Source organism: Aythya ferina (genome assembly GCF_964211825.1).
Source record: "Aythya ferina genome assembly, chromosome: 5".
In the NCBI taxonomy this organism is placed as follows: domain Eukaryota; kingdom Metazoa; phylum Chordata; class Aves; order Anseriformes; family Anatidae; genus Aythya; species Aythya ferina.
Window position 1 is genome coordinate 2,867,884 of NC_140301.1, and position 135,124 is coordinate 3,003,007.

At 40.0% G+C, this 135,124-nt stretch overlaps 3 protein-coding genes across 13 annotated transcripts; all 3 read left to right on the top strand.

Annotated features, from left to right (window-relative positions):
• The first annotated feature begins 8,875 nt into the window (after positions 1-8,875).
• On the top strand, positions 8,876-18,408 carry TMEM41B (transmembrane protein 41B). Of its 3 annotated transcripts, none has more exons than XM_084521595.1 (7): positions 8,876-9,066; positions 9,850-9,967; positions 11,135-11,263; positions 12,749-12,842; positions 13,592-13,696; positions 15,730-15,868; positions 16,688-18,408. In XM_084521595.1, the coding sequence occupies exons 1-7, from the start codon at positions 9,012-9,014 to the stop codon at positions 16,855-16,857; spliced, it is 810 nt and encodes a 269-aa protein (XP_084377721.1). In that variant the 5' UTR covers positions 8,876-9,011; the 3' UTR covers positions 16,858-18,408. The 3 variants fall into 3 exon arrangements, with proteins under 3 accessions (XP_084377721.1, XP_084377722.1, XP_084377723.1); XM_084521596.1 differs by lacking the exon at positions 8,876-9,066 and adding an exon at positions 9,183-9,701; XM_084521597.1 differs by lacking the exon at positions 8,876-9,066 and adding an exon at positions 9,372-9,477.
• Positions 18,409-22,724: 4,316 nt separating this feature from the next.
• DENND5A (DENN domain containing 5A) lies at positions 22,725-83,054 on the top strand. 6 transcript variants are annotated; one of them, XM_084521599.1, is made up of 25 exons: positions 22,835-22,969; positions 23,349-23,565; positions 37,510-37,581; positions 38,178-38,287; positions 38,995-39,655; positions 46,476-46,663; positions 53,400-53,717; positions 55,339-55,554; positions 56,473-56,707; positions 57,221-57,371; positions 57,988-58,081; positions 61,123-61,254; positions 62,447-62,599; positions 63,369-63,473; positions 65,740-65,824; positions 67,265-67,349; positions 68,393-68,521; positions 72,391-72,512; positions 74,435-74,580; positions 75,051-75,169; positions 76,351-76,532; positions 77,386-77,468; positions 79,282-79,405; positions 80,424-80,592; positions 81,295-83,054. In XM_084521599.1, exons 2-25 carry the CDS (start codon positions 23,460-23,462, stop codon positions 81,476-81,478), a joined length of 3,969 nt encoding a protein of 1,322 aa, XP_084377725.1. In that variant the 5' UTR covers positions 22,835-22,969; positions 23,349-23,459; the 3' UTR covers positions 81,479-83,054. The 6 variants fall into 6 exon arrangements, with proteins under 6 accessions (XP_084377729.1, XP_084377724.1, XP_084377726.1 ...); XM_084521598.1 differs by lacking the exon at positions 23,349-23,565 and having other exon boundaries at positions 22,726-22,969; XM_084521600.1 differs by lacking the exons at positions 23,349-23,565; positions 37,510-37,581 and having other exon boundaries at positions 22,726-22,969.
• A 7,588-nt stretch (positions 83,055-90,642) lies between these two features.
• SCUBE2 (signal peptide, CUB domain and EGF like domain containing 2) lies at positions 90,643-133,879 on the top strand. Of its 4 annotated transcripts, XM_084521605.1 has the most exons (23): positions 90,643-90,810; positions 91,976-92,098; positions 93,599-93,724; positions 96,703-96,837; positions 101,685-101,810; positions 102,206-102,322; positions 103,223-103,312; positions 103,749-103,865; positions 104,880-105,002; positions 106,436-106,552; positions 108,684-108,806; positions 109,268-109,384; positions 110,063-110,149; positions 110,839-110,943; positions 112,162-112,317; positions 112,694-112,897; positions 119,011-119,181; positions 121,098-121,265; positions 123,721-123,882; positions 125,076-125,273; positions 125,867-126,019; positions 127,688-127,767; positions 128,533-133,879. In XM_084521605.1, the coding sequence occupies exons 1-23, from the start codon at positions 90,711-90,713 to the stop codon at positions 128,683-128,685; spliced, it is 3,051 nt and encodes a 1,016-aa protein (XP_084377731.1). In that variant the 5' UTR covers positions 90,643-90,710; the 3' UTR covers positions 128,686-133,879. The 4 variants fall into 4 exon arrangements, with proteins under 4 accessions (XP_084377731.1, XP_084377733.1, XP_084377732.1 ...); XM_084521606.1 differs by lacking the exon at positions 119,011-119,181 and having other exon boundaries at positions 90,653-90,810; XM_084521607.1 differs by lacking the exons at positions 109,268-109,384; positions 110,063-110,149; positions 110,839-110,943; positions 112,162-112,317.
• The last annotated feature ends 1,245 nt before the right edge of the window (positions 133,880-135,124 follow it).

Here is a 135,124-nt window from a genome sequence, read left to right on the forward strand (position 1 = left end):
AGTGGGCCTAAAAGCTAGTTCTGCTGTCTGTGTATGAGCAAAAAGGACCTACCGTTGTGTGCAGTAGAAAAAGTGTGTGAATTTCCTCATCACAGACATTTGTAGATCTAGCTTTCTGCATTCAGCCAAGCCATTCAACTGGAAACATGTCTAGGACTGGGTGCATAATGTTCACGATTAAAATGAAGAGGTTTCTTTCAAAGAACTGCCTTAGGTGAAAACAGTCTATACTTACAAGTCCATCCCCATTTAATCTCTAATTCTGATTAAAAACAGATTCCATGATGCTCATTTATCATGATAGTAAGTATTATCAGTCATATTATAGCTTTTTCAATTAATTTAATAATTTCCCATAGGAAAACACATATAGCAATTAATTTCTCAGAATGTTAGCAGCTTTTTAAAAATGTTTCAATTTTGACATTCTGTCCCTTTGATGTTGCCCTGAATTTTAATTATTTTCTGTTGCGGAATACTGGTTTAATGATGACCTGGTATATATTTCTTAAAAACTAACTCTGTGTGTGGTTGCGAATAGTTATGCATTTGTTCATTGTCGTGTGGTTATCAGCCCAGTCATAATGAATGGTTAGTTACTGGAAGAGCCTTACAGGCCAGATCAGGAGAATTCGACTACAGGATATGAGCAGACTAACCAGAAAAGCTTCTTTCCCTGTTTCATATACACCACTGGAGAATGTGGTGGGGGAAAAAAAAAATCTAGCAAGCTATTTAAGGTGATCTCTGAACTACTTAGGAGGAGCAAAAGCTGCATCAGAAAGGAGAATCTGGCCTTTGTTTTTAACTTTTGGAATAGAAACATCATAGCTATCTATTTTACTCTTTCTAATTAACTTAGCACCAATAAGATGCATACACACTACTAAAAATGGAAATTGACTTAAAAGGTGTATTTTGTACATTTGTAGGTACATAGATACGGTATGTACACAAAATGTACAATAGGAGTTAACAAATACACCTTCGTATAAAGAAACTACCAGGAGAGAAAACAATCCAAATGGTTATGATTCCTGAGTTCAGACTCAAAACAATTTAATTCTTAGAAGTTTGGCTCTCGCTTGTTCTTTAATTTGGTTTTCGTCTTTTGTCCTTGAGCACGGACTTTTACAAACAAAAGCTTTCATTACCTGTGGCTCTGGTGCCAAGATATTTCTAATCCTTCATGCACACAACCAGGACTATCCAGCTACAAATGTGTGCTTATTTCTGTGCATCTCACTGGGTGACATTTTTCTATTCACTTTTATCAGCACATTCCATCCTAACTTGCCTTCCATGCAGATGCTTATTCACCAGTTACATCCTCAAGGCTTTTACTATAACTAACAAAAATATGAGGTATAAGCTGATCAAAATACACAAACCCCATTCCATGCAAAGGGTTTATTTGATTTAAAGTGTAATTTGGACATAATCACAATCACATAAATGTTAGAGGTTTAATTTCTGACAGATATTGCTTAATCTATGCAGTACTCCAAGCATTTTTTATTGTACTCCTGCAAAACCACAGTTAAGAGAAATGAGGGAAAGTGGACTCCTTTACAAATCCTTAACTCTGTTAAAACTAGTTTATATATGAACACTGCACCCATATAGATAAATTAAGTTAGATGTGCTTTAACTACATTAAAGTCAACTTCTTGGAACAACGTTCATGAACTATTTTATAGTGTCTTTAAACAAATCAGTGAAAGGTGGTAAAAAGGCCATGTGTACTTAGGATTTGTCTATTTGTTACATCAGCACAGTTGTATACAGAATTTTGTTATCTTGATTTCCTTCCCAAGTGACATAAATTAAGCTGAGGAAGGACCTTCCTGTAAAACAATAAGAGCATATGCATGACTTGGGGAATTACAGTGTGGTTAACATGTTCATCCCAGGTATAGTTTTCATAGGACTGTAAAACTTTGTTAAGGCAGGCAGAGGTCTTAAATTTACATCTGAATTTGCATTTTCGTTGACGTAAATTAGATCTGCTAATATAAATTTTTTCAAAACTTTTGAATAGGCAATCATATCCCACAGTTCTGGGTATTGTGCGTATTTATTGCTATACTTCAGACCTCCTGTAGCTCTCTCAGAATGGCTGTCAGGTTCTTTGCCCATCTGTGCTCCAAGAGCAGGGCCTCTGGCCACCCTCCCATCTGAACTGGTTCAAGCCATCTACTTTCTCTTCATTGGGATTCCTGTTGGATTTTCACTTTCCCCTCTTGCTTCCAAGCCAGTTTTGCATTTGGGAAATCAGTTACCTCAGCAACCAACCCCCCCTGGCCCCAAGCTGACAGATAGCTCAGCCCCATCACTGAGCCATACCAGGCCTAAAGCGCTCCAGAGACAATGTAGTGAGTGCTTGGAAACTTTGGGCTTTGCCCTGGGAATGGTCTCAGGCACTGACGCAAGCTCTGAAGTCTTCTGCCTTTCAGGTTGTTGCAGCTTCATTTTGCTACTGCCTCTCTGAGATGCCAGCAAAGTTCTATTTACAGCAAAGTCAGCTACATTATTCTGAAGTTTAAACTCATAGTTTTCAGCCAGAAGCTCTCAGAAGTACGATCACTCTCAGTCTCTCTTCCTCCTTCCCCTTGCTGACAATCAGCATGACTCAGTCTACAACGCATTGGCAATGTCAGTGACTCAGCCATGTGACATGTGCTCCATCAGTCTATCCAGGCGTGAATCAAAAAAGAAGCAAATACAAGTTTTTCTCTGCTGTGGGAAGACAGCTCTTTCAATTTGATAAAAATAAAATGTTCCATCCAACCACCCACAGAAGGAAGTGACTTCATATAGCTGACCACTTAGTTACCACTCTAGCGATTGTCAAATGTATTTTGGTTCTTTCCAGCAGGTCAGAAAAGCATTCTTCCTTTTGGTTCAGATACGATTGTTAAATCCAGATGGAGGCCGGTCACTAGTGGCGTTCCCCAGGGCTTGGTACTGGGGCCAGTCCTCTTTAATATCTTTATCGATGATCTGGGTGAGGGGATCGAGTGCACCCTCAGTAAGTTCGCAGATGACACCAAGTTAGGTGCGTGTGTCGATCTGCTCGAGGGTAGGAAAGCTCTGCAGGAGGATCTGGATAGGCTGCACCGAAGGGCTGAGGCCAACTGCATGAAGTTCAACAAGGCCAAGTGCCGGGTCCTGCACCTGGGGCACAACAACCCCAAGCAGCACTACAGTCTGGGAGAGGAGTGGTTGGAGAGCTGCCAGGCAGAGAAGGACCTGGGAGTGATGGTTGATAGTCAGCTGAATATGAGCCAGCAGTGTGCTCAGGTGGCCAAGAAGGCCAACAGCAGAAGCAGTGTGGCCAGCAGGGCTAGGGAAGTGATCGTCCCCCTGTACTCGGCTCTGGTGAGGCCGCACCTCGAGTACTGTGTTCAGTTTTGGGCCCCTTGCTACAAGAAGGACATCGAGATGCTTGAACAGGTCCAGAGAAGGGCGACGAAGCTGGTGAGGGGCCTGGAGAACAAGTCCTACAAGGAGCGGCCGAGGGAGCTGGGCTTGTTCAGCCTGGAGAAGAGGAGGCCCAGGGGCGACCTTATCGCTCTCTACAGATACCTTAAAGGAGGCTGTAGTGAGGTGGGGGTTGGTCTGTTCTCCCACGTGCCTGGTGACAGGACGAGGGGGAATGGGCTAAAGTTGCACCAAGGGAGGTTTAGGTTGGATGTTAGGAAGAACTTCTTTACTGAAAGGGTTGTTAGACACTGGAACAGGCTGCCCAGGGAAGTGGTGGAGTCACCATCCCTGGAGGTCTTTAAAAGATGTTTAGGTGTAGAGCTTAGGGATATGGTTTAGTGGGGACTGTTAGTGTTAGGTCAGAGGTTGGACTCAATGATCTTGAGGTCTCTTCCAACCTAGAAATTCTGTGATTCTGTGATGGGTACTTCAGTTTTGACTGCTTTAGCCTTCTGAATTGGTCTGGTTTGGTTTTGTGGTGGGCTTTTCTTTTTGTTAACGAGAGATTCTGACCCTTGGAGATCTGGAGAAAAAACGGGTCGAGGCAGGGTTGCATGGAGCAGCCTTTCTCTCTGGCAAGCCAAATGGGGGGGATCCAGCCCCAGAAAAGGGGGCCCTCAGCCCCCCCAACCCTCGTCCTTGCTCCACATGAGGGCATCTTCCAGGCCTCTCCCAAGGCAGCCACCTTCGGCCTCGCACGGGCCGCTCCATCACAGAGCTTTGCCGAGGTCACAGTGGCCACCCCCGGCCTCGCCCTTGCCCCGGGCCCTATAAAAGGGGTCCCCCTGCCACTGGCCCGCCACTTGCTCAGCGATTTGGTCTTCTGAAAGCCAGCGGCTGAAGGAAGGCCAGAGATAGGAGCGAGGTTAGAGGCAAGCAGCAGCCCTTCTCAGCGCGAGGACAAGCAATTGCTCCTAGGACCACTGAGGAGGATGTCTGCCTCTGCGAGGATGCGTCATGGGTCGAGGGCCAGCACCTCCAGCACAAGAACCACCAGTGCCCAGGAGGTGTCTGGTGCCCGGCCCAGAGGCACTTATGATAAATACCATTGGAGCCGAAGCGATGTGGGGAGCAGACCGGCCCCTCTGATGGACACCAGCAGCAGGCCTGGGCCTAGCCGGAGGTCCAGTGATGGCAGCAAAGGCGGAGAGCGTGGGTTGGAGGACCACGGGAAGCGGAGCCGTGCCCAGCGGACGGAGTGCGATGCGAGACCCAGCCGTGGCCAAGGGACAGATAACAGCAGGGATTCCGTGAATGAACATCAAGCGGAGAACCGAATGGACCCGAGGCACGGAACTGGGAGGCGTCCTGGTGCGGCACCGTGGCCGGAAAATATGCCCAATGCAAGGCAGCCTGTGTGGGCAGTCCCTGCCAGGGACTGGCTCGTTCTCCAACCCGTGGAGCCCATGGAGGTGGGTCCACAAGATGAAGAAGAACCTATGGAAGTGGATCCACCTCAGGCACAACAAACAGGGGACCACCTCGACAGCTCTCTGAAACAGGTCCTCAAGGAACACCGCCAGCTGTGCAGAAGGGCTCGGCAAGCTCCATATTCCTCATCGCTCAGGCTCCACTCCAGGCATTAGCCTGGAGCCACCTGGCAATAAAGATCTTTGCCAATTCTTAGGGGTTGTGTGAGTGCTTCTTTCCCATCCGCCAGCCCTTGTGTGAGAGGTGGCAGCCCTTCTGCGCACAGCCTCGAGGAGGAGCACAAGAGAGGCCCCTGCTCCCTTCGGGCTGCTGAGTTGGGGAGACAGGAGGAGTCCCCAAGAACCACCATGCGCCTTTAACATTTGTGAAAATAAACCAAGGGGTGAAAACAGCAGTGTGTGAGTGATTATAGCTGGCTAATTTCTTATATTAGGAGTGAGTTTCTATAGGAGTAATTGGTAATGAAAGACATGGAGAAGGCGGAGGTACTCAGCAACTTCTTTGCCTCTGTGTGCACTGGTAGAAGGGCTTCCCACATCTTTCATTTCCCTGAACCCATAGACAGAGGCTGGGGGAGCAGAGTCCCACCCACTGTAAGCGAAGAGCAGGTTCGAGACCAGCTGATGAATCCAAAGAGGTACAGGTCTATGGGACCTGATGAGAAGAATCCCAGGGTCCTGAGGGAACTGGCTGATGTAGTTGCCAAGCCTCCCTCCATCACAGCAGAGAAGTCCTGGTAGTTGGGTGATGTCACTGGGGAATGGAAAAATGGAAACGCCATGCCCCTACTCTGCAACAATTCAAGAACTGAACAAAGAGCGCTGCTCTTCGGCAAGTAAAACAATCAGGAGACATTACTTCTCAGACCAGTCAGGCACTGGGACAGGCATTACCGCCTGTCCGGGTGTTCAAGGAAAGATTAGACGTGGTGCTTAGGGACATGGTTTAGTGGGTGACATTGGTGGTAGGGTGATGGTTAGACCAGATGATCTTGAAGGTCTTTTCCAACCTTATTTATTCTATGATTCTCTAGTTTCATTTCCAAGTTAGAGGTATTTTTTTTTCCTGTTTATTCCCAATTGAAAAGGACTTTCTTGCTCTGACTGTGAGCGTCCTAAAACCCCTCTCTGTTCCTGGAGTTGCCAGCAGAACAAGGGATTTACGGGATGGTGGCTCAGCTATCTGCGGAGCAAGAAAATTGAGATTTGGCTCTTCTTTTTGAAACTATAGCTGCCTTTTTCTTCTGTGTGTCATGAAATCTGCCATATGGAACATGCTTTGGGAGACTGATTTAAGTGTTGGTGAGTGACTTGGTTCAGGTAAGTTGATTTGAGTTTTAGGTATTTTTCACACTTCAGGTTGAGTGCCTAGGTCTTTTTGATTATTTTGGGCAATCTAGAAATGGATGTTAGGAAGAACTTCTTTACTGAAAGGGTTGTGAGGCATTGGAACGGGCTGACCAGGGAAGTGGTTGAGTCAACATCCCTGGAGGTCTTTAAAAGACGTTTAGATGTAGAGCTTAGGGATATGGTTTAGTGGAGGACTGGTCAGTGTTAGGTCAGAGATTGGACTCGATGATCTTGGAGATCTCTTCCAACCTAGATGGTTCTGTGATTCTGAAAGAAGTCTTATATTCTGTGTTGAAGGTACATTTTCCAAAAATTGATTCATACAAAGCTTGTAGATAATTGCGTAATTCTGTCTATAGCCTCAGAGAACAGATAACAGAGAGCACTGCTTCCACTGGCAAAGTCACTGAGCAAATCCAACTGGAGATCAGAGCACTTTTATCATTCTTTCTCTGACAAACACTGTATTGTGCAGTATATGTTCCTTATCAGGAGGGATTTAGAAAGAAGCTCCAAAGACAGAGGAGATTTTAGACTGTTTATGAAATTATATATTATATATAGGTGATACTTTAAACATGAAGAGAGTAAATCTATTTTCAGTCCACAGCTATCATTCCCAGTACCTTGTGGAGCGAAGCTGTTTCCAGCACAGCTGATCTCAAACTTGTATTGAAAGTTTCCTCGATCACTCACTGAGTTCCAAGTTACCAAAACTGTTTCTCTTCTGAACCCTTAAGAATACAGCTTATGGTTGTATTTTTCAGTCATGGTTTTCTTTCCAGTAAACAAAATTAAATTAACTTTTTAAATATAGGTTCTGAGTTATTTTATTTACAGAGTCCTAAGGGACATTCCCCAGACATGTCACTTTTCTTGTGACTGAACACAGAGGTTCCGCTGATATTTCTAAGGTATGGATGTCTTTGGAGGTGACTATTTAAATGGTCACAGGATATTAAATACCACTGACAGTTTCAAAGTTTTGTAAAACAGCCAAAACATTCTCAACAGCAGTATTCCCCTGAGGGGAACCAAAAAGAGCATAAAATAGACAGTCTAAGAGTCTTCTGATAATGTAGTTAACAAATATCACGTATGTAGTATATTTCAACTTCAAAGTGATTAAGTTAATTAATCCTCAGATTTCACACTGGCAGCAATTCAGAGAGCTGGAGCTGAGTAGTTATCTTCTTTTCTCTATTTGTAATTATATAGGGTAGCGCTGGGAGCTTACTGCAGAATCAGTGCCTTGGGAACCATCTGCAGGCTGTGCACTTGTACTGAATAGAAGGGGAGATGCGGAGAGAATTTGTATTTCTGTAATTATTTGTTGCATGTCTTACAGTGCTGTCTGGAACAGTGGGAACTACAGGAGACTTTAGCAAGAGTCAGATGTTTGCCTAATTTGTGTTGTTAGGTTACCTGCACTTAGGAAGCACAGAGGCTATGCAGTACAAAGCAGAGATCAGTGAGAAGTCAGGTATCTACTGAGCAGACTCTGCCTGACTCCTTGGCTCTGAGTGATTACTGAACAACAACCATTCCACACTGATTCATGCTCCATGGTACAATCCATTGTATCAAAATGAAATAAAGGCCAGCTTAGCAGCATTTAGAATGTGCTCTACAGATTTTAAACCATAGTATGCATTTTATTTAAATCTTCCAGTACAAGCTTTTTCTCTTCTGATTCAGGATGACTTGGTAGAAATTTTTTTGTACAGTGAAAATGTGATTGATAATTTTACTTCCAACACTATTCAGCTTAAAATCAATTTAACATTATGTCAGAAGCCATCCAGCTAAGGAAGAAGTCCTGCTATTTGGATCACTTCACCTGGAGTACCAGGAGCAATGGGAGAATCACAGAGACACGATGAACACGATATGCATTTACAATAGGGGAAAAGAGCTATCTGCTATGGTGTCAGCAGTTCCCATCTCACCAGTGTGTACAATGTCCTAGTGTAATGGTTTGGAAGAACAAAGGGTTCTGTCACCTGGAACCAATGTCCACAGCAACAAGTCCATAGGCCTGACTGGCTCCTCTGGGCACTAGCATTTCTGAAACACCAAATATTAAAAGGGAATTACGAGATTTAATGATAAAATTCGAAATAAGCAGATTCTAAATGCAAGAAAAAAAAACAAGTAAATTAAGGATTCATGTGGAATTGAATCGTGATTCAAAGCTTTGTTTGGAACCTGATGACAATTTATACTTTGGATTATTTATTATTATTAATTTATTAATTATTATTTGGCAGGGCCTGTACTCGTGGCTGGCATTTGGGCTATGGACTGCTGGCAGTGACTGACGCCGTTGTGCAAGCGTGTTCTCTACACCTGGCGACAAAACAAAACCTTTTCGCAGCCCTGCTGTACCCTGTGGAATTCCACCTCAGCGCGGGACTTCTTATCACCTGTAAGATTGATTACTCAATTGTTGTTCCCTACACGGGGACGTTCACAGGGCGGCTTTGCAGAGGGCACAAACCCGGTGGCAGCCGGGGCTCAGCTCTTTGAGCACCGCCCCCCGCCCCTCACAGCCCCCCGCCGCCCAACGGCCGCCCTCCCGCCCCTGGGCGAGCGGCGCATGCGCAGCGCGGCGCTGAGGCGGGCGGGCGGCCGGGTCCCGCCTCCCCGCTGCCCGCCCCTTCCCTTCCCTTCCCCTCCCTTCCCTTCCTTTCCCTTCCCGGCTCGGCGCGGCCTCAGCGGGGCCGGCGGGCGGCGGCGGCGGCCATGGCGCAGCGCAGCGCGGCCGAGAGCGCCAGGCAGCAGCGGCAGCTTCTGGAAGGTGGCGGGGGGAAGGGGGCGCCTCGTCCTTGCCGCGGGCGGGAGGGGCTGGGGCGGGGCCGGGCGCGGCCTGTGCTGCCCCTCCGTCAGTAGCCGGGGGGTGCGGGGAGAGGGCGGGAGAGGCCCCGAGCGCAGCTGTGCCGCTTGCTGTGCTCGCGGGGTGTTCCTCACGGCAGAACTTGGGCTGTTACCAGCTTAAAAAGAGATAGCTGGGATGCGTGTGTTTTAAAGCTAAGATAGGTGTAATTCCTGCCTCTGGGAACTGTGACCTTTACATCCCGGGCTGTTGTGGGCGTGTGTTCACGCGCGTTTTCGCCCGATGAGTGTGTTTAACCTAGTTGGCCGCGTGCTGTGCCTGGCGTTCGTCCTTAGGAAAACTACAAACAAAATCGTTAATAAGCGTGTCTTGGAGGTGTGTTGCCTATACTGAAGACTTAACTCCAAGTTACGAAGTCTTAACTCTCAGGAGACTTCATGGCAAAACTAAAAATGCGTGGCTTAATTTGTTCTGCAATAACTTCTTCTCTGCTGATTTATCTAACTAAGGCTTAAATTATTAGCAGCCACAGAAATTGATTTCTGTGGGATGTTTGCCAGTGTAAGAACCTCAGATTTATTTGGACGACTTCAGAGCATGTAAGCAGTGTGTTACGTATGCTAGTGCAAGCATTTTGTGGGAAGATGGGATCTCTGTGGAGATTTCCTTAACCTTTCCTTAGAGTGTAACCTTGAATTCTGATAAGTTGTTGTTTTTTTTGTAAATTCTGGTTGTATTTAATTTCAGGGAAAGCTCAGGCAGAAGGTGGATCAGCTCGAACATCTCTTCTTATTTTAGTGTCCATCTTCACATCGGCTGCTTTTCTTATGTTTCTGGTATATAAAAATTTCCCACAACTTAGTGAGTAAGTATGTAATTTGCTTGCTTTTCATTCAATATCAACATGCGGAGGAGGCTGCATGGGGTTAAGTGATTTTTGAATAAGTGATTTTTGAACTGATGTAAGTTAATTGTAGACGTAACCTTATTTAAAGGAAGAAAGCCGTTTTGAGTGTATAATCTCCAATGTCACAACACAAAAGGCAATACTGAAATGCGTACTAACCAGTAGGATCTGTTTAAACACTGAAGTTGTGCTTGACCTAGGGTTTCTGTTGCACAGTTGAGTTACCATGTCTTAAAAAGATACCTGTTGTCACTTTAGCAATGATAACTACTGTTCTTAACTGTCCTCAGTTGAGAGCCAAAGCATGCTTGGTTAGGGCTAGGCTTTTTTTAAAATTCCTTGTGCTCTGCTATAACTGCAGGCCACTGTTAAAAAGGCGACATCCTTCTTCCTTCATGCTCAAGGTTCGTGTATTCTTCCTGGTTTTTGTTGCGTCTAGTACTCATGTTGGGAACATAAACAGTTTGACAAGATGCAAGCCTGCTTGTCTTACAACTTTCTTTTTTTCTTTTAGTAATAATTTTTTTGTCTGATTAACTTGCTCAACAAGTACGGTTTGCAACTGTCCAGTCACTAAGTCTGATACAGAGGAAGAGAGGATACTCAACTGTGCTGCCCAGGGTTGCACCAGATTAAGGTGTGACATAAGGTTTTGCTCTTAAAGCTTTGTATGTCTGTGAGGTGAAGCTGCACTGCGTTTGAAGTGTTGCTGCACTTGGAATGTTGTGACCCTAGCATAAGGCAGTTACAGTTAGTTTTGGCTGAAACGTTGGCTGTTGTTCAGTTGCTAAAGGTTTGGGTTGAGTAATTGTTTCTTTTTGACCTTAACTTGAGAAGAAGAAAAAATCCTAGAAATGAAGCCGGTTATTGTAATGGATAGGATTGTAATGTATAGGAAAAAAAAAAAAGCTTGCTAATATCTAAAATTGAGGATTTTTCTATTTCAAAGAAGTGTAAATATTACAAAGGTTTGTCTTAGAATTTTACCACAACATAGTGATGCGGTTTGTTTGCAGACGTAGTTCAGTGATCTAGTGTATCTAATTATCTATATATTCAGCAATTAATTTTACTGTACGGTTTACTTATATCTCCTACCATGCTTTCTCTTCTTTCTTTTTTCAGAGAAGAAGGAAAATGTATAAAGGTTCCTAGAGACATGGATGATGCAAAAGCCTTAGGAAAAGTTCTGTCAAAATATAAGGACACATTTTATGTTCAAGTGTTAGTAGCTTACTTTGCCACATATGTTTTGTATCCTTTTTCTGATGTGAGAAGCCTTTGCTGACTTCTTTTCTATGAAAAAGAAAAGAAAAATGCAAACATAATTTATTGTTCTGAGATGGAGAGGGGTAAGATACCAAAGTGTGTTTATAAGATACGTGTTTTAGAAAAGTTTTTTGTTGAAGTGTTTCAGTATGCTTTTTTGGATTGTAAGGAAGTACAATTTCTAAATACAGAGAAATTGAATTGCGTGCCTGTATAGTAGTAAATGTTGTCTAAGATTGTCGTGCAGCTTCAGCTACTATCTACCGTGGACAATATTTTAACTTTCATATTAGACTTATTTTAGTGTTCCAGTAGCTAAGTGCAAACTAAATTCACAGATAAAAATGACTGCTGATTCTAAAGGAAAACAAACTACCATTCCAGTCTTCCGGAGGCATCTAAAAGTGTTTGAGGCACTTATTGAAGTCCTTACATCATTTCTCAAGGAAAACATTTTAAGCCTTTCATCTCTGCAGTGCCCATTTAAAAAAAAAAAAAAAAAAAAAAAGGAAAAAAAAGAAACTCTTCTATTTTAGAGAGCTAGACTTTTGAAGTACTTTATGCCTAAGGAGAGAGACACAAAGGCTGCCTGTGTTCTGTCTTAACTTTTTTTTCCCCCTGAGTGCTGAATGTATTAATCATTAAACACACTCTTAACTGGAACACTTAACAGGTTAATAAAGCTTTTCAGCCTTTCAAAAGTTACAGGAGGTCCATTTCATTGTTTAATGCAGTAAGGTTCTCAAAACCCAGAGAAAAATGATGCTGAAAGTGCCATTAGTAGTTCGCTTCTAGCATATTCTCACAAGCTCACAAATGATAGATTATATTTGAAGAAAACTAAAATGTTAGTTAATATATAAACGAAGTAGAACAGAATCGGCATTTTTATTGAACTACTGCATCAGCTGATATGACGACATTTACTGTCTCAGCAGCGGACTGATTACTTGACAAGCATGGTATAGTTACCTTAGAACCTTGGCACTTGGAAAACGTTCTGTTGTCTGTAATGAACTTGATATCAAGGATGATTGTTTGGCTTTTTATATTTCAATCAGTTCCATGGAATTCATAATCACTAGAGGTTTCTGTGAACTTTTCAGAGTGACTGAAATCTGCGTAATTCTAGTTAAATGTCAGATCAGAACTGTATTTCCTGTAATGCCATAAAGTTACAATGTCAAAGGTAGCACAGAGATGAAGGGAGAACATAATACATATTTTAATTAGTGACTTATTTTTATATTGGACAACGATATATCTACCTCTTGTTTCTCTGTGCGTGGGCTGTTTGTGCTACTCTGCACAAGTATTTTGATGTAAAGATCTTTTTAGGCCATGCCTATTTGTTTATGCTTTTCCAAATTGTACTACGTATGCTGACTGCTTATTAGATTAAAAACTGGGAAGCTTTTTTTTTTTCAAAAAACAACAAAAAAAAAACTTCTTTAACAAAGGTGCATCCAGCTTGCAAACATTTGCTATCCCTGGGTCTATATTTCTCAGTATCCTGTCAGGGTTTCTTTATCCCTTTCCTCTGGCGTTATTTCTTGTTTGTCTGGTAAGTACGGAAAATAGTTTGTGAAGGCATGTATTTTTATCCATTTGGAACAGAACCAAACATTTAAACAGTTTTCTGTGTGAAATGATCACAGGCTGAGTGAAATAAGGGAATGCTTTATTCTCCAAGGAATAAATGAGTTCTTATTCAACCGTGTTGTGAGAAGGATGTTATCTACAAAACTCAGTGTAGCGTTGGATGATGATCCAAACAACTAAACTGTTTTCTTAATAATGGAGGCGTCTGGGTGTTAGTCAGCTGGAGAGTTGCCTTTGCTTCAGACTTGTTCAGCATCCAGCAGAACCTGATATTAATCTTGGAACATAAGTAATGCATTCTAGGGCGCTGCAAAACACATCCTTTTCTTAAATGGTTTACATACTTCAGAAGCTTAACTTACGAAGGGTAGGTTGTCAACAAATTTCAAAAGATGCAGTCATAGTAAGCCTTAGTACTTAAGAACTAGATACTTCAGTAGGTATAGAGGGCTAAGGTGATGAATTTTCAAGTTTGAATCTTTCAAATGTCACTGTGCCTCTTACTTGCAAAGGTTTCACTGTTCAGAATCTTAAAGGAACTAGTTAGTGTCGACAAAGTTCTTAAGGAAAGGGGACAGGAAGTTCTTCCTCCTTAATGGAGGACTGTGCAGAAGCAGCCTCTAACCAGTCAGTGTAATTATAGGGACACAAGGCTAATGCTAATTAGTGATTTTCTGCTTTTTTTTTTTTTTTTTTTTTTTTTTTTTTCAGTGCTCGGGACTTGGAGCTTCGTTCTGCTATATGCTTTCATACTTAGTGGGACGGCCAGTTGTATACAAATACTTAACAGAAAAAGCAGTTAAATGGTCAGAACAGGTAAGTTTCTAAAGACGTTGAAATTTATAGAAAATATGTAGTGGAATAGGATGGAAAACTAGCAGGGATTGTGCTCATAAATCTAGTCGCAAAGAAAGGATTCTGAGTCCTTTCTGACAACGTGTAGTTACTTTTTGAATGTTTTTAAGCAACAGAGTATTCCTGATTGTGCTATTTCCTGTGAGGAAGCTCTCCTCAACTAGGAAGAGTTTGTCAGTGATAACCCCTCTGGTTATCTAATAGCCGTAGGAAGCCTATCTAGTTTTGAGTTGAAGTAATAGCTCCCTGAGCATCAGAACTGATGAAAGCTGTCTTTTTTTCAATAGGATGAAAAATATGTTGTTGTAGGTCTGATTGTAAAAATGTAAATGTTATTGTGGTTAGGGCAATTCCTAAGTTTGTTGCTTTAGTGTTTAAGAGCAGCAGCAGCAGCATATCCCTTCCTATGGAAAGGGTATTGCTTTTGTCCCAGTTTAAAGGGTCTCTTTGGTTCTTACTATATGCTTACATGGTAACTTTCTACCAATTTTTGGAATTCACTGTTTTTGTAGTATATAGAGAAGTATCCCGTACAAGCTGCTTGATTTTTGTACAAGCTCAATTTCCTTTAGGCCAAGGGAAAGTATCTGATAACAGGAACTTGGTAAGCTAATTATCTGATTAAACTTCAGATTTTGCTACGCAAAATCCTAGCATGATCAGTATTTGAGCCCTTGTTGTTTGTTTTTTTGGTTTTGTTTGATGCTCTTAACCGTTTTCAAACAGATCTTTTTGGCAAGTATGAACCATGACTTACTGCTCTGTTCTCCGTTTAAATATTTTTATGATTCAAAAAAAAATCTTGAACTTGTTCCTCACTATGATGTAGAGTTGCGACCTACACAGTTGATTTCATTAAATAGTGAATCTTGTACCAAATAAGTATTAGAAGCCCAGTATAATCTTCAAACTATTCCTGAAGTGGGAAATGGTAACTATTTCCACTGGCAGAACTGGCTCTGTGACTCTAAATTTGCATAATTGCATGTGTGATTCATATCTCACTGTTTCCAGGTTAGGTAGACTATACAGTTTTGGCACTACACAGAATTAATTGTTGATTAAGCATTAGTCCTTCATGAAGATTTAATTAAAAAATAATAAAAAAAAAAGACCAAACACCAGAAACGAGTTATTGCTGAACAATAGCAGGACTGACTGCGATAATGCAATTCAAGCTAATATGGAAAAAACGGGGTTGTGTCTAGGATAAGTTGCTGCATCTGATTTTAGATGGATTTACAGTCAGGTGTGGTTTAGTTTCATCTGTCTGGGGCCATGTGGCCACGTTTAGGCTTAGACTTTGTGAAGGCCTGCAAGGATAGAGCAGAGATGATGCTCTGCTACCCTTACAGTTTGCTTTGGGGTTATGGGTGTTTGAAAGGGCCGGAGTTCTAGAGCCAGTGTGGGAGCAGAAGAGGCTTTGATGTAGTTGTGTAAGGAGGTGAGCTAGACTTGAGGACATAATTGACTGCAAATCAAGTTTGGACTAATGTGGCTGCTTCTTTATGACGTTTATGCTAGACATTATAAAGGACGTGCAGATAGGCTACTGCCAACACAATCTTAAAACCTTGTGATGAACTCGAGAGCCATGACCAGGGTAAGATTCCAAGCTAGGAATACAGCTGCGTTTCATGTTTGATTGCTTTAGGAATAGGATGACAAGCTGGTAGAGTTGGTTGGACTGCAGTTAGAGGTGACGGAGCTAATGCTAGCGTTAGTTCAGCACAGCAGCAGGCCTGCTTCTTACCTGATTCAGACATATTAGTTCTCTGCCATAGACTGGTGTTTCCAGAGTAACTTCAGTGCTATGTAACAGTGATTCACTGACTCTTCCTCTCTTCCTTGAGTCATCATTTAACTGATTTGTTTGCAACTTTTAAATTTCTACAAAAGATGGATTAAAAAAAAAAATCACAAATCTCTTGTAGTAAAACCGTTGCTTATTTTGAAGGCAGACATTTTACTGATTTATTATTTTCTTTGCACAGGTTGAACGACACAGAGAACACCTCATTAACTACATAATATTTTTGAGAATAACACCATTTCTTCCAAATTGGTTCATCAATATAACATCTCCTGTAATAAATGTGCCATTAAAAGTATTTTTCATTGGCACCTTTCTAGGTAAGAATTCTGAATAGTGAACTGCAGTTTGGGGTAGCCAGAAGTGGCATTATTTGCTTTTGTTCAGTGGTTATCACCACCTACTGGGCAGCTGAAAGATTACACAAGAGTATTGTGTCTATACTTTCTTGATGATGTGTCCAGCTTTTAGCATTAAAAGACTTAAGTCTTCAGGATTATTCTGATGCACTGGATGAGGGGAAGCAGGCTATAAGGAAACATACTTTGTATGGACACTTTACAAATAAGGTCTGTTGCTCCACTCCATGGTTATACTTCTGTGAACTACTATAGACTTCTATTTTGAGTTCAGCGTAGTCATGCCAGAACAAGTGACTTTGATCTGAAGGATTGTTCTTCCCCTTTCCATCCATTTTATTATAATACACCTTCCTAGGAGTGCGTTCATAACTACTGTAGTGGTAAACATCTGAACCTTGTGTTTTGCTTATTTTTGCAAATATTTTTAATTGGTTTAGGAGGTAATTTATAAGCTTCCATTACAAACCTAAAAAAAAAATCAGTTTGCAGAGACAACTTGCTATCTGCACAATCTGGATCGCAGAGTTTTTTAAGTTTCCTGTGTTTGTATTAGCATCCAACAGCGTTAAAGGTAGCATAAACAGTTCTGATAATGGGATTTTGTCTTTGAATTTTGTATCTGTACCTGCACCTTAAAAAGAAAATACAGGCAACAGATTCTGAGGCTTTGGTGTTAAAACCTAGACAACTGAGTTAGGAATTTTCTTGGTTTTGTTTACCCAAATAAATTAATCTTTCTTAAATGTATTGTTCTACCCTTATACTTCCCCCCTCCAGGTGTGGCACCGCCATCTTTTGTAGCCATTAAGGCAGGAACAACACTATACCAACTTACAACAGCAGGGGAAGCTGTTTCCTGGAACTCTGTTTTTGTTCTCATGATTCTAGCCATCCTTTCCATCCTACCAGCTCTCTTCCAGAAGAAACTGAAACAGAAGTTTGAATAAGGATCAAACTGGACCCGGACTTCCCATGTTTCATCTCAGGATTGGCACTTGTGATATTTGTATATTTGCTTTTCTATTGGATCTTAAGCAATTAAAGGGGAGGCTTGTAATGGGTAAGAATGTCTTTAAATGAACACGTGACCTGCAACTGAAGGAACTGTGTTCAGAAAATGTACTACGTAGTTTTATAACCAAATCATCAGTGTTTTGCTTTGGGGTGTATGTGCGGCCCTTGGAATGAGGGAAGGGAAAACACAGATGTCATGTTTTGCTTTGATTATATGCAGAGCAAAAAATGAAACAGACGTAAACTACAGATAATGCTTTCTAATACTTGCAAAAAAAAAAAAAACAAAACACCAAACCCAACCCTTATTTTTTCAATCTGATTTCTGTAACGTACTGTATGTCTCTGTAGACTTGCATGGGATCTGGTCTGAGCACAATTCTCATCTACAGTCTTTCTTGTCTTTTGGGGTTCCAAAATTATAGCATAATATGGTAACGGTGCTCATTCAGAAGCATTTTTTTTTTCTGAATAGTACTTTAACTACAAAGATACACTCACCTTGATTGTTTACTTCTATTACTGTTGTGTGGACTTAAATACTTGAACCTACATCTGCTTTACTAACTGGATTAACAAAGGCAAAGTGTCAGATCATTCTAACTTACTCTGTAAAAGTTTGCTCTGGTAGAGCAGGCTAGACTTTACTGTGGCTAGCTGATTTTGAAATTCTATTTTTATGTTAATTATTTTGCCAATATTTTACTTGCATACATTTATCCTGTGAATTCAAGAAATTGATCATATATAAAACTAACTTCCTGAGTGATTTAAAAATGTATAACTTCAGTGTACTATAAACATTTCTAAAGCAATATGCAAAGAGGATACAATTTTTCATTGCAGCTCGATTGGCTAGAAGAAGTGTCAGGTACGTTAATTGGTGCACTTCTTGCAAAAGAGCTGAATCCAAATACTGTTCTAAGCATCATGCAACAGAAGTTTATGTGAATGTATCTAAAATTAAAGGGATGATTCAATTTTCTGCTAAGTCAGTAACTGGTGATGTACAACCAGCTATGATTCACCTTTTAAGTAAAAGTCTGCTTATATATAGCCAATAAATGAGGTACGTGGTACCTGCCCTTGTACAGTTAAAACTGTTGTAGTCTGTGTGATTGTCAGTGGAGTCCCATAAAATGAGGTCCTGATCAGCAAGGAATTTGGGTGCATGTTTAAGTTTATCCTACTGAAACTAGTGCTGCTTATAGGCTTTAATTTGATGCTCCTGAAGCACCTTGCTGAAATGGGAACTGACATGTTAGCATATGCTCCAGTTCAAGGGTTTACTTGTCTACATCCCCATGTTAACTCATCATGGTAGATCATTTGAGATGTAAGAGAACAGTTCCATGAATGTAATAATGTGAAAGGTACTGGTACCTTCTAAAACGTTTTGTTCTTTTTTTGTAACATAATGTTAATTGACTCCAGTTTATTGCAGTATTACATGTAAATATATAGTAAATATTATTGATGAACTATTTGGTCTTTTATTTAAATCTGGGTTGCACAGTAAATGGTATTTTTATGTAGGTAAAGGAACTAATTTCACTTCTGTTTACAAATTTATTGTAAGCATTTAGCTTTAGGGAATGTTTTCTATTTAGAATTGAGTCTAAAAGTGTACTTTATTGGCATTTAAACCTGAATTGTTACTTTTAATCGTTGCAATTCTAATCTCAGTGCTCATCTACCTAGAGGATTTGCTCCATAGTAAGTGATAGCTATCGTGAGCTGAGTGCCCACTGGAATATTGGGTGTGAAATAGCTGTAGATTTACAGCCTACTCTTCTGCATAGTTAATTTTCCATGCAGATTAACTCAGAATAAATTATATACTTGCTATTACCCAGTGGCTTGTCTCAAAAATGGTCTCAATCTTTGGTCAATAACATGCTGTTGTAAAATTCCTTCTACATTGTACAAAACCAATGTTTTGGTGGAACCTTGACACTAAAGAAGGAATGAACTCCATTTCAATTTCATATGAATCATGCTGTTACTTGGCACTTTCATTGAGGTGTGTTTCACTATGTAGATGGGATCAGGGTATGATACTGAAAAACCCATTTCAGCTGTAGACTAAGTTGCCATCACAGTGCCTAAAGGCCCTAAAAACCTTAAAAGGGTTGAAAATAAGTTACTTCCTTTTGTGACAAGTTAGCGTTTTTTTTTTTAACTTATCCCTTCCATGTTTATCTTCATCTGCCAATGGCCTCAGGCAATTCCCTATCCCATGAGGACTGATTCTGAGGGTTTTTAAATATAATGAAAGTCTTGTGGAAAAGCAAAAAAGTGTTGTGCTGTGGAATAAGGCGGTAGCTTGCTTTTTATGGGAATCCAGCCAGTGCTCCAAGAGAATAGCCATACATTTCTGCCAGAAAAGCAGTGTCTACCGTGAAGCAAACTTGAAAATCAGGAAGGTATAGTTTAACTACCAAAAAACAAACAAACAAAAAAGCTGTTATCTTCTAGAACTTTTTGTAAACAATATCTGCATGACACCATTAATAACTGCCTCTTGCCGTTTCATAATAAAGCTATTGTATAATATGTGAAACATCGTATTTTGAGTACAATGAAGTATGCTGAACTTCCTGCTAAGCCTAATTGTTGATTCACTTATGATGAGTTCTTCCGAAGTGGTATTTTTTTAATGACTATAAAAATTAAACTGAACTGATGATCATGTGGGTGAGATTTGTTCTGTTTGTACTTCTATTTCAGAACACCTAGTTAGACTTCCTGCTGTCTGGAAGTTATTTCTTTATCATGTACAACAGTAATCTTTTTTTATACTTTTATAAAGTATATATACAAAATTAGTTTTCATACTTTGGACTGGAAAGCAATTGATATAGCTCATTTCATCTTCTTAGATGGGAACTCATATATTTTGCTTTTTCTGACGTGAATTCCTTATGGAAGACTCACAAGGTAAAGTTGCTATAGCTTCATTCATCTGCTTCTGTTGTCTGCTTTATGGATTTCTTCTTTGCACTGTACACAATGTTGGTGTTGAAAGCATGCCAAAAGATTGAGACAAAAAAAAGTAAAAGAAGTAAAAGTTAAATAAAAAGCAAGTGTGTCTTTAAAAGTTCAGTGAACTATTCTATGATGCAAAGCCAGGTTTTTTTTGTTTTGTTTGGTAGCTATTTCACAAATCTTTGTGTTATTCTAAAAAATACTTATCTTGTGTAGCATGACAGTTACTCAGTATAAAACCAGGTTGTCTACTAAAATGCAGTGTGGATTGCTGTGTTCAGCTTTGTATTAGAACTGGAAGTATGCTGCATGTATTGTACCATCCAGTTACTTAAGCTGAATTATTCAGCTGAAAAACCAACAGAACCAACTCAACCAGGTAGCTAGCTGATCAAGGACTGAAACACCCACGAGCTATTGCAGGTACTTTTATTTATTTATTTATAACAAAAAGCAGCCACTTCATTCTTCACCTTATAAAAACTGTTGCAAACAGTCTGTGATAAAGGATGTATCCAGAAAAAATAGGGAGAGAGCTACCTGTCTTTTGTGACATGGTAGTCTTTCTATTGTTTTGCTGGCCTTGCCACATTCAGCATTGCTATCCATTGCTCTTGTTCTTTTTTCCTTTTTCTGACACAAATATTCCTTCGGTTACCTACTTAATTGATACATATACTTAAATTGATAAATTGAGTTGCGTGTAGCTGTGACAACTAGTACTGTATTTCAGGCTTAAAGAACAACTGGTATTCCTAGGATATTGCTATCTTTTTTTTCCCCAGAAGTATTCTATTTCCTAAATATGCTAGAGGAGATGAAACATATACCCACAAATCTTACTGTGGCTATAACATGCTAGAGTGTATTTAGATATTTTTGGAGCCTGTGGATCAGATTCCTTAGATTCCCTCCCTAAGTTTTCAATCTACTGCTAGAAGACACTGTTAAGTTCAAGTTAACTAGTAGGAGTAATCTAGATATGTGCGTGTTAAATTCTGCCTTTTATAAGTATTTATTGTCCTTATGATTTAAGGCTTAAGCTTAAAAATTCTAGCCTTTGCCATTGAAAAGAGCAGCTGAAGCAACAACAAAAGACTTGCTGAGGACAATGAATCTTTTAAATCATTTTGTAGTTGCTAGCATGTCTTTGTTGTTCTGTCTAAACATAGTTTCCACAGATTTAAGACTTCCCTTACATTTTATGAACATCATACAGAATACTTTCAAGAATTCACAGTGTCATTGAGAGTGTTACTGCCTCACTTGAGGACATAGTCGATTTGCTAAGTTCAGTGACAAAATAGCTGTGTTTTAGGTGCTTCTGGTGATAGGATCAGTGCTCAAGAAGTCTGACAAATTCAAGCTGCTAGATGCTGAATTAGATATTACAGATGCAAATAAAAATAGCCCTCACAGTATCTGTACTACATCACCAGTTTCCTCAGTCTTTCTTGTAAGTTCTTCTGTGCCTGTCCAGCTATGACTTCTGTTTATTAGGGTTAGACTACAGTTTGGACTTACTGAAATTAAGCTTACCACATGCTGAATACTGTGTCTTTTGCCAGATCAAAAGCAGACTAAGAAGCAAAATGGCAGAGAATACTTAATGAGTATAGAATAGGATAATGAGTATAGAATAGGAGCAACCAGATTTAACGAGTTCTATTCTCTGTTAGTCTTCCTTGATTCACCAGGTAGGCTCAACGTATTCTAAATGGCTGACTCTGAGTCTCATAAACTTGAGACTTTCAGTCTAATATTGCATCTCGTTATCCTCCTATTGTTGTTGAAATTTCTCCCTCGTGTTCACCAGTGGTTTAAAATTGATCTGTCAGAACTATCAGTCAAACCTAAGCAATGCTTCTGTTCATTGATGACCCATTGTCTGCTCTGTACTGTCATAACCATGTGAATACTTGGCTTTTCCTGGTTCCCAGAAGGATGGAAAAGCTCTCCACCATTTCAGTGGGAATAAATGGTTTAAGAGCTGAGTTATTGTGCTGCAATGGGCTGTGGGGTTATTGACACAAGTCTTATACAAGCTGCTGTCTCTCATGTCTTTGCAATGTGAGTTCAAATATGCCAAGTTTCATGTGCTTGACAGCACGTTATGTTAGGTGGGTACCTGATTAATTCAGCACTACAGCTGGGATATAATCGCAAACTACTTGAGCAACCTTAGATAATAATCCGGAAAGACCAGGAAAGTCATTTTTATTCACAGAAACCCTGTAGGATAGAGAAGGTTTCTGGTGTGAAAGACACGGCTGGGGAGCTGGGCGAGGAGAGGAGGGGGAGGGCTGTGTGTGCAGACACAATTTCAGTCCTGTGCGGCTGTCCCGGGTCTCCCGGGCCAGGGCAGAGCCGTGCTCTCCTCCCCGGGGCGGGTCCCTCCCCTGGAGCCCCTCTTTTTCTTCCTGCGCTCCCTGGGCGCTGTGTGTGTGCTGGGGTCGGGGCGTTGCGCTCCGCTCTGCAGCCTCAGCCGTTAACGGTTACGTGCGTGACGGTAACTCGGAGGGAAAACGAATTAAAAACGCGGCGCTGTAGCCCTGTTCCCCATCGGGGCCGCTGGGCAGGGCTGGCAGCCGGGCAGGGCGTGCGGCTGGGAGGCCGTGACCCGGGGCCGAGCCGCCCCTCACGGACCCCCCCCCCGCGCTCCCCCTCAGCGCCCCCTGCGGGCGCGGCCCCTCCCGCGGCGGCCCGGCAGCATGACGTCACCCCCCGAGCGCAGCGCGCAGGCGCAGCACTGCGGCTCCCGGCCCGGGCCGCCCCCCGGCCCCCCCGGGAGCAGCCGGGGGCCGCCCCCACAATGCCGTGCGGCGCTGCCCGCTGCGCTCCGCCATGGAGGCGGCCGCCGCCGCTGGCGCAGCCCCGCCGCCCGCCGCCGCCGCCGCCGCCCGGCCCCGCAGCCCCTGAGCCCCGCGCCCCTCTCGCGCTCCAGCATGAGCGGCGGCGGCGGCGGCGGCGGCTCCTCGGCACCCGGCCGCTTCGCCGACTACTTCGTCATCTGCGGGCTGGACACCGAGACCGGGCTGGAGCCGGACGAGCTCTCCGGTGAGCGGCCGCGGGGCGGGGGGCGGCCGGTAACGGCCAACGGCCGCCCGGTAACGGCCAACGGCCGGCAGGTAACGGCTAATGGCCGGCCGGTAACGGCCAACGGCCGCCCGGTAACGGTTAACGGCCGGCAGGGCGGCACCGCACGGCACCGAGCTCCCGGCCTGGGCTGCTGCCCAGCACCTCCGTCTGCCCCAAAGGGGGGGACTCGGCCTGGCGCTGCTGCCTGGCCCCGGGCTGAGCCCAGCGCCAGGCAGACGGCACGCCTGGTTACTCAGCCCACTTGCCGTTATAATGCTTTACGAACGGTTTTAGTTATTCTTCTTATTCCTTTAGATCTGTCTTAAAAGCCGCGTGAATAACCGCTCCTTTCTTGTAGAGCGGAGTCTGCGTTGCTTGAGTCATCTCGTACATTGAGCTCCTAAATTTTGGCTATGATCGAAACTTTTTCTTTCAAGCCGTTAAAAGAAAAACTTCCCGGCTGCTCCTCATGCTGAGGAGGACTTTACCTTGGTGCCTGTCTGATGGTACAGCGATTGCAAACTGCAACTTGATGCTTGAGGAGCGAATACAGTGTAATGGGCCGTCCTCTAATGGTACTTTAAATTACAGCATCGATTTCATTTAAGAAGTGCAAGAGAACAGAACGCAGTGTGGTTGCACAGATTTTTATTAATTAAATCGTAATTGAACAAAGGTTTTGGATTGAAGGCAATTTCTGGTGTTATTTTGTAATTCATTCACTATATATGTGCTTGTGTACTACAGGGCAAGACACCTGGTAACGGTCTTGGTCTCAGCAGGAGCACGGATAACTCTCCTTGTATAACTAGATTAAAAACAGTGTATTACTGTATTGAGCAGGCTTTCTAACAGTAATCTGGAAGAGAGGCCAGTGCCTTTTTAAATATTCTGTTTGAACTTGCAGGTCTGAAGGCTGGAGCATGATGTTCTGTTTTTGTTTTCCCTGTTAAGCTCTGTGCCTGTAGTATGGAAAACACCGGTGTGCAAGGTGTCTTGCACTCTGCTTTTCCCCTCTCTCACGGTGTTTGTTGCCTGTGACGAATTGGGGGACAAGGGGGAGGAACGGGTTTTTGTGTTTATTGGGGAGCCTGATCTTTGTGTGTGATTTGAGGAACAGGTTAAAAAAGGGTCCCCCCCTCCAAGGGGGAGGAGAATGAATGCATGGTAACGTCACAGCAGATGAGCTGGCTGGAATTCCAGTGCATTTTGTTGATTTTGTTGTGTTATTAATAATTCATGGTAGTAGGACTGATAACAGTTTCCTTTTTAAACAGCATTTCAGGTTATAGCCTCCTCCGGCGCCCTCTGCTATAAATGGAAAGAGCCTCTGTTGATTTCAGTGGGTATCGGCTCAAGCTTTGAAACACTTTGTGCTTCCTGGAAGGCTTTCTCCTTTCAATGAAAGGGTTATTGTGCAGTGTTCCCCTCCGTCCCCCCCTTCTTGTTTCTGTGCTGGAAACCAGGTTCCGACCCCGTGCCCTGTTGGAACAATTCTCTTCGTGGGCGCCCGGTGTTGGGGGGTGGCTGGGTGCAGCGGGGGCCTGCCACGATGTCACCGCCGCTGCCAGGCCCCAGGGATGCTGCCGGCAGACTTTGTTCTCGCTGCCGAACCGAGCTGGGTGTTAAAGATGCTCCCTATTGCTAGGGCTTTTTTTCATGCCCAAATTTGTGTGATCTGGCTATCTAGGTGCCCTATCTTGTTACGATGATTGTGTTCGTGATGGGTGACCTGCTGAAAGAGATTTACTACCATCTAGTAAAATTTTTCAGGCAAAACCACAGACAAACAAATGCTGATGTGTTGCTCTTCCTGAAGCTTCACCCAGTGGCAGTGTCTGTGCTGGACGAGAGGCGCCGAGGCACGTCTCCAGGTGCTGACGATGTGCCGGAAGCGATGACAGATCTCTTAGGTTCTGTGCAACGGTCTGTTGCAGAAATTTTGCCTTCAGAGGGGAAATGACGAAATACATCAGCTACCAAAATCTTTGGTGTGCTGTATAACTAATAAAGCTGTAATGTTATGATAAGATTTCTTAATTTAAGCTGAAGACTGTATCCTGGAGCAGTCATGCCAACAAAGAGGTGCCTTACCTTTCTGCTGGAATTCCTGACATGTTGACTTGCCTAGATGTGATCCGCATGGTGCTGAAAGTAATACCTGCACTGTATGGAACTGTTGGAATTGTTATTCTGCATTCTTTTTCACCAAAGATACTTTTTAAATTTTCCTTCTCTGTGGTGTGTTAGTTTTTAATAATCACTTGTCAGTAGAGTTTGTTTATTATGTAGTGTTAAAGCTACATAATAAAAAAGGATGAGCTTCCTGTTGCATTATACTGACATGTAAATGTAGTCTGGGAGTTGCCAGTAGGTAGTGTAAAACTCAAACCCAAGGACCTGGACGCTGTGTTCTGATCCATGGGCTTCTGTGCTGCACGTGCTTCCATGTGAATGCCATATCGTGAAGATGGTTGTAGTGAATTCAGAAGTAACAGTATTACAAAGGAGAAATAGCTGGTAGATGTAAATGCTTATAATCTTTAAAGGAAAGATTGATGTAATAATAGGATTGTTTAAAAAAGCAACCAACTAGCCAAAAAACACATACAAAACCAGCCAGAAAACCCCCACCAACCTTATGGTGGAGGACCAAGGCCAGTCATTAGGCTGTCACCGGCATTTCTTTCTTCCCTTCTTGTCAGTCCGAACAGGTCACTTAAGTATGGTCCCAAAAATATTTTATTCAATATATAAACTCCTGTTTCATTTGCAAAGATCTGTCTCATGGTGCTTCCAAGCTGATCATGAGCTTCGTTCTTGAGGGAAGATGAAAATATGTGTTCAGTGAAGCCCTGTGCCCAGGCTGTATCCTTCTTGTAGGTACCTTTCATGTGCCCTTTCAGAATCCATAACAGAATTCTATTCATTAAATGTGAAGTTGTGATACTATTTTAATTATTCTTAGTCTCCCATACCTTTGTTTGTATTTTGTTTTCAATGTTTTTGAGGTAAGGTCTGTGGTTATGGACCATGTAGCATAACGGGACCGATCATTAGTAATGCCAGCCATGTGCTGGCACACCGGCCCCTTCCTGAGTGCTGCTTTGTGAAATTGTGAGCGAAGGTGATGCACGCTGTACGGTATTCACATAGCTCCACTCAAAATTAACCCGACAACCTGACACTAGAGCAAACGTTTCTCCTCACCAGTAAAACAGGAACATCTCACCTCATCTCTCAGTCAGGAACTGAAGGGTCACTGTTTTTCTATTTTGCTGCCTTGAGATTTGACATGGCAACTGATCCTCAGATATTGCCTATTGGGAGGGTTTATTTCAGCAGTACTCTGTACTAATATAAACTTAAAAATATGGCTATGATGAAATAATTGAGAGCATTTGTCACAAATATAAACCAGTACACATTGCTTACCATGTCGGAATTGGTACAGCAGCTTCCTTTGGGGCAGTCCGTGCAGTATTGCTGCTGTCAGCACCTGTGTTACTCTGCAAGATCAACGTGCTTAAATAGTTACAGACTTTTATTTTGTTTGTAAGGGGTTGCTAAAGGGAACAAGGAGGAAGAAGAGCAAGCTTAAAGCATCAGATACCTTTTTCTGACTGACAGTTGACCTTTTTTGTATTTCCTCTTTTGGGTGTTTTTCTCTGGGAATTAAGACATGACATTTGGGGTTGGAGCCAGCTGTGGTTCTTGCAATGAAACTCTTCTGCAATACTGCTTGTTCCTTGGGAAAACGTCATGTGAGTAGGTTTCACTGTCGTAGTAAGAACCAACGCTCAGCTCACTGCAGAAGTAAACTGCATTGGTAGGAGCCACTGCTTGATTTCTGCCAAAGCTGATTTTGTTTGTTTGGTTTGGATTCGTTTTTCTGTCTTTGTCCTTAATATGGATGGTGTCAGTGCAGGCCTCCCACAGCTCCCTAACAGTGTGCCTCCTTCCTTGTGGATTCCTTGAGGCTGAGAGGAAGGGTTTTCAGCTTTTTTGCTCCTCTGAGACTGCTTGCCCAAGGTGTTGGTGCTGGGGGGGCTCCCCGGCAGCACCAAGGCTGAGACCATGAGCTGTGTTCACACCGGTCACTGGGGATGGGCAGGAGATGGCAACAACTTCTGGCTGGACTTGCACTGGCACATGTATAACGTTTTAATCCAGATAATAGTTTATTCTACTGCCCCTGCCCCCTCTATCTTTTCCCAAGAAGCCTGAGTTGTTTGCCGTGTTTGAGTGCCAAAAAGATCTTTTGTCTCTTTGGGAACTGAGGCAGACGTGCTAGGGTAGCTGATATGGAGCATAAAGAATGGGAGAGCTGATGTAAGGGAGAAGCAGCTGTGCTTTGCTGCACTACAATTGAAGCCACGGTTTATTAGGTGGTGTTTCTGTAATACCAATCTTGTGATTATCACATCTGTGTTTTAGGTGGAACTGGGCTGTGTGCTGTATAAAATCATCTCCCCCCAAACCCTGGAACCCTTCGTTCTCCCACCCTCCAGTTACAGATGCAGCTGATTTGTAAGGGTCTTGGGTATGGTGGGGAGGAGTGGAAAAGTTACTGGGTTTGTTCCTAATTTGCGAACAGACTAATGATGCTAAAAGTGCATCTAAATAATTTAGCTTACAAGTCAGATTTTGAAGCCTTTTTTAAAAAGACATATGAGATTCACATCCTTAAAGCAAGGCAACAAAGATGGTTGTTTTTTTCAGTCCTTTCCCCTATCCCCTCTCCCCTCCCACCCTCCCCAGTTTATTCTGCAAGAGAGATACTATACAAAAAAGCCTCTTAAATGGATTATTTGGGAAATACTGCCACTTGCAAATAATAAAGCACATTTTTTTCCTAAATCTTCAAATTACTGATCTTGTAGTTACAAAATCCTACAACAGTTTTTTTTTTTTTTTCCTGCCTCTTCAGTTAGTGATGTCCTATTTGAGTGTTCTTGGTAATGACTTCTCATACTTGTCTTCTGAACTCCTTCTGATCTGCAGGGCTCATGTAGCAGAAATAATGCATGTGAAGTGACGATGTCGGAAGCAGTTACTTAGTGATGTATGTTGCGCTGTAATTCTTCTCTCTGAATTTCTTGACAAGCCTTTTTGGATTTGTGGTTTGCAGTCAAGTTTGCAGTGAACTAGAACGTTAATCCTGAGAGGCTTAAAATATCATTGCACAGAAATGATGAAGCATTCCAACGCAAACTGCTAAATGATGAAGGATTTACTTGGGGTACTTCTGCTAAAGGCTAATTTCTCGGTATTTCCAGGAAAATGCTGCCTTGCTTATGGTTTGATTGGCAAGAGACCTTTAGTTTCAAACTTCCCTGTAAAAGTGTGTAATATGGCTTTATTTACACATTTTTACTGATCATATGATCTGCCCCAGTCAGGTAGGATACATACGTTTGTATGGAGTCGTTTACATATTAGTACTGAAGCATCTTAGAAAGAAACTGTGTTGCTTTTCATGAATAAGTGATCTGCAGTCAGATAACAGGATGGTCCTAAGTGACCTTTTCATTTTCAGATAGAGCAATGTTTTAATGTTTAACTGAGTGAGGAAAAAAAAACAACCCTGAGAGACACAGAGAGATTTTCTTTCATCATGACTTCAAGTGACTTTAGAAAAGTCTTGTTGCAGCTGTAGTTGCTGCTCTTTGTATTTACAATTGCACTCTGTGTTGCAGAAAGTTGTGGGCAGGGATCCTGAGGTTTCTTCAGTGTACTTGTCTGTGTATTGCTTCTGTCCTCTACAAGCATATTTTTTGTGAACTATTCTACTATTTGCATGTATTACTTAACTCCTCCTTAACTTGCTACTTTCAGCAGACTTCCTTACCACTGTTACCTCCCAGATTTGCTGCCCAAGCCCAGCGCTACCTTACAGAGCCGTCAGAATTACCTTGGGGAAAAGTCCCTTGATTTAACAAGGTCAGTGCCAGCTCTAACCAGCATAAGAATGGCATGGCCTTTCTGGCTCTTTCATGTGTGTGGTCCAAGACTGAAATCTGAGAGACCTCATTCTGGGCTTTCACTGAGGGCTGGTAACATTTCTGTTTAGGCGCATCTCAGTCGTTCTGAGGATGAGGTAAAAAACACCATGTTTTTCTTTCTTGAAGCTCAACCACAGAAGGCATTTAACTCAAGCTCTTGCTTCTGTGGAACCACAAACAGTCTTTGCTTCTGACTCTGAACAAGTCTGTGACTTGTGTTTTTAGGACTGAATAAAAGCACTGGACTTTGTTCTTCCTCTTACTTCTAGTCAGATTTTCATATTGAAAACTTTTTTTTTTTTTTTTTTCCCCAGACATGAATCTTTCTTCTTGTGAAGAAGAAAGGTGAGCTTGATGTGGTACATATGAAAGAAAAGAAAACTTGAGAGAAATGATTGATGAGATGATAAGGAAAGATATAGGTAGAGCTAGGATGAGCTTCAGAGTTTGTCATATACATAGACCAAAGTGTTAGCACCTCTGATTAAATTTGTGCTTTTTTAAAAAAAAATAAACTCTATTAAAAAAATGTAAACCCCTCAATATCAAGTAAGTACATTACTTTCTCACAGGGCATTTTGTTTTGGGTCCTTAAGACGGGTTACTGCAAAACAGTTTTCCAAGGCTTGATAAGAAAGTGAGGCTGGACTTCCTGTGCTTGCTGTTCAGTGTACATCATTGGAACAGCTTTCAAAATCTGCAGGAAAGGCTTAATTTGTATTTTTGAAATATATATATATATATTTTTCTCTTCAGCGCAAAATCTCAGCGGTACTCTGGAAGAAAATAAGTGTTGGTGAAAGCAATGGAGAGATGCTTTGGTAATAACATTCAGTCCTTGTGCTGTTACATCGGCATCCTCCCATCGGTCCTCTGCTCTGGAGGGCAGTGAGCGTGTAACAAGTGCAGACATCAACTCCCTGGGACACTGCAGTGTAGAAGGAGATGCTCGGTGTTTCGTGACGGTTGGCTGAGAGGGTCTGTGCTCCTGTTTGCTCAGGGTTTTCGGAAGTAGGTCCACTGGGTCTGCCAGTCTGGGCAGGGCACGAGGGGAACAGCTGATTTCTATATTCAATATACTTAAAATACGCTCATCTCCACTTCTGTTTTATATTTCTAGTGCATGTAAAAGGATTGTGTTCTATTCTGAGGATAGGCCACTCGTTTTGTTTCTTAGTGTCTTCTTTTGCAAGTATTGCAGATTTGTTCTGTCAAAGACATGTGCCCGCCCTGCTGTGGCTGACAACATGCCTGTCATTGTCATTTTGAATGCTGCTTCTGTTGTTTAGTTGAAAACAGAGCTAAATATCTTCTTGTTATATTTGCTGTGACTAAAGCAGAAAAGAAAAAAGCCTTGTAAAAAACAATTCTGTTTTTAAGAGTACTTTTTTGAAAATTTGTATCAGGCAGTCTTGGTTTAAATACATCGCGTCCATCTGCTATCCTGCATACAGAGCAGTGAAAGAAAATAAATGGGCTTGGGATGTTCTTAAACATTTAAGCCGGGGAGGGGGGGATGTGTGTGTTCTTGTTGCTTTTCTAAAAAGCTGCGTTAGATTCTTGATGACTTCCTTTGCCCCTTCCCTGCCCCACCTCTTCCCACCTTCCTTAGAACTGTACCAGAAAAGTACAAACCAAAGCTTTTGGTGTTCTGACCTTGCAGTCACGGCGTGCAGATGTTGTCAGCTGTTTTTTCCGTGGTACATTCAAAATGCTGTGGCAATTTTGAAACTATTCCAGTGGTGTGGCAATGTGTTTTGTTATCAACTAGATGAATACAGAGTTAAACGATAGATCTCTGTTCATCTCTTTATTCTCATTTGTCATAGAAGGCTTACAAGAATTTATACCATTGAAGCAATGGATGGTCAAGATACCATTGGTATCCAGTGGAATTTACACCAAGTATCCAGTTACACTGTGAAATTAACTCATATTTTTTATTTCAGTTCACAGTGAGGTTCTTCATATCACAGTTGTTAAAAATAGGAAAAGCAAAAGAAAAAAAGAAAACATCAGGGTCTTTTACAGTCAGCAGATTAGAGTTAACCTGTCTTTTTGTCCTTCTCATATTTTTAGTGACTGCAGGAGGAATAATTGTATTCTCCACTGAATGTTAAAATGTATGTTGCGTACTGAAAGGAACATGTTCTCATGGGATTGGAATAAGGGATTGTTAGAAGCAAGCTTGCATTCCTTAGTTGACAAACAGGCCAAAAATAAATTGGGGCCTTTCATCGCACTGGTTATTTTCTTCCTCTTCTCTCTGCTTCCTCTAAAGAAAATCTTTTGACTCTTACAGATGAAGGATGGCACTCCACCCAACACACAATTCAGTTATGCTTAAGTATAGGGTGGTGTGTCCCTAACACGTTTTCCTACCTTTGTTTTAGAAAGGTAGGCAATAGACTTTGTCTTTGAGTTCCTTTGTCAGCGAAAGTAGAACAGTAACTTGCTTAATGAAGTCTTTAGAGAAAGACACAGACGTGAGAGTCATAGGTTGTGGATTTGTTACAAATGCCATGGAATGACAGCTATTGGAGACGGTCCAATTTGACAAAAGTCCTGATTCACTACATACAGTGGATGAAACCCCTGATTTCAGCTGCTAAGACAGCACCTCTGCAAGAAAACAAATGTGATACTGAAGAATATGAATTTTCTCATATGGATAACCTGACCCACTTTCAAGACTGCTGAAGTTCCGATTCCAGCAGCAAATGACCTGGTGGAACCACCACTTCGGCTGGCACTGTGCCTGGTGGTCTTGCTGGCAGTGGGGAGAGGAGAGGACAGAACTGTAGGACGGTGGGCTAATGAGTTTCAGCATAAAAGTGAAGAATTCATGTTGGTGTAGATGCAAGGAGGAGGTTCTCTCAGAAAGGGAATCCTCTCTGATGAGAAGTACGTGCAGTTCTGCCTGAGGAGGAGCTGGGAGGAAGGAAGCAAGTCCCGGGAAGGCATTTCTCTGTTGATGGAGTGACTGCTTACAGCCCTGGCAGCTGTAGCTTTCCTTGAATGGTAGTTTTTACTCCAAGAATTCTTGTTTAATGAATTTATTACTTTAATCTGCCAAACCGAGTGTTTCATAGGTTGTAGTTTATTTGCAGTTATATATGGCTTAATGGTTGTTTAAAAAGGGATCAGATAAATGTACTGCTTATTTTCATTTTTTGAAGTGAACTTTGCCTAATTATTGGAATATTAACAGTTCTCTAGCTATGCGTTTAAATGACTTTGCTTTAATAGTAGAATATGGGACTTGAAAAATCTTTTCTGTGATAGAAAGCATCCCTGTCTGTCTTTCTGACTAGAGTGGTTCAGTGAGATTACTATCCCATTTCACATCTCTTATGATGAAGACCATCAAATTTAATCTTTTGTTTGGTTATCCCATTTTTTCTCTTAAGACTTGAAAATAGAATATTTGACTGTTTTTATTGGCAATTAGAAATGTGGTGAGTGTTACACCACCACATTGAGTGTACACATCTGCTTTGGCTTTAGCTTTAAGACATTGGTTCTTGGCACGACTGTTTATCCATGTCTAGAGACATCTTTATCACCTGTATTTTACGGTGTGAGCAGGTCAACTGTTGGTCATCTGATGGTTTGGCTAATAAAGAAGTCATTAGATCTCCCAGGGTACATGCGACCTCTTCTCTGCAGTGTTGTCATCCTCCACTCGCTCCAACCTTGTCCTAATTTTTCTCATTTGCTCCATTCTTTTGTAATTTCTACAGTGTGGATTCCAGAAATAAGCACACTACCTGTTTTGCCAGCCAACTATTTTTGTTTAGACTTGGACCATGGATTTTAGAGCTGGAGAGATTTTATGTTCAGTAAACTTAATTTTTAAGCATCACATTCTTTCCAGAAAATTATTTATCTTTATATCTAGACATATAAACAAGACACTCATTTTAATGGCATCAGGAATTATATGTACCACTTCTGTATGCTGAAAAAAAATTTCATGCGAATGTGCTCTTATGTGCAAAATATAACCGTATTGTTTTGATTACATACTCTCTCTAATACCATTTTCCATTCAAAGATATAAGGTATGCAATAAAAATACACCAAAACTGAATGACGGGAATGACTAGCAGGCTATGTCACGGGAGTTTAGAGAAATAAGCTGCTTGACAGGGTGAAAGCAACAAACTGCTTAATCAGGATCGGTAGGGCTTTCTGGATTTCTTTGTTTTGTAATTATCTTGAGCAGATCGGCGTGCTCAGTGAACAAATGAAGGTGGCAGTATTAATGATTCTTTAAAATCAGTGTTGCGTGACCATTCAGATCTTTTGTCAGGCACTTCTGGTAATGAGGATAGCTGCTTCTGACTTATTGTCAGAGCAGGAAAACTGAGCCAGATCCCACCCTGCAGATTGCTGGTCAGAGGCTTTTCCAGCCACGCTGCAGGGAGAGATTCCTGTGCAGTTCTTAGTCACATGTAAATCATGTAAAGGTTTCCTTGGGAACTTGCATTGGAAATTTAGAAATGGCATTAACAATCCATCCGAACGTGTGTGGCTTCTGTTCCATAAGCTACCTGGAAAGATGCGTATGATTGGATTTATGGTGTATGTGGTAGGAGTTTCAGTACAGCTGTAGTTTATTTTGTGACCACATGTGAAGGTTTGACAGGAAATATCTTTCCACATGGTTATATGAGATGGTTACATGAGATTAATAACAGTGACAGCAGCCATGAATTGTCCTCCCAGTTCTGTGGACATGATATTGCCAATGGCAGAGTCAGAAAGGAGGAGAAAGGAGTGAGAGGTGTGTCAGTGGTGGCAGGATTTTCAGTCTGAATTCCCAGCCAGTCAGAGGGGGCTTGTTTTCCTTCTTGTTTTTGAGAACTCAGAATTTCATCCTTTTCGCTTTTAAGTTTCAACTGAGAAGTATATTTTTACAGTTTGTATATTGGGAGGAAGTCATGAGTAAATGAGCCTACAAGTTGCATAACCACTTTTCCTATTACTTTGTTGGGAGGACCTTTTTCTTTTCCTTAGGAATGCGAAGGTAACAAATTGATTTTTTTTTTTTTTTTTTTTTTTTTTTCAGAGTAAGTCAGGAAAGGGTAGAAGACCTTTGGGATTCACTCCTCTTTTTACCCCACCTCAAAGCTGAGGAAAGCTTGGTAGATAGCATCCTTCGATAACCAGCAAGATGCTATGCTTCACTATAGTTTCTCTTTTTCCCCCCTGTGTAATCTTGTAGAAAAGTTGTTTACATCGACAGGGGTAGTTGTATGCAGGTACTCCCAAAGCAATGCTGTGTCCCACGGATTAGGAACTCCATGTGGTGGGTCTGTTTTTGAGTTTGTAAGCCCAGCTTCTGATCAGCCCGAGACAGGCACTGCTGTCTTCTGCTTGCAGGTGGAGCAGCGAGAGAAGTCACAGGTAAGAGCAAGGTGGAGCCTAAAAATGAGCCAGAGGCTGCCTGCATGTGCTGCAAATCTACCTTGGATATGGCTTACGTTCAGCATTAGGTGTCTGGCTGAAATACCACTCAGTAAGATGAGACGGTGCTGTTAGCTCAAATGTACAATATCCTGCGTGTGTGCATTAGCTTTTCTAATGTGCGTGCAATTAGGAAGCCCAAAGTACAGATGAATAGGCTGGAATCGTTTAAAGAGAGGAACGTTATGAAAAGCAGGATTTGGTGGTAGTAGTCCTTTAATAGAGTTCAAGTTCTCACACGTAGGACATTCTGAAAATTGTAGGATGCATCATATTTTTATCAGTTTATATTCTCTTACATCTTAATTTTCTCAGGTCTAGAATAAAACTTGGCAATTTTTGGCATTTCTCCTCCTGCATTTGTTAAAACCTTTCTTCAGAGTTTTTATCAAAACCCTTTCAATGAGTACTAAATTAATCAGATCTCTGGTTTATGAAGAGATGGATCTTGAAGCCTGTATTTATTTTTGCCTTCTGCAGATCTGCTGCACTTGGTGTTTTACCGGAGCAAGGATTGTGTGTGAGAAGCTTCTAAGTGCTCATAAATTTAGAAATTAAGGGTTAATTGCATTTGGTCACTGGGTATAAGCAAATATTGTTTGTGGATTTTTTTTCCTGTCTTTTGATGGACGTCTAGTGCTAAGCACTAGGTGGTCAGTGGAAGAAATGAAAGGGGAGGCAATGCAGGTGCTCAGGTTCTTACTGGTTGTAATGGCAAGAGAATAGTCTAGTCAGCGTCCTGGAGTTGCACAGATCCACTTTCTGTTCCCGGGCTGAACTTTGCAGGTGTCAGTGAGCTCTCACTTGAGATTCCCTGCCCCATTGGTATCTTCTGAATGCAGCCTTGCTTGGCCTGAAGGTCTGGTGGTTTGCTGTGTTACAAGCATTGAGGTTCTAACAAAGAGAGAGCTAATAAATTAAAAACCGTGCCGATGTGCTAAAGATGATGAGCATCATGCAAAAGTCAGCAAGACAGATACGAAACCAGGAAAGAAGTGTAGAGGCTCTCTGACAAGAGCTGTGCCGTGCAGTAGCTGAATTGTTTGCTCAAATGCAGGAAGGCATGTACGCTTCTGTCTGGACGTTGGTGGTGTTTTTCTGTGATCAGAAAGTAAGAGCATTATCATATATTTTACACTATTGATCATCCTAATGAGAAGGTGTTCGAGTCACAAATAGTTTTTTTCTTTCCAAAATGGGTGTGATCTTGCACGTCAGTGAATCCAGGGGTTGTGATGTGTGCTTTCCAAGATCAGGAGAAAACTTGACATTCAGATTTGTTCCTTACCTATGGGGAGAGAGGGGACAAACCAGCTTGGTAAATGTCTGAGGTTTTTCCTCAGCTATTTAAAAAAAAAAAAAAAAAAAAAAAGCTGACATGACATCATCTGCACAGATGTAAATATAGAAAACAAGTAGGTGTGTTAAACCTCCTGACTTATTTTTTAAAACCTCTTTTAGAGAGGATTCTCTTTACCAAGTGTATGTGTCAGTGAGCAGAGATGTGATCTTCTCTTCTTTCTCCTTCTGGGGGATCGGAAGTTTCTTTATAGCCTTATTTCCATCTTCTAAGGTTTTTAGCTCTTGTGTAAGTGTTGTTATTAAATGTTCTCTGTCTTTGACTCTACTCTTCCCCAATACGGCTCTATCTTAGGGAAGTTTTTATTTTTTTTCCCCAAATCTGTCTCTCTATACATATTTCTGACTTCCCGGATATGCATTATTTTTTTTCTCTGAGCAATGATATCATTGAACAAAATAATACAAATCTAGTCAGGGACACTCTTTTAATGGAAAATCAGTTGAGTTGTTGCTTTTGAGACAAAAAGAAAAAAAAAATCCCCACTTTAATTTCAGTGTTATAAAACGAGATCAATGAAATGGACGGGAGTATTTTAGGTACTGTGAGACCTGTCCTAGGTCCTGATTCAGGATAAGGTCCCTGAGGGAATATTTAGGATGTACTTAAGCCCAGATCCGAACTGAGGTGACATTAACCCTCAAAGTACTTGTAAGCATTCTCTGGAAACAAAGCTTTCTTGACTGTAGGGTGATGTGTTTGTCAGGTTCTTTATTGTCTACAGGCAGTGTTATAACCACCTCTGCGTGGCTACTTTGTGGAAGTGAGGGCTCCCCAGAATAAAGATCCTAGTTGGTTTAGCAACTGAGTCTTAAATACTACTGTAAAAGTAGAGAACAAACCCAACCATTTTCAAAATCAGTTTCTATTGCCATGTAATTGCAGCGCGCAAGGAAATAAGAGAGGAGTTGAAGAGTGTTTTCTCTTTTGCAGGTGTTGCTGAAATAGTTTGATTTGTTTAAATCATATGATTTCATGTAATTCTGACTGATTGTTAGTGCAGCTGCCAACAGCTGCATGATTGCTTAGCTAATTGCATTCTGGTAAGAGAGCAAAGCTTATTTTAAGATATGCAGTTGTGCTCTCTCATTTCCTTTTTTTTTTTTTTTTTTTCTTTTTGAAGAAACGGTGTGCATTCAGAAGAGTAACTGTGTAGTTACTTCCTGGTATCACAGTGGACGTTTGTTTCTCTAGGGAAAATTAGAGAGGTTATAAGCGAGGTTTTATCAGTCAGTCTAGTGTACGGACAGAATCTGTGAAAAGTTAGAACCGTGCTGCTTAAATTCATACATTTACTTCTGTAGGCCTTCAAATGCTCTTGTCCTTGGGGCTAATTGCATCAATTGCTCTTTGGGAGTATTTTACAGTTTAACATGTAATGCTTTCCTTCATTTACCAGGTAACTAATTACTGTTGTTGCATCACTATAGTGGCTGAGAGTACAGGAACTGGGAGCTGCTGTTACGTAGCAATCATCTCCTTCAAGAAATATCTGTCTGAAATGTGACATTTGTATAACGCTGTGTATGTAGAGAAACCGCATTGGGAGAGTAGACTCTCTGTTGTGCATGCTAGTTCAGTATAGAATACCTACATGTTGCTTGCTGGTATGTCTTAGCTATGATAATTACAGTTGACAGTATAAAATGTATAATGCAGTGTTGTTTTTATTTGTTATATAGCTTTATGCCAGTATATACAGGCCTCTAAAACCCGAGATGGTGCCAGCCGTTTCATTTCAAGTGCAACAGAAGGTAAAGGAAAAAGTGTGGGGAAAAACAGCACAATTTTTTATTCTCCTGATACCCTATCTTCATGCCTCTTGATCTTTTAACCCTTTAGACTCTCTCTTCACAGCCAATGTTTTGTAATAGATGGTGGATACCCTTTTTGCTAAGTCTTGAAGAAGAAACTAACTGAGTGATGCCACTTCTATGTTTATCTTAAACTTGCATCATCTTTGTCTCTTGTCTATTTGTGCTTTTCTTCAGTAACAAAATTTCACTGAACCTTAAGCTTTAATTATGCTTTAATGAGAATCTGAAATATTTGAAGAGTAATTCAGAGAATTTCTGTCACAGTCGTAGTCCGAAGACAGTCACACTTAAGGAAAAGCACAGATACTTAATGATATAAAAATGTTACAGTGCCAATCCTTGCTAATATCTGCAGTCTAATTATATGCTTTAACTAACTGTCTTGCATTTTCTGTTTCTCTTAAAAGGAATGTGTGTGTTTAAATCACTTAATCCTCACATCTACCTGCTGATGTCCCGCTTTTTGGCCTTGTTTGAGCTTAAAAAGAGATATTTACAAAATATTTACTTCAGTGTCTTTCTTTCACCTTCAGGGGAAAACTTTGAACAGACTCCGTTAAGACGCACATTTAAGTCCAAAGTTCTTGCTCGCTATCCTGAGAATGTTGAATGGAACCCTTTTGACCAGGATGCAGTGGGAATGGTCAGTATCGCTTAATGACTTTTGCTTTTAAGACAAATACCTACCTTAATAAGTGGAGGCATTCGCTTGCGTGTTTTCCTTGACAAAAAAAAAAGTCATTGTATGAAGTTTGTTATAGACTGTAAAAAAAATTGCTTTGAATTTTGCAGGCTCAAAGATTTTCTCACTTGATTGAGATATTTTTTAAAGGAACCTAGTTAAACCTAGCTAAAACTGATAAGTGATGCATACATAGGATGTTTTTTATTTTCTTTACAACTTTTTCTGTTACATTTTACAGAATAGTTTGGAGAAATAAGTTAGTGTGATTAATGAATCTTTGCGCATGAGTTTCTGTTCAGTGTAGTTTTTCCATTTAGATCAAATATAGTACTTTGTCTGGTTTCTAGCCCTAGTGAATAAAATACTTTTATGTGAGTTTGTATTTTGTTGTTTTATTATCACTGAGGTTTGTAACAAAATTGTTATTGCTCTCAATAGAAACCACATAGAGTCCTTTCAACATGTTTACTTTTTCTAATTTGAATATGTATAAATATATTGTACAGAGATGTAACACTTAATACATTTTTAATCTGAAATGTGATAGCAATCTATGGATTCTAAATCCTATTTTAATGAGTGCTCCATTCATTAATGAGGCAGGAGGATAGAAAAAAGTGTTAACTGATACTATTTCCCTTCCCCCCTTCTTTTTTTTTTTGTAGCTGTGTATGCCTAAAGGGCTTGCTTTCAAGACACAAGCAGATTCTAGAGAACCTCAGTTCCACTCTTTTATTATTACTCGTGAAGATGGCTCACGGACATTTGGATTTTCTCTCACATTCTTTGAGGAAGTTACTAGCAAACAGATCTGCAGTGCAATGCAGACGTTGTATCATATGCACAATGCTGAATACGACATTCTTCATACTCCACCCACAAATGACAAAGATAGCTGCAGCAGCACTGGGGACTGCAATGGCACTTCTGTTTCAAAGCTACAGCGTTTTAACTCGTATGACATTAGCAGAGACACGCTCTATGTCTCAAAGTGCATTTGTCTGATTACTCCAATGTCTTTCATGAAAGCTTGTAAGAAAGTACTAGAACAACTTCACCAAGCAGTGACTTCACCTCAGCCGCCACCTCTACCTTTAGAAAGCTACATCTACAATATTCTGTATGAGGTTCCTCTTCCTCCAGCAGGAAGGTCGTTAAAATTTTCAGGTGTTTATGGACCAATTATCTGCCAGAGGCCAAGCACCAACGAACTACCATTATTTGATTTTCCAGTTAAAGAAGTTTTTGAATTGCTTGGAGTAGAAAATGTGGTTCAACTCTTTACCTGTGCCCTCTTGGAATTTCAGATACTGCTTTATTCACAGCGTGAGTACTTGATCTTTGTTTTCTTATCTGGTAGTTGTACTGGCACAAGGGCTTTTCATTTCTGGAATTTTTAAAATTAAAAAAAAAAAAGGAAAACACACCTACAGCGCAACATTATCATGCTAATAGAGTAAGACTGATCTATATACAGGATTTAATGTCAAGAAAAGATCTCAAGTTGCAAAGAGCTTTGTTTTGGTTCCTGTTTCTAGACACCTAAATGTAAAAACTTAGGCTTTCATGTTATCTCCTGTGTTCATGGACTGACTGTCCATTTTATTGTTGTCTCTGGAAGTGTTCTGTGGTTGGGTAGGGTAGTACGCTTTCTCTCATGTTCCTCTCCAGTTACTTTGCTGAATTGTCCCTCCCATCTCTGCCAAACTCTCTGTGAATTTTGAGAAGATAAAAAGCTATGTATGGTTTTGAAAAAGAATTAATGGTATGAACTTAGTTTTTTCGTTGAGTACCTAAAGTCACATTTCAGTTGTTGTTTTGAAATAAAATTATCAGAAAAATGTAGTTTGCCTGGATTTAAATTCCAAGTCTCTGTTAAGCTCTGAAATGGTTATTGCTGATATCATGTAAAAAAAATAAATTGCTTTTAAGACCATAGGCAGGAACTATGCTATGTTAAAATATTTTGAATACAGAGCTTCTTACTCTACATCCTGTTAGTCTAAAAGAGAGTACGTGGAGTTATGCCAGTTTTTTTCTACTTCTAGTTGCCCTAACATGGCTAACATTATGAATAGATGAGTTTGGACTAATGGTATGGATTAAAGTAGATAGACTGCATTTTGAACGGTTTTATAATAATGACAAGCCTAGAAGACCCTAAGGTGAATCCCACGATAGCTTATGGTGGTATGGAAATCTGTTTTCAGTATTTTCTTCCATTGAGCTGTCACTGAAATATGTGGAAAACAAATAGTCATTATTTATAAAATATGTCCTGCAGTTATTAGCAAATTTATCCATGAATTTAAACATGAAATAAAGATGTGTATGTGCGTTGAGATGCGTGCATAGACTAAAGCCAAAGAACGATTTCGTGTGATGGTCAAGGCGATCAAAAGTATATGATGGCAGTAAGGCATTATGGCTTGCTGCATTGTGTAAACAATGCTAACTGACAGAGAAAAACTCTGCAGTTGTTCAAACATCATCAAAAAAAAACCAAAAAACTTGATGGTATTAGTAGTTAGTATCTTGGACCTAATAAATAAATAAATAAATAAAATTTCTTTTACGCCATGCCTAAGGGGATCTGTAGGTCCAGGCAACACTTTGCATATTATTCGCAGAAGATCTGGAAATACTTGGCTAACAGACAAACTTTGTTGTGTTTTCTCCAGAACTGGATTAGACATTTATGTATTTGGGCTTTAGGGAAAGCTTGTTAATGCAGACAGCACTGTGTCACCAGAGCAAGATTCAAACCCCACCTCTTCCACCTGGAGACGGGGCCCGGTCAGCCCGTAGCTGTTCCTGAGGTGTCACGGGGCAGACGTGTGTGTGTGCCCAGCCAGCTGGAAGCCCGTCAGGATGAGCAGTGCCCACAGCAGTGCTCCTGGATCCCTTTCCAGCCCTTTACTCGCTTCTCCTGGGCAGGCCCTCAGCTCCCGTGTGGCCCGGCCTTCTATGTTCTGGCTTCTGTTTCCAACGTCACCTTAATAGGCTTGACTTTTTCTCCCCTTTGGCACTTTCCGAGTGTCTGATCGGTGGTTAATTAACGTAGCTTAAAATAGCTCTGGGATGTGAGATTTTCGACTGCACACACAGACATATGGAAATCAAGAGAAAGGGATTAATGCAACCCAAGGCCTGTAGCCCTGGATCTTGGGCATTTTCTGTCCACTGTTTCCCCTGCCTTATACCAAACTTTGGATGAGTTGGGCTTTTCTACACCTTAATGAAGTGTCTTGTCTGAGTGTATCAAGCTTTCACTTACAGTTTTTGGCTGAAAGTCCTCTTCTAATAGAAAATAAATTTCATTATTTGTTTGTTGACTTTTGTCCATCAATTTTAGCAATCTAGCGCTTCCTCAGTAGCTGTAGGGTTTCTGAAACGTACTTTCTGGAGTATTCAATCTTGGACTTTTTTTTCTTGCTATTTTTCTTTAAAACAAACAAACAAACAAAACAACAAGAACAAAAACAAACAACAACAAAAACAAAGTAAAAAGCAACACAGCTTTTTGGGGCAGTTTACTATTATTTACTGAATTTACTGTCAAAGCTACTAGTGAGTTAATAACAGAAGATACAGGATACTGCTGGAGTTGCCAGCACAGAAGATGAAGACTTTTCTAAAATGCTTTTGATAAAGACATTCTTTATTTTCTTATTATCTGAAATGGGAGTGGGTAGTATTTTTTAAGTCCTAGAAATCAAGTTTTTCTTCCTGAAAAATCTCATGTCTTTTCTGAGTTACTCTGTTTTCTTTTATGTGGCAGTGAAGTAGAAAATTGGTAGAGTGATTGCTTGCTTTGATGTTTAAAAGAGTGTTATCAGTAGGAAAAGGGAACATCTGACTGAGGTGCTGGTTGTCTGTACCTTTACCATTTCCTTCTTTTGCTTTTTCTTTTAGATACGGATGATGGTGTGCTCAGTTCTGAGTGGAACTAGAAAGTACTTGAACTTTTGAAAAGGGCTTGCTCATGTTCTTGTACAAACAGTTCTGCGAGGTCTAGGTTGTCTTTGTGAATCTAAATCTTACTTGTTTCAGCATCCTTTGGTTTTTGTAAATCTTTTGGTGCCCAAACCTGTGACAGCTGAAACTGCTGAGATCACTTCTCCTAGGTCAGATGAGATTGCTGGATTTAGATTTAAGACAGTATAAGAGGGTTTGCTAATGAGGGTTACTTTATTTTTTTCCTCTTGGAGGGCTTTGCAGCCAGATACATTTGTTTTTTGAAACAAATTATGTAGCATTTTAAGTTGCTGGCTGTCCTTGGAATTGGAGTAACTTCACTTGGCAGCAAGTGTGTTTTGCTTCTGAGATTCCTTTGACATGTTTCTGACATTACGCTTCTGGAAGTTCTTCTTTTGTCCCACTATATTGGCACAGCTTGTATGTTTGGGATCAGTGCCTTCCAAATGTAGGGAAGGAATGAGCTCCTTGATTTGACTGTTGTTTTGTGAGAATTGCCTCTCCCGCTTGGGAAAGCGTTAGAGGAACATCCATGCCTATGAGGTGATGAAGAACCCAAAGCTGCTCCTAGTGCTGAGCTGCTACTAAGGAATTCAGACAAAAATATGAGAAGACGGTGGTGCTGAAGGAGACCTTTAGTTGTGCCCTCACTAGGTTATTTTGCAGAAGCTGATTTGCATTCCTGCAATTTATGTTGCTCTTACATCTGTGAAGCAGATTTATTTCTTATCTCTAGAGCACCTAGAGCTTTTCTGAAAAGTGTGCACTGAGTTAGGACAGCTGCAAAATTTGCTTGGAGGAAGCTTTTCTAAACAGCTAAAAACAATAAAAGGAGAAATACAATGCACCACTGCCACAGGTGATCTTGCTCAGTTTTATTTTTCTGTGTATTTTCTGGCTGCTGCCATTTTCAAGTAAAAAATTACATTTTTTTAGTTGATTGCGTTGACTTTGAATCGCTCCCCCCATCTACTTCACTTGCTTACGATGATGTTCCCTCTGGAGATGTGAAGTATTAGTTTTAATTTCTTTGCCCTGGTAGTCCCACGTTGGCAGACTCCAGTCATGGCATAAGATGTTTTCTTACGCCTTCAACGACTTAGGAGAACTGCTGTTTGGTGCAGGCATCTGTAACCAGCCTGTCAGACACAAAAAGTGAACATGAATAGGAAGATCTTTGACCCACTGCCTCTGCTAACCACAATTCTCTCTTACTGCAGTAGCAGGTTGTTTTTTTTTTTTATTATTATTACTTTTATTGTTTTTTCAGTAAAAAGCACAATTAAAGAAGTGCATGTTTCTTCCTAAAGAGCCTGACATACTGAATACCTATTCTCAGTACAACTTTTTTTTTTTTTTTTTTTTACATGCCTAAAGGAAACTCTAGATCCAGCAGTGCTTTTTTCTGGTGGCTCAGCTGCATGTCATGTGCCTACAGGGACTGCCTATGTAACTCTTTTTCACCTTCTGATCCTCTTCAGCTTAAGGAGAGGCTTAACCCTGTCAAATAGCACATCCTTCTAGTTGAGTCACTTATTTTCTGAAGATGTCCAAACTTGTCTGTGGTAGTGGTCCTGCACTGTAAGGGCAACTCTGCTTTAAACTATACAAGTGGCATGGGGGATGGAAATTATTTGACAAATATAGCAGTATTTCTTTGTCATCTAAAAGAAAGTAGCTGTTTTTTTTCCTTGCACGTTGATCAGTTAAGTACTTGCCATCCAAACAGTGCCCTAGTGGTGTGTCACTTTTCCTCTACCAGAGCTCTTGCACAATACAAAGCCTGTGGCATTGCACCAGAATAAGCATACTCTGGTTTCAAAACCAAGATTAGCACCGCTACTGAAGCACTTCCTACCTGTTGTGTGGTGTTTTTTTTTTTGTTTTTTTTGTTTTTTTTCCCCTAAATCCTTCGTAATTCTTTAATATCAGAAATACGCTGCTTTCCCTTTTTTTGTAAAGCAAATGAAACACCCCACCCTTGCTGGATAGGTATAACTTAAGAAAGCGTTCAAATTATTTTGGTTTCTGTTTGCAGGCTTCTTGTCTTTATCCTTTTGTCACTGGCTCCTGAAGTGCACAAAGCCTGCCGAATGTAGTGACCATTCTTGGCAGGCTGTGGTGATGCAGGTCAGGTGTCTGGGAATGGCTCATGCCGTGTGGCTCTCCAGGATCAGAGTGTGTTTGCAGGCAGCTGGGTTGCAGGAGGTAGTTGCTGAGTGGATAGAAAATTTGAATTATTGATTTTACTTTGTAATTAATTTGAAAGGCTAATACTAAAGTTAGCATAATGACAGAGAGAGAAGTTGTATTTAAATTAGCCAGCAGAATTAGGCAAGATTTTTTTTTGCGTGTGTGTAGTAGGAAAACACTTTCTATTCTGAGACTTGTTCTTTCAGATAAACAAGCTGAATATGAACCAGCTGGAATATTTGTGTATCTCCGGCTTCTTTAAAGTAGCTTTTAATGCTGAAGAAAACAGGGCATGTGGTAGGTTCTTCTTCCCAAAGCTTATCATTAATTCATCACTTCTTAGCATTCGGTCTGTGATTAAAGCTGCAAACCAGTAACTGTGCAGGCAGAAACTGGTGTCCAGGCAGAATAGGGCAGTGTTGCTAGTAATGTTGATTGAATTGTTCCCTAACGTGCTTCAGTCCAGGTATGCTACTTGCAAAAACATAGAACTGTTTAAGGCATCCTAGCTCGTTTTAATTTAAGGAGCACCAGCACAGCAGATCTGGTGTGAGACCGTGAGGAGTAGCATTATGCAGTAACCTTTTTGCCAGGCGTAGCTTGATCTGAAACTGAAAATTGAAAGTCTGGATTGCAGAATTGACTGCTGGTAGTAGCAAAACCTGTGATGAGTTCCTCTTGCAGACCCCAGACTCTCTAACTTCGATTCCACGCAAAACGAATCATGAATGCCAGGAACTGCTTAATTTCACTCTGGAGTGTTTGTTTAGAACAAATATTGTTTGCACTCTTCATATCCACTCTGCAACAGTGTAGTAACAGCTTCAGAAACTTCCATGCCTGAACCTGTGTATTCAGGCTGCTTTTGCAATATCACATTGTCTGTAATCTTATGAATGTGTTGGAAGACACCCCCTCCCACCACACATGCATACACACACACGCACAAAGGATGCTGTTGTTTTTTTTTGTTATTATTTTTCCCTTCCTCCTATTCCCTCTGCCTCCCTTTCTGGCTGGAATTAGGTATTGTTGCAGAATCATGCAGAAGGCATCCTTTGTTTACAGCTCGTACTGTATTTATAGCTTGATTGATGATAGGAGCTGTCTTAGTCTTACAAGCTTGCTTTATGGGCTTTCCAGCCTGGCTGCTCAGAAGCATTCTGAACGTTTTAGTGGTTGTTTGCATTAAACCACATGTTCTCAGTTCATCTGGTGTTGCCTCTTTTGCAGGATATAGATATCAAAAAACATTAGAGAAGGTTCCAGAGTATAAAAGAGGAGGGGGAGGTTTTGGCCCAGCATACTGCAATATTAACTGCTCTAGACACCAGCTGCTGAATAAAAACGATCTTTTTGTATGCATGTTGCATAGGTGCAGCTAGCACTGCTGTTAAATGCTGTGAGGAAGAGTTGTTTTTACATTGAACTGAGAGTTTGGTCATGTGTTTCTAAGGACAAATGAAGCCAATCCTTTTTATTTCTTACGCAGATATTTCGGTCCCACTATTGGGTTGGCTACTATGCAGCATGCTTTATAGACGGTTAAGCACTCTTTTAGAAATGTTTATCTGAGAGATACCAGATGCCTTGGTTTTCATCCAAGGCTTGCATAGAAAGCCATAAGCATGGAGAAAATAAAATATTTCCGATGTATTTCCTAGACAATTACAATACAGCTTCCACGCTCGAATGGTGGACTTGCTTGTAACCCTGGATGAGGTAGCAGAGGGTGACCTAATGGGTGCTAAGACCTAACTTGCTCATTTCCGTGTGACTCGTGGAATGACCTACTTTGTGTTGAGCTCTCTCTGTCGTTTCAGCAAAATGGGCTCGGTGTACAAGTGTTGGCTTTCATTAAAGATGCTGCTCAGTTAGTAGCGAGTTTTGTGGTTTTACAGCAAGCTCTCGTTTCTTTAATTCAGAATGACTTAAAAATCCTTTTCATAAAGATATTTTTCTTGCTCTTTTTCAGATTATCAGAGACTGATGACTGTGGCAGAGACCATCACAGCACTAATGTTTCCATTTCAGTGGCAGCATGTGTATGTTCCTATCCTTCCAGCATCCCTCCTCCATTTTCTTGATGCTCCTGTCCCTTACCTGATGGGCTTGCACTCCAATGGATTGGATGACAGGTCGAAGCTGGAACTCCCTCAGGAGGTGAGAGGAGCTTGTTTCAATTGATGAAATAACGTAGCTATGAGAAAAGTGAGGAATGAGACAAAAGATGAATGTTAACTGTAACAGCTGTTGTGAAATTCCTGCTGGCTCTGATTTGGGATGGATCTTATCTTTTTGGAGACTCGGGAGAAAATTCAATGAAATTGCTAAATAAAACCCCATCTTTGGAATTGTGTGCTCTGATAAAGTTAGACTATAATTTTACATGTGTCTTTTACAGAAAGAACAATTTTATGGTGCAAAACTAACATATGTTGTGCTAGGAAATGCAGAAAAGTGCAGTGTGACCTTAAGGTCAAAAAAGCTGCTATGGCCAAAAGGCCTTGCAGCTGCTTGTGTGGTGCTGACTGAGCAAATCTTTACTGACATCAGTGCTGCGCTCTGCTTGCTCTGGTTCCTAGCTGTGCAGGATTAGGCTGGGTTTCTCTGCACTGTGTTTCTGAGTTGGCGTTGGTTTACCTGGACCCAGCTGGTCAGTTGTCTGTACCAAAACTATTTTGGTTTTTCCTCTGAATGTAAACTTCAGCTCATAGCAAAATGTCAGCACCTACTTAAGCAAACTGGTACTAACCGGGATAGTGCTAAGGAAATCCTGCCTTGTAGTGAGCTTATGTTAGCAACAGCTACTGCATAAATTATGAGAATGGTCCATAAAGGCTTTGCAACTCATACATGGGGCTGGGACTACATTAAAACCACATAGGGGTTGCTTTTATTTTATCCCGCTGTTCACAAATATTATTTTTAGGGCAGTGCCAGGAGAGACGTTAGGAGCTGTTTGTGAGAATCAAGGGACCAACAGTGGTCGAGCACTACCTGAGGTAGCAGAGGAGGTGCCTGCAGGAGCCAGCAACTACCTGTGGGAAGCAGGTGTCAGGTGGCTGCTGGCTGGCTGGGTCAGGCAGCTCCATCGGTAGGCTGGATGGCTTCTCTTGTGGGGTAGCGCTGGTGTGTTTGCTCTTGTAAGTAGCAACTGATGAGAGTTGAAGTGTCGTCTGGCTGTTGCGAAGAAGCTGGACAGCTCAATCCGATAGCCCTCTGGGAAGCTGGTGTTTGCAGAATGGTTAGCTGTGCAACAGCAGGTCTGGCCCCTGCTGGAGTCTGCTTAGTAGCTAGCATAGGTGTAACTTCACAGGGGAAGGACTGGGTAAATCCTGGAAAACATTCTGCTTAGAAAATCCTACTACTAGGGTCCATAGTCTTTGTCACTTTCTCTGGTTGCCCATTTGCTTCTATTATCATTTAAATTACTGGAGAAGCGGTGTGGAGAAGTGTGGCAGGGAGAGGATTTTTTTGGTGATGGTGGTTGTTGCTTTTTTTTTTTTTTTATCTGCTTCATTATTAGATGGTTCTGCAACATAGCTTGACATAAACTTCCTAAAAAAGCTATGTGGAAATAAAGACAAGATATTTTTGTGAACTTCCAGTCTGGTCACCATGCCAACATTGCTCTTTTTACTCAAATCCATATGCTGGTAGTTTTCATTGGCTTTTCCTGGCAAATTGAAAAGAAATTTTCTCCTCAAATTGTTGTGTTATTTTCCTGATAAAGCTCAAGTCTTTATAAATCTCCCGATTTCTTTTTCTCCCTCTCTTTTTGCATTGGCATAATTAATAACAGAGTAATTGAGTCTTTATGAATTAATAACAGAGTAATAACAGCAGTTAACACAGGAAGTTCCATCTGAACATGAGGGAGAAAGTTCTTTGCTGGAAGTGGGACGGAGCACTGGCACAGGTTGCCCAGGGAGGTTGTGGGGTCTCCTTCCTTGGAGAAGTCCAAGCTGCCTGGACACAATCCTGGGTAATGTGCTTTAGGGGACCTTCCTGAGCAAGAAGGCTAAATGGTCTACACGGTCTCCAGAGGCACCTTACAACCTCGGGCATTCTGTGATGAACGTAATGTGTGTTCTTGCCATGAAGACAGTTTATTGGCTTTGTTTCCTATGTTTTTACGACACTTTGAATGCGTTGACATGCCTAATGAATATGGCTAGTATACTTTTTATAGAGGATAGCTGGAGGATAGTAAAGTGTATGTGTGGGAATGTATATTAATATACACCATGGATGTTATCGTTATTTTAGGAAGTTTCAAAAAGACTGTCCTCTTCTTGTAAAGAGAGATTTTTCTAATTTTGAAATGACTCTGGGACCTCCATATAAACATTTTTGAATGGATGCTTCAGTTATTTAAAGGGTAAATGTTTTTAAAGAGCCTTATCAGGTTACTTTGGAGGTTTGAACTAAGGTAGATCTGTTTATAGATGTTAAAAATGAAATCAAAGCAGTACTAAAAAAAATCACCTGGCATCACAACTTTTTTTTTTTTTTTTTTAGGTAGTCTTTAGTGAAGGCGGAGGAGTAGATTGTTGATACAGTCTTATTGAGATGCTGTTGGGAAAGGAAGGAAAGGACACAGAGTACTTGAGATATCAGCAGGAATGTGCCTGTGTAATGGAATATGCTGCAGGATACAAACTTGTCCTGAAGCTTCAGCTTTTCTCTTGTGCCCACCCATTGTTGTCCCCCACCCCCCTCCAAGAGTGAGCTTTTACAGTTGGGTACATGGCGTAGTCTGAGAAATCCCCCTTTCTGGGAGCCACTGCTGAGTAAGGTTTCTTGGTAACTGCTGAAGATCTTAGTGCTGCACTTTGGGAGAGTAGCTATGGTATACAAGTGGACTTTAACATACAGCAGAGACTTCAAAGATGCCTAGGAAGTTGCCCTATACAAATAGGGCAAATTTGTTTATCCAAGAGGTAAACTAGGCTGGGAAGAAGAAAAGCTCGCTGTTGTTGAGATTTACATTGGAGAGTATTTACTTTTAAAAAGCAAAACAAGAAAAAATCTGCTGTTCTAATGAGGCATGAATGTACCATTTAAGATGCAAAGCAGAATCTGAAGTGCATGTTAGTCTCGCTAAGTGAAACTACTGATCAGTATCAGTATTTCTGATAACAACAATTTAATCAGCTCTAATATATTTAGAACTGCAGATTACAGGTTCATCTCAAAACAACTTGGCATTCTGATTAGGCCTTCAGATACCCTTCACTTGAAGAGCCAGATAAGCTCTAAACATAATTCCTTATGGAGAAGCTGACAAGAAGCATGAATAAATGTCACGATATAACAGTAGAAGAGGCCATAGGGATTCTATTATGTGTACATAAAGACAAATCTGTCATTGGTAACAAAAGCAACATTGCTATTTAATATTGCTTATCTCTAACGTTTGGGACGTATATGATACTATATGAAATCTTCAGGGTTATGTGAGGATCTCAGTTTCCAAGTCCTGCCTCTAGGCTTCTGATTCACAGATACAGTATCAGAATTTTCCTCCCTTATCAGAAGGGGTATCAGAACAGAGAGCTGTTCTACCTTCTAATTTATTTTGAGTCCTGAAAAAATGTTTGGCTTTGTCTTGAAACTGCATAAACCGCATCTCTGTCGCGAATCCATTCATGTGGATGGATGGGACAGTTCTTATTATCCAAGATCTAACTTAGACAAAGAATACGGAAGTGAGGATTGATGGAAAATATAGTTAGTGCTTCTCAGTTGAAGGGCATTGAGTATAGTATTAGGAAGAGTATAATACTGCTATCTAACATGGCAAGGATACTTCAGTGTCTCTATAGATCTCCTGGTTGTTATTTTGTAATGAAGTTGTAAAAATAGTTATTTGTATTGCTCTAAATGTTTTAAAAATTCTTTAGGCTAATATATTTGGAAAGACTGACTGTCCTAACTGTTAGGTCTTCCACAGATATGCCATAAAGCTTGTTTAGGTTTGCTTGTCGTGGCAGTCTCCCATATTTTGGCCACAGCTGATGCTTTAAGGAATGCTTTACCATGGGAGTGTGGAAACCCAGCTGTATCTGAGAAGTTGATGCTTTGTCAGATGATAGTTAAAATCTTCAGCAAAATAACCTAGTACAAAAAGTAAGTTTGCATTGCTCAGTGGTGAATTCACTCAAGTTTACCGCTGATATGAAGACCCTGACTCTCAGTGGCCTGCTAAAAGTATAAAGAGGCTCGAAACTTACTGTAGGGTTGAGTCGAGTTTCTTGTGTATGTCAGTGATACAGTACACTTACAAGTTAAGCTTGTTCTTACATCTATTGCTGCTTTTGCTGAGGGCTCTTTCTGTGTGCATGAGCATCCTTGTGGTTTCGCTGGTGGCTGCATCAGAGGCCTGTAAGGAACCCAGAAACGAGAGGGCGGGGGAGGCATGGGAGAAGCTGTGCTAGAATAAGAAGGTGCTGCAGAAACTGAAGGGGAAGGCAAGAACATGCAGCTGTTTCAGATGTTGCTAGCAAAATGTGGTTTGTTTATCGATAAGATTTATCAAAAAGGCGGTTAAACTAGCAGTCTTGCAAATCATAAACCCAGCAAATACTGAAGTAAGGCTGTTTTTCGATGTGTCTTTGAATTTCCTTTTAAAGAAACTTTTGCAAAGCTATAGCGATATATTTTTAACAGGCAAGTTAATCCCAGCCACTTCGTGCTTCTGACTTTGTGTGTGCATCTTGTCACTCACCTGCATGTGAATTATGGAAATTGCAATGATTCTGAGTCAAAATAAGCAACGTTAAATCTTCCAGCACTTGTTAAATCAAACAAAAACAGTATCTTCTTTAAAAATCTTACTTTTAATGAAGGATCTTGGGCAATAAACTCAGCTTTTAAAGTCTTCCAAATTTTCTAAAAGAAAACATACGTATCTGTCATATTAACAAAGAAATGGATTCTCAGTATTTTTATTTCAACCATTAACAAGATGTTACCGGATATTAAATCTTAACTATTTTTTTTTTTTAATTTATGTTTGTTTTAGAAGATAGGTCTATTGAAAAGCCTTTTTTCCTCTTGATGCCGACATACTTAGATCAGATTAACCATGATAATTATTTTGAAAGATCATCGCTGCTCTGTATGTGTTTTCATGCTGTCTGCTGGTGTGATAGATCCTTGATAATACTTCATATTTATTGACAGACTTCAGTTTTACGTTAGTCAGTTTTCCTGCACTGCCGTGTTAAAGAGCCACTCAACGAGTTAAATTCATGTTTCTGAAGGCTGCAGCTTTAAGTTGTTCTACATCACAAATTCTGACTTTTGCATGAAGATCAGTAGTGCTGAGAATGAACACAAAAATTCATCATTTGCTCACAGGAATTCTTTAGAATTTAGGAGTTCTGTAAACATACTTTCCACTAGCCAACCATGCATATATATATTTACATACCATGTTTCTTGTCTTTTAAGTGAAGTTGGGTGGTTATTTGCAAAGTCACAGAGGTGATGTGTACTGCAGATATGCTGTAGATGAATGTTTCTTAGTCTTTTAATGCTGTATTCAAGCAGAAAACTTCACTCAGTCATATTTTAATCTGACTGTCGAGGAGGGGATCTGAAAACCTGGATGCAACTTGTAGTCTGAGCACCTGTGTAGGACAAAGAATTAGATAGAACGTATTTTCTCTTTAGGGTGTCAGTGGGGCAGGGAGCTTACTCATTGTTTAGAGAATAAGCTCTTCCTTTTTAGACATTATTTTGGGAGAACCTAAATCATTTCCTTTTTTTTTTTTTTTTTCTTTTTTTTGAACAGTCCTGAAAGGAAGGATATGGGCTTGATGCAGGTGTTGCTAGATGTGTGTGTAGTTTTGCCCCGTACTGTACTTGAGGTGAAACTAAAGAATTGCAATTGTCCTCTGGCCTTGGAATTAGTGGGAGCAGTCTAAACACCAATGAGGCAACTGAAAATTTTGCTGTTGACCTCAGGGCATCAGGCTTTGGCATCGTGTATATATATGAACATTGATGTACATATGTCTACGTTCCTAAGATGTGTCAGATTTTCACCAAAACCAAAACTCACCAAATATAGGGTGAGATAAATCCTAGAAAGATATGCAACTTCTTTTGGTGTTGTTACAGAAGCTACATAGGTGAATTATATATAAAATATATATTATATTATATATTATTATATAATATAACATATTATATATATATTATATATATATAGTTATACAATAGTATATATTATATTATTATATAATATAATATATTATATATATATTTTTTTTTATTTGGTCTTTAGTAAATGAGTGAGATTGGAATAGGAAAACAGAATTGAACCTACTAGTTCAAATAATTTTTGTTTTCTTTTTTCCCCCTTGGAAGCAAGCCTCTAATCTTCCTTGGGGAACCAGTGTAGTTCTCAAGTTGTTTCCAAAAAAGACAAGATAATGTTATTGCAGCTTCTGCAATGTCATTACACCTTTCCAAGTGGAATTCACTGAACTTCAGAGGAATGGGTTTACATGAGCAAGGTAGTTACTTGTTGAAAATACTGTTGCAAATATCTTGTAGTTAAAATCTAGCTGTATGTGTATGTATGAACAAAAGCACACACCTGTATCTAATATATGCTACAATCTCTTTTGTATCTGATTTACTACTTTAAAAATGAGTCTTCTTCCTTAATTACCTCCTTGGACATGGAAACGTAGGCTTCAGTAATGCTTTCTTCAAAGCCACCTGACCCATTCCATGATGGCTGGGGCAGGTTTGTTTTACAAAATACCTGAACAAATACATATGCGTACGATTCTTTTAATAAGCACCAAATCCAAAGACAAAATGTGACCCTTGTGCTTAATGGTATTCTAACGGTATCCTGTTCTAAATTAAATTCCAGGCTAACCTTTGCTTTGTGGATATAGACAACCATTTCATCGAGCTGCCAGAAGATTTGCCCCAGTTTCCAAACAAACTTGAGTTTGTTCAGGAAATTTCAGAGATACTAATGGCATTTGGAATTCCACCTGAGGGAAACCTTCACTGTAGTGAAAGTGCCTCCAAGATGAAGAGCCTCAGAGCATGTGACCTAGTTTCTGATAAAAGAAACGGGAACATAGCAGGATCACCTTTGAATTCCTATGAGCTGCTAAAGGAAAATGAGACCATTGCAAGACTCCAAGCACTAGTTAAAAGAACAGGTGTGAGTCTAGAAAAGGTAAGCTATGAAATGATCTACACTGTCTCTGGAACCACAGTAGCAGACGGTCTGAAGTGTTGATCTAAAGAGTGGCTTTGTGTTCACTGGAAAGAACTTCATTTAACATGTACATAAACCTTGTGAACATTTGTGGAGACAAGGACAAGTCGTAGGGGAGGAACTTTTTTTTTTTTTTTTGGTCAAGATCATGTTTTTAAAAATACATCTTGCCTTGTGTATTCTTGATTTTAAGATTCATTCCAAATTTACATCACTTTCTTATGATTTACATGGTTGAAACGGATATCCAGATAATCCAAGGTTGGAATCCAACCTTGTTTGCTATGGGTATCTTTGTTTTACACTGTGTAAGAGTATGTGCAATTTTGCTTGCCTATTATCTGCTTTCTTTAGAGATGCTGTGATGTTTCTAGTTGATATTGTAAAGCGTGTTAATGTCTGATCCAGCAAGTGAATGTGTACACAGCTTGTGGTGACCCCAGTTGTGTTTTTGAGTTGGGGTGTGTGTGGGGAAATGTGGCCCTTCTTGCATAAATGATTTTACCTGAAGAACCACTGTGGAATTTTTGAACCTTTGTAGAACAGATGAAGGTTTTCTGAGTAAAACTTATTTCTGGCATGTTTAAGTTATCTTGACCAGTTCTTCTTCCTTGAGACTTACTCCTACGAATGTGGCCATAACCTGGCCTACAGGTAGGGACAGAGACAGAAATTGTGTGATCTAGCATCAAGGAGGAGAGCAGCTTTGAGGGGAAGGGTCTGCATGGGGGCTATAAGAAGCATCATTTGGTTACTAACTAGACAGGATTAGATGCTCAAATTAGCTATGTTCCTCCTCAGGTTTTCCTTTTGCATTGTTTTTTTCTTGTTCAGGAGAAAACTGGTAAGAAGCTTTTGTTCTTTTGCTGATTGGATTGGGAAGTGATGGGAGAAGTACAGGCCTTTTTCTAATTCTTACATGTTTTTGCATATTCAGGCCTTACCTCTGTGCTCTCTTCCATAATAAAGAACAGTTGATTTGTAATTAGAGATTACTCTGGGCTGTGTAGTGATGAACAGTGCATTATGATGCTAAACAATGGCCTAGGTTGTAGGAAATAGGCTAACAGACGTGCACAACTTATTTTGACTGTATATATCTGAATGCATTTGTAAGCTGGTCTATATTAACCTGTAACAGTGTAACATGGACTTGTGTTACACAAGACAGAGATATGTATTGGTTTAATATACACGGATAGCAAAAGTCCTACAGAAAAGTAAAGGGTAAAAGGACATTAAGTATATGGCATAGATGGGCATGTATGCAATTGTTATCTGTACGTTTTTTAACCTAAAGTATATCCATTGCAACCAGTTCTAAAATAGGATATGGTTTATTACTGAAGGGATAGCTTTTATAGACAAGGTTTTTTCAATTATTTGTTGATGTTGCTGTTTTATTGCAGTGCTTGAAACTGGAAGTAATCTTTTTCTTATTTTCAAAGACTAGAATGTTGAATCAGGAGCAGCTGAATGGCAGATTAGGTCTTGTGTGCCCATAATACCTGAAAAAGCAACAATATACAAATAAACTTTTTTGGTGTGTGTGTGTGTGTGTGTTCGTTTATTTCCTCAGCTGGAGGTGCGAGAGGAGACCAGTAGCAAAAAGGATCTTAAAATTCAGTGTGATGAAGAAGAATTCAAGGTTTACCAACTGAATATTCAAATCCGTGAAATTTTTGCCAACCGCTTTACACAAATGTTTGCAGATTATGAAGTGTTTGTCATTCAACCCAATCAGGACAAGGAATCTTGGTTTACAAACAGGGAACAGATGCAAAACTTTGATAAAGTAAGTTGTAATAAATCAATTTTAAAACTATAGCAGTATTTATGCCTAAGATTTTGTTCACTGGATCATAAAATGGAAATCAGTACTATCAAAATTGTAATTTCTTCCTTAAATTTCAGTGTTCCCCCCAAAAGACCCATCTTGTATATTATGTGGGAAAAATAGCTACATAAACACACTTGAAGATGTGCTTTTAATGATACTGTATAAAAATATGTACATTAGAAAGTCTCACTCTATGGTTATGGTTATGGTTAACATTAGCGTTAAATATTTTTAGTGAAAATTATTTGTGTTGTTTTTCTGTTCGTTTTTAACCAGAGGTACTGCTGAATCTGTTGATGAATAAAGCCCTGATACCATGCAGCTTAGGTACATGTGTACCAAATATCTCTTTTCAGTGAAATACAGCACCCAGCTCTTCCGAGTTTACTAGTAAACTCTGTACATTCCTTACCGGATCAGATGTTTGTCCGCAGGGTAGATAGTATATGTGGATAAAGATTATGTTGGATCGCTACATGCTAGAAGGCTAATCAGATTTCCATCAAATCGCATGAAAAGGTTCTCATCAACTTCATAAGCTTTGAGCCTAGCCAGGTGTAATACCCACACCTGCAGTACTTTTATTGTGGTTTGCTGGGATTCTATTGATTTTTTTGTTAATTCTTTTAGAAAATGAAGGAAATAGTAAAACCACGGCTTAATAATTGTTGTGCTGTATAGTAGGTGATAATTATGAAACTGAAAATTTCTATTGACTGCCTGTTCTGGAGATAGAACTGGTGTCTTTATTAAAACTAGGCTTTGAATGGTTCTAAAACACCTTAGTACACCCTAAATTAGAAAAATTGGAGATACTTTCTGCCTGTATCTCTGCAGACCAACAAACATTCTTATTTGCTTGCTGTCTTTTAGGCATCGTTCTTGTCAGACCAGCCTGAGCCTTACTTGCCTTTCCTTTCAAGATTCCTGGAGACACAAATGTTTGCGTCATTTATTGACAATAAGATTATGTGTCATGATGAAGATGATAAAGACCCTGTTTTGAGAGTATTTGATTCTAGAGTGGACAAAATTAGGCTGCTAAATGTTAGAACACCAACTCTGCGCACATCCATGTATCAAAAATGCACAACCATTGATGAGGCTGGTAAGAATAAGAAGCTCCTTTCTTGGCACCTAAGAAAACACAACATAGTCAGTGCTATGTGCTGTAGATACTAAGTTAAAGTTAAGCAACTACTGTCAACACTAAAAAAAAAAAAAAAAAAAAAAAAAAAAAAGAGAGAGAAAAAAAAAAGCCAAGGGGAGGGAGTGGAGAGGAAGAGACCAAAAATCTGAAGTATGAAGCTAAAGTGAGCAAGCTAAATGTTATATAGGAAGCTGAGATGAGATTCACGTAACGAGTAATTGATGTTAACTGTTTTCCTGTATGCATTGATGTGCAGAAAAAAGTTTGAGCTTAAGGAGATAAGCATTTTTCTCCTTAATGCAGTCTTCGTTTAATGCTTAATACACTCTTGTACTAGTGTGCCTTGAGGTCCATAAGAAACTTTTGCCTCCTCTTAAATTTGAGATCTGCTTTTAGCTGTGGATATGTGATTATACATTAATCATATTAAGACAGGTGTTTAAAAAAAATTCAACTTTCTTACTATTTCAGAGAAATCAATTGAATTAAGACTGGCAAAAATAGATCACACTGCAGTCCATCCACACCTGCTGGACATGAAAATTGGACAAGGAAAGTATGAACTTGGATTTTTTCCCAAGCTTCAGTCTGATGTTCTATCTACTGGACCAGCAAGCAACAAGTAAGCAAGCTAGGACAACAGGTGCTGGATCTCGGTTAGAGCTATAAGAATAGCACTAAAGCAGAGATACCGCTTTAGTATCAAGAGAACAAATTCAGTATTTTCTTTCTTCAAAATGAGAATAATTCAGAAAAGTGATATATATGGGTTGTATATGGTAGTTTTTGTTTTGTTTTTATTATCTGGAATTTTAGAAAGGAGAAATTTAACTAAGGAGCCTTTTTATAATTGAGGTACTTCTGAGTTACATTGAACTGCTGCTGCTATAAAAAGCAGATCTCCTTATTGGTTCTTAGTTAAGAGCTAGTGTATGTTTTAGGATATCTTCTTATTAAAAACTTGAAGAAAGAGGAAAAAGGTGTGAATTAGAACTGGATATCCTAAAATAATGGAAAAATACAAAACAAATGTATGTGATCTAATTTTGAGTTCCTCTGGTTTCCCAAGACTGTCAGCTTCTGTAGAGATTCTTTGTGTGTATTTGCAGCTGTGCTTTGTCTGGCAAAACAGATGTTGACATATTCAATATACAATGAGATAGAAACTTATTTTTCGTCCATTACTACTCCTTTTCACCTGGTTCTCGATAGTTGCTGAGTAAGTCCTCTGTCTGTAGGTGGACAAAGAGAAATGCTCCTGCACAGTGGAGGCGGAAGGACAGACAAAAGCAACACACGGAACACCTGCGTCTTGACAATGATCAGCGAGAGGTGAAAACTGTTCAACTCTAGAGATCTGATATTTATTTATTTATTTTTGATGGCTTGAGTAGTGAATGGTCTGTAGCATTTATAGAATGTCTGTAGTTACTTGCAGTCCATCTTTGCTATCCCTTACTTGTGCAAATGAAGTTCTCTGTCCTTTGGAGACCAAAATAGGTTGGTTTGTGAATTGGTTTTAACCTTGGTTAGGTTTGTCTGCCTATTTTTAGTCTAAAGCATTAGTTCTTTCATGTGATTTTACAGTGCGTCTCGCACTCAGAACGTTTCCCTGTTAAAAGTTCTTTTTCTGACTCTGAGCCTGTCGAAGAAGTCATTCACTATGAAAGGGTGGGCCAATGCTATGTTGTTGCAGTGTTGCTCTGGAGCTCTCTTGCTAGCTTCACTTGGATGTAGTGCATTTATAGAACACAGACCAGCACTGTGTAGGAGATACTAGTTGGGTTTTGGAGCAGCATAGCTGTACTGGTAGGACAGAACTGATGCTGAACTGAAAATTTCTTTCACCTGTGCCTCTACAGCTGATTTTTTTTTTTTTGGTGGTGAAAGCAATTTGAAAGAGCTTGGTGATTTGGACTCTTCAGTACAATTTCTGATTCATACAGTCAGTAAATGTTATGCTGAATGTTGATATAAGAGTGATTCTGAAAACAATCTGGTTTAAAACATCAGAATTGATTTGTTCTTAGTAATCCTGAAGCTTTACTTTGCTTAACTGTATGTTCTCCACAGAAGACAGTATTCTCTTGCCCTGTTAAACATTTTCAGAAAAGCTTCGCTTGGAATTTTAATGTAATCTCACATCTGTTAGGAAAGTGTTGTCAAGATGAAATATATTTCTTTGTTCAGTTCCATCTTTTGTAGTAGTGATGAGTTTAATTGCCTTTCCAGTGTACTTATTTCCAGAACTTTATTCTTGGTTTGTGAAGTGAATTGAAGTGTTGTGTCATCCATAACCATGCAACAGAAAAGTGTCTGCATATACTAAGAAGCTACACGTAATTTCTGGCTTTGACATGCTTCGCGTGCTTAGATAATTCGGAAGTATTTTTTACTTAAAAGTCACAGAAGTGAACAAGAGTCGATTTATAATCTCATTATTGCTTTTAAAAATTACAATGTTTAGCACATGTAATTTTATGAAATATCAGTTAGGTAATTACAAAGACAAAAATCTACCTCTAGCCTCCATTTTGTTTTTTTTTTTTCTTCCCACTTCGTTTGCTTTTAACTGTATCTTCACTAGTTGGTTATCCTATAGGATTTATTCTGTCACAAGATAAATAATTTCTAAGGAATAAAAATGGCAAATACATGTTCAAATGAGAGTGCCAACTGCCAAATTCATCTGTGCTGCGTTTCGTGCAGGGCTTTATGCTGTACCTTGTTGATTACATAGTGCTGTTTGGATGCTGACCCCTTTCCCCGGTGACTCAGACTTTCCTATTGAGTCTGAAAGAAAGGGGAGGGAGCCCTTTGAGATGAATGCTGCATCAGGCTAAGCAGGAGGCAGTGGTTTGAAAATGTAGTGTGAGTTTTAGACAAATGGAAGCTTTGGGACAGTCAACAAAAATCTGTGACATTGAGGCTTAGTGGCTTCTAAATTGCAGGCATTTGTGCACAGTGGAGGTCAGAGTTTACATCCATCCAATGATTAAACATCATCTTTTTCTTTTTTCCTTTCAGCTTTATTACTTATTTGTTTTTATGTTGATTGCTTGGGAGTTCTGCATTATATTATGTCTTCACTCTTCTCCTTTTCTGTTTTGCATGCTTGCTTTTATTACTTCATGTATACTTACTGCTTTCACTTTACATGGCCCATTTGGCTTTTTGCTACCAACTTGTCCTGCCAGCACCTGGACTTTTCCATGCCAGAGCTTCAGTTGCAGTTATGTTTAGGCTGGGACCAGCATGATTGGCCCTTCATGCCCTCTATAAAATCTGTGTCAGAACGTTATCTGGTATGTTAGATGCACAATATGACTGTAATCGTAGTTCTGGATAAAGATGCATAGGTTATATCATAGCTCTTCAGTGCAAGGCTGATGGAGAAGATGTTTTTTTTCCTCTTTGGAAAGATTACATCTTGTTTGATAATTCTGTCTGTAAGATACTTACAGTAACATTATAGTAACATTAATATTACTTATAGTAACATTACTTATAGTAACATTAATATTACTTAACATTGTTTATCACTGAGACTATACTCAGTACATGTATTACTACATTAATATTAATAAATTATAAGAGTAATAAGTTACTTATTAATCAGAAATATGTACTAATTTTGAGTTTTAGCTCTTGTACTAATTCATTGCTTATTCACAGCTGGCTATGCTCCAACCAATCTGTGCTCACATGGTTTTCAAAACATTTGTCAAATTGTCTCTGGGGTGAAAACAATGACAACTACTTGGTGGTAGTAATAGGAGCAGAATAGCTTTCAAATAAGGTCCAGGAGATCATTTTGCTCTAAAATGTAGATGATTCAGAGCTGTAAGCTGTCAGTAACATTTTACAGCTGCTTGAAAGACAAAGGAGGCTGGGCAAGAAACAAGAGCCTTGCAGAAATGATTATGGGTCTCAGATGTTGCCAGGGTCCAGGCAGGAGTTTTTATGCAGTCCATATGTAGACCACAGGCTGCCATTTGAAATCTTGGTCTAGGTAACTCATACACACTTGCATTTTATATGGAGAAAAAATAGTGAGACTGTTCGCAGTTTTTGAGGGATTAACTAAATCTATGCATCTAAATATCCTTGTCATTTTGCGTTGTGTTTTTGTTATTTAGTAATGTGTGTTCTAACATTAGCTAAATAATGTAAATGGGGATTTGATCTTCAGTGAAATAATACGCTAACAGTCCATGCCCAACATTATGTTGGATATAAAAAGGGGACTCTTCTGAAGGAGGTTGTGGTCATTTCTTCTTTGTTGCATTGAGAGCTGTTGGTGAAGATAACTTCACCTCTTTTCTCTTGGCAAATTAGTCTCACTTGCATTTTTGTTTTCTGTCCCAATACAGAAATATATCCAAGAAGCCAGGAATCTGGGCAGCACTATTCGGCAGCCCAAGCTATCTAACCTCTCTCCATCAGTAATTGCACAAACTAACTGGAAGTTTGTAGAAGGATTGTTGAAGGAATGCCGAAATAAGGTAATTCAGAGAACATATCTGTTCTCTTGTACATAATATTCATCCTTTGTGGACCATGTTGTGACCAATACATGTGAACCCCTGCTCTTCTGCCCTGTGTCTCTGCTTTATCTGTATACCCAGCTTGTTTCCATAATAGTGAGAAATTCATGAAGAGAGAACGTATTCAGAAATTCTGCCAGGAGTGGAAATTTTATCATGTTATCTTATAATAGATGAAAAATGATAGACTGAATATTTTGATGGGTCGTCTTCATACTGCTGCCTATATCTATTTTAGCATATTTCATTTATCACTGAGACTATACTATTTCACCAAGAGAGAATATTCCAAAATAGGAATTTGTCATGAAAACACAGAGCTGTGTTGCAGGGTCTTGCTGCTTGGTCACTAATTTGTCAAACTGTGGCCTGTTCTTCTGTTTATTCAGATTACCATGTGGAGGTTTATACGTGCCCATGTGCAAGGCCCTTGTAAGAAAGATGGAGGGGGCTGTAAAGCAATCAAACACGTGGCTTGTAAAAACAAGGATAAAAGAAATGCAGTCCTGCTCAAGTTTCAGAGATATTATGTATATTGAGTTGTTCTGCCAAATCATTGCTATTCTATCCTTCCTTGTTTGTTCTTTCCAGGAGAAGCAGTTTCTCTGGAAGTTTCTCTGCTTCTCCTGGAAAGAGTCCAGCAGAGGGCCACAAAGATGATACAGGGCCTGGAGCATCTTCACTATGAGGAAAGTCTGAGAGATCTGGGCCTATTCAGCCTGGAGAAAAGAAGACTGAGAGGGGATCTCATCAATGTTTACGAATATCTTAAATGTGGGAGACAGAGGGATGTGGCCAACCTCTTTTTCAGTGGTCTGTGGGGACAGGACAAGGGGCAATGGCCACAAAATGGAGCCCAGGCAGTTCCGCACCAACATGGGAAAGAACTTCTTCACGGTGAGGGTGACGGAGCACTGGGACAGGCTGCCCAGGGAGGTTGTGGAGTCTCCTTCTCTGGAGGTATTCAAGGCCTGTCTGGACGCCTACCTGGGCAGCCTGCTGTAGGGAACCTGCTTTGGTAGGGAGGTTGGACCCGATGGTCTCTTGAGGTCCCTTCCAACCCCTACAATTCTGTGATTCTTCAAAAAGTCTGAATGATCTTAGAAGTCCGTGCAGAAAGGACTAACTATTTTGCTTTGTCCTTTTTAAGACCAAGAGGATGTTAGTTGAAAAAATGGGGCGTGAAGCTGTGGAGCTGGGTCATGGTGAAGTGAATATCACAGGTGTAGAAGAGAATACCCTGATAGCCAGTCTGTGTGACCTCTTAGAAAGGATATGGAGCCATGGTCTGCAAGTCAAACAGGTGAGGAGCAGATATTCCTGCATGTTACAGAGCATACTTCCATGAAGTCACATTTTGCTATTCTTCCTTCTGCTTTCAGAGGATACCAAGTCTGTGTACATAGATGTGTTAATATATAAAAATACTTGCACACAGCCCCCAGCGTTTTTTATGTCAGTTAATGCCTCCTTGTCTGTCTCCACTTTTTGCTCTGGGGTGGGTGCAAATGCACGCGCAGATTTGTTCCACAGATTACTTTTTGAACACTTTCTTTCCATTTTACCAAGGTTTTTGTGTTTATTTTTCTGTTTTGTTTTTTAAGAGAAAAGTAAATTACTCTTTGATTTTTTCTTAATATTTTAGTTATTTAAATTGCAAAGGATTTAATGCAGTGTATGTTAAATGTGGTGTCCGTGGAATATTATATGGGGCATCTTTTTCATGAAGGGTAATTTAATTTTTAAAAGTAAAACCCTTGCTATTTTGTTTCTTTCAGAATTATATAGGGATAGTTAAGTGTTGCTTGTGGGATTAGATGGAGTTTTAAGGTTTTTATTCTCTCCTCATTTGTGCAAAAGAATAACAAGGAATCTGAGGATTGTAACTTTTTTTTTTTTAAAAGAATTAGCAGAATAAATGTATGTAATCCAAACAACTGTAATTCAGTATCTGTCCCCAGCACCCAAACACCAGTGTTTAAATCTGCTCTCCTTCAAACTTTATAGCAGTAGTTTCTCTATGTGAAGATTTATCATGTGATTCTCTCCCTTCCCTCTTGTATATCACTTAGGATAGAAGCTGTACTGCTTTCGTCTTAGAAGACAGAGCATCAGTATACTCTGCTTCAACTCAGATTTGGGCCTTTCAGACCACCAGACGGCCAACCCTACATAAGGTTAATGCTTTGGATTGATTGCAGATGTTGGCAAACAGTGCTGAATGGTGGAATAAATAGAGTGGTGGAATATAATAGAGGCCTGATGGAGGAAGTGCTGTGCATCTAATACTATGATCCACAGTAAAACTGCACTACTAATTCTCTGTGTACTCTGGCCTTTATTAAATATGCAAAAGCCTGCTGTTTTATACATCAGTTTTATTTTGTTTTTCAATAATGAGCCAAGGAAGACTCGACTTTCTCAATTGACTGTAGTAATGAGGATGGTTTTCCTTCCACCAGTCCTTGCTTTTACCAATTTTCCTGCTGATGAGCCCTGATAGTCCAACATTAGCTGACCTACCAATTTTTCCACATGCAAAGTGAATCTGCACCTTCCTTTGCCCAAAGCAATGCAGGAGAGTTGTAGAATGTAGGGTCTGATGACCAAAGTAGTTTGAACTTTCAGAGGGCCTTTGTTGTTCCCTTGCCTGTCTCGCTGCTTTCTTTAGGCTGTTGTTTTTTCCCTTTTAGAAACAGTTTGTGTCATCATTGCTACTTGAAGTTAGAGCAGAGTAACATGATGGTAAAGGAAGTGGGCAGATACCTACTGCATGAGTTCTTACATTCATCGTGATCGTTGGCATATATTTGCTACAAGATTCTTTGTTTGCTGCTTTATGTGCTCTTTTGCAGTTCTCCTTGCCATGGCAGCAAGATGCTGAACTAGACTGCATGTGTGTGTATGTTTATTCGGAGAAATACTCTTTTCAGTGTAACTGTTCTCTGGTTGATGTTTTCACGTTCTCTTTTTATGTTTTTATAAGACTCACAATTTTGGCTTCCCATGTTGGATCTGTCAGGTATTGAGGCATTGGGCTTTTCTGAAATTTTTTTAATACCTTCACCACAAAGTATTTTCAATAAATTTCTCAACACAGATATAAAAGACACTTTTTATCTTTTGGAGACAAGCTGTTTCATTTGGTATAGATAAAATGTCTTGGAATGAGCCATCATGATTGTTAGTGAGCTGTAGGATAGAATTGATTAGAGATGCTTAAATATATATATTTTTAATTTTTTGACTTTCAGAGTTGAACCGTAATTACTGCAATTCAGGAAGGTACTTACACGATTATAGATGTGAAATCAATAGTACTGAATTGACAGCTCTTGCTTTACAGTCAGGGTTTCTTTCTGCACAAAGTTGTAACTAAAAATCTGGCTTTATAATATGACTGGTCTTATGAAGTGCAGAATTGCTAGATTTTTACTGGGATTTCCAGTTAATGTAATAATTAAGGAAGATAATAGCTAATAGTAGTTAATTTTCATTGTAAATAATTTCAATTAATGTGCTGGAGAGACCCTACTCAGTTAATGCTGCCTTCTGTGGCTTTGCTAGTCTTTGATTTATCATGCAGAATATTTTAAGATGAAACCAAGAATCTTCTAATTTGCCAATGAAATATTTCCTGCCTTCTTTTTTCAAGTCACCTGAGGTTTAAGAAAGAAACATAATGAGCAAGATGCACCTTTTTAACATTATTTGACAGATTAATCTTGACCTAAATACTGCATCCCAAACTTAACTTTGAAGTTGTTTCTGTAATGTGTAGAACAAGAGTATTCTTGCTGATAAGCTTTTGTTGTCCTACTTGTGTTTTGATTTGTTTTACTTTACTGTGTTTGTAATTATCCAGGTCTTTTACCTGATGAAACTGAGGGAAGTCTTTTGAGTTTCTGCAAATTGACAGCATGCAGCTATAGCCCTGAATTACCCTGAAGGGAACAGATACGCAAGACTTGGTCTGGGTGTGAGATGGTTTACCCAGGCTGGTTCTGTGCATCTTGCCAGCTCGCTGCTGGAGACGCAGGGAGGGAAATGCGTAGGAAAGATGACAGTCGCAGTCTGAGAACTTTGCTTGTGCATAATGTTTTACAAGGAATTTAAATGTTTTCTTGTCAAGTTGATGAACAATCATGTTGATGAAACTTGGCTGACTTTTCCAGATTACCGGAATCATTAGATTGTAGTAGTTTTTAATTTTGCTTTATTTTCTCATCCTTTTTACAGCTCCTGAGCAACTGAAACTTGTCTCTCTTTTTTTTTCTTTTCTAATTAACGACTTTGTAGGAGAAACATATTTGAAGCAAGCTTGTTGTTGTTGTTATGGCTGATATATCCTATTATGATTTAAGCCTTTTTATTCAGCTCATAGTTGTATCTTCTGAATCGGGATCCTGTATTTTGTAGTAACTAATATATTTTTAATTCTAGGGAAAGTCTGCTTTGTGGTCTCATCTGCTGCATTACCTTGAAAACAGACAGAGAAGAACTACATCAGGCAGCTTCAGTACCTCAGGTAAGATTAGCTTCTACTGGAAGATGATGAACATACAAACAAAACAGCTGAGTAAAAGCTGCCTGCTGATTTGCACTCAGTAAAGATTGTTTCCTTGGAAATAACCCTTCATAAAATATAACCAAATTGAGTATTTGATTTGCTAGGGAATTAATATGGACCTGATTTATTGTCTCAATGTGTTTTGTGGAAAATTAACTTTTTTGTGATTGCAGTAGTCAGATACTAGAAATATCTGATGTTTCAAAGACTTTAAAATGGGTCTGCTCCAACATAAGATCTTCTTTATAACCTATAGTCATATGGCTTCATGACTGACAAAGCCTACCAAGTCATAGATGGGGTTGAGGGGAGTGCATGTAAGCACACAAAATTGTGTTGTACATCCTGAAATTTACATTGTTTCTTTAGGGAAAAAAAAAAAAGGGGGGGAGGGAGGGAGGGAGGGCAGCCAAATGGTAGTCTTAAATGTTTTTTTAAAAAAGTAATTTAAAAATGCAAAAATCACTTAAGAAATGCATGGTAATTTTTGACATAGCAAATGTTATCGTAAAAGTAATACTGCACGTAAGATCCACTGATGTTTTCAAAATTATTAACGTAATTTTTAAATGCTACTTTATGTGTCAGTTGGGTATATATAAGGTATAATTTTGTAGACAGAACATTGTTTTGTTTTATTTTTTTTTATATTGTATTTAAATTGCTATAAGCAAATTGCTTAGCATGACTATAACTTACAGGGCCTTGTACGTGCTAAAGTCTCCTGAATGTCACTTGGTCCTGTGCACAGGGCTTTTTGCATATCAGATGGAAAGTTGTGCCTGTCTTAGGCTTTCTGACTTGGGACTCAGGGCAGGGGACTGTATTCAATATATGATGAGATTCTAGAGTGAAATTTGAAAGATAAGAGTAATAATGTTGCTTAAATTGCAAATTAAGACTGTTGATGTTATGGGAGCGTGTGGAATGATAGACTAGTTGAACATATGGTTGTGGTGTACAGGGTAAAATGTTGAACACTGTTTTCTAATGTTAGTTTGGCCATGAAATAAAATAGGGTAGACTTTAGAAAATAATACTTGATTAATATAAGTCTTAAGCCATTTGATGTCATACCAATTTCAGATGAATTTAAGCTCATTAATATATTAATGCTCACTATGTGCTGATCTGCATAACCATCTGTGTAGCGTATCATATTTTCATGTCATTGGAAATGGAAATCTGCCACAATATCTTTGCAAACCTATGACTCACCAAAACAGCAAGAATGCAGTAGGGTTCATTACTTGCATGAGTCTTTTAAAAGAAATAAAATAAAAATTTAATCACCCCTTTCTACATGCAAGTTGGCGTTAATTTACCTTCTTCGTACATTGATTTTTAAAATCTTTAGATGATTTTCACTAACAGAAAATTCTGTTCTTCTGGATCTAGGCATACTTCTTGATTCAGAAAGGAGAAAGTCAGATACCAGTCCAGCCATGTCACCTCTTAGAATCTCTCTCGTCCAGGATATGAGGTGAGTTTGAATTATTAAAACCAACACACCAAAAACCCCATGAGACTTGCTTGCATATTTATTTTTGTGTAGAATGTGTACCATACATGATGCACGCACCTGTCTATTCATACACCAAGGGGGGGATGTGGGGAGAGAACTTGCTGAACCATTTTAAAGTATATAGTGCAACTGTTTCACTGAATTTTACAGAAACATATTTCATACTGAGGAGATTTTACATTGTCACAGCTACTAGTTTATAGAACTACACTGAAACAATTTTCATCTTTTTGTAATATTTTGTATTGTTTTATTTCCACAGAGCTGTGGGTGTAGCATATGTATTTTCCTAGTCATTTCCAAGTTGGTTGTATAATTCTGAGCTAAGTCTTGCTTCTCAGTGAAGAAAGCAGTGTAAAGAACTTGTTTAATGTAAGGAATGATTTTGTCTAACACAGTTTTAGTAGTGCGAATAAACACCTATAACTGTAACTTCTGCTAGATGTCCTTTCTTCAGTACATAAAAACAAAAAATGCAAAACTAAAAATCCCTTCAAAATAAATTTATTCTTTCCTCCTTTTTCCTTTCCCAAATCTGTTTTTTTTTTTCAGTATGAAGGAGTGAATTGAGGATTTCCAAAGGTCATGGTTGTCCTTTCAGAGCATACCGTTTGCATCTTGTACTTAGAAAAGCTACTATTGAGCACTGAAAATATAGTATGTAAAAAATAGTATGTAATTTTCCAAAGCACTCAGCCGTAAATGTTGCAGAGAAGTTCCAGAATGCTTCTTAAATCGTGTGAAGCAATGGGCCTGCTTTAGAATTTTATAAAAGGGTACTGTGTTGCAGATTCTTCTTTTTCAGGCTCCTATTTTTTTTCCATCTAGTTATGCAAGGAATTTAGCTATTGTTGAATATTAAGGGTGACCACGTCTCTTTTTCCAGTAGTGAGTGTGATATTTTGCATTTGTGGCAAAATCCCTTCTTCAGCCTCGCTTGGTTGGAAAGAGCTATCATGCTTTGGAAATAATGTGCGGTATCTTTTGCTTTGTTCTTTAAGGCATATCCAGAATATCAGTGAGATCAAAACAGATGTTGGTAAGGCCAGAGCTTGGGTTCGTCTCTCCATGGAAAAGAAGTTGCTGTCCAGGCATCTAAAGCAGCTGCTTTCAGATCATGAACTCACAAAGTAAGATGGTTTATCTTGGGCAAAGCTTTTAATAATTAACCTTATTTAGTTGTTTGGATTTTTTGTTTGTTTTGCTTTTAAGTCATTCTTTCATTTGCTTAGTATTATGCAAAAAGAATGGAACAAACTAGCCTTCCAACAGTGTCTCTGTACCTGTGTATGAGCTAGTTCAGAATCACAGAACGTCTGAGCTTGGAAGCGACCTTCAGAGATCATGTAGTCCAACTCACCTGCTCAAGCAGGGTGACCTAGAGCTTGTTACACACGAAAAATAGTTGTGTTGTTAGGATTTACTTCTGGGGCTCTTCAGATACAGCATCAATTCTGTCAGCAGTAGACTTTCTTCAGTTTTGCATTGCGAATTTCATCAATTGGTAGGGATTAAATCAAATAGGTCTTACGTCCAAACTCAACTACTTTGAGTTAAGCTTCTTATCTCAGTGCCCTCTCTGTAACTATTCTTTTTCACAGTGCATGGCAAAGTGCAGCTTAGATCCTAGTTGCAGTTCTGTCACAATATGAAGAGTGTAGAGTTAGATCCAGGTGTTCTTCTGTGGTTCTGGTTAGTGTGACTCTGAACGTGACTGTTCCTTAGCTTCTCAATTCTGTTTCCACATCTGAGACATGTTTGTCGATTACATTCTCCTAGCCCCTTTCAGTGGAATGTAACATGATGTAGACACAATCAGCTTCCGGTGTGTTTCAGGAGAGCAGATGAATGGTGTACACCATGAAGGTGGCTACGAGGCTGTGTTGATCAGTTCTTGCATCTCATTGTGGGGTAATAAGCTTAATATGAGATCTGATAATATCTTCTGAACTCTTCCATCTCAATCTGCCAGAGCATGGCTATTCCCATTTCTAAATCAAGCTGTCTTGCAGGTTTATTTCTCTTCTTGTACACAGTAAAGACTTTACATTTATATCCTGCTTAAGAACATGAAGTTAATTGGTTTCATAATAGTCAAATATCTGCTATGATGATCCATGTTTTGTTTCTATTACTTCTAAACATTTCAAAATACACAACTTTCAATTCCTTTGTTTATATATGAAACAATACAAAATTTATGGAAAGGCCCAAGCATTAAGACCCAAAATGCTATTTAAAGAGCATTTGATGCTGCTATAGGAAGAAAATAAGAGAAGTATCTGATGTATGGAGTTTGGGGTCGGGTGGGGAATGGACTTTGAGAGAGTTCCAAATTCTGCTGGCTTAAACTCTGTCAAATCTGTGCTAGTGCTTCTTAAATATGCATATTTGAAAGGCAAAAAAAAAAGAAATGCTCAACACAAGGGCCTGTTTTCTTAAAAGGGCAATGTCCAGAGCACATGCACTTTGTATTATCTTTGTAAACATAAATATTTTTTAAACAGTTGCACAAACTAAAGTACAGGCCATATTTAATGCAAATTACATAATTTCAGGAATACCAGGCTGAGGTTTATTTAGTATAGCCAGTTCATTAAAAAAAAAAAAAAAAAAAAAAAAAAGTATTGCTAATAAGTTTGGGCATACGGTCTGTTGTGGAAATCAAGGGTTCTCGTGTTTGTCCAATCAAACTTTTTTTAGTAGCAAGTGTAAAGCTAGTAATTGGCTTTAATTGAAGACTTTCTTCTGGAGACAACCTAACCCATGCTGTCTCTTCTTCCTCTTCCTTTACTTTTCTCCTACCAAGATCACTGTGCCACAAATGTCTGCCCAGAACCTTGACTGCTAACTACTTGAGGTTTTCCTTGGGTTGAATTATGCTGGACTTCCTGATAAAGCTGTAGCCTTCCTCTTTTCTTTGCAACAGTGTGCAAAGAAAAGCTGAAGGACACAGTGAGGACAAGTAGTAAAGCTTCCTCTGTCTCTAAATTAAGTGAATGAAGGGTCTATTTCAGGTTAAATTTGGCAGTGCTCATCCCCTGCAAAACAAATGTTGTGGGGGGGAGGGAAAAAAGCTCTCAACACTAGCTAATGCACTGTTCATCTATCAGACCGATTGTGGTTCTCCAGCACAGAGTGAGAAAACAGCAAAAGTATGTTTAGAATGAAAGTGACAAGCAAAGGAGCAACTTGCATAGAAATTACACTGATTTTCTGTAATCCTGTGTCCTTTGCACTGTGCGTTTAGTTATCGAACTTAAGGGTGTTCTACATGGTTTGGACTAAAAGTGCTTTCCACTTTTTGTTTTTAGAGGAAGCAGTGCCAAGTTTAGGAAGGTATGCAACTTCCATCATTTTGCATTTACCATGATGTAGGGTTGTTCTGTTTTGAATCAACTAGTTGCTAGTTATTTTATTTAACTAATTCTCTTCATTTGGCATTTGCTGAAAATTAGAGGAGAAATAAAACAAGTTTCTTTCTAGTTTGTGGAGGGACTAGAGTTAGACAACAGAAGGAAATCATTTAGTTTCATTTGGAGACCTTATGTGCACAAGTAAACTGAGAAATCTTTTATTTTGGAAAGACAAGACAGCACGTACTGTTGTGGATAGACCATCTAAGTACGTGCTTCAGATTGTTCAAACAAAACACAGACATGGTGACCCATGAGACATTTTTGGACTTGCTAACCCTCGTGGCTATGGGCAGGCTATGATGATTTAAGACTCAGTTTCTTTACTTCCACTGAGTATTTCTCTAGTGTTAATGTTTTTTATGTAAGTGAGAATGTGTTTGCACACATGAGTTACTTATATCGATTCATTTTGCAGACTTCTGGCTAGTGAACTACTTGCAGACTCTTTTGTAACTGATATCTGAAATTGAGGAAAGTTGTCAGGATGCCCTCCTGGCAGGAACAATCATCCGTTGCCCTGTCAGTATTTCTAATACCTAATTCATGCATTCGTGATGTTTTGAGTATTTCCTCTAGTCTCAGTTGGATTTTGATGTATCTTGGCATATTCTTTTGTAATAATGCACCAATGCTAGCACTATTTAGTGGTTGCATAATTAACCAAAATGGTGGTTGTCTCTATGTGCAAGTGAGAAACTTTAAGAGTATTTTCCAGTCAAAATTTTTGCTTGAAATGTATTGTAAAATCTCATCAAGGTTTCACAGTTGCAGGTCTTGCAGTGTTAATTCGCTAATGTGCCTGAGTAATGTGTATAAGATTATTTTCCTTTAGAGTACATTTTTCTGCATAGAATCTCTACTAGGGAGGGAGGGCTACTGAGCTACATCTTTTTGTATTTCCATGTAAAAGAAGTTGCAGTTTTGTCTGGTTCTACAGTCCTTGTAAAGAATTTTCAACCCAGGAGAAGGGGAAGAGCAGGAGTTTACATCACCTCTATGTGCATGTGAATTTGGTTATCTCAGGAGCTGTATGCTGTAAATATTGAAGCTATTTCCTAGCTTAACATGTGGGTTCCTGAAGACCCTGGGATATTACTTATAACCTAATACAAGTAGATAACCTCAGTGCTTGCCCTAGTATCCTTTGAAAAGAGTCTTCCAACTGTCCAGTGTCCTGTGTACTGAATGAGTGTCTGCTGACACCATCTGCTGAGAACTAGCTTGTGAGGACTTCAGTTCTAGCGTTTCACATTGCCAAAAAAGGTCAGATTTTTTTTTTTCCTGAGGAAATACAAAAATCCTTCTTCCTTTTTTGAGGAATTAGGCTGAAAGAGCACCCTAAACCTTGCTTTCAAGTGACAGAAAGTAGTGTGAAATATTGGACTGATGCACTTGGAGACTTCAGACTTACAGTGTCTACATAACTTGGCACATTAAATACTGTTGGCTCCACTAGCATCACTTGTCGTTTGTAATTGCTTGCACATTCTTCATAGTTTACCTAATAAATATGCATAATAAAAAACATTTCACTGAAAGCATCTTGTTACTATGACAGATTATTTGTTTTACTTTGTCAGAAAACTCTACAAGCGTTATGCATTCCTCCGCTGTGATGACGAGAAAGAACAATTCTTGTATCATCTCCTGTCATTCAATGCTGTTGATTACTTTTGCTTTACCAATGTTTTCACAACAATCTGTAAGTATTTACTTTCCCCGGAACTCTGATCTCCAGATCTGGTTGAGTACTTATCCAAATTTCTAAACAATTCTGAGAAATGTTCTTTTGTGTAGCTGTTCTGCTTTCTTTCTGGTATCCATCTGTGTATGCTGTATCACTGTTTCTATAATCTTTTCTGGTGGGCAGTAGTGTTTTCCCCATGTGTCACTAAAGACATTTGTTTCTAACTTGGTAAGATACAGGCAGCTTTAATCCTTTTAGATGTGGAAAAGTACTCAACAGAAAATTTTGTGGTGGACTTCTGTGCACCATACAAAAAAACAGTGTGGATTGTACATTTTCAAGGTAAGAATATTAGCAGGAGTTAAAAAAGAAAACAAAATACCTTTCCCTTTTTCATCCTCAGCCTAGCTTGCCACATGCTTGTCTCTGAATTTGGGATAACTAGTCAAACGCTTGCTGAGGGCTGCATCAGAATTCTGCAATGCATTCAAGTGCTTTTTTTCCTTTTTCTTTTCTTTTAAAGACTTCCTGTAGATATTTTTTAGCTGTTATTGCTGACACTTTAATGAATTACAGAATTCTCATGCACTTTTTGCATGTGTGCAGTCACAGGACTTCAATGGTAAGGTATAAGAAAGACTTCAGCATTGCTGAAATTGGGGTTGGCGGTAGGTGAAGGGACCCTTCCACCCCACTGTAAGAGCTATCCTTGCTGTTATGTTATGACTCCTATTTTTGTGTCTTAGAGACAAAGCAAACAGAAATCTAAGTGAAATACTTCTTGGACTTGTGGACAAGCTCTGCTGGATGCTTTTGTCATTTTAAGACTATCAGCACAGAAAATAAAAAGGGAGGCATTTTAATTCATTCTTAAATGCCACAAGCATCAAGCTTCTAAGAAAAGCCAACTACCAAATGCTTTCTTGACGGAACTGACAGCTGAGGAGATGTTGAGGGAGAAATGTATTAAATACCTCAGCTGAAAAATACTAACTGTAACCCATTTATGAATGATAAAGGAAGCTAAATTGCCAAGAAACACAATGAGCATTTAGATAATTGGATTTTGTTATAGAAGTAGTTTGGTTAATAGGGGGCCATGTATGAGATGCTAGATGATGGAAGAACATCTGTATTTCCATCTGCCTTGAGTCAAAGAAGGAGCTTTAATTCAGGTGGTGTATTGAATTAGGCACTGGTAGACCAGGGGACGAGAAAACATTTGAGAATGCATGTGGTGCCAGTTAAAGGGGAGGAAAAAGTTGTTTATTCTTTTTAAAATCAAATCATCTTAGCATAATTAAGAGCAGCATGGTACAGAAGAACTTGCAGTATTGTTAGGTATTTTCACTGAAAGTGTTTAGCCACTGTAATGAATACTCCTGCAAGCAAGCCCTGCAGATAAAGGCTTTGGTTACTAGCTGAGTGGGAATTAGTGTTGTGTAGTGTTTATGTATGCACACGCAAAAGCAGGCAGTTTGTATTTGAGCACTGAGTTGCATGCTGAGCTACAACCTAGTCCTGTATTCACGGATACTGTCCTTACCTCCTTGTCACTAAGCTGGGGACAAATAACTATCTTCATCATATGTTTTGAGACTGGAAAATGAAAAAATGATTATATCCATATGGAGACATTGTCTAATCCGTGTTTCTTCTGTCATTTGATGGTATTTTGCTATCAGCTGTACTTCTTAATGACTCTTAATGTGTACACTTCCTGATTGTCAGTAAGTGTTTACTAAGTAAGTGCTGGTATGATTAAATAGGAACTCTTATGTTTGTGTGTTGAGTGTGTTTTTTTTTTTCTTACATTTCATGGTAGTGAAGGATTGTTATGGATTAATAGTATATCGTTTTCTCTTCTGTTCATTTAAAAAAAGATACGTTATTTTCCTTTTTCACTTTTGAAGTGTTATTTCTTCTTGTGTTTGCAGTGATACCATACCATATATTGATTGTTCCTAGCAAGAAACTTGGTGGTTCGATGTTTACAGCCAATCCTTGGATATGTATCTCAGGAGAACTGGGTGAAACAGGAGTCCTGCAGATTCCCAGGAACATACTAGAAATGACTTTTGAGGTTTGTATCAATTGAAACAAGAATAGTTCAGGTGTTTTTTCATTCAGTTCTAAATTCTCCCCTTGCGGTATCATCTTGTAGTACATTTCGTATCTGTGGTCTTTGTGGTTACTCACAAATACTCCTGTGTTTGTACATTACCAAGTTTAATCCATATTTAATACTATGCACAGCAAAATCATCGACAAATCCTTAGTGCATTGACAGATAAGACTTATGAAAAATAAAATTTGTCTTGCTCTCTGTTGATCAACACAGTATTAAGAAAAAACAAAACAAAACAAAAAAAAACAACAAAGCAACAACAAAAAAAATAAATAAAGCAACTTACCCCTAAAAAGCCCAGGATGGGTCATTCAGTCAGAGGAAGAGCACCACACTTCTGATGACCTATGTCAGCATTTTCTCCAAGAGTTTACTCGTCCTCTCTCCTACTGTTTACACTGACAAATTCTTTGTTTAATTTGCAGTGCCAGAACCTGGGAAAACTGACCACAGTGCAAATAGGACATGATAACTCAGGGCTGTATGCCAAATGGCTAGTTGAATATGTTATGGTCAGAAATGAAATAACAGGGCATACTTACAAGTAAGTATCATCCTGACATTTCGTGTTGGGTAAGTAGAATTTATGCAGGAAGCCAGCATAAGAGGGCTTGTTTGCTTAGAAAGGTCTTACCTCCTGGGACTCTGTCTACAGATGCTGCTACCTGAAGGCACAGAAAGGTCATTTGGCTTCTGGCATTAAACAAGTCGTGATTCTTACAAAATTAAACAGTTTTCAGTTTGCAAATGCTCATGTCTACCTTCCAAATATTGGTGGAGAAGATGAGTTCACTGTTACACATCTTGAAAAGAATCTGCCTTGAGCCCCAGGCAGAAACAGCAAGTTAGCTTGCTGCTCACCAAACATGGATGATGTTTTATATTACGGCTGAGTGCTCTGTTAGAGAAGTTTGAACACAAGCTTGAATACAAGGGCTCATGAATGATAGAAACCTGTATTTGCATGGTGAAAGTAAAGGAACAAGATTTACAGTAGGAACTAATTTAATTTGTGTTAAATACAGCATGGTTTAGTGACTTGTCCTTTATTTAGAGATACTTTTTTACTCATGTTGATGAGAAACTGGTGGGTAAGTCTACTCAGTTCTTTATGCAAGCTTACTTGTAATTAAATGAAGAGGCAAGATACTATTTTTGGATGCTATTCAGACTATTTTTGGATGCTATTCAGTTTTCTGATTGAGCTAGTTAAACTGACATCAGCATCGGTTCACAAAAAGTGGTAATGAGCAAATAAATGCGTATTTTCTAGTACCCAACTTAATATCCCAATTTCAATGTAACTGTTGGTGTTTTGGTATTTAAGCAATTTATTTAATGGTGTTTTTTTGTGTGCGTTGTCTCACCAGCTATGTGAAGTGTTCAATGAAAGTGTAGTTCATTGTGGATCTTTCCCTTCTCTTTCTTCTCTCTACAGCCCTCATGCACTACATGTAGGACACAAGGCAAAATCTGCCAGTTTGCTTTGTAGATTGTCTAGTGTGACATTTAAGGCAAACCTGGAGCTGAAAAGCTGTTTTACTTTTGCTCCCTCTGCTGGCAAAACCCACATCCAAGAATTTGTTCATTAGTTGTTAGAGTGAAGTATTTCTAATAAATATAGTAGCAGAATTTGGATTTTTTGCAACTGCAGTTGAAAGTCTTTACCATGGAATTGAGTCTGGGTTGAAAGACTTGATCGAAATATCTGGTTAATGTTCTCAGGTTTCCCTGTGGAAGGTGGCTTGGAAAGGGAATGGATGATGGCAGCTTAGAAAGGATCCTGGTGGGAGAGCTGTTGACTTCCAACACTGAGGTTGATGAGCGGCAGTGTCGAACCCCTCCTTTGCAGCAGTCACCAAGCATGATCAGAAGATTTGTCACTATATCACCGAACAATAAGCCAAGTGAGTGCTGGGGATTGTCTTGTAAGGTTTTACATCATTATTTGTGGAAAGCTGCTTGCAAACAGCAACTGGAGATGTTCCTGTATTTTAAAATCACAGCTTAGAGAGGACCTGTGAAGCTCACTTAGCTGGATTCTGAGCAGGGAGTTGAGCTAACTTCTGAGTTAGAACAGGTTGCTCAGATTTGTATCTACTCAAATTCTGAATGTCTCCAAAGGCAGAAGGAAGATGTCTCTGGGCTTCTGCTGTAGTGCTTAGCTATCCTACTATTTTTTTCTGTTTTCTTGTCCTTCATTTGTGAAACGACTACAGTGGAAGAAGACAGAAATTTGTTGTCCTGTCCTTCACAGATGAAAACACCTGCTAGTGGTTTCTGTTCGTGGATGTTAGTTTTTTATTGAGATCACTGTTCTACGATTATCCTATTCCTGATAAGTCAGGTGGTTATTGTGCTCCCAAGCATCCATGGGTTTACAGGGAACTATCACAAGATGTATTTCCAAGATGCCTGGATTTGGTGGTTGTAATCGAGGAATATATCCTTTTCTTATCTTTGGGCCTGGGTCTGCAAAATCATGTAATTATGTAAATACTCTTTCTATCTGTTGTTGTGTTGAAACATCGCAGTTACAACTTTGATAGGAAAAACAAACCATCTCCAATTCTACCTCCTCCACAGTTAGTAAAAATAGACTTGGATTTCTATTGCCAATAATCCATCACCTTTTCACTAACAGCATAAGTTATATTGGTTTGTATGCCTCTTCTCTTTTGTGATATGCCTTATCTCTCATGCACAGGTACAATTTTTAAAGCATTTACAAAGTGATTGGAAGTATTTTGTATTTTTCAGAGTTAAATACTGGCCAGATACAAGAAGCTATTGGTGAAGCTGTCAATGGTATTGTCAAGCACTTCCACAAGCCAGAGAAAGAGGTGAGGACTTGTGTTGTCTGTGTAGTGGCACTCCTGTCTTGAAACTCACATTAGTAAGTGTTGGAGAGTACATGACAGAAAAGTTTGAACTTGAAGCCATCTGTGTCTGAAAATTCCTTAAGTAGAGCAAAAATGAGATATGGATACTAGGTAATTGAAATAGTAAATCGTCAAGTACCTCCTTTTTGCTGTTAACTGGAGTATTCAGTTAGATTTAAATCTAATGTTGTGGTATTTGAAATTGTGAGCAAAATTCTGCCCAAGATTCTAGCTGTACCACTTTCAGCAATGTTGCTTCCTGTTCAGTTTGTTCTGGATTAACTGCTGTTTTATCTTCATTGAGAGTAATAAAGAGTTTTTATGTCTGTTTTGCACTATCTTGGCCACTTTTAATATGAAAACTAATGGAGTGTTTAAAAACGAACAAAAAGACCAAAGCAAAGCAGAAATGTTGTTAAAGACAATTCTGAGTTATATATACATGTATAATCACCTTAGCTGGCACAGCAGTTTTTTCCTGAAACAAGCTTAAGAAGTGTGCCTTTGTCCCAAGTGTTGAAGTCCAGCCTTTGTGAGAAAGAGTGGTATGGAGTAGTGCTGCCTACTATATGGATATCCCTTGGAAGTCATTATTTTAATTTTTTACAAATTGGTCTTCTCATTCTTTCTGCACCTACCTTTCCTAAATTCAGGTAGCATGACAGTTCATATTCAGTCTAATTCTGATTGCTGAGCATACTTACACAGTAATCCCAAGTGGTCATGCGTTGGTTTTGCAGAACAGAATTTACCCCAGTCATCTAAAGAAGAATTGTTATTCTTTCCCTAATTTTTGCATTGCAAAAATTGCATTGTGTTGTTTTTCTTGAAAGTCTGAGGTACTTGATACAGTGGACCTGTGATCATAACTACTTCATAAAAAAGGAAAACGTGAACTTCCTGTGCAGTGGTCATTATCGTAGGTAAAACCTGCTCACAATCATAGAATGATAGAATATCCTGAGTTGGAAGGGACCCATAAGGATCATTGAGTCCAACTCCTGGCACCACATAGGTCTACCCAAAAATTCAGACCATTTGACTGAGCACAGTCCAAACACTTCTTGAACTCCGACAGGCTTGGTGCCGTGACTACATCCCTGGGGAGGCCATTCCAGTGTGCAACAACTGTCTCAGTGAAGAGCCTCTTCCTGATACCCGGCCTGAACCTCCCCTGTCACAGCTTGACACCATTCCCTTGGGTCCTATCACTGGTGACAAAAGAGAATAGATCAGCACCTGCCCCTCCACTCCCCCTCGTGAGGAAACTGTAGACCGTGATAAGGTCTCTCCTCAGCCTCCTCTTTTCCAGGAGGAACAGGCCAAGTGACCTCAGCCTCTCCTCATACATCTTCCCCTCCAGGCCCTTCACCATCTTAGTAGCAGCCCTATTAGCCCTATTTTATTGGGCTTTGTGAAAGGAATTTGATTGGAGAGTTTGGAAGAGCTTAAAGGCCTTTCCAAAGATCCTAAAGAAACTCCAGTTTCCTATGAAAGTCTAGCCTGGAAATGACACTTTTTGTGGCTTCATTTGATGATGGCAAGGCCCAGAGATTGCTTTCTTTAGCCTCATTCTTAAGGATATCAACAAATTTTTGAATGCTAAGGACTTAAGAGAAGTGGGCCATCCTGTCTGGGGTCACTGACTGGCAGTATATTGCAACTCTGGGCATCTGTTCATTTAAAACCTGCTTTAATAAACACATATGATACTTTTTGTGTCTTAACTGCCGAACTGAGATAAATGCTTGTGCTTTCTGTGTGCGTTTGACAGAGAGGTAGTCTGACGCTCTTGCTGTGTGGAGAAAGTGGACTTGTTTCAGCTCTTGAGCAAGTGTTTCAGCATGGATTTAAATCACCCAGGCTCTTCAAAAATGTCTTTATTTGGGACTTTTTAGGTAAGTGTGATGAAAACATAACAGAGCCTGTTTGTGTCTTTGAAACATATCCATCTGTGTTCCTTATCGTTGCCACTGTGTCTCAGCTGGTGTGAACAAAATACTTGTCAGAGGCATCTCAGCAGATGAAATGCTTTAAGAGCTCTTATGTCCTCGTATTGTTGAAAGAGTATGTGTCTTGTGCCAGAGTTGACACTGTACTTGCACAGTAATTGGACTGTGTCCTTCTAGTAGCAGTGGTGTAAAATTCCCTAGCGTGGAAGTTTTTAAATAAGGTGGTGAGTTGGCATATGGCAACCTTGTTCTTAATTCAGCATTGTGAAAGCAATAAATGGTGCTTTTAAGAGGTTGAGTTGCCTTATAAAAAATAAGAAGTGGATCTAGTGCTATTTGTACTTAGTGGACATTGTAATAAGGGGTTTATAAGCATATATTTTTCAAACCATGCTCTGTTTCTTTTGTCACAGTGCTGAATAAGTCAACTGAATACACAAAGAAATAGGCAAAAAAAAAAATACACAGAAGCAAATACACAAGAAGTACACAGAAAATGAGTTACTTTTAATAGTGTTTCGGTGCTTTGAATAGGTGTTTCAACATAATTCTTGACCTTATTTTGTCATATTACTGTAGCATGACAAAGTTAGTTAGATACTAAAACCACTTTAGCACTGCTCAGGGGAAAGGAAGTGGAATTCCAGTTTTATACAGAGGGAACAACTAAAGTGACAAAAAAAAAAAAAAAAAAAGCCTAGACGTAATCACCTAGGAAACTTATGGACAAGCTTTGACTTTGTGCTGATTTGCTATTTCTCAGATATGGGTATCATATAGCGTTATGGATTTGTTCCCTAACTTATGGGGAAAGCATTATACAGTGAGATGTTTTTAAATGTAATCATCTAAATTTGAAGGTCATTGTGCCTAATACTTTATTACAAGCACTGGAGCACAGTATTTCAGCTATTTTAGGATTGCTATTACACTGATGAAACTTATCTTCTACTATTCTTTTAAGAAAAAGCACAAACATATTATGAGACCCTTGAGCAAAATGAAATGGTCCCAGAAGAGAACTGGCAGACAAGGGCCAGGAATTTCTGTCGTTTTATCACTGCTATCAACAACACACCTAGAAACATTGGGAAGGATGGCAAGTTTCAGATGCTGGTGTGTCTTGGAGCCAGGTATAAAGGAACTTTTTTATTAATACTCTTAATAAAATGAAAAATATGGTGCATGTTAGTAAGATAAAGTCACACAGCTGCTGGGTTTTGCAGTTTGGTTGTTACTTACGAAGTTCTTTGATGTAACGAAAGAAGAATCAAGTGAAGGAGGCACTGACCAAGTTCCAAGGTATTGGAATTATGGAGAAACTAAGATATGCAATTGCAGATCTTAGAGCTGAGCAATTGAATCATGAGAGAAGGGTACTGGTCTGAATAGCCTCCCTCTCCTAGCTAGCAAGGTTGGAAGATAGAAGCAGAAAACCATCAGTCATCGAGGCCTCTTCAGCTCTTGGCTGGGTGAAATCCCACCCTCCAACTACTCGTTGCAGGAGATGAGTAGGAGAGAAACCAGGACTATTTAGGAAGCCTCTTGACTCCAAGGTGGTGGAGCAAGTCAGTGACACCGGGCTTTCCTGAGGCTTCCAGGCCTCCTGGGAGCCGTATGTTTCGATGTGAGGGTGAAAAGCCTAGAAATGCTTCTCTTGCATGAGGATGTGCCCTACTTAAACAAGTGCCACAGATAGTTGCTTCCCCTTGCCTTTATAGAAGTATATGGACAAAATGGTAAGTCTAGTTGATAGGCAAAGTACAAAAATAATGTCATTGAAAACGAGAAATTAACTTGGCTTTATTTTTATTTCCAAATTACCACTTTGTCAGAGACCACCTCTTGCATCACTGGATCGCCCTGCTTGCAGACTGCCCGATCACAGCACAGATGTATGAAGACATAGCACTAATTAAGGACCATACTCTTGTGAATTCATTGATTCGAGTGCTGCAGACCTTGCAGGAGTTCAACATTACGCTGGAAGCATCTCTTGTCAAAGGAATTGATATATGACCTCTTGTCCCACAACAAAACAAAAACCCACAACTATGTTTAAAACAGCAACAACAAAAAAAAAAGCAACAAGGAGTGAATCACGTTAGTATGCAAGAGTTCTGTCTGCCAGTACATTGTATCGTGAACTTGTTCATGGCCCTAAAATACAACTTTGACTTTTCTTGAAGAAAACTCCAAAAATAGTACAGGCAAATGGATAGAAGCTGTAAACTCAATGTAAAAAAGAGGATTTTGGTATAAATCTATTTTAGAGTTTATTTGCTGATTTGCTTTTTACACACTTTCATGTGAAAGAGATAGAGATGAGTATTGTGCAGCTTATTTTAAAGCTGCAGTATTTCCTTGCCATAGAAAATGTGCAGTGAGCCTTTCAGCATTTTGTGAACTTGCCTTCAGATATGCTGTATGTCATAGACCCCAATATATACACTCCATTTCTGCTAAGAAGGTCATTCTATAGTTTTTAAACTAATATTTTATATATTAACATTATTACCAATGTTTGATTTTTAACGTGTTGGGTCACTGTTCTGCTGCAAGGGAACTACAAATTCTCATGTGTGCTTTTTTAATAGCTCCAAGGCACTGACTTGTCAACAAATCATGTTTTTTCCTTTATTTTTGTTGTCAGTATTATTTTTAGTGAATTCTGGGAGACTGAACCGTGAAGTGCGCAGAGATTGAAGTAATATTTTTCATATTGGTACATAATTGCACAGAAGAAATTAAGCGTCTTTTTTAACTGATGTTTTTTATTTATTTAACCTATCATTGTGTTTTGTAATTTTGTCTTTAAAAAAAATCTTCTATGATACAACTGGCTATTGTATGTTGCAATTCAGAATTGACAGTGCAGCCCACTTAAATCAAAAACCTGGAATAAGTATTTATGGTGCAAAAATGTTTCCACTTGAACCATCCTTTTGAAGTTCGATATACAGTTGCTGCTGGTAATTCTCTTAACTGCTAATAAAGAGGAACATGGGCTTCCCAAATGCTAGATGATTAAAGAAAGATGTTTACGCCCCCACAAAATAATAATGGCAAACCTTTATTAGTTTGCTTATATCAGGATTCTTATTTTTTTCTGAAATTACAGTAAATAATAAGTTTTCTTTCCCTTTTGAATGGATATATCTGGAGTCCTGTTGTCACAGCTTGCTTCATTTGGCATGTTTTTGCTTTTAGCAGAAAGCTTTAGTCCACTTCTACAATAAAACAAACATTTTGGAAGTTTTATTTATTGAAGAGCTGGAAATTGGTGAATGCCTAAAGACATCTCTGTTCATTTGAATCCTCTGATAAAAATCTCTTTGAAGTGAGTATGTGATTTAACAGGCTGAATTATCAGCATTACAAATTACTGCACTGAAATTCAGGACTATGTATTTAAGAGGTCTCCACTGTATAAACTTATCTCAGTGTTGTCCTTCTTTCGAGAAACAGTCCAAGTTTTTCAGTTCATACAATGTTGTAGTAGCTTTTCTTTACCTACAGATTAGTGACATCTTGTTAGTTTCATTTCCATAACTTACAAGTATAGCACATGTATTAAATCTTTTTACTATTTTTACTTTTGTCCTATTTATTTCTTTATTAAATGGAGAAGTTCCTTTATCACTACTTTTTTTTTTTTTTTTATTAGAGCCAGATTGGCATTATAAAGATGCAAAGGCAACGTCCAAGCCACTCCTTAGGCTGGGTGGATATGAATTCTTTTGTAACATGGGGCTTACAGTACCATTTCATGGAAGTATTCTGTGTGCAGTTTTTTTCAGTCTTGGAAGGGCAAAAATATTCTTTATTCTGAGAATTTCATGTATTCAACTTAATATTTTGGGAGAATCTTTCTACACTTGCCCCACATTTCTTATTTATATAGTAGTTTTATATACAGTGCTTTCAGCTATATTTATAATAATTCTATGTAGGCTTGTAGGTTCTCAGTATGCCTGATGAAAAGAGGGCTGGATTAACTGTTTTGACCTTATCAAACTAGTTGATCTCATTAAAACCGTATCTCTATCCTAGAGCAAGTATGGATTAACTTTATCTTATATGAGGTAGTTAACCCTGAACTAACTTTTTTTCATATTTGTTCACCTTAAGTGGCACAGCAATATCGTTTTGATGGCTTGCTTTGATGTGTATCTTTTGGGCCTCGTTACGGCAATGAGATACCTAGGATACACATGGGTTAGGGTTCGCTCACGTGGTTCCCACACATGGGTTCTTTGGATAGCACCTGAGAATGAAGTGTCCATCAGCGGTGGTACCTGTGTGCTAGTTGTCCAGATGCAAAGGAGATTTTCTTCCTGGCTCCTCAGTTACTTTATTTTCCACGGGAAGGACCATTTCATGATAGACACTTTGTCACAGGGGTGACTGCGCTTAATCCCAGTAAAATGCAAAGCACGTTTTTAGCTATGGACTTCAGAGAAGCAAATCCTTCTAGAGTTGGAAGAACAGTAGAAGTTTCTGGAATGTAGCAGAAAAAATGCTGGTTTTGTTGGATTCAGAGGCCACCAAGGAAGACAGACATTTGAACATAGCTCTTTGTAGCCTAGGTTAAAGTATTGGGAAGAGGATTGGCTGGCATCTCTCAAGTGCAGTTCGGCCTGTAGTAACAGCCATAATTCCTATCACTCTTTGGTGTTCACCACAAATAAGCCTCCCTCTCTCATTGATGTAGCATCAGTCCCACAGAATCGCGTTCGGATCCAGCATTTACTCCTTCTGTGTGATCGTGCAGAATTGGATGACTCTTAGATAAAGAAGGAACGGTATAGTCACAGTGTTGGAATCTTTAGCTAGGGTGTTGTAAAATCCATCTCCCTTCTCAACATTTGCATTGCATTTTTTGTTCGGAAAAGAGCTACAGACAACCATAACCTTTTTTCTGTTAGTGTCCTAAAATAAGGAAGCAGGTTTGGGAGGTGTGAGTTAATGTGGCGATAGTGATTTTTATTAATATTATAATTGCAATTATTGGGAAAATACAATGTTTTTTTTAACTTAGCACTGAGAGTCATGTGAGCACACATGCAGTCTGTAGGTGATACAGAAATATAATGATAAAATTGAGTAGTTCATAATGCAGTAAATATAATGCTACATTGACCAAACATGTTTACAGGCTGATATCTGATATGAGGAAAAAACAGGCTGTTGCCTATCAATTATTTGTTTCTTTGATTAATGCTATTGGAGTTGATATGATACTTTATACAGAAATAAAATGAAACTTAATAAAGACTTGTTTGAAATACTATGGTAAGTTTATACAAGAAAAAAAAGCCTTTATCTGCCATAAGTTAAACATCTGACATTCTGTAGCTGAAAACACACTAATCAACTGAAGACTATTCCACAACTTTTTCCATTATCAAGAGTATTTTTCAAATTGTTGAAGTGAGATCTACTAGCTGGAAGATCCATATTTTTGATGTGTTTTGAATTCATAAATATGTTAAGGTTTTATTTCTGCAGTAAAATTATTCAAAGAACTAACTTTTTCTGTATATTGTCAAAAGATTGTTGTCCATAGTGCAAGATGCTATAGGATACTTGAAAATACTTGAAGATATTGTACATGTACTTCTCATCTTTGTAGGATTTTTAATATCTTTAGACTGGCTGTTAGAAAAAGCATCAATACCTTATAAACTATATATTTTACTACGTGGGGAAATCACTGGCTTGTTTTTTTTTTTTTTTTTTTTTAAGGGTGGGTGTTAAAGTTTACATTATGATGAGAAAACCAGGTACTGTTTTCCTTTTCTATTTTTCCTGTGACATTTGAATCCATTGGACATTAAATGTGAATTGGACATACAAAACAGTTTACAGGTGTAGCTCATTTGCTGAATTGCAATAAAATTTGTCTTCTAACATGAGAAATAGCATTAATGTGCTATTTTCAAAAGCCTTTTAATGTAACGTGGCTAATCATCTTTTCCCTTTTGCCTGATTGCAGGTACGTTTGGAAATTTGATGTCTGATTTCATGTGAAGTTCTTGAGAAGTCCAACTTCCATTATTTTCAGTTTATGCTGTAACAATTAAGTTTGTGACCTTACAGTCTTGTTCTGTTTTGTTTTGAATGTTTTTGTATTTGATCTGTTCACCCGAATGCCTGCCTCCCTCCTTTTACCAGTGTAGTGTTCTCACGCACAGTCATCAGTCAAACACATCCATCAGTGGAAAAGATGCCTACTCAGTAATCAGGGAGTGAGGAAAACAGGAGGGCAAAGGGACTAATGTAGATCTTGGAGAGCGTCTGAGTACGTGTACAGACACGTGCTCTACTGTATGTATTAGCTTTTCTCCTGCCTTAGCACAACTTCTGATCCTCATATTTGAAGAAGTTTGAAGGTGGTCTCAGAATTTTAAGTTCGGAAAAATACAGTCAGTTTCCATGTACTGTTTGCTCAACCTTTCCCTCTGTGTAAGGATCCATAAAGAAAAGTAGAAATGATTGGAAATGTCATCTGACGCTTCAGCTATAAGGTTAAACAAGAAAACAGCACTGTCCCCATCTGAGACTCTGACCATGGCTGCATCTGTGGCATGCTGTGCCCAAGCATAATTGCCTATATTGCCTGTTTCCTGCTTGATTTATCCTATCTTTGCCCATGGCAAGATATAACTTGACAGATTGTACCAGAGCTGGAATTACTGGGTGGATGGGTTGTGCTGGGACAGAGGTAAAAATAGGGTCCCTTCTCTATCTTTTCATTCACTTTTTTTTTTTTTTTTTTGAATGATTTGAAGTACATAATGACAGTGGAGCCACGTGTAATCTTTGTTCATTACTTACTGCTCTGCTTATCTCACCTAGAAACTGGTTCTGTATGCTTTCCTGTGTATTAAATCTAGTTTCTAGATTGGATTGACCAGTAAACAAATGTGAGCATATCTCACTTGTGTAACTTTTCTGCTGCCGATGTTCTGAAAGTTTTTATGCCAGCTATGTGAGAAGCAGAGATAAAATCAGTTTTATTCATGTCCATCTGCTGCTTCATCCAAAATATAGTCTTCAGGGCGTTCTGCTTGGGCAGAGTGTTGGACAATTATCTGTCTCCACAGATACTTTCCAACCCCACTCACTGATTCTGCAGTCCCTCCCCATGTGCAATGGCAGCAACAGGTAAGAATACTGAATGCCACTTGCCCCACATAGTGTGATTTGTGCCATTCCTTGGTAGCCCAGCATCTGCAGAAAAAGAGCTCATCTTTCAGGTGCACTGTTTTTCCTGTGTTTTATGGAGCTGCCTTCTCTTTTGTCACCTACAGCTGGCGAGACTTGCTTATTGTTCTGATGTGCTGTATAGCAATGACTAACTTCTGCTTTGACAAATACCTGTTTTGAAGCTGATAAATACAAAAAGTAACATTCTCTGCTTGAGAACAAAGGTAAGTTAGGACTGTTCTGAAATCTGTGTCAGACTCTGAGATTGTTACTGAATGTTCTGTACCATTCAGGGAAACACTGAGGGGAAGGAGTTCTATTGTTTTCTGGAGCTATGTCTGATTCCTTCATCTCCCTCTGTGTTTTTTTTTATTTATTTATTTGTTTGTTTTTCTTCCACACACCCTGATCTGTGTTGGAGGGTTTTTTAAACAAAGTGAAAGAAGTTTTAAGATCTCTCATGGGAAGAAACACATTGGTGTTCCTGAGTTGTCAGTGACTGCAGCACTAACCACTGGTGGTATTGTGCTGTGGACTTGCTGGGGGAGATGCTGAGAGGATGAGCTCTACCTGCCCCATGCTCCAAGGAGTGTTTTGAGCCTTAGATAGGCTCGGGGGTATGGTTGTGAACTCGGTATGTGCTGCCAAGCAAGTGGCAGCTGTGCAAAATGCCAAGCTTGCCTGTCTTGGAAACTGAGTCTAACATCTTCCTTCCCTGGGCTCATAAGATCTGCTGCTCCTAATTCCTCCGCAGGGTGCTGTGAGGATGTCCGTGGGGCAGGCCTGGATGGAGCTCTGAGGTAAGCACAGCTTCAGAAGCACATTTGCTTCACTGTGGGTGGCCTCCGATCTTCTCCCAAGGGGAAGGAACAAAAAGGTCAGGGGCCTTGGTGAGCAAAGCATGTTGTGCAACTGCTGCCTTCACAGCACTTTTCCATGTGCCAGGTCTGAGGTGATTTTATAGAAGGTGAGGCTTAATGTCAGCCGGTGAGGAGAGTTTGAGTGTTAGGCAGGGATTGTCTGCGGACTAACTAGTCCAAACACACCGGGTTTAGAAATGTGCTGGCGTTATGATTTGTTGGTGGAGATACCTTGGGAGGTTCTCTCAAAGAAGTACAAAGGAGTTAGTTAAAGAACTGCGTGGTGCAGTTGTGCACAAATCACTTCACATAAGGGAAAAGGGACTTCTTACTATGAAATCATGGATGTGTATTCATTAATAAACGTATTTTATTAAGCCCTGAAATGAGCAAGGTACAGTTTATCATAATTTCAGTGGCAGGTGTTTTAAGACAGATCCTACAACATTTGAAATATCATCAGTATATCTGATGTTTATTTTGAGGAGGTTTTTCTACCAGTGGCATAAAAAGACTTAGACAAGGAGTATAAGTTCCATGAGAAGGTCTAATAGACTGCTTGTGACCAGAGTACCCCAGATTTTCTCTCTGAGGTAAGCCATACATATGTCTCTCTCAATCTGAAAGGCACTGTTAAATTGCACAACTGAATGCTGAAGACTGAAAGCTGTGTTATTTTATGTAGATCTCCACAACAAGACGATGAGTAGCTTGTAAAACTGTTGGATGCTAGGATGGAAATACTAAGTGCAAAACTGAGTGATTCATCTCAAAGGATTCCAGTTGTTCAGAACCCAGTATGCATATAGAGATTAGAAGATCTTGAGACTAAAGCTCTGAGACATATGTGAAAGGCTTTGGAATAAATAAATATTTGAAGGTATTCTTTCACTTGTATGTCGGCCCTCTTCCCTTTTTTCACTGCTCTCCCACCCATGTTCAGCTTCTGTCACAAGCACTCGTTCAGTTGTGTTAAATTTGGGGTCAAAATTACCCCAAAAGCAGACCCATTACTTCTCACTACATTCAAGTACAAATGAAATAGCATTCTAGATGTCCTTAAGTAAATATTTGCTTATCATTTAATAATAAAATTTAGCAAGGATTATAAAGCATAAGAGCAGTTTTTTTTGGTTTTTTTTTTTTTTTTAAATCCCAAATCTCTGGTGTATTCAACTTTATCCAGGAGATCAGGTGCAGAATTTCCAAAGCAGTTTCAATATCAGACTGCTCTTTGACAGCTTAGTCTATATCCTTTGGTGTGAAGCAGCTTCAAGCAGAATTTAGTTTGAGTGGAGGGCAGGAGGAATCGTGGATCCTTGTGGTCCAAAGAGATCGGACAAGGTTTGCAGGAACAAGTGCCAGCTTTTGCAAGATCATAGCACAGTATGCACATTAGTACAATCGGAAAAAGCAGGCAGGCCTTCAGAAGTACAAGCCTTTCACCAAAAGTAAGCTTTTGCTTGTGAACTCCCCAAAGCCTCCATGAAACATAACTGAATGGCACTTTGGTCCACACAAGCTGAAAAAACTTGGCTCAAAACTAAAATGTTGTCAGATACCTAGAGGAGCAAAAACTTTGCTATTGATTTTAGGATCAGTATGTATAATGTATGAAAATACCCTGATTACTTATGCTTCTTGTGAAGTTTTACTGGTAGCTATTTTTTTCCCTAAAAATCTGTGATGTTATTTAATGTTGTTAATTGCTGAAGAAAAACAGTCGGTGCTGTTTGGGTTCTGTTTTTTTTGAACAACTGCTGCTATTTATTTTTTTTCTTTCAACATACTTAAGTTCTTAGCACTCCATCAATTTCTAGCTTCCCCCTTCCAGTAAAAATCTTTGTACTCAGTGCTTGTCATCTCTCTCTGTCACTCTGTAGTTGAATAGAAACGGTTAAAGAAGGCTATAGAAAGACATCTGAGTTAAGGTCTGGGCTTCAATCTGTTTTGTGTCTTCAAAGAGATATTTTAATGGCAACCCTTCATCATAAATAAATGAGTATTATATGTTAAATTACAGCTAAGGTCCATCACAAAGAACTTCAAGATTTATGTGTAAGACATAGTTTGATTAACGAAGATAAATTTGTTCCTGTTTGTTTTCCTAGCTGTGTGTTGAAATCTTTTGATCTAACTGGGGCATTCCTAAATTTTTGTGTCACTTTTTCTTTTAGTTTACAAAAGTAAACAAGCAGCTCTGCTTTTACTGTGTCTCAGAAAGCTTTGGTTGTATGGGCTGTTTGCCTCTTCGGGGTCTCTGTTTTTCTGCTACACCGCATATGTAGAAGCTGTGTTGTCACATCTGGTGATGAATTTTAACTGAATTAATACCGGTCGGGCTCCCTGAGGAACCTTGAGTGGAAAGTGCTGAAAATGTGTAACAGCTTTCCTGTAAGGTAGCTTGTAGTCGTGTGCTTCAATGGGAAGTGGCTTGTCTGCATCTGGGGGGTTGTTTGAAGAGACACCTTCACGGCATCCCCGGGGAGAGGTGAAGTCCCATGCTAGGTTAGGATCTGTGAATTCCCACCATGAATGTGGCTGCCTGCACGAGAGAGCGTGGAAACGGGGGAGACAGCCTTCGTCCCTTTATTACTTGTCCGTAAGGGGAGCTTTGGGGTTTGTTGTGGGGTTTGTTGGAGAGCCCTTGGAGCGTTTAATGGGCAGCTTTATGCATTTATAGACGAGCTGGACTGGGGCTGGAACTGCCCCAGCCGTACAATGGGTCGTTTCTCACTGGATTTTAAAAGGGGACAACTTTGATCATTTCAAAAGCAGTGAAGCCTGATGCTGCGGTGAGACAGCGCTAATTTACAGCTGCCATTAAGGAAACAAAGACCGGGGGCAAGTTTCGCTCTGAGGATTCACCAACGCTGTGAACCCCGCCGGGAGCTGCGGCCCCGAGGCAGCTGCCGCCGGCACCCGGCGTGCTCCTGAGGTGAGGTACGGCGGGGCCGGGGCCGGGGCCGGGGCAGCGCCGCTCCCCGCCACACCTGCCTGTGGGGGGCGGCCGGCGGGGAGGGCAGGGGAGGCCCGGGGAGGCCCGCCCAGCCCCGGCCGCCCCGCGCCCGCCGTCGTCGGTGCGAGGCGGGCCCGCAGACGCCTCCTCCCCTCCCGCCCGGCGGCGGCAGCAGCAGCAGCAGCAGGCAGCCGCCGCCGCCGCCGCCTCAGCGCCATCCATGGGGTCCGGCGGCCGCCGCGGCGCGGCGGGGGCGCGGGCGCTGCCGCTGCTGCTCCTGCTGCTGCCCGCGCCGGGCGCCGCCGCCCTGCCCCTCCCCGGTGAGTGCCGCAGCCCCGCACCACGGCGGCACCTGGCCGGCAGCGGGGCCGCGCGGGGAGCCGTTGGCGGGGCGCGCGCCGGCCGTTAGCGGCCGTTGGCGGGCAGGTGCGGGCCGGGCACCGGGCGCCTCAGCGCGGCGGCCGCCGCCGCCGGGAGCCGGGGCGCGGAGAACGCTGCGGCTGCGGCCGGGAGCGGAGCCGGGCACGGCGCGGTCCCCGCCGCACAAAGCGGCTGACAGCCGCGCCGGCAACTCGTGGCGGGGTCCGGCTGGAGAGCTGCCTGTCCCTGTCCCTGCCTGTCCCTGTCCCTGCCTGTCCCTGTCCCTGCCTGTCCCTGTCCCTGCCTCGCGACTCTCCCCCGCCGCCTGCAAAACCGCCGCTGCCCGTAACTTCTCTTCCCTCCTCTCCTGTCTGTGCTCCTCCGTCTCCAGAGCTCCTGCCTATTGGCGTTTCTCTTTCCCCTCGCTTCCCCGGCTCTGGAGCTGCTTCAGCGTGCTGTGCTCGGGGTGGCCGGCCAGGTGACTTGGCAGTGCTGCTCAACAGACGCTATCTCTGTATTAAAACAAAAAAACTAAGCAATAAAAATGTGTTATTAATAGGTTACGCGTCTGTTTAATGGTAAGCCAGTCTTTTAACGTGTTGCAGGTTGGCAGCTTGGAAATTTCATTATTTCTGTGAACTCACATTCTTAGTTTAAGAGACTTTGGGCTTCCTAAGGGTGATACTATGGATGCGACGGAGATCTCTTCCAGTATTAGCTTTATGTTAACCAGAAAGATGAACAGCAGCTCTTCTCAACAGTTCTGCAAAGAGATACAGTCATAGCTCCTTCTGGGGTAAACAAATTGCTGTAAAACTTCATCAGCTAAATCTCATGGGGGATCTAGTTCATAATAGATTAATGTAGATGCTTTTATAAGTGAGCACAAAAGCTTTGTGCAAACTTATCTGAACTGCATACAGGTGTATTCATCTGCAGGTACAGCCATTGGTACAGGTACAGGTTTCAATCTAGATACTCTCTCTCTGCATGTTTTTGTCTTGGATTTAAAATTGGTATGTGCATGCTTGCAGCCTTTTATCATCTAGTCTGTGAAACATACAGGACTTATGCCCTATTCTCCGTCTTCTGGCATCCTTTTTTGAATTTGGTATCTTTTCACAGATGTGGATGAATGTGCCCTGGGGCTTGATGACTGCCATCCAGATGCTATATGTCAAAATACCCCGAAGCTGTACAAGTGCATGTGCAAAGTGGGTTACACTGGCGAAGGGAAGAAATGTGAAGGTAAAACGATGGAATTGCTCTGCTCTGCCTTGTCTCAGTAATTGCACCTCTCTGCCTTCCTGCAAGGTCCTGGAGTGTTCTTTGGAACTGATAGAATTAGCAAGGGAAGGGCAGGTCCGTAGTAGGAAGTTTCTTCTCTCTGTAAAGCAAATGTCAGCTGGGACACTGGGACTGAAATCTCGCATAAAAATGTTCTGGAGGTCCCACGTGCTACTGTGCATGAGATAGGCTGGTCAGCACCAAGTGTCCTTCACCTTGGCCAGCGTGGGACAAGGCCTTGGCCAAGTATATGGGACTCGTTCAACTTTTGTTTGCAGCTAGGTTGGTACCCAGAAGTAGGAGGCTTTGATGCTTTACTGTAGTCCTTACTTGCTGCTTATGACTTTGGGTTTTACAAATATACTAGGTACTGGTGAAGGCGCTGACCTTCAGGTTTAGGAGCTGCTCACAGTGTAATTGCTGGAGGAACACAGGGACTACATTATGAGGTTGAAACAGTGATTTATTATTATTATTATTTTTTTTTTTTTTAATTTCTAATTTTCTCTAGCAAGCTAAAGAGGGGGAAAGAAATACTGTAGTATGCAAATGCGTAGCCACTGAAAAATTTCCTGCCAGTAGCATAGAGGTGGAACATGTTTTTTATGAGCAATTTCCTGTGATTTCCCAAATGGTGGCATATTTTCTTCTTTAACTTTTTGCTGTTCTGAAGTGGATCGCCCATGTTACATGCGTCTGAGATGTTTTTTGAACACTTCAGAGATCTCGATGTGTGCGATACCATGCAGCACGTAGTTCCACAGAAGAATTGTGTGAAGGTGTTCAGATAAGCTTTTAGTCAACTTGAATTCTGCCTTGACAAGGGCAGACAATGACCTGTGGATACTAACTTTCTTATTTTTACTTTGTGTGCTTTCGTGCTGTCACCCTTTGATTGCGTCATCTTACTTTTGTCTGTTGCAGAGAACCTAAAAAAAACAACCTCTGACTACTGATTGCTTTACCGCCACCCCCTCCCACATCATCTGGTGGCCTTTTAAAGACGGTGTTACTAAAATGTAACGGGATATTACATGTGAAAACATGAGATATTTCTGAGAAGACAAAGCAGAAAAATAAGAAATAATGCCTTAAAAGATAGGGGACGATTTGTTTTTTCAGGCTGATCTTAAAAGATCTGATTGATTTTTCTCAGTTACAAAATCAAAAGAGAAACAATTGCATGGCTTTTAGCCTAGTAATACCACTTGGTCTAATCATTAGTTTGTTTAATCAGCAGCCTTAAAAACCTTAGCCTATAATGCTAAGCTCTGTGGGAATCTCAGGGTATTTTGTCCCTCTTTGGAAACATTTAGCAAGTAATGCGTTAAGTGTTGCCTATTTGCAAGACAATGACGATTTAGGCCAGCAGTTGCTGTTCACAGTTACACGGTCTCATCGCGCAGTGTCTATAACACTCAGGCAAGCATCCATCACGTTGACTTTTGCTTTATTCCGTAGACATTGATGAATGTGATAACGACTTCAATGGAGGCTGTGTCCACGAGTGTTTCAACATTCCGGGGAATTACCGCTGCACTTGCTACGACGGCTTTATGTTGGCTCACGACGGCCACAACTGCTTGGGTAAGTGTGCTTGTGAGCATTGCGAGTGGGAATGCTGTAACGTGTTAGCGGCGTTCCTGGGAAATGCGTGGTCATCTGTTGTGCTTAATCAGCTCGGCTGGAGGAGAAGGTCACTGATGGGAAGGGGGAATTGCAGGCGCCGATGCGGCATCCCAGTGTGGTGCTTTCCCCGTCTGAGTGAGGGTCATTGCGCTTTCACCGTTTGAGGGTAGTTGTGCTTCTCTGTTTCTGTTAAGTGTTTTGGATTAAAATGTGTGAAGTGGCGCCTATTATTATACTAAATGGATTTCCTTAAAAGAACACGTGCTGTCATCGTCTTTTCTGTTCCAAAGTTAGCTTAGAGTCAATTCTCACGTGTATTTCTTTACCTAAAACCTTTTCTCTTGCGAGGTCTAGAACGTATGGGCTTCTCACTCTTCCAATGTCTGAGCCCTTCCTGACATGCAAGCTATAAGGAAAGGGCACACAATTAGGGCTGTGCAGTTGCTGTGTATGACAGAGGGGTGTTGAAGTTAAGAGGGCCTAAACAAAATGCTCAGGGTTTTCCTGGGTAGTTAGTGTGAAGCAAAGTACACAGCCCTGGAAACATGTTCACTCCAGGCAGCACTCCCTTGACCCTGCACGCTCTCTCTCTTTCCCCACCACCCCATGCTGCAGAAACTGTCACATTTGCTTTTCCAGAGATAGCTCAGTTTTTTTCTCTTCTGCTGCACATTTGTGTGTGGATGTGCATCCCTGGGCTCTATCTTCTTCTGGGTCAAATGAGAAAAGCTCTGGATTCTCCAGTGGGGATTGTGTTGAGTTTTACCGGCTGTGAGTCTGGTGCATGCCCACAGATTAATTTCGTTATAGCGTAAATGGAGGGGAGAGGGTGAAGTCACCGAGTTCAAGTATTTCACTAAAGAAAATAGAGAGGGAAGCAAACTATTTGCTGATGCTTTAACATATTGAGGACATCTTATTTTTTTCTCTCTTGCCTTTGTGTAAACACACAGTGAAGTTCAGCTGAGGTTATTAGGAAGGGCTGAAAGTGAGCTAACGCATTGCCTCTTGTAATGCCACCAAAGGGTACGTTCTCTTAGTATCCAGTAGCCCCTCTAGAACATAATTCCACTGACTTGTTTGGGATCAGAAAGACAGACAGAACATTGACCAAAATCTGCCACCTGTTACAGTACTGGGAAGCTGCTCAGTATTGCATGGCAGACTTTTTAAAATAAAATGTCATTGACATACGGTGAAGTTTTTACTGACCAGCCAATTTTTGAGATATGATGTAAACTTTAAATAAATATTTTGGTATGCAGCAGCAAATTGGATCACATCTTCTCTTAATCTGTTTATTTACTGTCTTTACACCATGGTTGCTCTCCTTTCGCACTCATTTTTGAAGATCTCAGCTGTGTGTCTGGGTTTTAGCCAAATAGACAATTACTTTTTGGAAAGAGATGATATTTTGTAATCTTTCCAAGGTCCGTAAGGCAGAAACATCTGCTGGAGTTCAAATCTGTAGTACTGCAGGCTCATGGTGGCTGTTTATTCATGATTGTTTGGACATTCACAGCACTGTAGCTCTCTAAAATACTCAGATTCTCTGTGATGGAGATATGTCAGCCGCTCTTGTTGCTATGAGCAGGTCACATTCCTTTGCATCCCATTGGCTTACTCATTGCCTTCAGTAGAAATTAAATCTGGTGTAATGCCGCATTATGCTTTTTACTAAAAGCCTTTCTTTTTCCCCATTTTTTGGAAGGCAGCTGTTTTATGCCAGAAATGCTAAAGTGTTAAATTAAAAACATTGTACAATTATCACAGGAACAATGAACAGAACAGGGAGCAAATATAGTGTCCCATTTGAACTTACAAATGAGACCAGTGCTTTCCCTAAGCAATGTTTTGTCTTGCTAATTTTTTTTCTAAGGTACTGAGCATTTTTGCTTCCTGTTCAAACCAGCATTTGAAAAATTGGAAAATTAGGGTAAGAAAATTATTTGCTGGCAGAGGTTACAGAAGTCTCCAGCAATTAAAGGATGAAATTCAGAAGAACTGGAGACTGGCATGAACATCCTGTATTCAGAGGCATATCTGAAGGTTTTTCTACTCTTCTTTTCTCTTGGCTATCTTGCAAATTGAACGTTTCTATAATCTCTGGTATTGTTGAAGCTCTACGTATTGCAACATCAACACTGAACCTATTTCCAGAACTTCTGCTCTTGTCCTTGACTGTGGTCAGGCAACATGACAGCAGCCTTGACGGTAAGTGATGATGACCTAGAGTTGAGGGAGGAGGATAATAAACCAAACTGAGCATCAGAACATGTGATGTATGACTTGTAGCTAGAGCAAAAGCAAGGAGGAAGAAGAGGAAGGTTTTATATTTAAGCCAATCTTATTTTGAACGTGGTGTTTTTCTTCCACCTCTGCTTCAGAATGGGGATCTTACTGAAAAACACCATACATTGCTTGCTTGGGTTTGGAACCAAAGCTGTATATCACGGAGCAAGATAGGACCAGGCATGGATGCTCAACCTAGATGTAAATGTGCTAGGTTGCTTAGTGGTAGTACTCTCTGGCTGCTCTGAGAGGCAGTGTATATTCTCCTACGTGGAGTAGGGAGCTGAGGCAAGTGATGTTCTCCTACATGAAGTGTGGGCCTAGTGCAGGTACCCTGCTTCTGTCTTCCCTGAAGTTGCTCTGCCTTCTTGTTTAGTTGGCCAGAATTTCCTGGGAGCCCTGTGACTGACTGGCCAAACTGCAAACGGGAAGAGTGGGGGGCAGAAATATACTTGTGCAAGGCTGACAGAACAACAGGCTAGCCCCGGCTGTCTGAGCTGCCTGGGTGGGTACCTGCTGGTTAGGGACCTGGTGTCTGTGCTGTATATTGAGCAGCTAACCCAAATAGCTGTCTCGGTGTTAATTTGTAGCAGTGATTTTCATATAGGGCAGGTACGAAGCTGATCTCTTTCTCTCTCTTTCAGATATGGATGAATGCACATTCAACAATGGTGGTTGCCAGCACGTTTGCGTCAACACTGTGGGGAGCTACGAGTGTCGCTGTAAGGAAGGATTCTTTCTAAGTGACAACCAGCACACATGCATCCACCGCTCAGAAGGTACTGGCTGCTTCCCTCCATGCACCAAGCAGGAGTTTTTGATAAACTCCTCACTGCAAACTCTCTATAGCAGATTCAAAAGTATTTTTAGTTTGATTTTTTTGAGGCTGTGAAGTATCTTGAAGTCCTCAATTCTTTTAAAAGGAGCGCTGTGTCAGGATCTTCTAAGTGACTTTGAAGACTGTCTGCATCCCTTCTGCCCCTTTGATCCCACCCGTATGTCTGCAGCGTTATGCTTTTTAAAGGCTGTACTGCTATACTCCCAGTGTACTTTATGCTCTGTTGTGCAGCTGAGCTGTGTCCTGATCCAGGAAATGGCAATAAACTGAGGGACAGTGAGTTCTGACAGTTTCTACCGACTTCAGTTACAAGGCAAAAGCTACATTACCTCTAGGTACCTTTTAGATTCCCCATACAATGTTTAGGTTTCAGCTAAGAGATTTATTGTTTGTCAGCCCCAAAGGTATTCAAATAGTGTTCTTTGTTTTGAGTGAAACCTTTATGAAACTACCTTTAAAAGATCTGAGAGCCTTGGATGTCTAATTAGACATTGGGTTGAACAAAATTATTTTGGATGCCCTTGGGGAATACTTTAAAGTGGTTACTCAGATCAGGGAGTTGTCCATTGAACTGTACAGTGAATATCTTCCTAAGAAGTATTTAAGGCTGCAAAGCTTTCTTTAATCTAAGGCTTATCGTTGGCATGACTATAAGAGGAATCTGAGCATGAATAAACAAATCTCACTTTAAAATTCCCCATACTGAAGAGATCAGCATTTGTAGACATATATGGCCATCCTGAGATGAGTGCACTGAGGTGGCTGTCATCTGACGTAGCTGAATTGATCTTTTGTTTGAATTACGAATCTGTATTCTCAGCTTCTCTGGTATTGTGCTTGGTCTCATGGAGATCTGGTGATGCATGGTGATTTCTCAGGCCATTGCTCAGCTTGCTACTGCAGCAGGCTGCAATGGCAGGGCAAGGTTTTTCCCTTCACGTTTCCTTGCCAGCAGTGATGTGTGTTTGTGTGCATGGATGATGAATCCAAGAATGAAGATCAGTTGTTTTAACTTCTCGTCTTGTCTGATGCCAAGGGAAAAAAAGCTTCCAACTCTTCTCATTTGCTACTTCTTGAGTATGCTAAACTCTCCTGAACTAACAGCAGCAGCATATCCTGTTACTAATAATTGTACCTTTGGAATTCTTGATACTGAAATACAGAAGTGTTGTTGGTGTTTTTAAAGCCATTTTTTTTGTGTCATCACTCTGTTTGTTTACCTCCCTCCCCTTCCCACATTACTGTGAAGAAGCACTGCATGGAATTCCCCACTTTTTTTTTTTTCTTGGGTGGGCATGTCTGTTTTAAGCCAGATCTCATTGTTGTCTCTTTCCTCTCACTTTGTTCTCCTCTTTTCTGATCAGGTCTCTGCCTTATGTACTTATCTCTCTGTATATCCCTTAGTAGTCCTTTCTCAAGGCATCACAGCATGGATCTAAACATTGCTGCCTAGCCCACCTATTCAGTTTCATTTCTTATCTATAATATAAGGCAGAATTTCCTTCCCTGTCTCTCAGCTCAGTTAAGAGGGCACATTCTTCTTAGTGGTCTGCAATATTGGCCTTTACATGCACAGAAAAAGAGTGAGCTGGAGTTGAAATTGGAAAAATACAGAGGCTTGAGGATGTTGTGTTCCTTCAGATGACTAGAGTAACGGGGAAGTCTCTGACTCACCTGCCCTTCCAAGTCTATTTACTCTTATCTCCTGGGTTCCCTGTCACCTATTCCAAGACAGTAATGTGGGACTCAAGGTAAGGTAGCTATTAGAGGAGAGTTTGATAATTAAAGCTGATTTTCATCTGATAAGATTGTGTAGGTCTGGAGCACAGGGATCCTCTGAGGTTCTTGGTGGTTCTGCCTAGCCTCTGCTTGAATCACATGAACTCTGTCTGTGCACAACCGTAATCTTTCCTGGACTGTCTGCTTAGAATGAGCTACTTTTCATCTATATGTAGGAGAACGGATTTACTTTGGGGTGCTGTTATCTGGCTGACAGGGCAGCATTGCACATCTTGTTTCATTTGCAGCATATAAGAGAATGTAGAAAATTTGAATGAAAATGTAGAATTTTCACTAGTGAATTTGCAGTACATCTTGTAGCTGCTGTTGCTATTGATGACGAATCTTGCCACTTTTTCCTGTGGTATTTCACAGGGTCATAGCTATCTACTTTTTGTGCTGAGTCAGTGGGAGTTAATTGGACCTGTGATGTGAAGGCCACATCTGAAACCACTGTATGGTCCTGAAAGCTTGTGCACAAGTGACCATGTTAGCTATAGCTTTAAGATTCTTTCTTTCTGTGGAGCAGCAGTGATAACTAAAACGCTTTTTGGAAAAATCCGCCTTAATGCAGAGCTGCAGAAAGCATGCAAATGGTCGCAAACATTCCTGGGAGGTCCTGTTCTGTCTGTGCTGATGCTTTTTGCCACTTGGCTCCTAGGGGGCTGCCTCTGAGAATATTGGGTTGTTCTTCCTGCAATTGCCTCCCCTCCCACCCTCACTCTGTCCTACTGAGTGTCTGCCTGGAAGTGCCCTAAATGGAGCCTTAGTGTTCTTAGCAAATTGGTGATGATGTCCCAACATTTACTGTGGAGAAGATTGCATTTTGGTGGGTTTGATCATGTGCTTTGTTACACAATGGATACTCTTATTTTAATAACGTGCCCTCATTTGGAAAGTGCATTTTTAGCTTTCTGTGGAGACCTGACTGAACTCTGCTTGTTCAGAACTGATCAATTCCCAACTCATCATTTACACCATATGTCTGATGTCAGTGAACTTTACCAAAGTACCTGCTTGAATGGTTTTCCCTTCGGTAGCTCAACAGACACAGACAAACAACAAACTTTAACAGCAACTAAGCTGCTGATTCCCTTAATGCTGTCTAACAATGCTGAGTTAACAGACCAAATCATACTGCATATTTAGGAACAGAAAAGTCACGAAAACACAAGAGTTAATAAGGCTAATTTGTGGTCTCATGGGTTGCCCCATTCCTTGACTGACAGCACAATAATGGATGACAGCTTTCATGTGGGCTCCTTGGGCTGTGTCTCTGTGCTGCAGGATCTGCAGCATCCTTGTCTTGTTAGACTTCTACAGGGTCCTCACTGTGGGAAAGGAGCGGAAAAACCAATAGAACAGAATAATCCAGGGTCTGCAGCATCTATTCTGCTGCTGCTTAAATCTTTCTTAACAGAGAAAGGGTACCACAGTTTGTGCTTCAGATAGCCAAAACAGTTGTGTGCAAGTTGGAGCAAGAACCTAACTGAAGAGTAATGGAATAATGGTGAGGAGCTGACCTCTGATTGCCACTGACTGCCAATAGTGTTTCTTGTTTCTTTTAGGTATGAGGCTTCAAAAGGTGCTGCATAAATTCTAAAAATATACATGTATAGGCTGTGAAATTGTTCATGCTGACCCTTTCTGGCAACATGTTCACCCTTTTCATTTCTCTGATAGTGCATTTGCTCAAGTCAGTAGAAGTCCCCTGGGTTAATGTGGTATCAGACCTTCAGGGGGATAAGCCCTTGCAGCTGAAGTATACACTGAGTCTTCTCAAAGTGTTCTTGCCAAGAAAAAAGAACATTTTGGTGTAATGTGTTGTCTTATAAAAGCTAAATACACCAAGGCAGAGCATTTGATGGCAAAAATGTGTTCTCAGAATAACCAAGGAGAGTATTCTTTTTTTTTTTTTTTTTTTTTTTTTTTTTTTTCTCTCATTTGTGTAGCAACGTAGAAGATTTCAGCAACGCTCTGTGGTGTTCTGATAACTCAGCCAGCTGACATGTAGTTTTAAGTTGTGGGCATACAAATTGTGTTACAGTCTTGCCAATGGCCCTGGCATTGATTTAGCTGAGCGAGGGTTAAGGTGAAAAAGCCTTTACAACAGTTCTAGGAACATTTCCTACCTGTTTAATTGACCTGAACCTTTTGCAGAGGCCAGACAAAACACTATGGCAGTCATTGAGAGCTGGTGCGTGAACAGCTTGTAACTGTCAGAGACAGAAATGGTGCAATGTTTTTTGAGAGGTGCACCAAAAGGAAGAAAGTCACTAGTGGCACCTTGCTTTTTCCTTTGGTTTCAGCAGACACTGGCATCAAGTTCTGTCCAGCTGGGAGGCGTGCAGAAGTACAGAACAGCGTGATAATTCCCAGTGGGGTTATTTTGAAAGAGATTAGTTGAAATCTGAAAAACATGAAAACAAAATAGTTGACAAGAAAGAACTGACATACAGCATAGATACCACTTGCATGTTTACGTGGTCATTACTTGGTCATTGCTGAGGTAGGTTGTGACTTTGAGAATCTGCTTTGTAGACCAGCAGTTGAAATGGGGATGCCATTTTTTTTCTGTGTCATCCTAGACATTCCAGTGTCTGGTGGATAAGCAAAGAATTAACGTCACTTTAAGCTTTGATCTTGTCAGGTACCAGCCAGCTTGTGTTTTTTATAAAAGGTTTTATAAATGCTGATGTAAAATGAGAGCAAGGGATGAGAATGCGGATGCTGTAGAAATCTAGAGATGTTGCTTTTTGACCTTGCAATCAAAGAATGTGGGCACACAAAAGATTATAGCTGGAGAAGCCTTGGGGGCCACTGGTTTGCAGGATTGGACTTTCTGCCTTTCTAGTCTTTAAGCTCATACATTTTGTTCTAATGCTGTGGAGCCTTCCCAGAAGTAGCAGGCTGTTGGCTGTGTGTATATTGGACTAATCTGATTTGACTGTTGCCTGCACACAGAGATGCCGAGGATACTGATGCTGTTGCACTTGTCCTGTTTTACAGAAGGCATGAGCTGCATGAATAAAGATCATGGTTGTGCCCACATCTGCAGAGAAACACCCAAAGGAGGCGTTGCCTGTGAATGCCGACCAGGATTTGAGCTGTCCAAGAACCAGAGGAGCTGCATTTGTATGCAACATTCTGCATATGCTTATGGTTTCCAAAAGTGAACAAATAATGTTCTGTCTGCAGTGATACGGGATATGATATGTTACAACTAAGCTGGGATGACATGCCTAGACTCTGAGCATTTGAGCCAAACTAGAATCAATGACTTTGCAGGACACTATTGCACAGATCTGCTGTTTGTTTTTAAAAAAAAATAAAAAAATTGTACTGTAGGAGTTGTACCATTATTTGTAAGCTCAGCTGCCCAAGAGAGCAGTGCATTGTTTCAGTCCCACAGAATTTCTGAGGAAGGGAGCATGATAGGAAGGTGTATTGGGAGATGGAGACAAAATTGGACACTTTCTTTCAAAGATGCTAGAAGCACTTGTGAGATCTAACATATATTTTCTTCCTAGTAACATGTAATCATGGAAATGGTGGCTGTCAACATACATGTGATGATGCTGATAATGGGCCAATTTGTGGGTGTCACCCCAAGTACATCATGCATATGGATGGGAAAACCTGTCTGGGTCAGTACACAGAGTAGTAGTTTTCTGTTGATGACTAACTTGAGTGTGGTTTGACATTGCTGTGTGTGTATGACTAATACTCCTATTAATAGCAGAGCTAGAAAACACCAAGGAATCCCGAACCAAGAAACCTGCTAGTACACAAGTGAGTTTGTTGGGTCCAGGTGACTTATGCTTCCATATATAGGTATCTACCTCATACTGCTGCAGCCTGTAATTAGTGCAGGTCCCTCTGAAACACAAGGCTTGTTACCAACCAAAGAAGATTTCCTTCTTTCTAGGACATTTTAGATTCATTTTTTTTTTTTTTTTTGTATAGCATGAGCCAGAGAGTGTAACCAAGCTGTGCTTGCATTAAAACCAGAACTCTGAATTCAATTAGAGTACAGTTTTTGTAAGGCAGTTATCCAGTGAAGAAAGCACTTAAGACCTATAAAGTCTTCCAGTCTCTGGAAGACTTTGTTGCCTGTTGATTGAAATCAAATGCTCAGGCATAACTGCCTGTCCGTGCATTAGTCTGTGATAGATGATGACAGTGTGCTCTTAACAGAGCAGTTTATGACAATTCAATTAGTTCTTTCATCTTGTTACTGTTCACCACATCAGTAGTGCATTTTCTGTTTTATTAATCTTGAGAATACTGAAACGAGTGGGAGTTGTAAGGAAGCAACAAAAGCAAAATACTCTCATGGCTTTGACTGGAGGTTCTTCATGGCTTTCTTTCTTTCTTTCTTTTTTTTTTTTTTTTCTTTTTAAATTTTATTTCTGCCTAGTTAGCTCCAACTGTCTCCAACAATTTAGTGCATGATATATCTGTTTGCATTTCTGTATATACTGAATATCAGATGAGATTTCTGGTCAAGGCACTTTTGCTCATTTCTTTTTTCATGCTCTTTACAGAGAGGGAAGAGGCTGCTGTTGAAATTCCTGAGGGAAACACTACAGCAGGAGCTGATGTGGACAAGAGGGTGAAGCGACGGTTGCTCATGGGTAAAAAGTGTTTATCCAAAATAACTTGGCTGTTTGCTCAAACCTCTTATGTTGAAGAATTGTTTTTTAATGTAACCATCGTAGTTCTGGACTGAATCCTTCCTGAGATGCCCCACTCCCTTTTCAGGACAGAATATTATTCCACAATGTATAAGAAACTGCATTCTGAAACTGAAACTGGAAATAGAGTTTTACCTGCTTCTCTTGAACTGAAAGTATGCTTGTGCATGGAAGAGAACTGGCTTCAGTGATGGATTACACCTAGAAGAGCATAGGGAGTGTAGGCCCATTTTGCCAACACATGTATTTAGCAGTTGCTCATGTATATCAGGCTAAATGTAGCTGAACAGTGTTCTTGGAACTGTACCTTGTATCATCATGTGATATTTCTTACCATTACAATGTCTCTGAGCAAACTTTATTTATTGTTGGCTAGAAACATGTGCAGTTAATAATGGTGGCTGTGATCGTACGTGTAAGGATACATCTACTGGAGTTCACTGCAGCTGTCCTGTTGGATTCACGCTCCAGTTTGATGGGAAGACATGTAAAGGTGAGTTTTGTACTCCTGCACATGTGTGTTCTAGCACCCTGCTGTAAGGTACTCATCTCCTAATGAAAGTAACACAGTATTCAGAGGGAAGCTGGTATGAGTAATGTGATCTGGGAAGCAGTGCAGCCATGGGAGATGCATGGCTTCCTTGTAAGAACATTCCAGTGTATCACATGCAGAAGTCTCTGCTGCTCTGCCCTCCCTCCTCACCACTTTCCATTCCCTCACCAAGATGGCCTCATTTTTGAGGGTTGAGAAGAGGCAATATAAGTAGGTCTGTGGTATAGTAGAGTTCAGTACTGGGAAATGTAGGCTTGTCGGTTCTTAAAAGCATGCAGTCCCATATTTGACTATATTATCCCCAGTCAACTGGGTACTGTAGATATTTGTAAGTAAATATCAGAATGTATTTCAGAGAAGACTGAGTAGAATTATTTATGCTGGTCTAAGCAGCTCTAAGGGTAACTAGAGTACTGGTAAGGAGAAAGGGGATGTTTAGGTAATGTATTGGGACATATTTTCCTATAATTAAATATTCAGACTGTTCTGCTAGGCAAAAATGATGGAATCCCCATGCCTGAGTCAATTAATATTAGATAACTCATTTTAATGTTGGCATGAAAAGGATAGGATAGCTCAGGAAGTCTATTCTGCCTGACATTTTGTCAGGGCTTAGGAAGAGGGAACTCAGAGGACTTTTAAAAAGCTGAAGCCTCTTAGAGAATGTTTAAGTCAAAATGTTTCCAAACAAAAGGTAGGGAAAAGGTCTCGTGTGAATACACGTACTCAAATGTAGCTGAAAGCAAATTAGCACAATCATGGAATAGAATGGGCCAGGTCATTCTTAAGATCTAGACCTGAACTTCCTCAAGATTTGTAGCAGATTTGTTATGTTTTGTTTCTGGGATTCTCCAGCCAATTGGGTATGATTATTTTCTGGCTTTGTCAGTGAAAGTATGTTGAATATATTCTATTTATTCACTGAAGTTTTTAAAATTATGATTGTTTTTACAGATATTGACGAATGTCAATCTAATAACGGAGGCTGTGATCATTTCTGTAAAAACACTGTTGGCAGTTTTGATTGCAGCTGCAGAAAAGGATTTAAATTGTTAACAGATGAGAAATCTTGTCAAGGTATGTGCACTGGAGAGGCAATAAAAGTAGAACAAATCAGCATGGCTTGGACATCTACCACAATGATGAAGTGATAATGGACTCCAGAATTTCCATGCCTTGTGTTTTCGTGTGTGTGTGTGTTTCAATTTCTGAAGCAGCTGTTAAGTTAATGCTGTTGTCTTGATACTATTGTAGGAGGTATGTTTCGTGTCATAGTGAGATATTATCTGGAAGCAGTGCAGATAGCATCATATTAAAAATCTCTTGATGAAGATAATGCTTTTTTTCCCCCTTCTATTAATGATCTTAAAATAACTTACAGGGAGAAATGAAGCCAATCCTAAATGAATCCATCCTAAAGACTATTTCACCATTGCAGCAAAATATTTTTTTTCCTAATGGGACATTTAAATGCTATGTGTTCTTTATTTAAAGAAAAAAAGTAAGTCATCTGATCTGTGAAGTCAGAAGCTTGTAGACATAGATGGGAATAACTATTCCCTAAACCATTATGGAAACATTTGATTTTTAGGAAGACATAAATTTCTACTGTGAGATTTACAGAACATATTTGTTTTATTGTATAATAGCGTATACATACAGATTGAGCAACCTTGTTTAGGCTGGTTAAGTACATTAAAAAGTAATGATCAAAATGGTCTTTGGCTTTGGCAAAGCTACAGTATGAAACAACATAAAGTGGATCAGTGAGCTGGGCAAATGAGTAATTCTGTTTCTAATTATGTTTCTTAGACAACTATTTGACATTTAATGATTAATTTCAGAAAACTAAACCAACCAACATAAAAAAAAAATTCAGCTGTGTTTTTGGCATGTTATTGTCCTTTTTAGGTTAGATGTAGGACATACCAAACTTAGTATAAAACTAAAGGATTTTCTGGATTTTTTTAAATAGAATTGGTTATGAGTTTATTTTAAAGATTTACATCTCCCTTTTGTTTGTCACTCCTGTTACTTTCCCTAGATTGTTTCAAAAGTGGTAGCTTGAAGTGCACCCAAGACCTTAATGAAAAGAAGTATGACATTATGTGCCAATAATGTTGATGGGAACTTTTTTATACCTGGGAACATTGCTATATAGCATGCTGAATGTACTGTCACAGAAGTTTTAGGTGCTTTTAATGATAAGCCAACTTTTCTTAAAGAAATAAGAGTTTCTGCCAGCATTTCTTTTCCTTCAAAGCAGAGAAGTAATGTCTTTTAAACATAATTGTTAAAACATAGCAACAGTTTTCATATTTGCCAAGAGAAAGCTTGTTTGGCAAACTAATTGGTCTCTTAGAAGTTGTCATTTCTTGTGTTGCATTATTTACTTCAAAAGAATTTGCTTAGTTTACTTAAATCTGTACATCTCTCTGTCCAACTTGGTTATCTCATAAGTGCTCCCTTTTCAGGCTGAAAGATACTAATGCATCCTTTAAAACTTGCAGACATTGATGAATGCTCTTTTGAACGGACATGTGACCACACGTGCATCAATCATCCAGGCACTTTTGAGTGTACTTGTAACAAAGGATACGCTCTCTATGGCTTCACACACTGTGGAGGTGAGTTATAAAGGAATACTGCAGGCCACACTGGTAGAGTGCTATTGCCACAGGTCTAGTTAGTGTCTGTGTAGGACATGTGCCTATGTATATACATAAGGTATTCACGGTAAATTTAAATCTTTACTGTAATAAGGAGACACAGCAAAAGTGAAAACTAACCTAGCTCACTTCTGTCTGTGCTCAAATTATTTTCCCTTCCCAGCCAGCATTCAGAAAGCACCTGTGACTATTAGAACAGATTCATTTTACACCTAGACGTGAAAGCTATGATTTGACCTATTTTTCATATGCAAAAGTCTCATTGACTTCAATGAACAGTGAGTTGAATAGGACTTGTAAGAACAGGGTGCTCTGGATGATTTTGAATATTACAATTTTGCAGGTTATCCTTGTGCATCTTGCAGATTGTTATATGATTTAGATTGGAGCTTTATCTGATGCAGTACCATTAATTTACATTGGCCAAGAATGATATTCCTAAATGCTTTACTACTTTACTACACAAAAAGTTCAAGAAAAGAGAGGAAGATATTGACAGATTGGGTGCTAATTTTCTCTTCATAACATATAAACTGTTCAGATGCTAATCCTTGTACCACAGTAACTCCTTCATTTGCTGACAATTGTCACAACTGGTAGGTGTACTGAGTGTACACCTGAGCTATATGGAAGAAGCCACTAAATACTGGAGATAATAGGATGCCATTGCCTGCATAATCCTACCAAAAAGTCAGTTAAAAGTAAGGATTTGAGCTGATTTTGTAGTATCTTAGGCAGTAGTACCAATTTTAAGGTGTTCCCTTCTTTTTTCATCATTCTTCTGTTGCTCATTCCTACTCCTGCTATCTCAGTTCTGCTAGTAGAATGTTTTTCCCCTGAAACCAGTTCAGTTTTGTCATCTATTTCACAGCATTTTCTCCAAATGATTATCTGTGTCAAGAAGGAAACAAGTGGTAGGAGAAAGCATTGACAAGTACTCCAATTACCTCTGAGAAAACTGGATACCTTCAGTTGCACAAACTTTCTGGGACTCACTGAGTCTCATAAGGGATTCGTTGGTGGTAGCTTTATAGGTTTATGTGTAATTGTCATAAAGCTGAGGGAGACAAGCAGCTATCAGGGTGGATCCAAGAAGCAGAGACATCAAACTTTGCATTTCCCTTTGTTGACGTTGATTCAATTCCTGTCACACTATTTCTCCAGCCTGTCGAGGTCCCTCTGAATAGTGGCACAAACGTCTGGTGTATCAGCCACTCCTCCCAGTTTTGTATCAGCTGCAGACTTGCTGAGGGTGAACTCTTGTTCCATCACCCAGGTTTAATGAAGAGGATAAATAGCCTTGGCCCCAGTATTGACCCCTGTGGTACACCACTGGTGAATGTCCTGCATCTGGACTTTGTGTTACTGTTTACAACACTTTCAGCCCAGAAATTCAGCCAAAGATCTAGAAGTCTTCCTGGAAGTAGTAAGGGAGGGAACTGCCATTTATTGCTGTTCAGCAGAGCTCAGGATAATGCAATGGAAAGTGTATTCTGCATCAGCAAGCAACAGTGCACTAAAGGCAGTTAGTGTTGTTGCTAGTTTCTCCACCTCTTGGCCATTACTGGGCTGGGCAAGGCCCATGAAATTGGCTAAATTGACTTACTGGGATTGTGGTGATTCAGTGGTGTTATTTGCACACTTGGAATCAAATATTGTTCTATGATAGATGTATCTATCTGAGCACTTTGGAGGGTTGGCCACTGTGAATCTTGTCCACATCGTCTGTCTTTATTCCAAAATGGAAATATTAATTAACTAGTTGCAGTGCAATGCAGACTTGATCTGGTGGTTTTTTCGTTAACTTGTTAACATATTGCTGAGGCTGGAGATATTTTTTTTCTAATATGTCATTCAGGGACATACCTGACATCGCCTTTCCCACAACATTTGATTGATTTTGACACTCATTGAAGGATTTTCATTAAAACAAAACTATTTCAGGGTGGGTTTCCAGATGGCATTCCAAAGACCTTTTCTAGACCCTACTAAGAGGTATTTTTGTACAGATTTATCTAGTTGTGTTAGTAAGAATGCAGGACTTTGGTAAAAGTTATTTTTAAAAAATATTTTTACCTTTCCTCTATAGACATTAATGAATGTAGCATCAACAATGGTGGTTGCCAACAGCTGTGTGTGAACACACTGGGAGACTATGAATGCCTGTGTCACTCTAACTACAAATTACACTGGAATAAAAAGGATTGTGTTGGTAAGGTGCCTAGCAGATACATTACCACTCCTGAAATGTTTGAAGGCCACATGGTTGTAGTCAAATCTGAAACCTTGATCTGTCCAGTTAAGTGGTATGAGTCAATGTTCTCTGTATTCTGCTTTACTTTTTAATCAGACATGATGGTACTGAAGTTTAAACTGGTAAAAACAAACCAAAACCAACCAACCAAACAAAAAACAGGAGATACTTTGAGGGACTTTGATGTTCTTTCCTCTGCTTTTATCTATGTCCTTTTGTTTCCCTGCATGAGAGTTTGCTGATGATCATGGTGGGATCCTCCAGTGGTTTGATTTTGCTTTCTTTTTCTGTCTAAAGAGCATATTAATTTCATGGGTGTTCTCTGGTACCATCTACATAAGAAGCTGCATGACATTTTCTTAGTATTGCATATGTAGATGTTTTACTTCTCCCATGAGTATTTGTTTTATCCTATTTAGAATTAAAGGGGCCTTTGCCTGCTAATGTGTCACCCAAGGTATTGCTGCACTGTATTAAGAGTGGTGGGAGTGATAGATGCCTCTTAAGCTGCACTTCGGATGTTCAGGTAGTTTCTGGTAAGTCCAAAAAAAAACCACAGCCTACAACCAAATCAAAACAAACAACAACATCCCAAACCCAACAACAAACCACAAAAACAAAACAAAACCCACGAGCATTTGATTCCATAGAGAGTGCAAGAGTAGCAAAGCTCGTAACCCTCATGGAAGCCCCAAGAAGTAGACAATCAATAGGGACTATTCCTCTTGCACTATAGATAAAGGACCATATCCTTGTCAGTGTTCCAGGAAGCCCCCCTTTTCATATCCATTATAGACACTCTGCCCTCAGATTCCCTTCTCATGACAACTGTCTTTTTGAATCTGGAGAGGACAGGACAGAATTCTCTGTGCTCCTTGGGCCATTCCTTAATTGGCCCTGAGAGCTGCTGCTGAATGGCGTGAAGGCATTCCAGCCCTGCATGGGGTCTGAGCTTCTGCCTGCACAGCCCTTCCACCCCTCAGGACACAGCCTGCAGATCCATCTGGTGCTCGTTAGACAGATGATTCTTTTCTTCCTGAACCCTTTAGATTGCTTAGGAAAAGACAAACTCAAATGTGGAGTACTCTATGAATAACATAATTGAAAAAGGTGAAGATGATGCAGATCAACAAATGAATGTCTTATAAACTATGGGGGTCTTCAGTCTGTGCACAAAGCCTATGTCTTTACTGTCTGTATGGTCTGTCTGTTAGGAACACAAGATGCTTACACCCTCACCTGTGGCAGCTCATCTCAACTTAAGAAAAAGCAGCAAAGTACAAATGCATCCACTTGGCTGGGTAATTAGATTTACTGTTGCATGATTTGACTGATTTCTTTCATTGGGTAACTGAAATAAGTGTGTTCTGTTGGCTTTCCTTCTATTTTTCCTCTCCATTTTACTCCCTCTGTTTTTCCTTCCTCTTCTTCATGATTACAGCAGAAAATTCCTCTTGTACTGCTTCATCAGCATCACCCAGACTAAAACTTAAGAATAATGGAAGAGAAAAGGATCAGTAGTGAGATGAACAGCAAGACTAGGAGTGTCATGCCTCATTTTAGACATCCAAATTGGGCAGTGTTGGCAACTTACAGGTTCTATGTTGAGTTGTTGGTCAATGGAATTTAGAAAGCATTTGAAGCTAAGGAGATAAAAGGTACTATTTTATATAAACGTAAGCTACTCTTCTGAATCTTCTTGATGTGAAGTATCTCTTTTGATTTCAGCCAACATTTATTTGATTTTACACAGAAGCACATCTGGATTTGATCTCTGTCCATATTTGAAATCTATCACGCTTTGTTCCCATTCCAGTTGTGAACTAGCTTCACAGCAGCAGGAAGCTGGCATCTCTTTAGGTCTTCTGTGATGACCACTTTTCACTTTATATATACACATTTTTTTGATAACATCGTTATGACGTCATATTAGGGTAATCCAATTTTTCTACTCCTTTTTAACATAACATTTCATTGTTTCTTCCTGAAGATATTTCAGCCATCAAGATAAGCGTAACCTTTAAATTAAATGAAGGAAAATGTAGTTTGAAAAAGACTGAGATGTTTCAAGAAGGTCTGGAACAGATGATACCAGGTATGAATATAAAAATGCAGGTAAGCAGGTTAGAGCCATAGCTCAGGGCTTATTAAGTGCTTTCCTGATGTGAAGTGTACCATAAATAAAGCTTAGAGAGCTGCAGACTTTCTTCTCCTTATTAGCCTCATGAATCATACTTCTTCCCAGCCATGGTTTTTGTAGTACTTGCTTCAGGTGACAAGGACTTCCCTGTGACAACCTAACAGTTTGCTATGAAGGTCCTTCTCCTTTTTATTTTTTTTTGTATGACTGCCAGTAAATTGTCAGTAAAATCAAACATACGTTTTGTTCTTTTCACTTTTTTTTCTCTCTCTCTCTCTAACCTTTCTTTCACTTCATTTATTTCTTCCCTGCTGCTTACTGTCTGATGCCTCTGGGCCTCTTATGACGACTCTGTTGCTAAAGGGTTATTCCTCTTTTCTGTTCTCTTCCTCTTATACTTCAGCAGCCCCAGATGGTGAGGTCAGCTCTTCCGTCTGTTCCAAGACAGAAAGTATAGTCTGAGAATTTACAAAGTCAGCAGAAAATGAGGAATATATACACTTGAAAAAAAAAAGTTACTAAATAATACTATGAATCAGCATGTCAGTTTGTTTGTCCTTAGAAGAGGAACAGTGATAAACTGTGCTAGATACTCTAAAGAGTATATGATCCAGAACCAGAGCTTATTCTGGATCTTTTTTTTTTTTTTTTTCCAAATAAATATTGTTTCATCACTGAAACCCTGCAAATGGTCTTCAAACATCCTTTAGATGCAGCCATGGCTTAGTTTAAACACCCTTATAAGCTAACATGTTTTTAACATGGTTTGTATGAATGCAGAATTTTTTCCCTCAGGTGGTCTGTCTGGTGCAGGTAGCATCATGGTTTTAAGATGCTTTAGATAGTGCTGAAGCAATTCAATGGCAGCTAGCAAAATCCAGGGGAAGCAGGCTGAGCACTGCAGCCAAGTTCTAATCCTAGCAGCAAATCATGCCTCTGACCACTGCAGCTGTAGAGTTTTCACCTGACAGTACATCCATGGGTGCACTGGAATCACGATTCTAAGTGAGGGTACATGAGCTGAGAAACTGGACAAACTATTTGTTTACTGGCAAGTGGAGTGAATCACTTGCTCCCCTTGAAGTTTTTGTGACAAAATATGCACTGAATACTAGTGAATATCTAATAACGTAGCTGGCCAAGCTTTTGCTTCCTTTAATTTTGTTCATACAGAAAGACATAATTCACTAATGGAGAGATTCCACTATGTAAACCTAACATGCAGCTCTGGCAAGAAAGTTCATGGAGCCGTCAGTAGACTGCCAGCAACTAGAGAGATTTTTATCACTGTGGACTTTGAGCTTGAAACAAACCAAAAGGAGGTAACAGGTTGGTTGGAAAATAATCCAAGGTGCGATTTGAAGCTTCTTACAGTTTGCTCTTTTCTGTTTTTTTTTTTTTTTTTTTTTTTTTTCACTTCTTCATTTATGCAAAATTATAATAAAAAGTATCTCCTGTTTTGAAAGTTAATTTTTCTGCTTCCAAAAAAGTTGAGAGATGGGAAAAGTTTCTAAGATTAAAAAGCTGTCCATGGATTAAAGTCTTCTGGTCTGATTAATTTTCTTGAAGCCTGATGGTGTTGTCCTTAAGGATTTCAGACTTGTTCAAAGAAGTTACTTTCTCAGTGATTGGCACTGACATTTTGCACTGGGTAGACTTTTGTGTCTGGTCACTAATAGCAGATTGCACCCTTGGTACTTTTCAGAAACATGTGATGTGCGCTGTGCGCGAAAAAAGACTGAAAAGAGATTTCGTAAAACCATTCGAACTTTACGGAAGACAGTCAACAGGGACCAATTCCGTGTTCGTGTCTCTGGCATGGACCACGAAGTGGCCAGAAAATCTCTCAAGCTGTCAGAGCCACAGCAGTCATGTGGTGTAGGACAGATACATGTGGGTAACAGATGTGGTAAGTAAATGTAAATTAGGAACAAACCATCACATGTGTTTTGGCTTTGCCCAGGTCTGGTGAGCAGGGAGGGGATCATGGGAAGCTTCTCCAGGAGAGAGGAGGGCTGTGTGTGATGTAATTAAGTTAACTGTTTGTGCAGCTGATATGTGCCTCTCTCTATGTATTGTTGGCAATTGCTGTATGATAGCGTAGAATAAGGGCTCAGTAAACAGTTTAATATGGATGACACAAAGTCTCCAGTACACTCCAAGGGTTTTCCCTTGGAGTAAACTTGGGGTGTTAGCATCAGACATCAGTGCCTTGAGATCACCGGTGTTATTTATAGAACACCACATTTAATATCTAGTGTAACACTGTGCTTCTGAACTTGTGAAAGTTTCTTATCTTGCTCTTTCCAAATAAAAAAGCTGAGCAGAATTTGATACAGCCACAATTCTCTTCATTGATTGAGCTCTGAGTCTTCATGATAAAGTTTTTGAACTTCATGGAGAAAAGGGATTTTCTAGGCCAGTACAGAGAAAAATCTTAATTATCATGGCACTAAAGGGCACCACCATAGTGCAGCCCACAACAAATGCTTCTAAATCACAAAAGTTAAGGAGAAGGGTCAGATGTTATCTTAAGGGGGACCTAACAACCGTGACAGCTAATTCAGGCTGCACAGGGTATGTAGCATGTAAGTGGTTTTGTGAATTGGCAAGCCTTTAAAATGCTCGTCAGGTTGAATTAGTACGTCTTCCAGCTGCAACCCATTCAGGCTTAGAATAGATTTTCAAATTTTGTTTTGCTAACTCTAGAAACTTGGATTCATAGAATAGAAAAATGAATTAGTGTTTAAAACATCTGTGCGAGCAAGCAGGCATAAGGAATTACTCAGGAATTCTGTCAGAAAAAGTTGTAAGTTTTGATTTTTTTTTGTAGCATAGTAAGTCTGCAAAACTTCAGAGACTTCATCAAGCTGTGTTTACACTGATATTTTCAAACTGTTGTATCTGCTGCTGGAGGAATCGTTTGAAAAATGTTCTCTCTGTCCGTTGTACAGAGCACAATATGCTTTCAAGCCCATTTGTAATTTTGTCTGAAAAAAACAGCAATGTGTAAGCTAAAAAATAGTGCAGGTAAAGGAGACAAATTTTTCTCTGGGTCCATTTGCTTTCATTGTCAACTAATGTGAGTTGCAATTAGGAAATGGACCAACAAGAAAATGACAAAAAATATTTTTAGGTAGCCACAGAGCAAATTTATTTTCTTATTACAAATGAACAGCTTATGTGGCATTTTTGTTGTGTTCAGAGAGAAAGAGAGCTTTTGGAGAATGCCTGGAAAACTTTAAGGTCAGCACAAATAGCCTGTGTACGGCAGAAGCGATCAGAGACACTGAGCATATGAAGATAACTGTTTTGAAGAGGAACTTGTAAAAGTCCAGATTCTTCTTTTGCTGAGATTGGTGCCACAGTTGACCCTAAACATCTTAACAAGTACTGGTGAGAGCAGTGAATCTAGAAAGCTATGATTGCCAGTGTGTATCATGCCTTGTGGTTCAATTTACTTATGGCTGAAAAGGTGTAATTGCCAAATGAAGCTTATTTTTTTTAGCTGAACTGTTAAGGCTATATCCTAGTGCAGGTTTGCTCTGATTGAACAATTCCACCACACCTTTTACTTGCATAGATGCTAACATCTTTCTCCTCCACTTTAATGTTCCTCACGTATTTACATTAAACTTACAGAAACTTAATACCTTTAAAACTTCTCTACATCCTTTGTCAAATTGCTGGAAGCTGGACAGAAAGTTCACTGGTTGCTGAGGGCACATAAAAGTACACATAGAAGCAGCACTATTACATACGCCTCATTTCCTTAGAAAAACTGATTGTCCCAGTGTGTATGGTAAAGGCAGCACTGGGTGGCTGCTGCTGCTGCTCTGACTGCTAGTCAGAAGGAGCTAAGAAATAGGCTGGGGAGATGAGAATGAAGTGGGAACAGTGTGGAAGAAGAGGAAGAAGCTAGCTCAGGGATGTGTGTGGAAGAGCAGGATTTTTTCGTTTTGTTTTGATTTGATTGTTTTGCAGAACTGCTGAAAACTTCTGGACAGGTGTGGCCTTGTTTATCTAGATGTGCTAATGATTCTGGTGAGAAAGTGACTCCATAGCAAGACATACCAGGTCAGCAGATGGACTCAGTGCAGCTGGTGGATGTGGTCTCAGGACAGGCAGAGAACTTTGGCAAAAGGATTTTGCTCAGTCTGACCAGAGGAGCAGAAAACAGTGAGGGGGAATAAGTAAGTTTAAGAACTTACAAATCTTCTGTGATACGGATAGTAAGTGAAGTGTAGGTTTCAGTTCACTTTTTTCAAGTATGTATGTTAAAGCAAAATACTTGGAATTTTGCTAGGCTAGGTATAGTTTTATTGATTCAGACAGTCTTGGACAGGCCCTCTTTCTGTGGTGAACTTCTCCTGGTACAGCACTGTCTGAAATGTTAGTTGTATTTTAGCAGTGTAAAAGGAGAAGTCTTGCACATGCTCTGACAGCTTTTATCATAAGTAACTGGCCTGAAATCAAAGCAGGAAGCTAAACTGCATTTGGTTTGCACTTCTGGTGAAGTAGTACTTTGCCTGATTTCCCCGCTTTAACTCCTAGTGACTACAGTGGGACACACTGCTGAATAAAAGATCTAGAGAGGCACCAGGAACAGATTAGGCATGATTTCGAAGGCAGTTCATCATCCTTCATAGGCTGAATGGTTGCATGTGTGTCTGCTGTTCCTTAAGCATTTGTTGATAGTAAAAGGGAATTCACAGTGGATTCCAGGCACTGGTGTATTTTATTTCAAATTTGCTATTTAACATACAGTTCTGTATGAAATTTTCTGATGCCTTTGAGGTCCAAATGTTGTATTTATCTACCTTGTGAAGTGTGAGCTCTGTGCAAGTGAGTAATTACATTTAGTATCCGCTCACATTGTTTCACTGTCTGAAGTCCTGAGAATGACTTCCATGGAGCAGCCTGCAGTGGGTCTCTATTCACGTATATCACAGGAAATGCATGTAGCAAAATGGAAACTTCGTCAACCTTTCCAGAGAATTCTGGATTCTTGCAGCAGGGGTATGATCTTTCCACACTGAAGTAAATCTTATCTTTAAAAATATACATGCTACATGCTACTATATATAAAGCTACATGCTACTTCAAGAGGAGAAGATTTATCTTGGGGAGAATGCAATTTCATTCATTAATCTTGTCTACAGGTATTCATTCTCCAGTATGAGCTAGACTTCAGGCAGGTATAACAGCCAAAGACCAACTGTTTAAATACTGACAATTCCTTTTCAGAATCTGCTTTACTACTAACGTAAATGCTGAAAGAGAAGAAATAGATATCTACTGGGGCCCTTTGCCCACAGGCATTTTCCACTAAGGGAGAAGCAACACGCAAGTTATCTGTGCTTTCCATCACTTAAAACACTGTCATACATTGATCATGCCTCAAGGAGCTGAAAGTATACCAAAAATTGGTATATATATATACCAAAAAAATTTGGTATTTTTTGTGTTAGATACATGAATATTTTCATACATGAAGGGAGGCAAACAGAAATAACATTCTCTGAACTTGCTGTATACAAAGACATACAAGCATGCCCCTGCTGCAGAGTTACAAATGGATTCATCCATTCATGGAGCTGTCACTTACGAGAACAGTAAACAGGAGAGCAGCACTAGTATAGGTACTGCTCTGATGTAAATGCTGAGCAGTTTTACCTTCTGTGAGAGGTGTTGATGCATTTCATTGCTCAGTAGTTATCCCCTTAGTTTAGAGGATGTAAATAAAAGATATTTCATACAAAATAGTCTTATTAAAGTTTAGATATAGTATGATACTGGCATTATGAAAGCACATAAAAACATACTGAAACAGAAAATTGAAATGCTGCCTAGCAGTTCTCACAGTTAGTTGTATTTCCACACAACAGAGAACTGTAAGTCACATTTTTTGTTTTTATAAAACTGACAAGAAGAAATAAATTATCAAATGTGGGAGAGAGCTATCTGTATGATACTGTGCTTGCAGCCATAGACTTAAGACGCAAATCCTTAAGATGTGTAACCATCTCATGTAACCTAAGTGTGTGAACTGTTAAATTACAATAACTTAAAGGATGCTGCTTCAGAATTGATTTGCATGAGTTGTTGGTCATTATCCTTGTAAAGTCAAGGCATGAATCTTAAGAAAATGGTAAAATGGTGGATCTTGACCTCCTTTATAACGTTCACCTTCTTAGCCACTGCGATACTACAGCATTTGTCTAGAGGAGCAAATACTCAAAGGCTACTGTGTTGAAAAGAGAGGAAGAGCCTTTAAGTGTCTTTGTAACTGTTAATCCTTGTTCCCTGTGCCCCCTTCTTTTCTTTTCTTGTTTTTGCATCAGAAAAGCTTTCACTTTTTTTCCCTCTTTTTTTTTTTTTTCTAAAACAGCTGCATGAGATTCAAGACTTCTTTTTAATGGGCATTGAAGACAAACAAAGACAGTGGCAGCAGAAATCAAGTCTACTAGAGGCAATTGGTTCTTTTGTTCATTTGGAGAAAAACAATCAGGTTTCTGAAAAAAGAGCTAAGACAGCCAGTGGAATTCTGATTTAATGTCATTATTTGCAAATCTTCAGATCTTGTTTTGAGTGGGTATTTCCCATGTGTCAGGAAGGACGGTTCAGTTTCTAGTTTTTTGAAACAAGGCCCATAAAGGTTTTTAGTTTCACTTAACCAAATGCTGTGACAGGAGAAGTTTGAACTCTTAAAATTTTGTTGTTGGTGGTTTAGTTTGTTTGTTCTGTTTTTTATTATGTTGTAGCTGTTGTTTTGTTTTCTGAGAGGGTTCATTTGTGTCATCCTAATTTCATGCACGGTCGGTCCTATGGATTTCTGTGGGATGATTTCTGCGTTTACACTGTCCCTATAATTAATTGAGTATTATAATTGAGCCTATTGGTACTGTAGTTGAGCCTAACACCAGGTCTGTTTGTTATGATAAACTGGGTCCTGGTGGGTGCTGTGAGCTTTCAAACATGCTTTCCTCATTACCCCTTCTCTGTGCTTGGGTTGGGATTATAGATGAGCGGTCTGTGTTTGGAACTTCTCTGAGTCCCCTCTCTGGAGAAGAACTGGGAGCAGTTTACAGGGAATGTGTTGTTGGCTCAAATTGTGCTGCTAAGAAAAGCTTGGTGATGTAGTCATGTAAAAGAAACCAACATATTCCTTAGACCACAAACAACTAAATCTGTATCCTATGAACCAAAAGCCCATGGACGCACAGGCCAATTGCTTGTCCACTTGGACTCCTCTGCTAGTCTGGTTTGCTTCCTGCAGGCTGCTGTTGCCTGAACACAGATTCTTACTTTTAAGCAGTAATTCCTACTGAAAGAGACAGGTAGACATCACATGGCTTTTTTTTTCCACATTGGACCAGAGTGTCCTTTCCTCCCCTTACTCTTTAGCTATCAGGCTTTTCTCTCTTCAACTAGTTCACAACTGTAGGCCACCACTCTACAAAGCTTATTAAAGTTGGTTTTGGATACCCCATTACAGTGTTGGTGGGGTACCTTAGCTGGACTTTTCTTTTTTTCTTGCTGTTTTCTTTCGGGAGTTGCTACCTTTTAGGAAAATCAAAATTAAATTCTTGAACTCGTCTGTACAGGTCAAATAGAAACATTTTATTTTGTCTCAGGCTGACTTTATGCAGTTCTGCCTTTCACTGTCTTGTTCCTGTGTTGCTTTGTGGGCACTGTCACAGTCAGAGATACAGTTCCTGCATCACAGGGGCACCCTGTGCAGGTAAAAGATAGCAGGAAAGCAGTTGAAGTTGAGCTCCTGTGCTGCTTAATGGATGTCAGGTTAACACCAACAAAGCTGAAATGAAATGTCAGCCTTCTTCGTGCCACAGAAACTGCCAAATTGCAGTTCTGACACTTGGTCATCTGTAATGCTTATGCAAACGTAGTCCTTGTATCACCTTGTACTTGAGATAGTAGTTTAGCTGCTTGACCATGTGATTTGGCTTTGAGCCCACAAACTCAAAATGTTAGTGACCTGATATTTCTTCTTGTTGCTAGTTAGCTGCAGTGTGGGATCATACTATGATGGGGAACGAGAAAGCTGTGTTTTATGCCCTAATGGAACTTACCAGGATGAGGAAGGACAAATAACTTGTGACTCTTGCCCCAGTTCTCAGAATCCTGGAAACCAAAAATTAGCTGGAGCTCACAGTGTGTCTCAATGTGGAGGTAAGGCACAGAAACAGACCATCCAATGCTTCTGCCCCTTCTTTCTCTTGCTCTTAGAGTTGAGTTGCACAGTGCCTGAAAAGATGCCCCATGTTCAGTGTCTCAGTGATGTTCAAGGAGAACTTCTAGTGCTTACCTACTTGATGCGAATTTCCAAAAATTGTAGGTTTTGAGAAATAATTCTGAAATATTTAGATCACTTCCATTTCATTCCACAGGGAGATTTTCAGTTTTACAACATGAGCTTTCAAGGCAAGTGAGATGCAGATGGTAAAGTTGTCAAGATATCAGATGGCATAGATTCTCAGAAGTAACATTTTCACATAATGGTGGTGAAAATGATGGGGAAAAAGGTTAAGTGAGCAGAGCAGAGGGCAGACAGCCCCTAGTGAGTCTGCTTAGAGGATGGATTGACCATAGCTCTTTTGTGGGGAAGGAGATTTGCACTATCTTTTCGTTGCTTCTAGGTTCCTGAAATCGGTAGCCACCTCTCAGAATCACCTTTACTAACCTTGATTGTGTTTCCTTGTTGCAGAATTGTAAATAGTCTTTCCTTACTTTACTAGGATTGTTACAGTGAAAGCTTGAATTTGGTCATGTTTGTCAAGTTGCACAAACAGTACGGAGATGAGTGTTCTGTAGAAATGTTTATAAAATGAAGAAAGACTTGAAAAGCTTGGGAGCAAACGAATGTGTGTACTTATGAAAGCAAAAGTGATGTGTGGTGGAAAAAGTTAGAATCAAGAGCTAAGACGGTCTCATTCCTCACTAGCTTTCACTGATAAGCTACAGAACATTGCTTAATTCAGCTCTATTTTATTTTTAAGTTGAGGAGGAACACTCACTATTCCACTCAGTGAAATCAGCAGTAAACAAAATTCTTCATCATTGATCATGACCGGTAGTTAATACCCTGCTTGTTGTTAGTCATATATCCTGAAATGAAGCCAAGGCCAATTTAACTTCCTAACAAAACAGCTATTCACTGGGTGATTTATTGGAGCTATAAACTAAAACTAACAGTTTATTATCATAACAGGTCTTTAAAAGGACAGAATTTTTCAGTGCAGCTGAACAACTGCAACACTATTTTGTGCCTTCCAGAGCAGGGTAATTATTAAATACTGGCACTGAAATTAGTTCTTTTGTGAATAGTTTGAAAAACAGCTATTTTTTCAGATATCCATAAATACCCCTGGGTTTGTTAGTTAGTATTAGGGTGTGCTCAAGTAAAACCAATCTGATTGAGTTAATGCTATCCATGCACCATACAGAGCACGGATAATCGTTATCCAAGACGGGGGATCGGAGAAATGGCAATAATATTTCTGCATTAAAGGTCTTTGAGATGTGCTTAATGTTTATTGAGTTTGCACAGTTCCTTGTGATTGAGGTCTTAGGACAATTCAGTAACATTAATGGCTATGAAGTATGATGATTCACCAATTACTAAGATTAAAATACTTTTAGAATTTTGGAAGTACACTTTTGATGACTTAATTTCAGTACTTTTTTGTTTGTTTGTTTGTCTTTTTTTTGGGGGGGATGGAGGGTAGGGAAGTGATATTTAGCTAGAAAGAGGAGCTAATCACTACATTACCACTCTGTACAGATTAACAGAGTACTTGACAGGCTTTGTGTCCAGTGCATCCTTGCAATAAAGTGTCAAATCCATTCCAGTCCACAGAAGAGCTCACCAGCACCAGAGGTTATCTGTACCTATTTCAAGTTTACAGAGTGCAGTGTATTTATTGAGTTTTATCTATTGTTTGCATTCAATTCTGAAACCCTGGCCCACGTTTCCCAAATAAAAAAGAAATCATTTGCACCATGCGGTTTTGGGTTCTGTGCAGGCTTGTTAACGTATCTTCACATATAATGTACACATTGAAGCAAGTGTGTTCTTCCTCCTCTAGATCAGTGCTCACCAGGTGAATATTCCCCTGATGGCTTTAAACCCTGTCTGCCATGTCCCCTTGGAACATACCAGCCTGAAGCTGGTCGAGTAACCTGCTTTCCATGTGGAGGAGGACTAATGACAAGACACACCAGTGCATCCTTGTTTCAGGACTGTGAGACCAAAGGTAAGATCAAGATATGATGAACTGTAATGCTCTGAAGGAAAAGCTATTGCTGCTGCTACAAGTGGGGTGTTCTAATGGTTGTGTTCCTTCCCAGGGCCTCCTTCCAGGGGTATAACAGTTGGCTGGCCCGGCCCAGCTGCAAGGAAGCTCAATAAAGCCTTAAGTCTTTTTCTAACTGATTTTTATATAATTCTTAAGGAGGGACTGGAGATGCATAGAAGATGTTCAGTGAAGTGACTGATCTGTGAAGAGCTATGTAAAGGAATGACAAGGGGAAAAAAAAGTCTCAGAAAAAAATAATCAATGACTTTTTCATGTTCGTAATGGATTGAATGCCTAAAAAAATAAGCAAAAAGCCATCATTTGATTTAACTGTGGAGTACCTCATGTGGTCCTGTAAACTTGACTGCAATAGATCGGCGGTCAATCAGTTCCCAAGGTTTTCCTCACAGAAATAAAAATCGGGAGGGGAGATGAAACATCTATGAATGAAGAAATTTCTTGTTAGCATTTTAGGTATCTAAAAAGAAAAAAAAGAAAGAGCTATGAAGCTGTGTTTGAAAACACTGATAAAGTGTGTGCCAATGGAGAGAGAGGAAGTATTAATCGGTATAGGGGTTTACTCAATGTATTAAAGCATGGATAAAAGAATATCACTTGTATCAAAATAACCATGCAGAGAAAATAAAATGTTAATAGAAAATCTATTGTCATGAAGTAAAAACAGGGGATAAAAGTAAGATCATGATGCAAGCATTTGGTGGTGATTTGGATAAAGAGATCTCTCTCGTGTCAGTATGTCTATTATTGAGAATTGCAATATAATAGACAAATCTCGCAGTATGCTTGAAGAATTAATACTACTGGTAGCAATGTGATAGTTAACAGATTTCTTCAGCAAAGAGTCACTGAATCCACAAATAGTTAATGCTTTCATACTTAATTTTGTGAAGTTACACAAAGTGGTCAAATACCTTGGATCAAAATAAGAGGAACTGATTTCAGTTTCACTTAACACAAACAAAAATAGGTCTGTAAATGAGGTTCAGTTTTCAAATAAGAATTGAGATTCAAGGAATTTTTTGTATTAACTGGAATGAATACCTCAGGGATTTGCTGTGTAAGAGGCCAAATGAGATCTGAAATCACAGGTGTGAGAACAATTTGGAATTTGTATCTGAAGTGTTTGGGTTAGGTGGTGGGGGTGGAGCATGTAGGGAAGGACTCCAGACTGAGCTAGTTGAATACAAGTCTTAACAACAGTACTTATTTGGGAGTAAGCAGAGACTGAAAGGAATAGGGGGGAAAAAAAAAAAGGGACTGTACAATGTAGAAAACTACATTTGAAAGGTAATGTAGTAGATCATTCAGAAGTCAAGCTGAGAATGGTAAAGTTGCCGAGCAAGGCAGAAGGAGTAGGAAAATATTTTCGTTAGTCCCACAAAGAAACAAGGTGGGGATAGAGGTGAGAGTAAAGGTAATGTATGGCTCTTGCTCTTGATTGCTTTCTGTTAGGTATCAGTACAAATGACAATGGTCTTAGGATAGCTAAGCAAAATCAAATGAAAAGAGCATACTAGAGACATAGGGAAGATGTCTGGAGTTCTGTATTCTTCTACTGCAGTGAAGAAAAACTTCCTACCTGTGTTCTGGGGAACAAGAATAAGGAGTTGCAAGTCTGCTAGGAAGGACTTTTTTCCCCTCACTCATGTCTAAAACCCCCATACAATCTTTTACCATTATAAAATCATTTGTAAATCAGAGTGGGGTCCCATTTTGGTGATGCAGGAGGTACTTGCAGGTCTGGGTTATATCTTACATGTCTAGGTTTTGTGATGATTTGAGTGATGTGATGAAATAAAGTAGCAAGAGATCTGGTGGAGGTGGCTGTACCCCAAGTCTTGACCTGCTGTTGTAAGACAGTGTGATCATGAGAGAGGAAGGCAAGATACCTGTATAGTCGCTACTATTGATGCAACATGCCAGCTGTAGAGGACAAAAGTTTTCAACCTCTGCTTTTGGTGAACTGATCACAGTGGTACACTGGCATGTGGCTGTAGTGCAAGTGCTGCTTGGCATAAGCTAGCAATGAAGAAAGGATGAACTTGCTGTTCATTTTACTTGTAAATATTGGTGGCTAGACTGTTTGGTAAGACACTATTTTGTGCAGTATCATGCTGATTATACTCAGTCTCCCATATCTTTTGTTACTTCTTCCACACAGAACTGCTCTACGTTACTGCATTTGGGACGTTTGAACTTGCAGAGCGACCATGTAAATTAAAATCTGTTCATTTACCTTTGCTTTATTGCTCTAGTAGTTGAGAAATATGAGACTTCAGTTATTAAAATTAGAATAGGTCCTATAGAAATGCATAAAATTACTTTGTAACATATTAATGCCTTTTTTTTTTTTTTTTTTTTTAACTGTGCTGCCTGTTTAAATACCCTCCAGTTCAGTGTTCACCTGGCCATTTTTATAATACTACAACTCATCGGTGTATTCGCTGTATAGTTGGGACATACCAACCTGAATTTGGACAAAATTTCTGCATTTCGTGCCCTGGAAACACCACTACGGATTTTGATGGGTCCACAAATATAACACAGTGCAAAAGTAAGTATAGCAAGATCATTCTGATCATTTGTTATAAATAAAAAGACCGGGCCATTAATATTCGGAGTGGCCTTAAGGGCAAAATTTAGCTTTGCTCCAGGGAGCTTGGAGAGAAGGCAGTGTGCTGCCCGCTTGCATCTCATCCCACATGGCTTATTGAGGTTCATGGGAGACCATTTCTGCAAACTGGTTTCATCATTCTTTTTAAGGTAAGTGATGATTGTGTCTTGCCAGTTGGTACTTGGTCACTCTGGTCTTGCTATTAAATCCTCTCTTCAAAGATACAGCAGACTGAATTTGTGTTCTCTGCATCCTAATTTCTTTCCTTTCTATAAAAGGAATGTAAGTTGGTTCACAAAACTTTACTACATCTAGTGAGCACTTCCTCTTAATAACAATCTCTGAAAGAGGCAATTACAAAAAGAGCCGCTGTTCTAGATTATGGTAGCTGTAGTATGGGAAGTTGAGGGTAAATTAGAAAGGGAGGCAGAAAGGCAACTCCTCAGAAGAACCTCAGACACGTATAAATACACAGATATATATACACTCACAAACATGTTTCTGGGAGCTGCATATGTGTCTCTTAGAGACTCTGCTCCTTGAGCATGTCACACCCACACACTGCTGTTACGATTCTGTAGTGCTTAGACCCGTGTGGCCACACGGAGTTGGGGAGTGCAGAAAAAGAATTCTGCATGAGGCACACCCTCTCTAAGTGCTGGGGTGCTGATCTGTGAAAGGAAAAGGCCTGCTGAACTCCCTATTTGTGTTGCTGCAGACATGGTACTTGAGCAGACTCCAGTTAGACTTCAGCTGATACTTTTACAAACAAAAAACACACACACAAAAAAACCCAAAACCCATCCTGTCTGGTACAAGCAAGTGAAGCATCCTTGCTTGACCACTTTTATGTCATTTTACAAGTGCTTTGCTACTTGGCTATGGCTTGGTTGACCTGCTATGTTAACAGGGAAGAATATATATATTTATATTTCTTAACATTGATTAAACCATAAAGGCAGAAGCAGGCATGCTTCAATTCAATGTGAATTGAAACTAGCAAAGTACCTGCCTCAGATGCAAATAGAAGTTTCTGTGCCTGTCACTCATGTACTATTTGTGGCAGTGCCTGTAGAAAGGGCCGAAGGATACCCTCTCTTCACCTAATCTTGTATATTGTATTGCTTTTTTAGATAGGCAGTGTGGAGGTGAACTGGGAGATTACACTGGATATATTGAATCACCAAACTATCCTGGGGACTATCCTGCAAACGCTGAATGTACCTGGAATATTAACCCGCCCCCAAAACGCCGTATTTTAATTGTGGTTCCTGAGATATTTCTACCAATAGAAGATGAGTGTGGAGACTACCTGGTGATGCGAAAAAGCTGTAAGTGTAAAATTCCTACTGAGGCACATGGTTTCTATCTCAATATTCAACACAGGCTTCTCATATGTGTTGCTCTTTGCAAAAACTAAATGTACCACAGCTGTACTGTGCTTAAGAGTAGTGATTTCTTTTTATGCCAAATTGAGAAATCCTGTTTGGCAATGCTGCTCAGATGAAACAAGGTTGCAAGGCTATAATGTGTCAGTGAACTCTGAGAGAAATGTTCTTAAGAACAGGTAGATGGTTCAAGCTAATTAGTCATGAATTATGTGAAGCAATGCTAGCCTGGATTAGGAAAGAAGGGATGCTTGCTAGTCTCTACAGGTGTTTGGTCTGTGAATAAACAGCTTCAGTTTCTAGTATAAGCACATCTTTCAAGCAGTAGACTGTTTTTTAGAGTCAGGGAAAATATTCAGGGACTGAAAAGTCAGTCATTGATGGCCTGCCACATTTTGAGTTTTTCCTTTTTTTTTTTTTTTTAAAAAAAAAACAAACAAACGTATTTCTTGTCGTACTAGTTTAACATATTTTCTAAATATTAATTAGTGTGAAGCATTGTCAGATAACTGCCTATTGTGTGTTTTCTTTGAAAGCTTCCTCCAATTCAGTGACCACCTATGAAACCTGTCAAACCTACGAACGCCCTATAGCTTTCACTTCTAGGTCTAAGAAGCTGTGGATCCAGTTCAAGTCAAATGAAGGGAACAGTGCCAAAGGATTCCAGGTTCCTTACGTAACGTATGATGGTAAGCGGATGTGAACAGCTGAGCATATGTGGACTAGTGCAGCTGTAGCAGTGCAGAACTCCTTGTGGGCTCCTTGACCCTGCTAAGAAGCGGGGTAACCCAGCACTCTCAGCAGTGTCACTATCAGACTGCTTCCAGTAGCTGTTTTCATTTATAGATAGTTTAAGGATCTCTCAATTGCGCTGCAGTCTTAAGTGTAATCATATTTCCAGTCCTCCACAGACCTAAACAAACAGCTGGGATTCTGGGCTCTGACTTGCAAAGGAAAAATGCAGAACTCAGAGCCTGCATCTGTTTTTCATGCATCTTTATGCCTTCCCTTTGAGTTACTTCAGGTGGCAGATTACCCCTGTTTAGGAATTGGGCAGAGCCCAAGTGCTTCTGTGGTGTACCATGTGACTGCTACCAGCTGTAATCTAGTGTCAGAGCTGTGTTGTTCAGGCCAGGCCCCTGGAGGTGTTCACCCCCACAGAGTTTTGTGGGATGGGAGTTCCGGGAATTGCTCTGCAAGGCTGTTTAGAGTAGAGACTTTACTATAGAATAAAACCTCTCAAAAATGGTGATTCCTGCACTACAGCATTTGACCCTTTCTGGAAAACTTATGTGAAACATGCTTATTTGACCCACTATTACCGGGTCATTCTGTGCATGCAGGCCAGTGCTCTGTCATGCCTACGAGCTGTGTTAACCATGCAGATTAATGCTTATATACGTAGAGCTATTTCCCTCTAATATTAAAACAAAGGTAGGAAAGCTCCAGCCACCAGGTTTTAGAATGGTATTTTGAGGGCTAGGCAGACCGGAGGTTGCATTGCCACAGCAAATAGTTTGTAGGGGAAGGGAGGAGAGTTCCACAGTCTTAGAGCAAGGATGCTACTTGTGATGCAGCAGGAACAACAGTGCAGGAACTGATCTGGGATATTTGCTGGCATTGAGTCTTTTGCTTCTGAATCTCACAGGCTAACTTAGAAATATGTTTGTGAAATAGTGGCAGGTGTAGTGGAGGAGAAAAATAAGTATGTTTGAAACTCTTGCCATTCTGGCTTCTTTTCAACTGTCATTGTCAGAGTCACTGGGGAAAGACTGGAGTTGAGGCTTTGCCCCTCAGCATGAGCAACGTGAAAATAATGTGGAACATTTGTTTACACTAGGGTAATTGTGGAGGAATAGCCCTCCACGGTGTTCTGCAGAGTTTCATCAAGAGCAGATCATTTTTCAGGGAACACCACTCCTTTTGAAGCTTTTCAAATTTGGATTGACCAAGGGGGCTGCCCTTTAAGAAGGCTTCCTCTTACTTTTTTTTTTTTTTTTTCCTCTTGTAGAAAGGAGTCAAGAATGGATTGTGAGTATTTACAGAGAAGTTTCAGCAGTGCAACTGAATTAAAGCAGGCTACTCTCTTACAATGTGTGCTACAATCCTAGGTGCATTTTAATTTCTTTTGATTTTGACAGATGCAGAACAGCTCAGCAGAGTAAACTTTGTTTTCATAGTACACAGTATTTGCAGTTTATTTACAGAAAAGTATTTGGAATACATTCCAACTGCTAATATGAGAGACAGATACTATTGGTTCTTCTGGGGGTAGGGCTTTCATGTATAAACAAGGGAGGGATTGAATATGTAAGTGAAATGAACCTGCAAATGACTCTCTTGTGCATTCTCAATAGAGGATTACCAAGAACTAATAGAAGACATCGTTCGGGATGGTAGACTTTATGCATCTGAAAATCATCAAGAAATACTCAAGGTATATTCCTCCCACTAAAATGTTGCTTTTGATTGAAAGTAACGCTACTATGTGCTAGTGAGGTTGCCTCCTGCTCTGCATCTGCTCTGCTCCTTGGTGCAGTAGACACATGCTACTTCAGGGAAGTGGTGAATCAGCACATCCTGACTGTGCTGAGCAGTGGATTAGAGACCCTTTTCCCAGGGATATTAAAGGTGGATCAGACCTTATCATAAAAAGCTATAGATTTTCCTAGAAAGGTAGCCCCTTGGACCTAATGTAGGCTGTGCTGGCAGGAGTCAGTGAGCAAACTGAGGAATGTGGGATTGGAGAAGTACTTGGTGCTGCTACTCATGTCCCATAGATTAGCAAGGGCTTTTTCTTCTTGTGTGAAAAATCTTTTGGTGGATTTCACTTGGTTCTACCTTGGTTAGGAGATATAGGCAAGATGAGTGGATGTCATTTCAAGCAGATTTTTTTTTTGCTGAATATTGGCTCTGGGGTCTTTTTTGTCTGTTTGTTTTTGTTTTTCTTTGCTGTTCTTGGAAGTATGAGAAAGGGAGAAATCCTGGCACTACTAAAAACAAATGTGAAATTCCAGTGAATTCCCTGGGGCCTGAATGTCAATGTCAGCCTTGCTCTGCTAGTCTGAACTCCTGAGACATTTTTACTTGAGAAGTAAAATGCCCATAACCTTTTGTCAGTTGACTGGTCATTAGACTTTGGTGTTACTGACCCTAATTTCTCTGTGGAATTACTGTAAAAAATCTGCTTTCCTTTTTCTAGGATAAGAAGTTGATAAAAGCATTGTTTGATGTGTTGGCGCATCCACAAAACTACTTCAAGTACACAGCCCAAGAGTCAAGAGAGATGTTCCCAAGATCCTTCATTCGGCTGCTGCGCTCTAAAGTTTCCAGATTTTTGAGGCCTTACAAATAGCTGGCACTGTACTTAAAATACTAACAAGTCATTGGTATGCACAGAGGGGTTATGGGAGGTGGGCCCACTTTCTGTGCTTTACACACTGGCAGAGAGACTCTGGGGAAGCTTGCCAGCTGTGTTCTTGGCAGAGTTTGGCTTTCTTAGCTAATATAAATATTTTGGTGAACAGAATTTTGATTCCTCTCCAGATAATGCCTTTTGGGTACCAAGGATACTTCATGGGTCTGTGAATTAGAGACTAACCATAATTTCTCTAACAGAATGGTGCCAAGCAGAAGTTTGTAGAGCTCTACCCTGTTGTTTCATCAGTAACTCTAAAAGTTAACGAGGACAGACAGGCTAAGTGGTGTGGTTTTGGTTGAACTCTGGGCTGCTGTTAATGCATATTACCTCAACAAAACTGGGATCATGTTCAGTCTCACTGAAAGTGGGAACAAATTTGATGTCTCTCTTAACTTTTGTTGCAGAGAAAATTCAGAACTAAGTTTGAAATGGTTTTAACCCAAGCCAGTGAATCTGAGAATTGCACAACATGTATTTTTTCTTTGAATTATGTGTTGTATGAGGCATATGGATGAATAAGCAAAGGGCTGAATATTGGCTTGAACACTCTACATCTGTATCACGCTGTGGTCATGCTAATGACACCTACTGCTTTAAACGGAATGATAGCAGGGCACCACAGAAATGGAAAGCAGACCCTGACACATTGGATGCTACTATCGTGGGCTGACTGCAAATGCTTCAACAGAACAGATTCTCAGCTGAATCCCAGTGCTCTCTGTGTGCATAGCCCTGGGACAGCATGACACATTGGCTTTTCCAAGTAGTACAAAATTCTGTCCCCTGAGCACCTGCAAGTTGAACATGCAAGCACCATTTTAAATGCAGGCTTTGGATAAATTATGTTCTTGTATATCATGGTTTCAAACTGTATAAGGTTCTTATATGAGCCCCAATCCTCCTATCCCTTATCTTGTTTGAGCACCTTGCAGTGACCATGTTAGGCAGAGAAGGGCTGCTTTCTCTTTCTTGCTGGAGAGAAGTGGATATGCAAAGATATTCCTCAATCAGACCATAGCCATGAAAGCTGTCTATGGTAAAATGCCATTTTAAGATTCCCAAACTCTAGGTCCTTTTCCTCTGGTTGTGTTTCTCAGTTGAGGTAAAGGTATTCTGAAAGGGAGAACGATGTTGACCAGAATGTTTTTTGTTTTCTTAGTGCTTTTCTGTCCACATTCCTGTTACGTCACTGTTCTCTGGCCATGCAAACCATTTCCTCAGCATAAAATATCTTCTGGGCCTTCTGTCTTGAAGGGAGATGGCCCCAGCCCCACTCCTTTGGAGGTAGACCTGTGTGTTTCTGGGTTGGTCCTTGGCAGTGCTCTGAGGGGCCCAGTGGCCCCTGGTCGTCTTCTGTGTGTCCCCTCAGGAAAGGTACTGAAATTTTGCAGTGTAGCCGGGATGAATGCTCCCTCTTTTAGATGTGGGCTTGTATCTCCCTGGGTTTCGTTACAATGGTATGTGGTATTTAACTGTTGTATGTGAATAATACCATATCCACAGTGTGACAGATGAAACTCCCGTGCACATCCAGGGTTTGAGTCTTTTGCCTGCATTGTTCGGGGTAAATGAGCACCACCAAATACAGCCTCGCTGAACTGTCGTGCTGTGAGAGCCCCATTCTGTGGCACATGGGAGTGCAGCCTGCCACGTGGTAAGGACACATCTTGATCATGGCGTGATGGAAAGGGGCAGTGGCCTTATGCCACTGACACTGTGTTGCTCTTAGTACTGCCCAGAAGGAATTACCATGGTCTCATGGGAGGAAAAGGGAAATTGCTGCAAAGAGGGAGAGCTGTGTCCTTGCTGGCTGTGCTGGGGCTCCTGCCCTGGCTCAGGTGTTGCCTGTGTGTGCCTTTTCCAGGAATGGGACTGCCAGACCTGCAAAAGGGAGAGCAAAAGAGGTTGGGAGATGAGTAGGGAGGCAGGGGGTAGATTAGCAGAAGGGAGGAAAGGAAGGCAGGTCTGTGTGCTTATGAGACAGTGTGGTCAGTGAAGAGTGGCCAAGGGATGCCAAGACGAGAGGAAGGATGATGGGAAAGGCTTGCTGCCTCTGGGGTAAAAGTGTGCTGTTGAGGTGAGATAGAAGTGAGGCGTTTCAAGCTAGCTTCCCCTTGGCTGAAAAGCCCTCTTCTTTACTGTTCAGGACTTCGCATGCCAGATGCAGTATGTCAGTGACTTGCAGTGACCCACCAACCATCTCTATATGGTAACAGAACACTTTGACATGCATGAAATGCTGCAGTGCTGCCCTGAGTGCATGGGTGAGTTAGAGGCCAGCTTCTGGGCACCTTCACCAAGACAGCAGCGTGGCTCTGTTGTGGTTTGGGGGCTCTCTGACAAGAGGCACAAGCCAGTTCTTGCTGAATTCCCTCACAAGAAGGCTGCAGATCAGTTTCACGTTTCTGAATGGTTTGCAAATCAGAGCGATTGCTTTCAGCAAGGTTTCAAGAAAACAAGATGTTTTCAGACTTCCAGATGTTGTTCATTGGTGAAACTGGACTTCACTGCTCTGCACTTGAGCTCTGGGTTTGTTTCACTGCACTTCATCTTGTTAGGTACACTGACGTTTTTGCTCCGCACAGCTGCTCTGGGACCAGTGTCTCACCTCTGGTCCGTACAGAGGATCTCAGCTTTGCTTCTCTATTGCCTGCATGTGCATGGGGCATTGTCTTTGCTGTCTGCAGAAGCTTCAGGCATGTAGAAGGAGAGGAGCATATCAATGTCGTATATGGTCCAAGACTGAGCAGAAGAACCTGCGCTTTCTTGAGGAAAAATCTGTTTTGTTCCACAGCTGTGTTCATTTTCTACATAAAAAGTGAATTATTTGGAAGCACTTCTGTTACCTAACATTATAAATGAAAATTCTCCCTTTTACTTCAGATCCTGTGTATGCAGTAGAAAGTAGAGAGGGAATTTTTGCTATCTTAAGTATTGGGAAGAGTGGTAACTTACAGAATGTTGTAACACTTGGCATTGTAATTTCCTAGCAATGGTAGTGGCTCTGTAGAAATCTGAGTTTCTACTTTCTGTGTGGTTGTAGACATGTTATTTTTTGGCAAGAAATAATTCCAAATGTTTAACCTTATAAAACAGGATTTAACTTTTTGAAATAATTAGCATTAACTGGATGACTTAATGTCACCTACATGAGATATTTGTAAGGATCTTTTATTCATTGTAAATTAATGTAAAAAGTTTCAGATTTAGTGTATTAATAAGGGAAATAAACCAGTGGCCTTTTAGTTGCATGAAAACATTGGGTAATATTTTTAGTTGTCTTTGCTGTGCTAAATAATAGTTTTGTAACAAAATGAAAGGTTGTGCAGCAAGTTATCACATACCAGGTAGACTTTATATCCTGGGAACGTCTGCTTACCATAGCATTCTGTTTTCTGTAGCATATTATTAGCCTGCATCTTTACCCCACAAGTACATGATTCTTTGTGTATTTAGTGGTGCACGTATTTCTGGCTGGTGTAAGCCCAGATTTATCCTGGTATTAATTCTAATAACTATACTAAAAACAAATCCTGTATGATGAGCTGGAATCAAGTGGCCTGTTGCGACTATCTGTATCGAGACAGAGTAAACTGACACAATATTTTATTACTTTGTAGATAAATCTGATTATTTTCTAAAACTTGTTCAAACTTAAAAATAAAAAAGGTGAAAACATGTGTTAAGACACAAGTTCCCAGAATATTTTTGACTATACCCTTGTTTCGTTAGAGCTTTTCATTAAATTCACTGTTCTTATAATTAAAAAATAGATCATATGAAATTACAAATGACTTGTTCAATAATAGTTCAATATTATTTTTCTATATTTGTTTGTGATATTACATTGACATTATAGTTGTACTCAAACTATCCAAATATTTTAAAAAAACAATCCTAGTGTCTTCTTATTAATTTGTTCAATTGTTTGTTTGATCCTCAGCTTCGTTTGATCCACAGCACAAGGACTGATTTTTTTTTTTTTTTTTTTTAATGAGTGTAACTATTTGGGTTTGTTTGGTGCAGTTTTGGAAGATAGAACTATATATTTCAGCTGTTAGCTGTAGGAAGCTGACACCAGTTGAAGTGAAAAGACAGCAAAGTAAATGACATACAAGAATACAGAGGTCATGGTATGATGACTCCAGGCTAATCACAGCCCAAACCAGTGTCATTCAAATATTCTGCATGATGTTGTGAATGCTGCCATATGCTAGGTTGCAGTGATGGATACATGAGGGCTCAGACAGCCACCAGGGCAGGGAACATCAATATGAACCACCAGGAAATTCTCAGAACAGAGGAGCTGAAATTCTGACTGGGACCTCTGGATGTTTGCATAATGGAAATAAGTAATAACAGAACATAGAGAACAAGATCTGAAGCTTATTTAAATCCAAGGAATCAGAAGAGGTGTGATGCGGGTAAGCAGGAAGGAATGATATTATAATAATCCTTGGAAAGAGAATGTAAGGATAGTGGTCTGCAAATATTTCTGCATTAAATAAACTTAGAAATGCAAATGCTTTTTTATCATTTATATAGATGACATCCTGTAAATGCAATAGATGCTGAATGTAAAACCTGTTACGACTTAAATGTACATAGGCTTCCTATCGTCCTTTTAAAAATGCCCCATTCAAACTTTGCATGTGCAAAAGTGCATGTGCAAGGCTGTTGCTAGAGGGGTCAGATTAGTACTTTTAAAGAACCTGAGCCAAACTGAAGACTGGTACAAGTAGGTTTGTTTCTAGGCATCGCTGGAACCAAAGAGTCCTATAACAGATCTTGCTGCTGCACATTTAGTTTGAACAATTCTTTTGCTTGTTGGGCAGATTTTTGTGCTCTGCTGTGGAGCTCTACTTTCTACAACGTATGTTCTGCTGTTGCTGTAAAACACTTATGAGTAGTGATGCAAGTATAGCAGCTGTGGGGAAAACAGGAGTTAGTGTTCAGGGGACAGATTCCACCTTCAGAAGGTAAGTTCATCCAGTTTCTCTCCAATCAGTGCAAATTCTGTGTGACTTTCTGTATGTTGCTCTTTGAAGGTGATTTAGTGAAGTAGTTTAAAAGTGTTTTTTTTTTTTTTTTAAACAAACAAACAAAAAAAACAAACAATAAACAAAAAGGGAAATGCTTCAGGTATGTATTTGTCACTAAAGCTGTTCTGACTAAACACTGTGTATAGTAATAAAGTTTTTTTGAGGTGTATGTAGCAAAGCCCATTTAGTACATGTGCACAACGTAAAAGAATAAGCTAGGAGCACAACCTTGAAATCTTTTTCCTAACTGAATGTGTCTACAAATACAGAATTTATTAAGGAAACTCCTTCACACTGGCTGGCCGCTATATTTGACCGAACACAACTGAAGCCTGATTTTTTGCTAGAACGTTTTTCTTCAATAGGCACTGTAGCCTTACAGATGTGGATTTTAATTACGTGCCATGAAGTATCCTATCTGTGGTGATCCTGAGGCTCAGGAAATGAGGGCTGCATAGTTTTAAGGTGAGAGAAAGTTACACTAGAAACAGAAATATTCTGAAACAGTCACTTGAGATGCAATTTGTTGTTTTTTCTTAGATCAAGTATTTCATACTATACTAAGATCACTGCAAATATCCATGAGATGTTTTAGTGTGCATTTATGCTTGGCCAGGTTTAGGGAAAGTTTCATCTGTGCCTGAATCTAATACAGCAGTGGTAGCCTGAACATATTTTGTGCATTCTCTCCCGCTTGCTGCACTGGAAGATATGGAACAAATTACTAAACATGGACAGGAGCCTGAGACATGAATTGAATGGAGAATCTTTATCTGGAAATAAATTCAGGAGTTGGAAGAATGTAGAGGTATGTTAAACATGCACACACATAGTGTGTGTTCTTGTGTGTGTGTGCAGTGTACATATCCATTTGATGAGAATAAGATGGATGAAACAGCTGTCATGAAAGCAGCACACAAAAATGCAATTTATGAGAGGGAATAATGAGTGAAAATAATAAAAAAAAAAAAAAAAAAAAAAAAAAGGAAACAAGCTGGTCGGGGTTGCAAACTTGGGGGGAGTGGTTTGCTGTCAGGGTGGGTGCAGCAGGCTTTGTGTGTGGGAGCCCCCCGTGCCCTGTCCTGGCAGCAGGCTGCTGTTTTGGGGTGATGCATGAGGGTGGGCAGGGGAGGGGCTCCCCACAGCCCTGCACTTGTTGCAGGGAGCGTGTGCTGGGCAAGAATGCGTAAAGCCTCTGAGACAAATATGGGAGCTTTACAGGTGTGTAAAAGGGCATGTGGGGCAGAGAGCAGGCAGCATAGGGCAAGGACATGATGCAGCACTTGCTGCTGGCCAGTGTTGCAGCTGAGGAACCTGCTGGCTTGTCCTTG

Excerpts from the sequence above, each read along its gene's own strand:
- TMEM41B (XM_084521595.1), top strand. The coding sequence starts at position 9,012 with ATGGCGCAGCGCAGCGCGGCCGAGAGCGCCAGGCAGCAGCGGCAGCTT. Across the intron at positions 9,067-9,849 it reads GCAGCGGCAGCTTCTGGAAG|GGAAAGCTCAGGCAGAAGGT; the intron begins GTGGCGGGGGGA and ends ATTTAATTTCAG. Across the intron at positions 13,697-15,729 it reads CAGTTAAATGGTCAGAACAG|GTTGAACGACACAGAGAACA; the intron begins GTAAGTTTCTAA and ends TTCTTTGCACAG.
- DENND5A (XM_084521598.1), top strand. The coding sequence starts at position 22,858 with ATGAGCGGCGGCGGCGGCGGCGGCGGCTCCTCGGCACCCGGCCGCTTC. Across the intron at positions 62,600-63,368 it reads ATGGTCTGCAAGTCAAACAG|GATAGAAGCTGTACTGCTTT; the intron begins GTGAGGAGCAGA and ends TATATCACTTAG. Across the intron at positions 76,533-77,385 it reads ATCACCGAACAATAAGCCAA|AGTTAAATACTGGCCAGATA; the intron begins GTGAGTGCTGGG and ends TGTATTTTTCAG.
- SCUBE2 (XM_084521605.1), top strand. The coding sequence starts at position 90,711 with ATGGGGTCCGGCGGCCGCCGCGGCGCGGCGGGGGCGCGGGCGCTGCCG. Across the intron at positions 103,866-104,879 it reads TGATGGGAAGACATGTAAAG|ATATTGACGAATGTCAATCT; the intron begins GTGAGTTTTGTA and ends TTGTTTTTACAG. Across the intron at positions 105,003-106,435 it reads AGATGAGAAATCTTGTCAAG|ACATTGATGAATGCTCTTTT; the intron begins GTATGTGCACTG and ends TAAAACTTGCAG.